General features: G+C 43.5%; 1 protein-coding gene and 1 pseudogene across 2 annotated transcripts; both read left to right on the top strand.

The window, feature by feature from the left end:
- The first annotated feature begins 534 nt into the window (after positions 1–534).
- On the top strand, positions 535–943 carry LOC123818915 (annotated as a pseudogene).
- A 17,155-nt stretch (positions 944–18,098) lies between these two features.
- INTS6 (integrator complex subunit 6) lies at positions 18,099–91,253 on the top strand. Of its 2 annotated transcripts, XM_045838992.1 has the most exons (19): positions 18,099–18,441; positions 19,390–19,504; positions 19,897–19,974; positions 20,780–20,929; positions 38,409–38,498; positions 65,650–65,833; positions 71,522–71,647; positions 73,287–73,441; positions 77,632–77,784; positions 77,903–78,035; positions 78,569–78,663; positions 80,491–80,601; positions 81,589–81,804; positions 83,863–83,989; positions 85,063–85,205; positions 85,442–85,673; positions 87,360–87,731; positions 88,634–88,727; positions 90,627–91,253. In XM_045838992.1, the coding sequence occupies exons 2-19, from the start codon at positions 19,394–19,396 to the stop codon at positions 90,718–90,720; spliced, it is 2,664 nt and encodes an 887-aa protein (XP_045694948.1). In that variant the 5' UTR covers positions 18,099–18,441; positions 19,390–19,393; the 3' UTR covers positions 90,721–91,253. The 2 variants fall into 2 exon arrangements, with proteins under 2 accessions (XP_045694948.1, XP_045694949.1); XM_045838993.1 differs by lacking the exons at positions 18,099–18,441; positions 19,390–19,504 and adding an exon at positions 19,632–19,713.
- The last annotated feature ends 30,643 nt before the right edge of the window (positions 91,254–121,896 follow it).

The raw sequence follows: 121,896 nt of genomic DNA, 5'->3' as shown, positions 1-121,896 counted from the left end.
CGTTGGATTGTGTCCCTGCCCTCTTTGCCTGCTACACGTCTGTTTTGCAACACGCTGTCACAGCTTGGACAACATGAGATACTTCAAAGAGATACTTCGGTGACCCTACGGCCTTGAAATTTAGGCCTCTTGTTATTTATTAGAACTATTTAACGACGATGTATTTAAAATAAGAGTTTCCCTTTGATAGCTGGAAAAGGACAAACCTACATACTCTGATGTAACAAAAGTGTTGAAATATTATGATTCAGACAAAATGAAAGCCACCAACAAAAAATATGTTTTAGTCGTTTCCTGAAATCCGATGTATTGAAATTGCTTTGGAATATTTTTACACCTGAGAAAATCAGGCAGAGCACTTTAAAAAAAGTAGTTTGTCCATAACGAGTATACATTTTTAATTTTATTTTAAAAATCTGTGAGCCCAGGTGGTGCCCAGCGCTGGGAGCTCTGCGGGTTGGGGGTGTGCGGCTGAGCTTCTGGGCAGCCAGCTCCCCACCCCGAGTCTCTCCCTCCTTCCCCGCGGTCCTCCGCATGGAAGCCTGCGGTCCAGCGAGGTGCGTTAGGAAAAACGGCCTTCCGGACCACAGCCTGGGCATCCAGCTGCCAGAGCAAAACCCCGGTGGACGCCGGTGAGCCTGCGGTGCAACGCGAAGCGCTGCTCTTCCGAGCTCGGGGAGCTGGTTGCTGCCCAGCATCCCCCAAAACCAGGTGAGCAAGATGGAAACCCCGCAGCACGCCATCCACTACGTCTCGGACCTGCACATCGCCCTGGCCGCGCACGCCACCACTGTCAGCCCGCACCACCAGCGACCCTGGGCAGAGCCGCGCGTCCAGGACGCCGCTGACCACCCTGGACACGGACGTCAGCATCCTGTCCTTGCGAGCTTCAGAAGTCCCGTCCAAGTTCCTGTCCAAAGACAGCAAAGCACTCTGTGGCTGAAGGAACGGCGTTTATGACTTTTTTTTTCTTTGCACAACAACAAACCCAAAGGAACTTATTTTTCGAACATTTCACAAGGAGGACAATAAAGTTGAACGGAGCTCTTTAAAAAATGGAGGCGCAACTAAAAAGGATCACATCCTCCTCCCCTGGGAGTTTCTGACCTGGACTGTGAAAGTCGGTGTTTTTGAAAAAAGCCCTGTAATGCCCTTTCTGCAGTTGGAAGGTGTCCTTTGTACCATTCCCACCATGGGGAGCAGAAACATGAAAATCACAAGGAATTGCCCAATTTAAGCAGACTTTGCCTTTTCTCAAAGGTGGAGCGAGAATGGCAGAAGGATCCAGTGTTCAGTTACTTCATGAAGTCTTTTGTCAGAAATTACCATTTGGAAGCAAGCCTACTGAATGCTGTGTATATATTTACATATAAATATACACACACATATATTGAGCGAAACCTTGAGAACTCTTGAACCGTGGCAGAGATGTGTATTTCTGCATACAAAGTGTAATGGTGTGCTTATTTATGCTAAATTTTTAATAAGAGTTTAGTTGTCAACGTAGCCTTTTATACAAAAATGAACCAAGTGTGCTTATTAAAAAACACAGCTCCCATGCCAGACACTTCCCCTCAGCCTTCACCCTTTCCTTGAGTCCGGGTCAGGGGTGGCCCAGAGGACCCGGGCGCGGCCGGCACTTTCCGGGCCCTGTTCTTGAAGGAAGAGGGACACCTGGGATTTCTGGTGGCTCACCGCCAGGGGCGTTTGCTCAGCCCGATCTGTGCAAAGGAGCAAACTATGGGGTCTGAGTAACTCACACTTTCCATAATTTTTCAGTAAGTGAAAGTGGCACTCCTTAGGAGTATCAGAGGATCGTGTTGGAGGCATTGGTGAGAAACGTGAAATGCACCTTGAACTTAAACATTTTTTTAACTGCCAAAGATGCAATGGATTAAAGAGAGACAGGCATTTTGTTTGTTTTCAAAAGCTATTAAAACTCTCTTCTCAGTTTTGATATTGTCATGCCTCGGTGCATTCTTCTTTACAACCGAGGCTTTGGCGATGCGAGTGTGGCCAGTGGGGTGGCCACGGTGACACTGGCGCAGCAGGTGAGGGCGAGACGTGTGCTCGGCACAGGCTGAGCTGAGGGGGAGCAGCAGGGAGCTGGGGCAGGTGCAGGGGGACCGAACGAAATAATTTAAAGAAAGACAAAGACTTCCTGTTCGACGGGCTTAACTATGCACGATGGGGTCAATCTCAGCAAAGGGGAAATAAGCAAGAAAAAGTTCAAAAGAGAAAAAAAAACCATGCACGGGTGTCCTGGTGGAGCTATAACAGTTAAAAACTGCAATTTTAATATATATATATATAATTAACTGGATAATTGAGTCAAGTATTTTGGTAATTATAGACAAAATAGGCAGATCTCGCAATCAAGGGGTAATTTGGGTTCAAACTTTATCAATTGGTTAAATTCCTCACTTCATTGTTCATTTCTTCACATTACATTGCTTATATTAGCTTGGGTTGGTTGTATTTTGGAAAGCAAACCTCAACCAACATCACATTGCACAGATCTGAAAATTAAAACCACAATATATCAACTAACACGAAAGGTCACAATACTGCTACATGAAAAACGAAGATGCTAAGCCATGTTCATGGGACAATTACACGTTCAGGGCACGGGGCAGAGGATCAGTCCGGACCGGAGGCCCCTCCGATCCGCTTTGGAATCCCATCTCTGCAGTTCCTGTTGGGACTCTTGGCTCCTCCGATGTCTCCTCGCCCTGTGACTCGCCTCTGCTGGAGGAATGACTTCTCGGAGTGGTCATGCAGGTTTAGAGCTGTGAGTATTTGTAAAGCACTAAGCATGATGATTCCCTTTTAGTTCATGCACTCGCATCCCTAGTGTTCATACTTGTTGTTATCGTAGGATTGACGAGGTATACAATGTATCACATGTCTGGGGCAGATGCTGCCTTTAGGTATTTTTATACCTATGAAGTCCTGAAATGATATTCTTCATTTTTTGTATGTAAAAAATGGTTAACTTTCCTGTGAAATACATATGTCTTTTTTCTTCTTGTAGCTTCACAAAATCAGGTACCTTATATAAAACTTCTGTTACTGCCATTCTAGCAATAATGTCTACAAGCAAGTAGAAATGCTTGCAACTGAATCAGAAACCCAGTGATCCCACAGATACATCTTTTGAAGGTCAAGGTCTTTACTTAACTATATATGAATAATACAGATAAATATTTATGATAATATTTTAATGGTTCAGCAAATGTTTTTTTCAACATGTCAACGATTTGAACAAGCTTTAGTTATGCTAAGTATATCTTAATGATAATCAAATACAATAAACAAATATTTTCCAGCTCATAAAACATAGAGAAAAAGGTCATTTGTATTTAAAACTTTTTTGCCCTGGCTGGCATAGCTCAGTGGATTGAGCGCGGGCTGCGAACCAAAGCGTCCCAGGTTCGATTCCCAGCCAGGGCACATGCCTGGGTTGCAGGCCACAGCCCCCAGCAACTGCACATTGATGTTTCTCTCTCTCTCTTTCTCCCTCCCTTCCCTCTCTGAAAATAAATAAATAAAATCTTTAAAAAAAAAAAACTTTTGAGATGACAGTGCACAATCATCAGCTATGGACTAGTGTCTAAAATGATAATCTGGTTCACCAGATAACTTTTTAAAAGTTGCTATACCGATATTTTAATGCCAAATGGAAGTTTAGTAAAACTTTGTTTTCCTACTAAAAATGATGTTGTTACCATGTTGGAGTTTTTACATGTATGAAAACACTTCTTAATTTCTGTGGATGAAATTTGGAGATCACCACTAGTTTCGCTTTTTTTCCTAACAAAATCAGAGCAGTTGTTTAGCATTTACTAGGCAGCAAGCACACGCTAGGCACCACACACACGTTCTTCCAACACACAGCACAGCCGCTAGACAGCTAAGAGTGGCCATGTCACATAGCTGGCCAATCAGACGCCAGGGGAGGCTGCCAGGCATGGTTCCAGAAAATCTCGTTTTTAAGGCAGGCCAGCTCAGCAGATGTGCTTCCTTCTCTCCTTCCCATTACTTCTACCAAAGCAAACCTACAACACTTGAGGTAAAACAGCTAATTTCCAGTTGACAAGAACCCATTAAGGTTGGCTGAACAAGAACACAGAGAAAGCCTCAACTTTTTAATGACGTTATAAAACTTAGCATGGACCAATACAGCCTGCCTGGACTGCTGATCGCTGACACACGTGATCAAAATAACTCCTGTTTTTCAGGTTTCCCATTCGGGACGGACGCAACTCCCAGTGGCCCGCCTGCAGAGAAAATGTTGACCTTCCCGGCAGTGTCTGAGAGGAGGCAGCCCGCTGGGAGAAAATGGGACAACGATTGTAGAGATAGGTTTCAGGGTCATTAGATCTGATTTAAAAGTGCTTTGAGAACCTTGGATTGGAAGTGTGACAATGTTAGAGCCTACTTAAACATTTCCTTTAACTTTATTTCCGTAAATTTGCGCCTGGAGCAAGTGCCTTCAACCCTAGTCCTCCGTTTCCTTATTGTTAACACAAGAGAACTAACTGCACTCGGATATTTCTAAGATTCCGTGCGGAGAGAACTATTAAAATGCTGTGCATATTGGCCCAGCGTGAAAAGACAACCTGCCCCCAAAATGCATTATTCCTGGTAATCTTATGAATACAAGCGAGCCGTAAGTGTACACAATGTAGAATCAAATACAAAGGAGTCCCCCTGGCCCTGAGGTTTGGAGGAACAGTGCAGACAGACACGTGGTATTATACACACTCTGTACCGAGGTCCATGCAAACGTGCTGCATGGGGTACTAAAAGATCGCGAACTCCGGTCTTGAAGTTTGCTTTTCTACTTTTCTAGACAGCTTGTGCCTTTTCGTAGAAAGAAGAGGGAAAAGTACTCTACGTGTATAGGGCAGAGTATATAGTGAAAGCTTCCGTACCCAACACTGGTAGGTGGTTGGTGGATGGAAGAAGTAAACCGAAGCAAAGAAATTTAAAAAATGATGCTACATGCCTTCAACGTTTTATTTTAACTTGAACTACAAGTGTATATTATTTGTCGATCTTTTGACATGGAAAACACTTATGGATTTTCATTTTTTGCAGGCTTTTGCAGTTTTCCTGATTCACCCAATTTGACAGCAAGTTCTTTAGGGATTTTTGTTTCACATTCCATTGTTTTACGTAACATCTAATTAATTAAAAAATTACAATAACAAGTTCCAGGGGTATAAAAGGTCTTGGGGGAAAAACACAACTGATTTACAAGCAAGGAACTCGTCGTGAGAGCATTCACAATTAAAGAGAATTTTACCAGTTTTGAGTACATACCATGCTGTGGGAATGTTTCAAAGGGAGAACAAGAAACATCCATTAAACCAGCGAAACAAGTGTAAGTCACGAGAGTTCCTATGCACCCATTATCAATAATAGATACTGCATAATCGGATGTTAAGCTATTTTATTTGCTGTTTCAGAACATGAGTCTTTGGAGACTAGTGAATTGGATATTAAAACGATCTTCTCACTAACCTCTTAGAAGCTCTCACCCTTTTATCCTTCCTATCATGTTCTTATGAACCACTTCCCCCCTTATATTGTGGTAATTGTCTCCCTGTTGTTTTTGTCCCCCTGTCCTTTTCTTCTGTGGCTGAGTCCCTGCCTGGTGTCCATGCCAGGTACCCCTGTTTCTACGTCTTCTCGGGGACCGGAGCCTTTAGCTTGCAGGTTTGTGAGAAGATTCAGAGATCACAGGAAGCTCTGGCGGAGTGCCTGGCATAGGTAGGCAGTACCGTGTTTGTTTTCCTCCCATTTCTTGATGTTACTTGCTACCTATCATATTCCTTACTCAGAGCTCCAAGTAGTTAGCAGAATGCTATTGACTCTCCTTGGGGTTGACCACTGCCCGCCAGGATCTTTGCCGGTAAGAGCCAGGGTGACCTGCTTGCTGGTCCATACTCCCCTTTATTAGCCACTGAAAGGGTTTTACTAGAGCAGGTGGCTTAGCTCCTAGTCTCACAGGGCAGTTTGGGCAACCACCCATTTCCCATGGCTACCTCAGTATCCATCCTCTCCACCTCCAAAATGTCTCTGTAATTGGTGCTGTCATTCAACATACATTTAAGTATTTACTATGTACTGCTGTATTCAGTAGGATTCTTTAGAAAAACAGAACTGGTAGAAACAACACACATACATGGACGGAGGGAGGGGAACAATGAGTGAGTGAGAGGGAGAGAGAGAGGGAGAGACAATTGGCTCACACGGTTACGGAGGCTGAGAGTCCCAAGATCTGCAGTGGACGAACTGGAGACTCAGGAGAGCAGATGGGGTCGTTCCAGTGTGGAGAGCTGGAAGGGTTGAGACCCAAGAGGAGCCACAGTTTTGGTCTCATAGGAAAAGACCTAGTTCAAGGCCTCGGACAGGAGGAGTTCCTTCTTACTCCTGAGAGGTTACCCTAAGAATGTCTCTGTTCCATTTAAGTCTTTGATTGCAGGAGGCCCACCCAAATGCCCACCCTGTTGGGGAGGGCCGCCTAAAGCACTTTACTCAGTCTACCCATTCACATGTTAATCTCACCCCAAAAGAGGCTCCCAGACACACCCAGGTTGGACCAAATACCTGGGCACCCTAGGCCCATCGAGTTAAAACGTAAAATTAACCGTCACACTGGGCACTGTTGTGCTGGGCACTGCTCACATTCTGGTCAGTATCTCTGGTCCCAGAGAAGTCACTGCCCCTTCTTTTCCACCCTCAATGTTCCCAACTATGCTCGTTTTTTTAAAAGAGCAAAAGCAATTTGATCGTATATCATAGCACTAACAATAACAAAATGTACCTACATTTTTTAAGTAATCTATTTTTGTTACTTAAAATATTACTTAAAAACTATTTAAGTAATATATTCTTCATTCATAAAAATATAAGTAATTTTTGTTGCGAAGACTGTAATCACCCCTGATTCGGAACACACCGAAGGTCAGAGTGGGTAAGTCAGCCGCCTACAGTCGGGGGCTGAAGGAGGCAAAGCTGAGTCTATACACTCGCGGGGGCAGCCGTGAGCCCATGTGCTCACCACCAGGCTACGCTGCGTTCAGTTAAAGCAAGAAAGACACACCTTTGCATGTGACTGTAATAAAAGAAAAATGGACACTTTCGATGTCTGTTATCCAAAAGAGTGTCAGCCCCAAAAGGCTTAGTTTTCAATTCTCTTTTTTTATTAAAAAAGTAACCAAAAGAAAATATTTAAGGTTAATATTATAACTCAATGAAATGAAGTAAGATACTAATTGTAGTTAACATTTTAAAATTTGCTTGCTCATTACAGGAAATTGAAAAAATATTAAACAACATAAGACAGTAAAAACAGACTGCAGTCTCATGAACATATTGTTAAACGTCTTTGATGTTCTAAAAAATTTTATTGAATTTATTGGGGCAACAGTGGTTAATAAAATCATATAGGTTTCAAGTGTACTGTTCTATAACGCCTGTATATTGTACTGTGTGCCCACCACCCAAAGTCAAGTCTCCTTCTGTCTCCGTTTACCCCCCCTTTCCCTCTTCCACATCCTCCAACCCCCACCCCTCCCTCCACCATTTCCTGCTGGGAATCACCGTCTAGTTGTCTGTCTCTATGAGGTTGTTGTTCTTTTTCCCCTTAATCCATTCTTTTTCACTCAGCCCACCAACCCCTCCTCCCCTTTGGCAACTGTCAGGCTGCTCTCTGTATTTATGAGTCTGTTTCTATTTTTTTCTTTATTTTGTTCACTATATTGCACATATGAGTGAAATCATATGGTACTTGTCTTTCTCTGACTGGTTTATTTCACTTAGCATAATGCTCTCCAGGTCCATCCATGCTGTCAAAAAAGGTAAGATTTCCTTCTTTGTTTATGGCTGTGTAGTCCATTGTATAAATATAGCACAGCTTTTTTTTTTAATCTATTCATCTTCTGATGGGCACTTGGGCTGCTTCCAGACCCTGGCTATTGGAAATAACACTGCAGTGAACATAGGGTGCATGTATTCTTTCAGATTGGTGTTTTTGGTTCTTCAGATATATTCCCAGCAGTGGAATCAATGGGTTATGAGGACATTTTTAATTTTTTGAGGAAATTCCTTACTGTTTTCCACAGTGGCCGTACCAATCTAAATTCCCACCAATAATGAACAAGGGTTCCCTTTTCTCGATATCCCTGCCAACACTTGCTGTTTGTTGACTTATTGATGACAGCCATTCTGACAGCTGTGAGGTGATAGATATCTCATTGTGGTTTTGATTTGATTGTTGCTGATTCAGTTTTGGAGATTCTACGTTTCTAGAAATTTATCCATTTCATCCAGATTGTATGGTTCGTTGACATATAGTTGTTCATAACATTTTTGTACTATCCTTTATATTTCTGTGCTGTTAGCTGTTCTTTCTTATTTCATTCCTGATTATATTTATTTGAATTCTCTCGCTCTCTCTGTCTCTTTTTGATGAGTGTGGTTAAAGATTTGTCCATCTTGTTTATGTTTTCAAAGAACCAGTTCTTGATTTTATTATTATTTTGTTATTTATTATTATTATTATTTTATTATTTTGTATTGTTTTCTGGACTCTATTTCATTTATTTCTGCTCTTATTTTTATTATTTCCTTTTTTTTCTACTCACTTTGGGCTTTGTTGTTCTTTTTGTAGTTCCTTTAAGTGTAAAGTTAAATTACTTACTTGAGATTTTTAAATTTCCTGAGGTAGGCCTGCAGTGCTATGAATTTCCCTCTCAGGACTGCCTGTGCTGCATCCCATAGGTTCTGGGTGGTTGTGTTCTCCTTTTCATTTGTATCAAAGTGTCCTTTGATTTCTTCCTTGAGCTCCTTGTTAACCCATTCACTGTACATATGATTTAATGCCCATGTCTTTGTGTGTTTTTCAGGTTTTTTTCTTGTGATTGATTTCCAGTTTCATATCATTGTGGTAAGACAAGATGTTCGATATGATTTCCATCTTCTTAGATTTCCTGAGACTTGTTTTGTGTCCTCACATGTGGTCTATCCTAGAAAGTATTCCATGTGCACCTGAAAAGAATGTATATTCCTGTGCTTTGGGATGCATGCTCTGAAGATATTTTTAAACCATCTGATCTCATGTGTCATTTAAGTTCACTGCTTCCTTGTTAATCTTCTGTCTGGAAGACCTATACACTGATGTCTATGGGATGCTAAAGGTCCCCACTATGACTGTATTGCTGCCAATCTCTCCCTTCATGGCCATCAAGATATGCTTTACATAATGAATTAAAAAAAGAAAAAAAAGATTTGCTTTATGTATTTCGGTGCTCCTATGCTGGGTGCATGAATCTGTACAGGGGTTTTATTCTCTTGTTGGATTGATCCCTGTATCATTATGAAGTGTTCTTCTGTGTCTCTTGTTATAGCTTTTGATTTTTCCTTTCCATTTGCATGAAATATCTTTTTCTACTCATTTACTTTTAATCTGTGTGCATCTTTTGAGGTGGGTCTCTTGTAGACAGCATATAGATGGGTCTTGTTTTCTTATCCATTCAGCTATTCCATGTCTTTCGATTGGAGCACTTAAACCATTTATATTTAAAGTGATTACTGATAGGTACATATTTATTGCCATTTTATTCTTTTCACTGTGTTCTTTTCCTTCTTCGTCTTGCTGGGTAAAGTAATGTTGGTTGTAAGTCCTTGCTGTTCATTACTAAGAATATTTCATGCCAATTCTTTCTGGCCTGAAATATTTCTGTTGAGAAATCAGCTCCCTTGCAGGTAGTTGATACCTGCAAGACAAACAGGTAGTACTAACTGTTTGTCTTGCTGCTTTTAAGATTCGCTCTCTGTCTTTAACCTTTGTCATTTCAATTATAAAGTGTCTTGGTGTGGGCTTCTCTGGGTTGATCTTGCTTGGGACTGACTGTCTGTGCTTCCTGGGCTTATGCGTTTCTCCGTCACCAGGTTAAGGAAGTGTTCAGTCATTCTTTCTTCAGATCGGCTCTCCATTCCTTGCCGTCTCTCTCCTCCTTCCGGCACCTCATGGTGCAGATGATGTCAAGCTGCACATTGCCCTGAAGGTTCCTTAAAATAGCCTCATTTAAAAAAATTCTTTCTTCTTTTTGCTGCCCTGATCAGGTGTTTTCTGCTACCTTGTCTTCCAAACTGCCGATTTGATCCTCTGCTTCATTCAATCTACTGTTTATTCCTTCTAGTGTATTCATTTCGGATATTGTGTTCTTCATTTCTGTCGGGCTCTTTTCTTTATGGGTTCTGTGTTCTTTCTCATGCTGCTGGAGTTCTCCCTAAGTTCCTTGAGCATCCTTATAGCCATTTTTTTTATTACATTCTCTGTCTAGTAAACTGGTTCTATCTCACTTAGCTCTGTTTCTGGAGATTTCTCCTGTTCTTTCATGTGAGGCATGCTTCGTTGTCTCCCCATGTTGGCTGTCTCTGTGTGTTTGTTTCTAGGTATCAGGTAGATTTGCCATGCCTCCCAGTCTTGGTAGGGTGGCCTCATGGAGCAGGTGTCCTGTGGGACCCAGTGGCGCAGTCTCCTTGATCACCTGAGCTGGGTGCACCAGAAATTTCCCTCATTGGGTTATGGAAACCTTCTTGTTATCATTGAGTCTTGACTGCTAATGGCTTGTTCATGTGTGGGGTCCACCCTCAGCCTGGCTCCGAGGACCACCCCTAATCACAATGCACCAGTTGTCGTGCAGGTGCTGAGCACGTGAAGCGGAATTCACCTCAGCAGGGCCTCGTGCCTGCAGGACCGCCCTTTGGATGCACCGCTTGTGGAGCGACCTGGATCCTGTTCCGATGCTGTCTGAAGCTGGCCGCTGGTTGTGGGGACTCTCGGGAGGAACTCTGGTGCCGGTCAATGGTAGACACTGTCTGTGGCTGGCCCCGAGCAACCTGTGTGGGGCTGAAATGCGATCCACGGTTTGTGGCCGCCTCTGCTGGGCCTGGGTGTACATGGGAAGGACCGAGCCGTGCACCAAGGCCGGCCTCCACCAGCGGTGACTCTGAAACAGGTTAGCAGAGGCCCGAGTCACCCTGAGATCCACCCCCGCCTGCCTTCGCCTTCTGCCTGGTTGTTAAGCTCCGTCACTGAGAAAGCCTATGGTGGCGCTCAAGTTGTACGAGGTGGGTCCTTAGTGAGTCAGCAGACAGGGCGAGCAGCGTTCACCAGATTGATAGAGGTTCAAACTTGGTGCCAGTGCTGGGTCTGGGGCCACTCAGCAAGAGCCCCAGGGTACACCGAGTCCAGCTGCCACCTGCCGGGTGCCTGCAGACCTTTGTGGTGGGAAAGGGCCTCGGAAAGTCATCAGGTTGAGGCCAGCGTGGTTTATGAGGCACAGACCAAAATGTGGCCATGTGAAGGGAAGGCTCTGCGTCCACTGGGCATGTGAGGGAAAAATGGCCCCCGTCCTAGAACCACTCAGGTCAGCCTGCTCCAGACTCTGCTGAGGGTCCCAGTTCGGAAGGGCAGGGACGCCAGGTGTTGGGAGGGTGGGGCTGGTGAAACTGCCACGCTGCGGTGGCTTGGGTGAAATTGGGGGGAGTGGCCCTTGCTGCAGGGCCACACAACTGTCTCTCCTGGATTATGCCCAGAACTCCTGGGGTGCCTGCTTGGCAGGGCAGAGCTGGACCACTAGGAGTTGGGAAGGTGGCATCCCCCCACCCCCAGAAGCCCCGAGGGTGGGGCTAGCAGATCTCTGGTGGAGGGGAGGGTGGAGGGGAGAGGCACAGGCCAGGTTCTCAGGGAAGTTTGGGGGAAATGGCCCCTGCCCTGAAGCCACACAACTCAGTCCCTGATGGACGCCCCCCCCCCGCCCCCGCCCCACCCGCAGTCTCTCTACACCTCTAATCCTTGGCAGAGGCAGGGGACTTCTCAGCCGGGTGTGAGTTCCGAAGGGTGGGGCTACTGCACCCCTCAGGCTGATGTTCTAAGGAGGGGAGTGCTCCACCCAAGAAAGATGGGGGTCTGCTCTGTGGGAGAGGGACTCAGCACAGGGGTTTGGTGGTTGTCCCTCCAGCCATGCCCAAGAGCCACAAACCCTAGCCTCACCTCCTGTGACTGGGCAGCCCTGCCCTCCCTCTGGGGGAGCCCAGGGAGAATGGCTGCAAATGAGGCTTTGTGCACTGACCCTTTATGAGGGCGCCTGCATCTCTAGCAGGCTCTTGTCTCTCCCAGGCAGACGGAATCCTTGCTGATTTTCACAGCCAGATGTTATGTGGGCACCTCTTCCTGCCGCTGGTGCTCTGGGCTGGGGAGCCTTGAAAGGAGCTGGGCCCCCGCCCCCCTCCCCCCCACACACTCCTCAGGTGGAAACTTGGATGCTGAGTGTCCCTGCAGAATCTCGGCTGCTTGCCTGTGGGGGCGGGGCCAGCCCTTTCTGCAGCTCCGCCCTTCCTGCCTGTCTTCATGTGGCTTCTTCTCTAAATCCTTGGTTCTAAGACTTCTGTCCAGCTGGTTATTCGGGTTGATTGTTCTCTATTTTAAAGATTTTATTTATTTAGTTTTAGAGAGAGGGGAAGGACGACAAGGGGGAGAGAAACACCCATGTGCAAGAGAAACTTCAATGAGTTGCCCACACGGCCCAACCTGGGAGCTGGCCCACAACCCAGGTATGTACCCTGACCGGGAACCAAACCAGCGACCCTTCGGATCACAGGCCAGCGCTCAATCCACTGAGCCCTGAGCCAGGGCATTGCTTTATGTTCTAGCTGTTATTCCAGTTTGGCCTTGGGAGGCGGTGAGTGTAACTTCCACCTACTTCCCCCTCCCCCGCCAACTCCCCACCTGTGACCTCTACCCTGACCCCGCCCGCCCCTGAGACCTACCAGACACACCTCTCCAAGGCCTTTAAGTTCCCCCTGCTCTTTCTCTACCTAAAAACATGTTTAGGTTTTTCCTTTCCCTTACAATAAAGGTCCTCTTTGGCCCTTTGGAATACCAACCCATTCTCTTTTTTAGTGCGGAAAGGAAAATTTATAGTCTACACCTTCAGTTATTTCCTAAAATCCCTGGTGATCTAATTAACATGGTTTCTTTTGTCTCTATGTTCCAGTAACCAGACCCTTATGAAAGTCAACCAGGCTTTCTCATCGAATGTCTTTTGTTTAGGTTTCACTCTGATGTTTCAGTAATTTAAAAAAAAAAAATTCTCCGTTCTGAAACTGCTTTGGCAAGTTGAGTTCCTTGGTTGTCCACCTTCTTCTCTTCTGATTATCTTGGTTTCTCTTTCTTGTCTTGCCCTCTTATGTAAAAGTTCTCCAGTTTTCTGAACCTCTGTTTTTGGCATTTATCAAGTGCCACTCCGTGTTTTGGTTATTTCTATAGTATGGGTTTAGTAGGAAAACACCTGGCCCCACCACTTCTTATTCCTCTTTCCGCTTTATTTTTGTCCAGAGCACTTGTCACCATCTGACATAATACGTCACTTCCATTGTTAATCTCTCTTTCTGCTCCTCCCCGTTAGGGCCGGGATCTGGGACTTTTTGGTCACTGATGCATCTATGACACTCAGAGCAGTAACTAGTGTCCAAACGATAGTTTCTGAATTAATGCAAAGATTTACTTAGAGGGCTGTTCCATGCATCATTATTCACAAAAGTAAAACATCTGGGAATTTTAAAAAACCCAGTAATAAGAGAATAAATGACGATATATCCATAAGATGGAATATCATGCATTTACTAAAAGTCTTATTCAAAGAAATATTTAACGAAAAATGGTAACATTAATAGTGGAAAAGAGGCAGGATAGGAAAGAATATATTAAATGACCCTAATTTTATTTAATATAAACGTTTATCGGTAGCTATCTGGGTAGAGAAATTGATTTTTGTTTTTGTTATTCTTGCAGTTTTGAAAAATCTTAAACAAATATTTTAAATATATTTAAAGTTAGGAAATTACAAAGCTTTGAAAGAAAATGCTTCTTTATCCAGTTGATTTATTCTCCCCTTCTCCAGCCTGAGTTTCTCACTTCAGTTACATAACGATTTGTACTTACCTTTTGGCACTTATATGTTGGCTATTATCATGTACCCGTAGTTTCTCTACTAGGCCCTACACTTTCTGAAGTCAGAAATCGTGTCTTATTTATAATTCTCAGAGCCTTCAACACTTCATCTTTATATTCAATAACTTATGTTCAATAAGTTTAAAAGAAAAAATACGGAAAATGTTTTAATAGCCAGAAATAACATACACTGTTATTCACTTGGGGGAAAACATAAAATCATGTGGTTTTCTTAGAGTGATCATGTCCCTCATGCTGCTCATGTTTAAAGCCAGGTTAGCATGATGGCTACAGTACAAGCATGTTTAGGGTATGGCCTGCCTCTGTGTTGCCTTTATTTACTATTTTTTAAATTAGTTGTTGGTGTAGTGCATGACAACTTTTGATTCTGGAGTGGATGTGGGCCCGTGGACAGACACACTGAGTTAGGCTAAGCTGGAATAACAAAGAGACTGTGATACAAACGCATCCGACACACATGGTTGAAATATGACAAGTTTATTTCTTGCTCTTAATTAGGGGTGGGTGTTCCTGGTTGGCAGACCGGCTCCCTCCACACACGTAGCTCCAGGGCCTTCCATTTTTGGGCTTCCCTGGCCATACAGTATGTCCACTGAGCGCTAATTTTATTTCCTAATCTCTGCCCTCAGGAGGTTAGGTTGTAAATTCAGTAAGGGCTTAGAATTGCCAGATTCAGCAAATTAAAATACAGGATGCCCTGTTAAATTTGGTAACATTACTATAAGTATGTTCTATGTAATAGTTGGTATACATACTAAAAAATTATGCATTATCTGAAATTCCACTGAGTCCTGTATTTTATCTCGCAATAATTTGAGGGTATTAAGTCTACCTCATTTAACACTGAATCCTTAGAATCTACAACCATAACTGTTGACTTTAAAATAAATAAACCTCTCAATAATATTTAATGAATAATTGGTGTTCTGCCTATCAAGGAGAACTTGTATCAGCTAAGCATATTTATTATTAGAATACTGTTATTAATAAAGTATGTATTAACTGTCCTCAAAGAATACTATTGATTTTTTTTTAAGAATAAGATTACTATCCACAAAGAATACGTATCAACAGATAAGACTTTAATATGTATCAGCCTTTCAAACCATGGATGCTTTGCTAAACGCCAGTAAATGGATAAAACCTGTCTCTCCATAGACGTCGTGTGTCTGTCTCTCTCCTCTTTCAGGTCTCAAGTGTCCTTTTTCTCCGTGATGCCCTCCCTCTTCTCCAAAACTGCAACTCTTCTCCCTTTGCAACACTTTAGTTACCTTTTCCCCACTTTATTTTTCCTCCTTAGCACTCAGAGCAAATATGCCATGTAATTTACTTAGCTCATTGTCCACCTCTTCTGCTAGAACGTAAACTTCGTTAAGGACAGGCCTTTTCCTTCCTGTTTCCTTCACTGCTAGGTTCCCAGCTCCTACACATGTTTGAGATTCAATGACTATTTGAAAAATGACTGAATGAACACTGCTGGTTCTTATCAGAATTTGTCCTTACCAGTAGTGGGATGATACCCACTTTACATGACACGAGATGGATGTAATCTAAAAGATATGATTCTGCCCGCCTCCATCCATATCACCAAGTGCTGTCAGTTCCATCCCCTCCACGCCCTCTTTACCTTCCCTGTGGCCACGTCCACATTTGGTTGCCTTCGCCAAATGCATCTAATTCATTGGTTTTTATTTGTTAGAATAGCTCCATTTCAACAACTTAGTCCCTATTCTTTCAGGTTTCACATAACTCACCCATTCCCTTGAAAACTGGAGCCCTAGCATTTGGGCAGCACTTTGAAGCAGGTTTTCTCCCACTCACCTCTTTTGACCAATGGCCTCCCAGAAACGTCTTCCCTAACCCCCTAGGCTGTGGTGGCCCAGGGCTTAGCACACACGACTCCAACTAGTTCTCCCCCCAGCATTGCAGAGCTCAGTTTCTTCAGCTGAAATCTGATGAAATGCTTGGCTTGCATTTAGAAGCCATGCTTTACAAAAATAAGCCTGCACATAACCACAATCTTGCTAGAATCACCGAGGTTGAGGGAAGAACAAATTCATGTTCCCCACCTCGTGCTTTACTCCAAGGCCTAAGCTCACCATGGAGAACAGTGGGAATATCCGGCAGTATTTAGTTTTCTCTTTTTATTTTTTGTCATACAGAGGTGAATTCAAGTAATTTACATAAACATATGATGCAAATCCACTGTTAGCTATATTGGTGTCACATTTATAGTTTTTTTCCCTTTAGTTTGCAGATTTTAGGAGTTTAAGAAATGTAATAATTCTAAAGGTAATAATAAATGCTACATACATACATAGTTTTTATACTTTAATCGGCATTGTTTGTAAGACTCAACTGAAGAGCTTTTTAAAAAATGAGATGACCAGGGCTGTTACTGATTCTATTGAATCACTTTCCTCTGGGTACAGGGATTTGGGACATTCATTATGGGGTTTCTGCTCTACAGGTAGTGCTGATGGGCACCTCCTGGCCCAGAACCACTGCTTTAAGCCACCATCAATCAATAGCTTAACTGCCAACCAGAATCACTAAGAATAAACTTGGCCTATTTCACAATTTTGTCTAGGGATAACACAATGCTCCTGGTTTCTGATGGCCTCTTGATTTGCTACGTTTGTCCTGAATTTCCTTGCTGTTGTGCCTCTGGGCCTTGCCTTGCAAGCACTTCCGGGCTTCTGAACTGGAGGCCTGGCCTTTGACCTCAGGTGCCATCATAAGCAGAGGTTCTGGATGTGTGCTCCAGGTTGGCTCACTGGACTTGGCTCTCCTGGGCTATGTATCTGATCCTGGCTCTACCACATCCCCGGGCTCTAGGGGACACATCTCTGCACAGGCAGGGGTCCGCAGGCCAGTTGGAAGGGGGCTGACAGGGACAGCTGAAGACCAACTCCATGAAAATCTTTCAGTTGCAAATGATCACTCTGAAGGCCTAGTTTTTGTCTTTAGAACTGCGAAAACAACCTGTTTATTGTTAAAACGAAGACAAATGTTCTCCAGCATTGAAGGACTCTGACTTGTGGCTCCAGGCCTAGGATCCTGGGAAATGGTCTCGCGTGTCTCCAGGGTAATAACTTTTTGTCTTTTCTGAGTTACTTACTACCTAATCACTTTCTGCCTTGTAGTAAATAACATTTTTTTAAAAAAGAAAAACCATAAGCTCTTTGAAGGCAGGGACCATACTTTAATCATTTTTTTAAACTCCACTGACCCTCAGCAAATACTGGATGTAAGTAAGGCCTGTATTTCATCTTATTCTGTAGTCCAAATTTCTTAAAAATGTCTCATTCTTTTATGGTACATATAGCATATTACTGAAATAGCCCTATTACAACGAAAAATTCAGAGGTTGTCTTGAACATTAGAAAAAGTCCAAGTGATGAAACTCAGTATTTCAAGTGCCACAAGGCATATCTCCTGCGTTATTGTCAATAGGGACAATAAAAAAAAAACAGTAGGTAAATAATAAAGAATTCCAGGGTAAAGAGTAAAAAAATAAAATAAAATACAAAGCTGGTAGGAGAGGCCCCATAAATGCCTAATCTCACAAAGGCTGATATGTCCCCGATTCAACTTGTATTTCAGGTGGTCCTCGGTTTTTAACGAGTGTACTTGAGGACACTGTTTTCCTTCGATGCAGGCGTGGTGGGGCTTGTTGTCACCCAGAACCTCGTCCCTCGCGCAGTATTTGGACAAGCGTGAGACAATAAAGAGTGAAAGGGAAGAGACAGGTAGGGTTACGGGGACCCGTTCTGGGTCACCTGGGCAGGCTGAAGTTAGTTTCTTCATTAAGAAGTCACACTGCTACATTTTGGCTTGCTCAGGCCCCCTTTAGCTCTGAGACGGATAGTCTACGGCCATCAGGAAACATGGTTTGGGAATGTATTTCTTCGGGTAATACGGGTTATCTCTGAGACTAACATGGGACACAACTGTTTGTCGAGACTCCAGCCCCCCCCACCCCCCCAAAGCCATTGTAGGGCTGAGTTAGAAAAACGGTGGATTGTTCCCTTTTTGGGAGGTCCTCCGACGAGAAGGTTCCCGACCAGCTCGGGGCCAGGCCTTCACCCCAGGCTGCCCCCCGAGGCCGAGAGAGACCGGTACGAGAGAGGCCAGGCCCCGACCTCACTCCCCGGAGGGAGCGGGGCGACTCGCGGAGATTAGTCCCCGGTCATAAACAACCTCGCACTTCCCTTCCCCCGCCCCCGGCCCGCCTACGCGGGGGCCGGCCCTCCAAGGCCCTGGCAACTCCTCCGCCGGCCGCGGGCGTGCCTCCTTCCCCCAGCCGGGTGTTTGGTCCTTAACTGATCGCCGCCTCTCTCGCCCCCCGGGGAAAGGGGTTTGCTACAGCGACCTCGGAAGGGAAGGTGAGGCTAGCGTCCACTTCCCTTCCCCGACCCCGGTCACCTCCAACAGCCAAGGAGAGTCCCGCGGCTCGGACGCGCAGACTCACAGCCGCAGCCTGCGCGCGCCTACGCGGTTACGGCCCCCACCCCGCGATCCTTCCGCGGCCGGTCCCCGCCCCTTGCCGAAGCCCGCCTCCGCGTCTGCCGACCGCCCTGCTTAACCCTCACGCTCGCTCCCGCGCGCTCCCGACTTCCCCGCCTTCACGCGTGCTCACTAACAGTTCCCGGAGCCGGCCTACAAGCTTCTCCCTCACCCTGAGCTGTTTGAATATGCTAATGAGAGGCTAGGGAAGGGCCAATGGAATAGCGGAGCGGTGCGTCACGTGGCGCGAGGACGTGTCAGGGGGCGGTGCCTCTGCAGCCCCTGCCCGAGTTAAAACCGGAGTGTGAGAGAGAAAAGCGCTTCAGTAGCGAGAGGGGCTGAGAAAGTGGTGACACTGCTGGGGTGCGGAGGGAGTCCCTGAAACTTCTCCCAACAGCCCCAGGGCCAATCTCCCTTTAGCCCACTCCCCTCTTCGTCAGCTCCCCGGTCCCCACTCCCTGCATCGGGGGTGGGGTGGGGAGCCAGGCCCGTCTCCCGCTGGGACACACACAGGGACCGGGAGCGGGGACGGGACCCCCGAGGCGGGGGGGACGGACCGACCGACAGACGGCCGGGCGCCCGCCCCAGCGGGCAGGCAGGCAGGAGGAGGCGGAGACGGGGGTACGACGGGGAGGACTGGGTCTGGGAGTTTCCTCTCAACTATCGGGGGAGAAACTCCCCGCAGCCGGAGGAAAGACCCAGACGGTGTTTTCCACTCGGGGACCGCGCTTCCCCCGCCCCGCGTAGCGGCGGTCGCTGCCACCGGCGCCTCCACCTCTACCATCTCCTCTTTCTCTTCCACCTCGGGCCCCGGTGTCCCCGGCCAGCACTATGCCCATCTTACTGTTCCTGATAGACACGTCTGCCTCTATGAACCAGCGCAGCCATCTGGGCACCACCTACCTGGACACGGCCAAAGGCGCGGTAGAGACCTTCATGAAGGTACCGACTGACCGAGCCCGGGCGGCGACCCCGGCCAGGCAGCCCACGGGCGGCAGGGGTGGCGGGGAGCGCGGCCGGGGGCGGCGAGGCGGAGGTGTCGGGGACCTGACTGCGGGAGCTGCTGGGCTCGGGGACCCCCTCCCCCACCGCGCGGGCGGGCGGGCGCTGCGAGCCGTGCTCGGCCCGGGCCCGGGCTTCGGCCCCAGGCGGTGTGTAGGAGCCGATCTGTGTGTGGGGGGCGGCGTGGAGGGGTGGCCGCTGCGTGTGCGGTACTGTGGTGGGGGGGGGCTGCGGGGCCGCTGGGCGCCCCTTCTCCGCCTTGTAACCTCGCCTCTGTGCTTCCCTCTCGCTGGCCCTGTTCTTCCTCCCGTCCCCCACCCGCTCTCCCGCAGCTCCGAGCCCGGGATCCTGCCAGCAGAGGAGACAGGTATATGCTGGTCACTTTCGAAGAGCCTCCCTATGCTATCAAGGTAACAGCCCTCGCCCTCCCCCTTCCCTTCCCTGTTCCTTCCTCGCTGCCCTCCCCACCCCCCCATTCACCCTTCATTATGCTCCCCTCCCCCACCCGCTGCGCTCTAGGCGCTGAGGTCCTTTCCCCCACGGACTCCCACCCCCTCCCCCGCCCCGGAGCGTCCCGGCGCGGCGCGGAGTCGCGGGGCCACCGCCATCCCCTCCCCAGCCCGGCCCGGCGGCGGCGGCGGCGCTGCGATCAACATGGCCGACATTTCCCCTCCGCGGCGGGAGCGGCAGCAATGAACTGTGGGGGATATTTATTCAAGTTAGCCCGAGTGACAGCGGGCCCGGCCGCCGCCAGCCGAGCCCGGGCTGGCGTTAAAGGGGAATCGGCCCGAGGCTGGCGAGCCGGCCACCGGGCCGGGGGAGCCGGGGGTGCGGGGGGGGGGGGTGGGCTGCGGAGCTAGGGCTTCGGGTTCTCCCGGAGAGGCCGCGGGTCCGAGGGGCAGCTGTCGGTTAACTTCGGAAGTCCTGCTCACGTCTGTTTTCCACGAGCACTTTGCATCTCCACCTTAGGGGTATTAGGTCAGGGGAGTCAGTTTCCCAGGGAAGTTATCGAGCAGTTGGGCTGTCTGAAGCTGTAGGATTGTTCTTGGCCCCCTTTGGAAGAGTTTCTGCAGCGGTGGTAAGGTATTGACACGTTAATCACACCATAGTGGGAAGTGAAGCAGCGCCTTGAGCAGCCACAGATTGTAAAGGTTGTCCGTGTATACATGCCTTTAAAATATGAGGGAGAAAAAAATCTTACATTTTTCTTTTTAGGCCGGATGGAAAGAAAACCATGCAACGTTTATGAATGAACTGAAAAACCTGCAGGCAGAAGGACTTACGACTCTTGGCCAATCCCTAAGGACAGCTTTTGATTTATTAAATTTAAATAGATTAGTAACTGGCATAGACAACTATGGGCAGGTAGGTTGAACATTAAGGTGGAAAAAAGTTGATTTTTCTTTTTGTGGATAAACCCAGTCCAGTCCAAAAACTATATAACATGAAGTACAAGTATAAAACATTTCAGAGTAAAGTAAGACACACACATAACATGAAAGTGAAACTCTGACCATGCTGTATATGGTTTTATGGCCCCTTTTTCTTCTTAAAATGTAGCTGTATTCAGAATTAGGAACTGAATTCTTTGCTATAATGTTGACATGAATTTGGTTTTAATACCTTGCACTCATCACACGAAAGGGTAAAAACTCACCACACTCAAATTTCTCTGATTACCTACAGGCAATTTGTCTGCAGTACTTTACTAGTTAAATAGTAGTCTTCATTTCTATATTAGTAAAAATGTTAAAGGAAATTCTTCTGTTTGTTGTATCAGGGTTTAATTTAACCTAACCATATTGTAAGGTAAGACTTTCATTGGAGTGCAATAACTGGCCAAATATATTAGAATTTCTCAGCTTTTTTGAAGCTTACCCAACATGCAACTATGCAGCCTGAATTCTGAATTCATTCCTGAATTAAATGGCAGGTCCAGTTCGTTTGTTTCATTTACTTTCCTCTAAAATCTTGGAAAAGAGGCTGTTCCTTACTCCCTTACCTCCCACCTTGCCACCTCCTCCCTCTACTGTACTTGCTTTTATCTATTAGAAGGTGAGACAAAAGCTTTAAAACACATGGTGGTTCACTGGGGAAGAATGTAAGGTAGTCTGTTACAACTTCCTGAGATTGCAGGCCTGGAAAATAAAAGATGTGTGTGTAATGTTACACATAGAAGACTATTAAACCCAAAGTTTAATTTTTATGCTGTAGTGCAAAGCACTTATCACAATGATACATTTAGATATACATTTTGTTCTTTTTGCAAGTTTCATGAGCCACTGTTTTAATGAGTTTCACAAATTTCAGGGGGGAGTAATCTCCTTAGTACAACTTGTGGTTGATTCATATAGAAAGAAACTGAATTGTTCCTTTGGTTTAGAAATGTGTGTACTTTACTTCTTAGGGGAAATTTAACCATATAACATTTAAAGTAGTTGCAATTCAGAGTCACTTTGTTTCTGTTTTTATCTAATTGTTCTTGCATTGTTTAATTAGGTAAACTTGGCACATTAATCTTTTTGTCTTCTCCTTCTGTGTTGCTTTATTTTGCAACTCAGTAATTTAGGCAGATTTACCATGAATTTTTCCGTTTGTTTCTGTAAAATAATGGATTTCTTTCCCTTTCATAGTCCTTTGTCATATGTAGTGCTATACAGTCTTTCATTGATTCAGATTTTGGTCTAAATTTCTTTCAGCTCAAAAACAAATTTGAAATGTGCCATTATTTGGTTAGTTAGGGTCCTTTTTTGGTTGTCAGGTTGTCAGGTATATGGCAGGACTTACGATTTCCTATCTCTCTGCATCCCATTTCATAAGTGAGAAAGGCAAATAGACACATGCACTTCCTACAAGCTAATTAAAAATATTTCTTAGGATACTTTCTTAGAAAAAATGATTATCATGGAGAGGCTGAGGGCATTTGTAATTTACACCTGTATTTTCCTTTTCCCAGTTGCCATCTTCCACTGGAAGTCTCTTAAGTTCTTGCTGATAAAACTTACAGAAAGTTTGAGGTGGAAGGTGGTCCTGCTGTGCCGTTACCACTTTGAACAAGAGAAGAGCCCGGAGATTAGGAGGCTTTTGCATTTTAGGATTTATTAATTGAAGAATGGGGAGGGGTAATACTTCTCAGCTATTCTGATGAATAAGCAAGGAGGCCAGGAGTAATATTAATGCTTAAGTCCTGAATTGGCACATAAAAAATGACACTAGCATTAAACTAATTCAAGAAGAAGCCACAGTTTCCAAATTAAGATGATTGAGTAAAGTGTTTAGTGAGAAGAAGACATCTTTCCAGAAGATATTTTTCATCTTAAGACTTTCTCTTACTGATTTAGATAGTATACATTTACAATTCAATGAAAGGATAAATTGCGAAGAATTTTGGATGTCTCAGATGTTTAAGACTAAATTCAGTTCATGTATTTTCTTTTTATTGTAAAAGTACTTTCTATCTGCCTATTTTCTGCGAAGTACCTTTATTCTGTAACCTCAGTACTTTTATGTAAACACTTCACTTTGATCATGCTCTGTACTGGGATCTGTGGAGCCCACAGTACTAAGTACTTATAAACAATCACAATAATTGAAGGAAATGAGAAAAGGTGAGCTAGGTGAAAGCATATTGATTTTATAGGGCATCTGAAAGTCTTTTAGGTTTCTAAATTTTGTTAAATATCTAAATGTGGGTGCGTGTGTGTATGTGTGTGTATTGATCCCCTGCTCCCCCCACATACATAGGTACATATGTGATTTTTTCCATAAGCAAATGGATCTTTAATACCTATATTGCATCTGCTAAATTAGCACACTTACAAATAAAACGTCGTTGAGATGTTAGCTAGGATACTTACAGAATTTGCATGGTCTCAGTAAGGTTAGAGTATCTGAGAACAAAGAATGATTCTTGGTGAATGTTTTCCCCAAGCACTTTTTCCCCCCAAGCAGTTTGGATATCCTACTAAACATTTTTTTGCAAAAAAAAACCCAAAAAACAACAAACCCCCAAAAAACAAAACACACACAAAAAAAGAAGTCCTTATAAATATTTAATTTTGATAATCAGTGCTGATATTTCTACAGTCATGGGAGCAATGTATAGCTTCTAGTCTTTCCCTTAATTATAGTAGCACCTCATTAAATTGCTTATTGCAGCTAAGTTTGATATATATATGTGTGTGTATGTATATATATGTTTTTTCACATATGTTCACCAGAGTTTCAAAAATAATGCTGGCCTTTTGAGAGCCACTGAAAATCTGAAGCAGCCTTAATATCTAAAGTTAGAGCACATCTAAAGTTTTAGGAGTCTGATTAAAGTTTTATATGTAGATTGGTTTATTTTTCATTTTGTCCCAGATTGTTCTGTTTTCTGTCATTGTTTTCAGCATTGTCTCCCCCCCCCACCCCCTTGTTAAAGTTAGGTTCCATTAGGTTTAGATGCTTGATGTTATTCTGGCCTGTCATTCATCATTTTAGTCACTGGACTGATGCCAGCCAGGCTCCTGCTACCCAGAGTGCTAGTGCCGATTAGATTGTTCCAGGACTTAGAATGGTACCTGACCTACTACTCTGTGTCCTACCTTCTCTGTAAAGATAATCCTTGGCCAGTACCCTAAAATGAGATACAATGTATGTTTAATTTTTTTGAGGATTTTCAATGCCAAGTATTGACTCATTGAAAAATGGTGGCTTTTAAATAAGGTCAAATAGAATGAATTTTAGGGAGACTAATTTAACCAATTTTATTCTTTGTCACAAAGACCTTTTCATTCTTGAGCAGAAAATTCAGGTAGAGTTCTAGAAGTACCGTGCTGCTTTTTCTGTTCTTTGCCCAAGCCGTATCCATGTAGTACTCAGGTGGTACAAATACAGGTTTCCTTTTAACACTGGTGGGTCCAGGAATGAAAACTTGATTCCCATTTGGGTTTTTGTTTTCCCATAGGCCACCAACAAATGTATTAACCACCGCTTGGTATTTATTGACCTACAGACATCTTTTCCAAAGAAAGTAGATCATACTTGAACACACTACTGTGCTGAATATGAACTGGAAGCACAATGGTGAATTGTATTCAGTAAATTTTTAAGTCCCTGAATATTTTCCCTAAATTTAAAATTGTGGTAAAGACATATAACATCGAATTTACAGTCTTAACCATTTTTCAGTGTTTGTCTAGTAACACTAGGTATGTTCACATGCCAGTCGTGTGCAGCCAATCTCCGGGACGTTTTCATCTCGCAAACGTGAAACTCTGTGCCCACTGAACAGTAATTCCTCCTTTTCCCTCCTCCCAGCCTTTGGCAGCCTCCATTCTCCTTCTTCTATGAATTCGACCACTCTAGGGATACCTCATATAAGTGGAATCTCACAGGACAGTTGACCCTTGAATGACACTGGGTTTAGGGACACTGACCCCTGTTTTTGACTCCCCCCAAATTTAACTTCTAATAGCCTGTGGTTGACTGGAAGTGCTACTGATAACAGCCAACACGTTTTGTATGGTATATGCATTGCATACTGCATTGTTACAATAGGGTAAGTTAGGGGAAAGAATGTTAAAAGAAAAGACTAGTACTGATGAGTACATACTTATTTAAAACAAACACAAAAAAACTTCGTATAATTGGACCCCACACAGTTCAAGCCCATTTCAAGGGTCAGCTGTATTTGTCTTTTAGTGACTGGCTTATTTCACTTAGCGTGATATCCTCAAGATTCATACATGTAGCATGTGTCAGTATTTCATTTCTTTTAAAGGCTGAATACTACTTCATTGGACATACCACACGTTGCTTACCTGTCTGTCTGTTGATGGACACTGGGGTTGCTCCCACCTCTTCCTTAGCTGTCGTGGAGAGTGCTGCTGTGGGCGTGGTGTGCGAGTGTGAGAGGCCTTGCTTTCTGTCCTTTCGGATATGTACCCTGAAGTGCAGCTGGGTCATGTATGAAGTCTGTTTTTGAGGAACTGTGATACTGTTCCCCACAGAAGTTGCACTGTTTAATATTTCCATAGTGCACGAGAATTCCAGTTTCTCCACATCCTTGTCAACACTTACTACTTTCTGTTTTTCTGGTATTAGTCATCCTGAGGGATGTGAGGTGGTATCTCATTGGTTTATTTGCATTTACCTAATTTTTATGTTGAGCATCTTTTCATGTTCTGGTTAGACTTTGGTATATTGGCTTTTGAGAAGTGCCTATTCAAGACCTTTGCTAACTTAAGAAAATTTTTTTTCCGAGTGGTAGGAGTTTCTTAAATATTGTGAATATTAATTCCTTATGACATATGGTAATTTGCAAATATTTTCTCATATTCCAGGGTTGCCTTTTCAATTCTATTGATCGTGCCCTTCGGTGCCCAGAAATTTTCATTTTTGATGTAGTCCAGTGTATCAATATTTTCTTTTGTTGCCTGTGCTTTTGGGGCCATACCTAAGTGACCATTGCCAAATCCAATGTCTCTGAAGCTTTTTCTCTGTATTCTCTTTTAGAACTTTTAGGTCTTACATTTAAGTTTGTAATTCATTTTGAGTAAATTTTTGTGTATTTTTAGGGTAAGTTTCCATCCTCCTTTTGCATGCGGACGTTTAGCCCCAGCCCCATTTGTTGACTGTCCTTTCCCCGCTCAGACCCTAGCAAGCCCCTGCTCTTCAAAGCCTCCTAAGATGATTTTCAGCAGTTAGTATTGGCTGATAGGGGACTTCACAGCCAGACTTGCTTAAATGTTTTTTCTCCATCTTGACTGGATGGTGTAAAAGAAGGTGTTGGCTAGGGATGTGAAAATTGGAACCCTGCCCCTGACCACAACATTTGCATTACTTTGAATCATTGGGCAGGCAGTCCCTTTACCCCCACCCCCTTCCTATTCCAGGTTGCCAATCATGAAGTGATTGTACCCTTATTAAAGAATCAATAAGAGGGTTAAATGGGGTGATAGAGTGCAATATACTTTAAAAATTACGAAGTGTTTGCTCAATAAGACACAAACCATACTTTTTCATCAGATTATTTACCTTTAGTTTTTCATCTTAAAACTTGAAATTACAGTTTTAAAAATCTGATGATATTTAAAGTTGACTTTTATGACATGGTTTAAAATCTATTAGTGGTATAGTAAGTGTATGTTTTTTCTTTGGCTTTGTGTTCTATTTGGAGAAGCAGTGTGAAAAGTAAATACTGTAACTTGGCCAAAGTTGTCATAATGGCAGTTGATAAGCATGGGGTAAAATACAGGGATAGTATTTTTAAAAAAATTTAAGTGAAAGCTGGATGTAAATAGTTCAGTAGGTAAATCAGAAAGTCATTGTTTTGCAGGAATAAAAGTTAGAAAAGAAACCCTGAAGAGACAAAAGCACAGGGTTTAACGTTCTTTCAAATAGGGAGCTCCCCCTAGTGCATTTAAATTGAGATTTAAACATGTTCGATTTGCAGGGAAGCGTTGAGGGGCACATCTGTTGGGCAAATCAAGGGATATTTTAATAAGGTTTGACTGAGCTCAGAGTAGCATAAAAGGGATACGATTTATTTGCTATTGGGCATTAATTTTAAAGGTAGTAACTTAAAAAATTTAAAGATTTTATTTTCTTTGAAAACACTAGCCCTAATTTTTCTTTATAATTTTACACTCTAAGTCTGTTTTCTAAAGGATCAAAAACCACTCTGCCATGATCTTTCAAAAGAAATAGAAAAAGAATAAGGGCATTATTGCATTCCTAATTAGAAATTGTTAAAAAGAAATAACTACAAAAGGCAAAAATAATAGGTTCCATTTCTTCAAAGAGAATTTTATTTTTCCTACATGAAAGAGGATGTCAATAACTATGTATTAAACCATGTACAACTGAAAATTGAAAAGCCAGTAAGAAATCTAATATTTGAATGAAAGAATTCACTTACTCAAATATTTTGAGTTAAGGTCATTTGTGGTCAGAATTAGCTAAAAGGATAGTTTGCCCATGCCCATGTCATGGATTTCTTCAGTGAGATTGCACAGTATTTTATAGCTTGAGGTTTTCCTAAATATTTAAAGTTATTTTTAACCATCATAATCCTATAATCCTTCACCCAAAATTGTTTTGGTAGACTTTTTATTTATTTATTTTGGTTGATTACATAAACCAGCCATGTATTTTTTTTAATTAAAAAAATTTCCTTATATGAACTTAATTTTTGGTTAGCCTTATTATTAACCTACTTAGCTTAAGTGTGGTCACCAGACCATAAAGAAAATACTGAAGGTTTTTTTTGGAGGGGGGGGTTTGTTTTAGGTATATTTATTCCCTGATCTCTCTTCCACCAACCTTTTTTTGAGATACAACTTAATACCCCATCCTAAGTGTGAAACTTGGTGAATTTTTATATATACTTCTTTTTGTGTTGATGATATATTTTACTTAATCCAATATAAACAAAATATTCTCATTTCCACATACGATCATTACATTTACACTCCTGAAAAAAATTGGATTTTTGCGTCTACTGACAAAACTTTTTATTGGACTTTCTGTAGGTAGTTTTTTGTGATTACTGTTTCATAGGGCTTTAGAATTCAAAGTGATGTTAGAAGTTCACTCCATCTTTTTCATTTTATAGATGAAACTGAGGCCTAGCGAAGCTAAATGCTTAATTTCTTTATATTTCTGAACTATTTTAAAGAATGCAGTTGGTTATGGAATAGTTATGCAGATTTTATTAGTAATTTAGATAATATTTAAGAATAAATTTTAATTAAAGGTGTAAGCAGTGGATCTGAGTCCTTTTTTGAGGACTATGTTTATAATTCTCTAATGAAATAGGCATCCTTTAGCTTCCTCTGAAAACCAGGCATTTCCCTTTGCCAGTGTGTTATATTTGGTCTTCTAATGCCCTGTTAAAGTAGTGTTAGATTCAGTTGAGTTTTCTCCCCACTCCCTTGTTTGGAAAAATATGAGAACATTAATGTGGAGGTTAATTGACAGATTTTTTTCTTTTCTTTTTTTACCATTAGTAGGCCTAGATGCTAATATATGTGTATATTTAATTGTACTTTTTAATTTTTTATTTTATTTTAGTTTATTACATTTTAGAGATAGATAGTTAACATAGGGCTATTAACCTAGTCAGTTAATTAAAATTAATTGACTTTTTCACTGTAGTGTGCCAGCCAATATTAGTACTATAATTGTAACTTTTTGCTTCAGACAGTCTTGTAATTAGTTACCTTATATTTCTTTTCACATGAGATAATTTTGAAATACTCTAATCACTGCGTTTTTAAGATTCAGAAAGACCCGTTTGGCTCTGTGCATCCCCACTCCACGCATGAGTTCCTGACAAGGTCTCTCAGCCTTAGCTTCTCTATAAGAAAACGGGATAAAAGGGTCTATCTTGCAGGATTGTGGTAAAGATTAAGTGATGTACAACACAATTTATTATTTTAACACATACTACATGTTTTTGAATTTTCATTTGAATTTAAAAAATGGAACTGTGGTTACGTAGAGTATCTCACCCGGCTTGTTTTTGAACCCGAGCGCGGTACTGAAAGAGCTGCCCCATCAGAACCGGCCGTGCCAGGTGCTGCCACTGCCTAGCTGGTGTGCCCACGAGTCCCAGCACCTTACCCAGTGGCGATGCTACCCATCTTGGAAATTTTTTATAAGAATTAGAAATGACAGATATATTTTTACAAAAATTTTGTTTAGACTGTTGTCGGGAATCCCAAGTCTGAGCTCGACTGTGTAGAAATAATATTTGTTGATTATCTAGCAAAGTGTCTGCTTGGTACGTGGTAGGAATTTAGATGATGATGATAATCATTCCCAATAGTATGGTAAACACTTAACAGGGTTAAAGCTTTGTAATTTGAGATTTTTGAGGGGGGAAAAGTCATAATCCATCACAAGAAGCTTAGAATTAGCTATTTAATAGTTCCAGCTAAAATAAAATTTCCTGTCGTAGGGAATACAATGATTTTTGGTTTTGAATCGAATCGAATATAGATTGCTCCAAAAATATTTTCCTGTTGGTGTTACAGAAGTCTTTTCCCCAAAATCTGTTTCTAGGGCTTTGTAGCACTAGATTGTAAAATTCAAGTTGCTGGTGGTTTGGACAGGGTGAAGGGAGATTGTTTTTATGCAGAACAAAAGGTCCAGTGTGAAAACGTGAGATTCCTTCTGTTGTTTGCAATGCATATTTATTGTGGGGAAAACATAATAGGGCAAGCCTTTTAAAGACTTTTTTATGTGACGATATTTCTTTTTTAGGGTATATGTGATTTTAAATTTGCTTGTTGTTATATTGGGAGATACTTGTCGTAAACTGTATTTTAACTTATAATTAATAAGATTAGTTGTACCAACAGACAAATTTATATCAGCCTAGTCTCTATAGACACTTGCTTTTTTAATCTGTGTCTTAAAAGAGTATGATGTTTCAACATTTTTAATCCATAGTTTTGCCCAGATGAACTAGGGGACTCTTGGTGAAGGCCTTTGGAAGAATCATATCTTGTAAAATAGTTTAGTGTAGAAATAAAAACAGTTCTTTGTACTTGAGAAAAAGTAATTGTAGCATTAGCTGTTAAGTAATTAGTTTATTACTAGTAAGTTTCAGGATTGATGCTAGCATGTTGAATGAATACTTTCCTTTTGTCTTAAATTTGGTAAACCTAATTAGGTATTAGGAGACGCCAACAAGGCCTTCCAGATATTCTGTAGTTTAAACACTGGAAGCATCCAAACAATTATTCTGAGAGTTTCGAAACAATAGATTATTATTATTTTAAAAGATTTTATTTCTTTTTTTTAGACAGAGGGGAAGGGAAGGAGAAAGAGGGAGAGAAACATCACTGTATGGTTGCCTCTTGCACGCCCTCTACTGGGAACCTGGCCCGCAACCCAGGCATGTGCCCTGACTGGGAATTGAACTGGCAACCCTTTGGTTTGTGGTCCAGTGCTCAGTCTACTGAGCCATACTAGCCAGGGCAGGTTATTGTTATTTTTCACAATAAATTATTTTTAATCACTGGAATTGAAGATAATTGAGGATACACTGTTCTATGAGGGGCTGGCTCTGAAAAACCGCAGTGGCTGATGTTACAAAGGCTAGGTCTGAAAGAAAATGACAGGGTGTAGTATTTTGGATTATCAGGAATAAGCAAAACGATGCCTTCGCCCCTGGTAATGCCTTAGCTGTGATGGTTCCTGATTATTGATGTACTTTTGCAGGTAATAACTAATGTAAAATGAGTTTCTTTTGTTGTGCAGTTTCAGTTGTCAAGTTGTCAATCCCATTTCTCAAATCAGTAAGTTAGGAAGAAAAACCAAGAAATTACCTCTAGAAAATTGGGCCGCAATCAGGTAGCAGAAAGAGTAAAGGTCTTTATATCTAAATTTTACTGTTAACCCATAATGGATAATGGGTTAATGCCAAACAAGATTTCTCTATTGAACGTACATCCAATGAAAAAATTAACTTGTCCTGTTCTCAGAGCTTCCATTTTGGTGAGTGATAGCCACAGTCTAAAACGTAACAGTCTGCAGTCATCCATATATGACACCTGCTTTTTCATGAGGTTCATTTCCAAGGTAAAACCTTGGTGGATTTATAGGTATACTTAGGAAGGCTTATATAAATTTTTTTAACAGAGTTCCAAATATGTGGATAGTATTTTGTTTCCCTAAAGTGTAATGTGTGAAAATTTAAAATCTGTATATACTTGGGGAGGTATTTAGCTTAAGCACTGATAAATGTTTGAATTGGTATCTAGCAAGAACAGATTTCTAGAAATTCATTACTCGTGTGTGTATATTGAGAACATATACATACATGTATATTGAGAGCATATACATATATGTACACATGTATATATGTAATGGATTTAGAGAAATTTAAATATTTCCTAAAAAACCTTACTGAAATTAGATTATCACTCATTCTCCTAGAAAATGAAAAACCATATTTTTTACAAAATAGGGACCCTTAACATTAATCTCGCATTATGATTTATTTAATTACATTATTTTCAGGTTGGCCTTCAGCTGTAGCATATGGGAAACAATAGATTCAGTTTTCCCAAGTGCTTATCGTTAGTTTTTTCCCTTTATTAAATTGCATGCTTTATTGCTAACTTTACTGACATGCAGCACTTATTAGGCAGTTTCCTCTCATTTTCAACTGCTCTTCTGAGGATACTTATGTAGAATGTTATGGTCGAATTCCATCTTTTTTGTAGGACAGCTGTTGTGTATGTGAATGATTCTTTTGAGAGCGTATTCATATTTGTAGTGTGGATGTCTTTAGAAGGAAGTCACCATAATGGTTAAAGATGTGACCTAACCAGACTTTTACAAAGGTAACATCTGTGGGTTTAGTGGTAACAACAACCCAATTAGATGATTGATTTCGGTAAAACAGGCAGATCTATGTGATTTATTGTAGTCAGATCAATATTCAGCATCATGCTATATGACTTTACTTATCTTTGAAAATATGTCTTCATCTTGGCTTTTATTTTTTTGCTTTTTTGACATGTTTCTAAGATGTTTATTATTACATGCATTGCTGAAATAATATTTTCCCAAATTAATATTACCCAATACAATTAGTATAATAAGTATATTAAGTTCTTTATCCAGGATGTTAGTATTTCTTAAGTAAAATTATATTTCTGATAACCTCATTACTCTTTTTATGCCAATATAAACACTATTTGGCTGCTAATACTTTTAAGCACTGCCATAACCAGCTATATATTTGTTAGAGTAATTTTATTCAAATTTTATATTCCAGTTCAAATGTAGAACTCAAATTCTGTGAAATTATTACATATTTAACATTTTAAATATGTCGAATTTACATGATTATACTTTGATGCAGTATACTTAGCCTTATGAGGTACTGAGTGTCCTTAACATTAATCTTTTTCACACAGTTTTCAAGTTCTTATAGTTAGTATTTCTTACAATGTTATTTGGTTTATCATTTAAATTAAATTCTAGGTATTGCTTCTTCGTTACTATGTTAAAATGAATATATAAGGTTCTCTCCTGATTTTGCTTGCCTTAATTTTCTGTCTATTTTTAATGCTGTTTTTTCTTTCTTTTTAAAATCTTCATCTGCGGATACGTTTAGAGAGGAAGGGAAAGAGAGAAAGAAAGAAACATTGATGTGAGAAACATCGATGGGTTGCCTCCCTTATGCACCCTGATGGGGGATCGAGCTTGCAACCTGGGTATGTGCCCTGACCTGGAATCAAACCTGCAACCTTTCTGTTTGTGGGACAGTGCTCCAACCAACTGAGCCACATGGCCAGGGCAGTGCTGTTTTTTAACATAAGAAATTACATATCTAGGTAAAGGAACTGTATTCGCACACAGTTACGTAGTGGAACTGCTTGAAACTAAAAGTATGTTTCTTTTAATGTGTAATTTTAACATTTTAAAAATAGTTATAGACTTTAATATATTCTAGGATACTAGGTTTTTATATATTAGCAGGTTTTTACATTTTTATTTTTGGATACTAATCACTTTTTTGTTTTGAACATTACTTGTTTTGAATATGTAGTGACTGCCCTGGTTCAGAGTTTTAAGCATGGTAGAAAGTTACGCAGACGCGCATGTCTGTTCTTCAGAGGCAGCCGTGGTTAGTCGGCTTGTACCGTATCCTCCAGAGGTCTTTTGTGTAGGGTCAAAGGCACTATGTTAAAAGCACTAATTTTTTAAGATGAGTATTTTAGAGTTTTTATGTCGAAAGACTCATTTACAGCATATCGCTTGAGATCTTAACTGAATTCTTGCTGAATTCTAAAACAAAATTTGTAATTTTGGCCTTGGAATATTGGTTTAAATGTATACCTGTCATGTCTTTATTGACTTAAATATTACCATATTTTGTTTGGAATATGTAATTAACTTGTTGTGTATTTATCCCTGTAATATAATGAACCTCCCCATTCTTTCAAAAAGTAGCTAAGCAGTATTAATGACAGGGAATTATTGAGTAGAAGATATAATTAAATATGATTAGGACTACGATTTTACAGATTTTACTACTATAGTTTTAGGCTAAAATAAAAACAATGGAGCTGATTTAAAGGAAAATAGTAAGTATGTAAGTAATAGTACAGGTAATAGCAGTATTTAAAAGATTTTGGCTGTGGTATGCAAATGCTGAAAGTTAGCAACACTGAGCCAAAGAATGTTGTTTTAGTTCTGTTGCAGAGTATGTTAAAAGCTTATTTTCTCAGTTATGTGTAACTGTAATAACAACATTCATTATTATCAGCATTAATGACTACAGTCATTGGATGTGAATTGTATCCTCAGATTCTTTTCTTTTAGAAAGAAGCTTACAGTAGAAGAATATTATGTTTAATATTAAAGTGCCTATATTTTATATTTTCCTTAAAGAATCTGAATTTTGAAAAATTATTTGAAATTATATAAAAAGTGTCTAAAAGGGATGTGAGGTGGTTTGTCATTGTTACCTCTTTATGATCTATGGTAATAGAGGAAAATGAGGGTAGGTAATGCAGGCAGCGTTTCATATTTTTACTGTTTAAGCAGGTTCTACAACGAGGTAAATAAAGACACCCTGCAGATCCGATCTAGCGACCTAGCCAGGACAGAGGTGTCAGTCAACAGCAGCCCTGCGGAGGACGTGCGTGTGGAGCTGCGGTGGTGTAGCACGCGGTTCTCAAGAGAGCCCTTCCCGTCCTCCGTGCGCGGCGCTTCTGTTACTCGCTTGAAAGGAAGTTTCAGATTGAAAAGGCGCTGGTTGTTTCAGAAGTTCCTGATGTTCTCGCCAGGTGATAGGTGCTCTTTAGCCTAGATGTGTTTTGTTGATTGCTGTTGACCGCAGTAGCTTTCCTGGCACACAGCGAAATAGCCAGGCAGCGAGAACTAGGTGTGAGTTCACCAAAGATGTCGCCCCTGGGGTGTCAGAATGCTCGCTCGCCTTCGGTGCCCACGTCCCCACCCATGAGTCATGGGAGAAGTGGAGCTGACACAGGCCCGTGCCATCCTCGTGAGATTGCTCAGAGGACTGGGAGGAAAACTGGAGCCTTTGGTCCCACAGCAGAGCAGCAATGACAGGTTTTCTGAATGCGCAGAGTGGCCTCAGTTTTGCTTCAGAAGATAATAGCTGAGACCTGTTTAAGGGTATAGTAAAATGTCCCTCCCTCCGGTCTGTTGACAATTGGGGGGTAAAATTAAAAATTCTGATTCTTGCGCCCTGGCTGGGTGGCCTAGTTGGTTGGAGCGTCACGTGTACACCAGAAGGTTTGGGTCTGACCCCTGGTCAGGGCACCTACCTAGGTTCGATCCCCATTTGGAGTGTGTACGGGAGGCAACCAGTTGATACTTCTTTCTTACACTGCTGTTTCTCTCACGCTCGTTTCCTCTCTTTAAAAATCAGTGAACATATCCTCAGGTAAGGATTAAAAAAAAAATCCTGATTCTGCAAATCAAACTAGTTAATATTTGGAGAGAAATTAGCCTTATTTTTAGATTTTCAAAACTTTGGCAAAATGTTTTAACACTTCAAGAGTATTTTTTGGTATGAAAATGAAATAGGTTCTAGTGGATAAGTTCTACTTATTTTTTTTTTTAAGATTTATTTATTTATTTTTAGAGAGGGAAGAGAGGGGGAGAGAGAGAGAGAGAAACATCAATGTGCAGTTGCTGGGTGCCATGGCCTGCAACCCAGGCATGTGCCCTGGCTGGGAATTGAACCTGCGATGCTTTGGTTCGCAGCCTGTGCTCACTCCACTGAGCTACGCCAGCCAGGGCAAGTTCTACTTATTTTAATTATATTCTTTAAGTTTTCTTATGGGTATAAACCTTAATTGAATTGTTTAACACTGATATTTTAAAATTATTGACAGAACTTAAGTGAAAATTTTTACTTTATAAAAACTTTTACTTGAGTCTTTTGACCAATATTAAACTCAAATTTTATGAATGAGAGGATTTCTATTAGCATATATCTCTAGAGGTAGGATATTATACTTTGCCCTATATTTTTGGTGACAGAACCAGGTTTCTTTGTCGAGAACCACTGCTTTCAGAGGAAGCTATCTTGAGTTTAATTTGGCTAATGGCAGAAGTCCCTCTACTGGCCGCCTTTGTTGTAGCAGAGGTTATTCAATTCTTTTCCGAGATCTTACAACTAAGCAAAAGTTTGTTTATAATTACTTTATGATCAAGGTGAGTTTTGAGGGAAATTCTAATATAGGTGTATGGGCTGTTTCCTAATTGAGTAACTTCATAAACATAGTTATCAAGAATAAAAATTTTAAGAAGTTACACTTAAAGGTAAAGATTTGAGAATACCTCACATAAATAGGTGGAATGAAATAGTTGTATTTTTCTTTACTTTTTTTTCCTGCCTTTGATCTTACCTGAATTTTCCAAAGTTTAAAGCCTTTGAAGAACATGATACTGTTTTATTTCGTGCTGATGTGTTTGGATGACAGGCATGAACGTGCATGGACAGGGATGGCTGGGCAGGCACGGGAGGGGGTGGTGCGCCCTCGTAGCTTAGCGAGTTCACGAGTCGTGTGGGCAGCACTCATTTATGTTGAGGCAAAGGTAGCGTTTCTGTACTTTTTGAAGCTTATTTAAGTTTGAGCTAATGTAAATGGTTCTGTGAACCAGGGCAGGTTTCTGTTAGGCTGTATAATTAGTGAATAATGAATATTTAAGTGCCCAGTTTTTGAATATTTTGTGCTTAGGGCTTAGGAAGAAATATGACATGGTCCTTGCCTTCACTGTATTGAAACACAAAACAAGAACAATACAAGATGATGGAGTTTTAAAAATTTGTCCTAGAAACACAACAAAATTACCACCTTAACCATTTTAAACTGTAGAGTTTAGTAGCATTGAATTACTTTGTTGTGCAAGGTGGTATATATTTAAATTAAAAATAATTTGTTAAGGAGTGAGGATAAATGTTGTGGGGAAGTAGCATTCAAAATGTACTACATGAAACCACTCCAAACCCAATTTTAGAATGTTTGAAGAAACATTCTATTTATCTGTTAAAATACAAACATATTTATTTAACTTGGGTTTGGAAACTACTACTGTTAGGATGTGGAGGAGGAGAAGGGTGTTAATTATTTAAGGCTGGAATAATCCGGAAGGTTCCATGGAAAAAGAGGAGGACTTAGGCTGGACCTTGAAGACTGGTGAAGAGTTGGGTGGGTTGTGGGCAGGGAAAAGGAAAGCATTCCCCTTGAGGGAACCAGTCAGAGCTGAGAGATGGGTATGAGCGCTGGCTGTTTCTAGATCCATGAGAATACCTGTGCTATTAGAATGTATTCTTTATGTTGGGGGTAAATGGTTTGAGAGTAATTATAGTGTAACATTTCCAAAAATGTATTCTGTTTCCCATGAATGGGGGAGGGAAGGTAAATTCATATTTTTTCCTGCAAGGCTTCTGTAACGTTTGAATACTACCATGCATTCAAAATCTTTTGGAGGTTATATCCAACATATTTTTTAAAATTTGACCAGAGGAAGTTTTCTTCATCTGGACACCAGTCTGAAAAATGTATATGCCACTTAGAAGTTGTGTAACTTGGTCAAGAAACGGTAGCAGGCCCTCCACCCCAGCACTTGATGATGATTGGGTTATAATCACAATTACTGTATGTACAAAGTGTTTGTAAATTCAGCAGATACTGAGTATGTATTGTGATATGCTAGTGATGAGACTTGCAGGAGTGTATAAGGGGAGGATTATAGAACCATAGAATATATTGCATGCGTGTAAAGCCCTTCCGTGCTTGCTGGTCTTAAGTGTGGCCTGCGCACATTGGCATCTCCTAGCCTGCAGTCTTGTTAGAATGCAGGACGGTAGACTCCGTAAGAACCTGCATTTCATCAGGTGCTTCCTGAGCACACGGAAATTGCTATGTGCTCTTTCACGTCATCTCCAGTACAACCTCATTCTGTCCTTGGACGTGGTTCGTCGCTGAGAATTTGATGCCTTTGATTTCAGACACCAGGTTTACCCTCTGGAAACTTCTGCCCTTTGGTTACAGTTTTGCACAGAATGTGCTTAATATCTCAGATGAGAGCCGTTTGTGTGCAAAAGATAAGCTCATGTGTGTACAGGAGGCTGTCAGAAGATAGGTCGCCCAGAATCGCTTGAGAACGACATGACGGGAGATGTGAGTGGAGGCTCGCTGTCGCTGCTTAGGTGCGGAGCATGAGAGAGCCGTATGCCTCGAGTTCCATTGTCACTGCTGCTGCTGTTTGTGTACCCTCCCCCGAGCAATTTAAGTCACGTTTTTCTTAATTTTAATTCTTCATGTTGGACTGTTACTAATTTTGCTGAGCCCAGAGTAGCCTTAGTGTTTGCATGGAAGCAGCTCCCAGACCCCTTCCATCCACCACCTACTCACTTGGTGGGACAGTTGATTACGTTACAGATTGAATTACGTGGTAATGTTCGCCTGCTATTTTGCCTGCCTTTTAAAGAAGTTTCTCCAAAAATATTATCTTTCTGTTCTTTTACTTTGTAGATCTAAATATGTGAAATTATTAAATTATTAAGTCCCCTTTAAGAAATAAGTACTTTTAGTTACATAAATATAAATGCTCACTGTGGATTAAAACAATGTAGGAAGAAATGGAAATCTACCTAATTACATTCCTTTAAGGTTATCTTCTGTTTAGTTTATGTTTCCTCCTAATTTTTTTAATGTACTAAAGCTATATATCACATGTAAAATTCAACAACAAGAAGGGGATTTACGCACTGTTCTGAGAATTGATTTTTTACTCAGAAAATTTAAGCTAAATGTATAGACCTTAATATAATTAATTTGTTTTTTGACATTAGGGAAGAAACCCCTTTTTCTTGGAACCAGCAATAATTATTACAATCACTGATGGGAGCAAGCTGACTACTACCAGTGGGGTCCAGGACGAGGTAAGTTATGTTTATGTCGGCACAGATTATGATCATGAAGCTGAGAAGTCTTTGTTTTTTGTATGCGCTGCAGGATACTGAATCCCTTCAGTAGGTGCTCTTTGGCTCCTTGATGCAGGCTAGAGCCACCTGTCTCCTGGTGCTCACGTGCCTCTCTGGTGTCTGTGGCAGTGGTCTCTGAGTTTTCTTGAATAGCAGTCCCTTCTGTGAAAAAATGTTGAGCCTACCGCAGCCCAATTATATGTGTAATTCTGAGTTTATGTGAGGGTGACGGTATCAGCTCACACAGTACATTTAGTAAAATTAATCTTTATTTTCAGGTTAAAAAAATGAGGACAGAATTCTAATAATTTCTTCCCATATGTGAGTGGATTGCCACGTGCACTCCACTGTGGGCCCTACTGAACTAGAGTATCGCAAAGCCGCGAGGAGGTTAAGATTAGGAAAAGGGAAGGTCTTGGACATTTTTATTCCAAGTCAAATATTCTATAATAGTTATCAAGCTTATCTATTTTCTATTAGCAAACATTATGCAGAATTGGTTTTTTGTGGTGTGATAGCGTGAATACAATAGAATTATATTAACTTTAAGCTGTTTTTATTGTATTTGAACTGCTCATGAACACTATATTTATTTTTTAAAGTATGTTATAGAAGGGAGATGGTTTAGACTACTCTCTTTGCTGTTTGTATTTGCTTTAGAATCTGAACTTTAATTCTCATTATATTTAGAAAGGGTTTGACTAAGTAGGGAAAGTGTAGTTTTTAAGTTCAGTAATTTTTAGCAATGCTTGTCATGGGTGACACTGTGGAGTGCAGACTGGACTTGGAATAAGAATGTGTGGATGTTAGCCGACCTTCAGCTGCCTCCTGCCCGTGTGCACGTTGTGCCACGTCTGAGTCTCTGTCTCCCGTCCACGAAGTAAAGACGGTGGGTAGTTCGTGCCTTCCCGCGGAGGACTGTTGGAGGACTGAATGAAATGAGGTATGTGAGAGTGTGTGGCAGGCTGGAAAGAGAAGAACGTGTTTGCCACGAAGCATCGGAGCCAGTGAAGAATTGCGATTGCCTGACCGTGACCGGGGTGCAGAGAGCCAGAATGGTTTTGTGTGAGCAGTTGAAGTTAAAGGGAATTTAGGCTGTAATTCATGGAGTTAGAGCTGAAAACTTTAGGTAGATGAAAGTGCCATCGATTTCTGAATATTGACTTTGTACTCTGCCACTTTGCCAAATCACTTAATTAGGTCAGGTAGTTTTTTGGTGAGACTGTAGGATTTTCTGTGTACACTATCATGTTGTCTGCAAATAATGACAGTTTTATTTCTTCCTTTCTAGTTTGGATGCCTCATATTTCTTGTACTTGTCTGATCGCTGTGGCTAGGACCTCAGTACTGTGTTGAACAGCAGTGGTGCAAGTGTGACCCTTGTCTTGTTCCTGATCTTAGTGGGAAAGCTTTTAGTTCTTGCCCATGAGTATGATGTTGGCAGTAGGTTTCTCATACGTGGCCATTATGTTGAGGTATGCTCCCTCTGCTCCCACTTTGCTGAGTGTTTGTATGATAAATGGGTGCTTATTTGTTTTAAGGCAAGGTTTTATTTAGGTTATGTAGTTGGAACACAGGTCTGTGAGTTTATGGTTTCCGAGTTTAGGAAAGTCTTGGATCCTATGCACGTGTGGTTCTCCGTGTCCCAATAAGACTCCTCTTCGGGGGCAGAGAGACAACGTACCCCTGATGTGCATATTGTTGCGGCTTAATTTTTGCTAAAATGTTGTGAAGCATTGGTTTGTTCTAGCCGAAATAATTAAACTACGTTACTCATTTTATTTTATTTTTTTATTTTTATTTTTTAAAGATTTTTAACTTATTTTTAGAGAATGGAAGGGGGAGAGAAAGAAAGGGAGAGAAACACCAACATGTGGTTGCCTCTCATACACCTCGCACTGGGAACCTGGCCTGCAACCCAGGCTTGTGCCCCGACTGGGAATCGAACCAGCGAGCCTTTGGTTTGCAGGCTGGTGCTCAGTCCCCTGAGCCATACCAGCCAGGGCCTATGTCACTCATTTTAAAGAGCCTTTCAATTCATAAAAAGCATAAAGATGCTTCTTGTTTCCCTCCTTTGTGTCCGTGTTGGTGTGCACGGGCGTGCACACACACGTGTGCTGCATGTGGTCTGTGTTGATTCCTTCTCGGGAGTAGCAGACAGAGTTTTGCCTTCATGTCTGTTTTTCTTCAGATCTCTTAACCTTTGCCTTCGGCAGAACTTGACTCTTGTTCAGGTTTACTGAAGGAGTGAAAATGTCAGTAGTTTTCATATTAGGTATGTGTGTATATAATTTTTGATGCCTGTGTCTGCCATTGATGTGACTTGTTACTATTTGTGCAGTTGTGCCTTCCACCCACGTGATACATTTTGCCCCAGAGTCACGTGATCTCGCGTGGCGTATTATATCTGTTCTGTGAGTGCTGTTTTTCAGGAGTAAGTGTTCCTGTGCCTTAAAATCATCCTTATGGCATAAGAGGGAACTTTGAGCTCATCTAGTCATGCTATTTATTTTAGAAATGAGGACATTGAGATCCAGGGAGGCAAAGTGATGTGCTAAAGGTTATAACATTTGCTGTTGCCAGAATGTGGATTAGAATTTATCTAAATTCCAAAGACATTCCAGTCCCTTCAGACCAGTGCTTTTTTTCCTGATGTATCTTCTGCCTCTCTGATTCTGTTTTTGTGTGCTCTTAAAATTTACCTTCTATTTACCTGATTTCCTTTTCATTTACTTCAGCTCTTGTGCACTTGTGACGGACGAAGTGATACGTTCCTGTTCACTCAGAGTACCTTAAATGACTGATCACCAGGGCAGTGAGGATAACCACGATAAATAGGGTGTATTTCCAGTACTCACGTTCACAGTCTCATGGGGGAGATGGCCTATTAAATGGCTTTACGAATGCTGAAATAGGGATACACACTGAGTGTATCAGAGCACTAGCGGGGGAGGGTAGGGTTAATATCACCTATCTTGTGTGTGTGTCCAATTCTGTGGAATGTGAATTTTTATAGTCATTTAATTTTGATTAAGTTCAAGGGTCTTGTGGATGATCTGGTAGAGGATGTGGCTTATAGTTTACACGTGTGAAATTTATAAAGAAGCCTGGTATGAAGTTGTTTTAAGCCTAGAAAATAGTTAATGGAAAAACTTGGTGCCATATTGTCTCTTGACCTGGTTAAGATTATACTGGCTGGAATAACCCAATTTCTTATAACTTGTTTGTTAAAATGATGCAGGGATACCGTCTCCTCTGTGACAGCTCCTCTCACAGCAGTGTGTTAGGGTTAGAAGAGTGGCAGCTTTGGATTGAGGACCATAATCTTGACATGTGTATGATCGTTTTACTTGAATCCGTGTCCTTATTATCTTTTTGGCTTCGTTTAATTAAGTCCAGGCCATTGTCTGAGGTGTCGGGTGTGTTTCTAGCGTTGTGTTTCTGAACACTTGTTAGGACTTCTGATGACTGTTTGTGTTGGAAAAGCATGTGTGTATTTTCAAAATATTTTTTCTTCTTATATGCAGCTATTTGATAAAATCGGTTGTTGGCAGTATTTTCGCTCATGAGGAGTTAGATGGGACTTTAAATTCTGATACATGAGAAAACTAGACTGTTTAACCTCCTTAGTGGTAATCTTCGATGTTGAAAAACATACTGTGGTCAAATAATCATGGTACCATGTACGGATGTGTCAAATGTTTTGGTAGAATTCACTAAATTATAATTAGAGTTGCTGAAAACCACTTTTTTCTGGTCTTTGTTTCTTGCAATAATCCCCTCTGGTGCTGTTTTGCAATGGAAAACTGTTCAGTACTGGAGATTCCAGAAGCACGTGGCTAACTAACGGCATTGCTCAATAAAGGGGCCCGCAGAAGTGCTGCCAGTTCCTTCCTGGTGGTGAATGGCGTTCCAGGCAGTGGAGCAGTTATTTTTCTCTTCCTTGGAAGTGCTAATAGTAGTATTACCTTTCACATATGAGATTTCTAAATGCTGAGAATCTCTCTGCGTCTCTATCAGTGTTATGACTGCACTGGAAGTTAACATTTTAAAGAAAATATTTGCAGGAAAAAAAAAAAACAACTATTGGTTTTTGACATTGTAAGTTCTGCCTTTAACGAGCTTTTCCCAGCTTTTTAAGACAAACTAGGACAACTACTTTTATAACTTCTTGGCAGATGTTCAGAAAGGGCATGTGGTGTGGAAGAAAAGTGTCTGCATGACCTCAGGTTCATGTTCAAGTAGCTACCAATGGGGGTCTTTCACCCTCTCAGTTCTCCGAGTTGATGCCCAAGCCTCGCCAGACTCTGAGATGTTGATTGGCATTAGTGATTTTCCAGGATCATGCTGGGCAATGTAAATAGTTTTACCTTGTACAAGGATAATCTGTGATTAGGATCTATAATTATGATTTGTATTTAACTCTTCGGGGTCTGTACTGATTAAAAGGACAGTCTGTTTCCAGTGTCTGAAACAGTTCCGACACCACACCTCTCCTCCCCCCAAGTGTTTTCGTTTCATTAAAATTACTAAAAATACATGTCAAAAGCTGTCAGTACCGTTTGAATTGTGTCAGTAAAGTCTTTGAAACACGTATCTAAAATAGTTTTCCCCCCAGTATTCCTACAATTTCGGGGTACTTTCTCTTTCTTTTTTCTTTTTGAAAAGCCCCCTGCAGAATCTTGAGGGACATTGCTGTAGTGCGATAGAATGTACCCAGCAGCCCTGTGAGCGAATGTGTTTCTGCGTTTTCGCGCCTCCTCCGTGTGGTGGCGCCTGTTCATAGGGATGGGACCAGGGGCTCAGCAGCAGCAGCAGCAGCAAGACTAGCCCCTGTGTTGCTGGTGTGTGGGTCAGCTGTTCTGCACATAGGTACTGCATTGCTCTCTATGCTAGTCTCTATCAGTACAACTTCTTAAGAACATTTAATAAGAATGTGTTGCACGCAAATTATTTGTATTTTTTTAACCCATATTTTTTGCCCTGTTCTGTCAACCCCTGATTTATTGCTTCTGCTGTACTATAGAAAAATATGCATCCGCAATTATAAGTATATGAAAAACATGTATAATAAAAATGCACAATTAAAAGGAGTTGAGGAAATATTTCAATTTAATATCTATAGTGGATTTTCAGCAATTGATGTTTGCAGTCCTCTTATTTTTTTTCAAGGTCATATGTAAGGGAATGTTCTTAAGGATTACCTCATGACAAACACTACAGTGGGATAATTAACAAGAAATGCTGGCTGACTACTCTCTAATGAAACTCTGTGACTGCAGTAACTAATCTGTTGTCTAGGAATCTGTGGTCAGATCTACCAAAATTGTTTTTGTTCAGAGGGTGAATCATCTTTACCCTGCATTTATCAACCTGTCAGAACCAGTGAGCACTGAGACACTGTACCTGTAAGGAAAGTTTCTAGTAGACACGTTGCTATTACTCTTGTGATCCGAGCTCCTCCATACATAAACCACTGTGATATTTAGGACAGCAGTTTTCAAATGGCTGCATCAGAATCACCTGAGATGTTTTATAAAATACACAGGCCTCAGCTCTGATTCTCGAAACTTTCATTCAATTGATCTGGACAGGGACCTGGGGATCTATATTTTTTGAAGTTTCTGATGCACAGGTTTGGAGGGCATAGTTTTAGAGCACAGTGTACCTATAAATATATATATTTTTTAAACTACAAAAAAGTACATGTGAAAATGAATAACTTGAACAAACAAGTTAAAACTGTTTTGACTTACAAGGCCATCAAAATATGTCAAGATGAAAATTAATCCTTGACCTTTAGAATTGTTAACTCTGAGAATGGACTTCTAAGGGATATGGAATCAGCCTTCTGTAAATACAAGATTTCATATCAGCCTTCTTACTGTGTGTGGGCTGGTTGAGAATCCATTATCGGGTAGCCTTGAAATATTAACTTCAGTGCTGGTTGCAGCCTGTAGTTACTGCTCATGGTCTGTGGTGTTGAGGGTGACGCTTAGACCCAGAGCACGAGATGAGGGAGAGGAAGGGAGGGCGAGGAAGGGGAGTCACTTGTTCTTCTCATCTGTCACGTGCTTGCTATCCCGGGCTTAGGAATTTTCATCCAAAGGAAGACATAGTACTGCGTTATCCTTGTTGTGCCTTAATTCCTGGTTTGGATGTCCATAATTGACATTATTTTATACACACACGCACACACATACACTTGACCTAGCTGAGGGCAGCTTATAAAGAATTGGTAATAGTCGCACTTAATTTTTGCTTTCTGTAGAGTTGCTGCTTAAATACCCTTTCCTAACAAGTTGTTCTGAATGCTTAAAAGGATGTGTAGATTAATTCAGCAGGAGTTTTTCCTGTGATGCATAGTAACTGGTTGTGTGTAAGAATTAGTGCGTGCGCCCTCGTGTTTAGTATCGCCATGCTCTAGGCACCGGGAACACAAAGGCGGACTGAGCAAGGCCCCTGCCCCTCGCAGACTCCTGCATGCGGTCTGAGGGTGTGCCAGGGAACAAGCACTTGTGCTACGGCTGTGCAGTGAGAGAGACCTCAGGGCACGAGCAAACAGGGTTCTGAGAGCGTGAAGGGAGAAGCTTAGTTTTGAGGGGTGAGGCGAGGACTGAGCCGTGGCGTTGCAGGAAGAGGGGCAGTGCAAAGGGGCGAAGGCATGGAGCCGGTGTGTTGGGCGGCTGAACCGCATGAGTGAAGTGTAGACACTGTAGGGGGGAGGAGGGAGTGCCTGAAACATAGGTGGAGGCCACATGATGCACCCCCCCCCGCAGGAGACAACATGAATCTGGGTAACGTTTGCAGAGGAGGTGGTACTGGGCATGGTAAGCAGGTGGGTAACACCATCATATTTGCATCTTAACGAGCTTATGCTGCCAGCAAGGGGAAAGAAGATAGACTGAAGAGTGGTAAATGGGGAAGTTTTTGCAAACTACATGCAAGAGTTCTGGCAAACATGTAGGGTGTGCTAAAACCCAGCTAGTGCTGGCTAGGAAGGCGGAGATTTGAGAGAGTCCATGGGCATGCCGGTCAGGTCTTTAAGGTGGTGGCAGGAGAAGAAAGCTGTTCCTGACAAGAGGTTTTGAACCCAGGGTCTAGGCTGGGGCTTCAGGGCCTTCTGTGAGTTTCCTAAAATATTACCCAGACATTGTCCAGCCGCGAGTATGCGCATTTTCTCAGGGACAGTGGCTTACGGGGTTAATCATATTCTCAGACAGGTTAAAAAACAACAACAACAAAATAAATTGACTGGTAGGTAGTCTTTTGAGGTTTCCAACTTGGGAGTCTATGTTGGCAGTATTGACTGAGTGGGGGATACTGGGTAAGTAGTAGGAAAGATTGTAAAATAAATGTTTGACAAAGTGTCTATCTTTAGGGTGCAAGTGTTTTTAAAGGAGTTGTGAGCCAACTTTTAAAACAATAACTTCATAGAGTTTTTTTTCTTGCCTTAGAGTATTTTGTATTTACAAACAGAAATAAGTAGAATCTTATCTCTGGTTTCCTATAGTTAGAATTTTTATTTTGAAGCAGATTAGATAAACCTTAAGTTATCTTACTGTCTATTTATCAGGTCTTTCGAGTTTTTACATTGAAGGTCATAGTGCTGGGGACGTTTAGAATTGCTTATTTCAAACGAGCATGAATGTTGAAATTCAGAACACCAGGCTAAGAGCATTCGTGTGGGGGTACCTTGTGCTAGTGTCAGTTAAGGAGGGTACAAAACTAATTCCTTTTTTGTTTTTAATCTTAATTTAAGTATGTGATTTAAGAAGGTGGGGGGGGTGGAGGGAGGGGGGAGGGAGGAAGGAGCACACTCTCCCTGTCTGGAGCCTGGTCCTTCCTGTCCCCTCCCCCCCCCCACCAGGCCTGTTACCGGTACCTTTACCTTTATCTTGACCTTGCTCCTGAGCTCCATAGGCCCCGTGTTTTGCCTCTGTAACTTGTTTCCTGAACCCATTTCTTTGACGGCTCACTTCCTCTTCCACTGTGACTGACTTAAAAAAAAAAAAAAAAGAAAAGAATAGTAGATTGGCTTTAACTGCATTGGCAGTTTTCTGCCAATTAAACTCAGTTCAAGTCAGCCTGCTGGGTGCGCTTCCTGCCTCTCTCGGTGAGGCTGCAGTTTGAGCCTGAAGGGACTGAGTGCCTGGGGGGGGTGGGGGGGGGTGGGGGGGACACACACGACACACCACAGGCTGCTGGTTGTCTGTAAGTGCCTTCCTTATGCTTGCTTAGCTGTGTTCCACAGTTATTTTTATATGTGATTTCCACTTTCGGTTCTTTTCCGATGTTATACAATAGATTTAAAAATTTTTAAACTTGCATATTAGGAATAAACTATGCACTGACTGGAAGGTATTTTGAAGCTGTGATTTTTACACCAAGGCAAGGCTACATTCTGATCTAGACAAGGCTGTTTTGGTTTATTTTTCCCCACGCTCTGTCTTTTCAGGTTGAATTACTGATTTTCCCCCCTCTGTTTTGTTTGTTGTGGTTTTGATGTTCTTTTTCCTTTCAGCTAAAGGAGCAGCCCAGTGGTTTTCGAGAAGTGCCAAAGTGCACTGACTGCCCCACGTGACTGGTGCCTCAGGGAGGGTCGTGGTTCCTGGGTCCAGGACCGACCTGATCCTGGATGTCACTTCAAGCAGGCAGATCGTGGGGAAAAGCCTTGTCTGATGGCTAGCCTTCCTCAAAACTCTGGTGCTAGTCATCTCGGAAGGCCTCAGAGAAAGCCTTGAAGGTGAGCAGAGTAGAGTGTAGTTCTCTCTGGGGGCTGTGACTACGTGTTGGAGAATCTGATTCAACATGGAATGACATCCCTAACCTGACACACCAGGTTCAGTTGGTGAATAACCTTCAGTTTATGAACTTGTTGATGATGAGCAGACCCCATCTTTGGAGTTATTAGAAACTGCCCTCCTAACCTTAAGACCCATAAAGGGAGGAATTGGATATCTCCTGGGCCCTTCAGAACCCGAGGTTAAAAACCAGCCATCTTTGTAGCAGTTTGTGTTTATGTAGCTCATGTTTTATTGCATCCTATTTGAGGATTATTGGAACTGCCTGCATCATTTAAGTAACATTTTTTGCCCTATGAAAGATTTCTTTAGAGATGTTTTGAGCAACTTGGCTTGGAAAAAAGTTTAATCCCATGCTTCTCTCTGTGCTTTAAGCACTCATAGAACCCAGTTGTTTATATCATACGCTTTACTGCTAAAATTTCAAAATCTAAAACCTGTCCTAAGGCCTATTAGATTTTTTTTTGAGTCACCAGTATTAGAAAAAAACCATAATAGGGGCTTGCACCATCCTCAATATAAGTACATTTTGCCTTTAGAAATTATATCTGTCACTGCTATATTAATATTAGAAAACATACCAAAAAAGTTTTAAAAGACAAAGTGAAAAGTCTTATACAAAGGAGGTTCTGATATTTTCTTCCTCTATACCATGCATTATGATGTGCATGGGGGTTGGCAAACATTTTTCAAAGGGCCAGAGAGTAAATATTTTAGGCTTTCAGCCTAAAAATTTACCATATGGTCTCTGTCGGAACTACTGAATTCCACTGTAAGGCAAAAGCACCTATAGATAATATTTTAAACTAATGAGTGTGCCGATCTTTAGTAAAATTTTATTTGCCAAAACAGGCTGTGGGCTGGACTTGGCTGGTGGGCTGGATTTGGCTGGTGGGCCATAGTTTGCAGACTGCTGGACAACACCGTTTTGTATACTCCACTGGCCTAGACCTTGAAATTGTTACATTGCTGGTGTTGGGTCCTTTCCACCAGCAGTTCTAGAATGTGTTTGGTCTTCTTACTGAGCAGATGAATACCAGTAGTCAGAATGTACTCAGTTTAGTGGAACAAACCCTTACGGGAACACCAGTGATTCGGACACAAAGTTGGGGCGGGGGGGTGAGGTCACGAGTTGGAAAGCTAGGGAATCAGTTATGGAATGGCATCAAGAGTGAAATGACCCAGCACAAGCTGCTGAGAGGGTCAGGCTGGCACTGGGGAATAGTGTCTCATCTTGGACTTGGAAAGATTAATTCAAGTTTGTGATGTAGGTGGGTGCAAAGGCATAAAGGTGCTGAAAGAGACCGGGGGGACCGTATCTGCCTCGGTGCTGATAGCTGGCAGTGCTCAGGAACACAGCAGCAAGAAGTGAGAGTGGGCAGATCGAGGTGGCCCACTGTGTATGCCCTTCCGAGGAACTTGGACTTTCCCTTACAGGCTGACGGGGGCATGGAAGAGATTGCAGCAGAGACTGAAATGATCAGATTTAGATTGTGGAGAGGCAGCGGCAGTGGTGGGGAATGGACAGTGAGGAGGTGTTTTTGGCAACTCATTTCTTTTACCTCCTTATAAGGAGGACACACTTGTTTGTGAGTTGTTTTATACCAGACATAAAGAAACTTGGAATACTATTTAGCGATAAAAAGGGATGAACTACTGATATGTTACAGCATAGATGGACCTCTGAAACATTATGCTAGATGCAAAAGCCCACACGTCACACGAGACATACTGTGTGATGCCACTTTTGTGAAATGTCCATAAAGTGAATGAGTGGTTGCCGGGGAGTGGGCTGGGCACCCACTGCAGGTGGGAGGAGGGGTCCTGTTGGCTGTCGGAAGTGTTCTACAACTGGGTGGTGGTGATGGTTGTATAGCTTTAAATTTACTAAAAATAACTGGACACTTTTTAAATGGGTAACTTTTATGGAAGGTAATTATACCTCAATTAAGTTGTTAAAAAATTAGAAAGACCTCACCTTTAAAATTTGTTGGAGTAAAACTGTTAAAGAAATTATTTCTGTATTACTGATTGCCAAGCAGTTGTCCTTTCCTCTGAACAAATAATAATCTTAAACTACTAGAACCCCCCAAAAGTGGTTTTTAAAACTTAAAACTTTGTGACTATAAAGCATAACTACAGGAACCACCAAGTGAGTCTGATTATTACTAAAGTTTATAGAATTCACTTTGACTTTAATAATTTCTTAACTATTCTTTCCATATTAAATACTATATGAGGAGAACCTTAAATGCTTATATTGGATAATAATATTTAAACAGCTAGAAATATGCTAAGAGAAATTTACTTGATATTATTTTTCAAGGAAATAATTGCTAAAGAACCTGAAGTGTGATTTTAAATTTATAAATTGTTCCTTCATAATCGTAACTGTCATAGAAAACGAAAAAGAAGATATAGAACAGTTGGAAAGTGGTGATTTCACTCAATAGTACTTCTTGAGGGCCTTCTGTGTGGTAGGCCCTGTTCCTTAGGAACAGGTAGTGGTGGGCCTTTACTCTGTTACTATCTTCTGTTCCTGGGTGCCAAAGTAATTTATGAGGTTGAGCATAATCATTAAGAAAATATGTATAAAACTTAGTTGTGTTACTTTTTATTGTTTATAAGGTAACTTCACAACTCAATTTCCAACTCAGCGAGAGTAAGGAAAATGAATCTTAGTGTAGCTGAATCCCAAGAAAGAGGTAGAGCTTGACCATTTTTTTCTGTTTCAAGTCTGTTGCTCTTTACACTCTAGTGTGGGCTTACAAAAAACGTGTAGTGCTGCCTAAGGATAGACATATACTCGTAGATCAGTGGGTAAGATTGAGAGGCCAGAAACAAATCCACACATTTATGGTCGACTGATTTTCAACAAGGGAGCCAAGACTGTTTAATGGGGAAAGAATAATGAATGCCCATATGCAAGAGAAAGAGGTTGGACTCCTACCTGACACCGTATATACCAGAATGAAATAAAAATGGGTGAGCAACTAAATGTGAGAGTTAACACCTTCATTGTCTTGGATTTGGCAGCAGTTTTTTAGAGACGATACTCAAAGCACAACTGAAGAAAAATTAGATAATTTGACTATCATGTAAATGAAAAAAACATTTGTGTTTCAAAGGATATTATCAAGAAAATACAGAAACAATAAGGAAATATTTGCAAATCATATCTGATTAGGACCTAGAATATAGAATATACAAAAATGTATTGTAATACAACAATAAAAGGTAACCCAATTAAAAAAATGGATAAAGGATTTGAAAAGGTATCTCTCCAAAGAAGACAAGCAAATGACCAGTAAGTACGTGAAAAGAAGTTCACCATCATTAGTAATTAAGGGAATGCAAATTAGTGAGATCACACTCACACCCATAATGGCTATAATAAAGAAGATGGATAAGAACACGTGTTGTAAATGTAGAGAAACTGAAACCCTCATAGACTGCTGAGGGGCATGTAAAGGAATACAGCTGCTGTGGAAAGAGTTTGGCAGTTTTTTCAAGAAGTGAAACACTTAACATATGATGCAAAAATTCTCCTTAGTATGTAACCAAAAGAAATGACAGCATGCCCCATATAAATATCATATCAGCATTTTTCTAATGGCTAAAAAGTAGAAACAACCCAATGTCCATTGACTGTTGGATAAACAAAATGTGGAGTATCCATACAATGGATTATTATTCAGCCTTAAAAAGGAATGGAATTCTGACACACACAAGAGCGTGATGAACCTCGAAGACGTGCTAAACAGAAGAAGCCAGATACAAAAGGCTGCTTACGGGGCAACTCTATTATATGAAGGATTCAGAAGAGGCATTCTGTGGGAACAGAAGTAGTGGCTGTTAGCTCTTGCGGGGGTAAGCAGTGCTGCTGATGGGTATGAGGTTTCTTTTTTGGGGGATGAAAATGTTCTGGTCCTGCAGCTCCACCTCCCTGGTTCAACCATTCTAAATAAATGCAATAAAACAAATAGAAAAACTCACATCTTTACCCCCACATGCCCTGGTTTTCTCTTTAGTGACTTTAGTTTCTGTATTTCCTCTCACAGCAAATTTAGAAATCGATTCTGGTGTCTCCTTTACTGCCCTACCTCCTGTTTAGCCCTTAATTACACTCTGGCTTCTGATTCTACCATTCTTAATCAGGTCCCCGACAACCCCCTCATTTCCCAAATCTAGTAGTTGGTTTGAAATTTTTCCCTTTCATGATGTTCCTTATGAGCACACTTTCTTGAAGTATCTCATGGCTCCTGGGTTTACACTCGCCTGGTTTTCCTTTGGCTTTTTGTTCCATTTTAATTCTTGATCTTAGGTATTTGGTCATCACTTGATGTAGGGATTAGGGGCACTGACCCCGAACCCCCACCCCACCCCCATCTCCTGTTGCCCCCCCCCCCATGCAGTAAACATGCATATCCTTTAAGTTTCAGAAATGTTACTTCTTTGACAAAATTTTTTTCCCATCTGCGTCTCTGTTTTTCTCTCTGGATATCAGACTCTGAATCCACCCATCACCATCATTATTTATCTTTTGTCTCCTACTTCATCTCTCTTGTCCTTTCTTGGAATTTTCCTTAACTGGGTTCGTAGAGAACATGACTTTCATTAAGGTTTGTGGATTTTTTATCAAAGTGAAATTCACATAACATAAAATTAATCATTTTTTAAAAAATATTTATTTATTTATTTATTTTTGGGGGAGGGAGGGAGGGAGAGAGAGAGAGAGAGAGAGAGAGAGAGAGAGAGAGAGAAACATCAATGTGCGGTTGCTGGGGGTTCTGGCTTGCAACCCAGGAATGTACCCTGGCTGGGAAAATTAATCATTTTAAAGTGGACAGTTTAGTGGCATTGAATACATACCTTCCTTTTTATTAAAACTTTTATACCAGACAAAAATACAAAGGTGCTGTAACAGAGTGAGTGCACTGGTTTTTTCTAATCCCAGGTGGCAGACTCTGGAACAGGCAGATTCTTTCATGTATCTTTTCTTGACCAGATCATTTCAGTTTGGGTATCCTTGGATTTTAAACTGTTCTTTTTGCAAATTATCTGAAAAATAACTAAGGATTATGCTTACTGAAAGGAGAGGCAGGAATGAAAAGGACTAAATCCTGAGTCTTAGGACTGCGTTTAAATCTGTGGGGAAGCAGGAATCAAGTCTCTCAGGGCCTGACCTTAGAGATACGGTTTGTTTGTCATTTGTTATGAGTAAGAGCTAAGACTGGGTTATATTTGAGGACGGAGATTTAAGAAATACACACTCAGTTTCACCAAAAATGTTAAAATTCTACTGGAAGCCTTTTCCCCGTCTGTATTACCCAGTCAGATCTGTCATAGGTGGGACCTGACCCTGGCAGTGCCAGCTCTGTCTTCCGAGTCACAAATGCGTTTGGCGTTAGTTTGGTTAGAACGTGTGGTTCCCTGCCTTCAGTGCACATGCTGTGACTCTTTGAATACACGTTTTCTGCAACACAGCAAAACAAGTTCACAGGCATCTAGTTAGTTAGGCCTTTAAGGATTCTGAGAAGCAGGAGTGATTTTTTTTTTTAGGATATTGGTTCAGCAGCTGTAGTTGGGACAAAAGCAATAATGGCCTAAAATAGATAGAAATCTTCTTTTTCTCACACACCAAAGACTGAACCTGCCCTGAGCTGCTGTCTGGGCCCTCAGGTTCCTTCTACTTTGTTGCTCTGCTTTTGCTTTTATTGGGACAGCTGATAATGGTTTTCCAACACATCCTAGTGCAACACTACAGCTGCATTTTGGCGTGTGGGAAGGAGTAAAGAATGCGGAGGACAGGCACGTAAATTGTTGTTGTTAAGAATGTAAAGTGCTTCCAAGGACCCTTCATAATGAAGCCACTCTGGTGCTTCGGTTTTGCTGATGTCGCCTTAAGTGGGAGAGAGCAGGAAACACGGTTAATTATCTGTCTGAGGTTTAGGTCTGGTGCTCTCACGAGAGTGTGAGAGTGTGTGTGTGCGCGTGGGCGCACGTGCACGTCTTTTTTGTTCCATGGAGAGGACTGAGAGTGAGGATTCTCACCTGGGTCTTTACAGAGTCCCTCCTGGAGAGGAGGCAGAATACTGAAGGCACCAGACTCCAAACTAAGTGGCATATGTATTCCAGAGCATTTTCTCTCCCCTCTTTTTTGCCACTAAATATACCGTACCCCAAATTTGCATTAGTTTGTATTTCTTTTGTCGCTATCATTCCTTTCATTTAGCTATAATTTATATACAACAAGCTATAGCAATTTTAAGTGTAAAAGTTGATGAGTTTTGACAGATGTAAACATGTTATGAACAGTACAGTAATAATAATAAGAAATACATCTGTCACCCCAGAAAAGTTCTCTCATGCTCCGTTGGCATTTCACTGCACCCTGGAAACCGCTTAATCTGCTGTTTCTCTCTCTCGATGAGTGATTTGTCTTTATAGCTTAATCAGATTTTGAAAGGGTCAAATAAATAATGTTATTACTCAGTTTATATCCCAGTTTTCCTATTTGTCTCACAGTTATTTTGTTTGGATCAGAAGGCAAACATGGTTCATACTTTACATCTGATTGTTACCTCTTTGTAACCTGAAGTCTCAGAAGTTTAAGACGAATTTGGACCCCTGAATGTTTCTTATTAGGGAAATTAGTACCTTACGATGAATTAGCATCGAACCAAACAAAAGTATGATTTGGCGTTAGATCAGTTAACGTACAATAGGCAGTGCAAGTAAAAGCAGTTGAAATTGCCGGATTTTGGAAGTGAGAGGTAAAATTTTCAGGTGTAAGGGACGGCAGTGTGATTGTGTTATGGAGTGTGGGGAACTGTTACTGAGGAATCAAACATCTGCCCAAAACCAGCCTCTTAAAGGGGAGCACCCAGCAACTTTTTTAGCCTCTAATAATTTATAGTTGAAATTAAGAAAATAAAAAAGTATTCTAAAGTTAATCAAATAGAAATATAAATGAAATACTAGTAGTCTTTGATGCACCATGAAATTACACTATTCAGACTAAAAGCGCCGAAGATCCCAAGTGCCAAAGATCAAGATCACAAGCACAGGCTATAAAATGTGACTCTGATGTTCTGCTTAACATCTGATGGCCAAGAGGGATTCAGAGGAACCTCCAGACCTAGTGAGGAGGAGACCTGGATTCGAAGTCTGCGATACTGGAATTCCGGGAGACTGTCGTGCAGCAGCAGGAGCTGTGCAGCTGTGGGAGTGACTAAGGTGCTGCTGTTGGAAAAACTTTTATGTACATTTAGTGTTAAATTTTTGGGAAGCAAAGCAATATATTACAATTACATTGATACACCTTATAGTCTAAGTTATAAGTAATAGGTATGTTGGAGGATTAGATAAGATGATTCAGTGTAGGATATCTAATGGAAACCCTTAACTTTTACGTGATTTGGGGCCGTATTTGGTATGAATAAGAAATCTTAAAGCTTCTTTTGCTTCCTACCTCTTTAAATAAGCAACGGTTATTGTTATTTTTATGGGCTACACTCTGTTTCTAGAAGATAGGGACACACACAGGGTCCGGCAGAAGTAACGCCTGCGTGAGTGTGGTTAGCAGGGTAATAAATAATGTGGGTGTGGAATGTATAGTTTTGATGTGAGCATTTCACCTAAAATGTCAGGTGGTGTGCTTGCGTGTGATATTGTTATGTTCCAGAATGATATGCTTATGGTTTTGTAATAAAAGACTGTAATGAAAAGGGGGCAGTATTTGTGCTGGACCCTGTACAGTAACACCTGTGGAAATTAGTTGATATGTTTTTGTGCATTAAGTGCTCTCAGTTACATAGAAAATAATGGCTCTCAACGTGGTTCATAAAGCTTTTACTACATTTTTATTTTTTAAGTTTCTTTACTGACATGCTTTAAATTAATTTTCTGACCTGATACTTCATAATTTATTCTAGTTTAAATGTTTTATGTTAGATTCTGAATAATTTGGGATATTATTTAATAATTATGTGTAGTTATACATTAGAATTTATAACATTATTGTACTTTTAAGAAAATGTACTCTTCTAGTGTGTATGATTTGGAGCTTAGCTTTGTGGTTTGTTTGTTTTTAAAGTCATTCTTTATACATTACAGAGCCTTGCTATCACTCAGACACGTTACATCATCACTAACATTAGAGGTAGAGAAAGCGCCAGGGCCTATTAATCTGTTTCTTCCTTTTCTTCCTAGTCCTTTAGCTGTCAGTTACACTGGTGCTTTTTTAAAATTATTATGTTAGCTCCCTAACTTGTCTTAGTTTCCTTCAATCTGTCATACCGCGGCAATAATTACTTTAAAGCATGCTGCTTGAGTCTATTTTTCTGCTGTTCACAGAGTTTCATTGCTTTCCATTGCCCTTGGTATCCCTCACAACCCAGCCAGTCACCTTCATTATCCATCTGTCTGTGTAGTTACTTAGCATGTTTATTGCGTTTGCGTTTCTCTTGTGAACCCGTCACCGCACTAGGCTCTGAGATCCAAGGATAAGTGAAAACAAGCAGGAGCTCTGCCTCCATGGGTCTAGTTTTGACAAGACAAACATTAATAAAAATATCACACAGATAAAAGTGGAATTGAGATGGTTACAAAAGCAACAAAAGGGAGGACTCTGTGTTACTGGACCTTGCAATAAGGGTGCTCCAGACTCAGGGAGGTCATGGAAAGCTGAGATCGAATGAGATGAGTAGGATTCGCAGCACAAAAAGTGGAAGGGCGGTCACACCGGGCGGGGACTGGACAAAGGCTCTTGCCCCGCAGGGAGTGTGTTTGAGAAGGAGGGGTGGAAGAAGGCTGACGTGACCTGGAGCAAAAGGAGAGGACTCGTTATGAGAAATGGAAGGGAAGGTTGCTTGGGCTTGACACCACGCAGGGGCTCTGAGGTCCTGCTAGGTAATTCATTAATACAAAAGCAGGCTTTTAACTGGAGGGGTGTGGAGGAGAGGAAGACAAGTGGATGTTGTACTGGCCAAGACGTTGGTGATGGTAGAAGAGGTAGAAAGAAGCAACTTTCAGGAGATATTTAGCAGGGTAAAGCAACCTCATTTGCTGACTTGTCTTGCATTTGGGGTTATAAGCAAAAGGAGGATGGCGTCTTACAAAACTGGGTAGAGCGCGGTGCCATTCATTGAGCCGGGACATGCCAAGAGAGGACCGGACCGCTTTGGGTGGGGGAGAATCGTGAGTTCAGTTTAGAGCACGTTACAGGTCCCTCGGAGCCATTTGGGAGGGAGTCTTTGACACTCGAAAGATCTAGGCTAGATGTATAAAATTTTTAATTATCTGAGCATGGATAGTAATTGAAGCTGTGGGTAGGGGGGATGAGGGCTTAGAGCTTAGAGGGTTTATGAGTTGGCGAAAGCTTAAGCCTGGCCCTTGAGGACCTGCAGTACTTAACGGCCAGGTACTGCAGGGTGAGGGTGGGGTGGAGTACGGAGAGAGGAGCAGCCCGGGAAGAGGAGGAAAACCATGAAAATATTTCAGCATGAAAGCCAAAGGGAAAAGGTCTTTCTAAAAAGTGGCACATAGTTTTGAATGCTCCTTGGAAGCCGTATCTGAAAAATCTCTACTCGTTTTCATGACTCCTTCAGTTTAGTCTGTGTAACAAATCACCCTAAATCTTAGTGGCTTGAAACAACAACAGTTTATTATTCCTCGGGATTCCGTGGGCTGGCTTCATTCAGCTGGGGGCTTGGCTGGGGCTGGGACACCCGGGATGGCCTCACTTGTTTGGGCATTGCCGCCCACTGTTGCCTGGGCACCTTGCTTCTAGACCCTGTAGCTTCGGTCTCTCCCAGTGACCTGTCATCAGTCGTGGTCCAGCTCAAGCTTCTGTGCATGACGGCTGGCTCCGGAAAGGGGTGACGGCAGAGCTGCGAGGCCTGTGTTCAGTAAGACGTAGGCCTGGAACACGTTAACCACGCTGTGTGTCATCCACCACATGGACCGAAGAAAGGTCGTCGTGGCTTGTAGTGGGAGTTGATTTAGTAGAGGGCAAAGATGAGGAAAAGACTAGCAGATGGAGAAAAACTCAGTATCATTCCTCTGTGTTTTCTCTAAACTCGACCCCAAATTTCCGGAATGGTTCCAGTTTCTGTCCGTGTACGCTTCCTCTCCCTGAATGTCACTCCTTCGCTTCCCCATCCTTACAGGCCTTCTCAAAATCTTCAGTTTCTCTTTTTTGTAATTTGCTTTCCAGTAGTCCTGAATTTTAATTTAGTTTTTCACTCCAGTGTTTTTTTTTTATTATTATTTCTTTTTGATCATGATCTTCATTTTGCATGTTCCCTCTAACCTGCAAGAGTTTCTAGATTCTCAGTACAGTTTCCATGCTTCAGACTCACTCAGATGCCGCTCCTCTGTGAGTCCGCCCCATTCACCCCCCAGGTAACCCCGCATTCCTCTGTCCCTCGGGCGGCGTTGGCTGTTGTCCGTGCCACCGAGTGTACTTCAGCTAGTCATTTACGTGTTCTCAGAGGTGTGAAATTACGGTGTCTGATGTGTGGCCTTGTGTTAAATCATTCCTGTGTTAAAGCTGGATTTGTGATCCCCATTCTTATTTTTATAAAGGCCTCGCATGATAACAATTGAAAATTGAATATTAATAATGGCCTAATTGCTTCTTTGATACCGTGCCAAGCTCACTGGTATGAATGCATTTAAACTGTGGAGAAATGGGATGGCTTGGTGTGAGAAGTTAAAAAAATTTTTTTGCAAAAACTGTATGGTCCTGTTCTTTTTATCTGTGAATCAGGGAAGAATTTGTGAGGTTGTGTTCTGTGTGGGCCACAGCGGGAGTGTGTCCACAGGGAGATTATCATCGTGAGCATGGTGCACCGAGTTAGCTGGGGTAGTTTTTGGGGCTGGACCTGTGGGAAGGTGGTTTGTCCACTCTTGCTCTGGGCGCGAGCACGTACCGGGGCCGGAGGGATGAGCTGCTCACACACACAGGGGCAGACTAGCACTCCCAGCTCTTGGAGATGAGACTGTTTGGTTCTGTGATGTTCTGTGATGTTTCACAAACGTTGCCGCGGAACCCGTGTCTGTGTGTCTGGACCCACATCTGTGTGTGTGTGTGTTGGGAAAGGTACAGTTGTTGTTGGCGGGGCACAGAGCGGGGCTTGTGCTCTGATTGTTGCCCTTAATCTGCCCCTTTCACTCTTGTACTTTCCTTCGGCTGTGGGAATGGGAGGGACCTTATTTGTTCTCTCATTTGACAAATACCCATGCTATCTGTGGCGGGGACACAGCAAAGAATCAGATTCCCCTCCTTGCACTCTTTCAAAATGGTCTGATAGGCAGCCAGACAATAGGTCACTAAAACAAGGGGGGAGGTATGATTACTAAAAGCGACCACGGCCGGGTCGCCCAGTTGGTTAGAGTTGCCATCCTGGTATGCACAGATGGACCCCTGGTCAGGGCACATGCAAGAAGCAACCAATGAATGCGTCAATGAGTGGAACAACAAATTAATGTTTTTTTTTTCTCTCTCCCTCTCTCTCATATCAAGAACTAAAAAGTGTGTAAAAGAGGATGTATACTTTGATTTTCTCCACCGATAGAACAAACTGGCAGGACATCCGAGTGCAAGGGGGGACCCCCCTCAGTGTGGTACAGATCAGTCAACCCCGAGTGTCACGGTGGGCTCTGGCGTGAGCATTGCCCGGGAGCCATTTGGGTTGTATGCCCAGAGAAATCTGTTTGGTTCCTGAGTTAAGATACTTGAAAAATAAATTTCTTTAATCTTCTTTCACTGTTGGCTGACTTTTATTTATTTTTTACATTCTGCAAGTTTAAAAAATAAGAAACACTGTATGAGAATCCTCATTAGCTGAGGTTTCATAATAGTTTCTTTTAAAGTGGACGAGCTAAAATATCTCAGATCTTCTTTGGCTTGCTGTAACCCTTATTAACCCTGAAATAATGCCATGCTTATGGTGGGCACTCAGTGAATAACTAAATAATTAAAATTAAGTTGAGCCCTAGTCTGTTCTTAGCAAAGTCACAAATAATTAGGGTCTGAATTACAATTAAACATAAAACAACCAAATAAAGGGGAAATTGCACTGTTACATGCACAGCAGATACGAGTGTAACTAACAGTGGGTTTTCACCGACCTAACCTGCCCATCGTCTTTTATGTCTATGGAGAAAAAAATTTCTTTTTTAAATGAGGAGTTCAAGAAAGACTTAAAGGTAAAAGGGCAGTAAGAGAGATCTCCAGAGGAAAGAAGGAAAGATAGCACAATCTTCCTAAATTTAAATTGGAGCTGCATTTCCTTTTCTGTTAGCTGTTAAGATAATTGCTTAAGATACCTGGACTGGTGGTATCAGTGAAATTAATCATTAAAAATAATAAGATAGAGTGTACTGAGCAGTACAGACTGGTAGAAGACACTTTTGTGAATATGAATGTGAGTATGAATCTAAATGTCCATTTTCTGTAAAAAAGTGCATTTCTCTCAGACTGAACAGTAAGGAGCTCTTGAAACAATAATAATTCACACCGAAATGTGACTCCCCTGAACAAAACAGGTTGAATTAAACATGTTGCACAGAAAAAAAAAAAAAGATAGAAAACCCCAATTGTATTTAAGTGAAAATAAAACTTAGCATAAACAATAATTTTCTTTGCTTTATTAGTCCTTTAGACTGAAGCTTTGTCAAGTATAACCTTATGAAAACCCCAATGAAGACCAATAATACAAGGATTTTGGGTAATTATTGTATTATTGAATTACACATGATTTATCTAATTCTTCAAATCGTCGGTCTTCCTTAGAACCTGACTATAGAGCAGGGCTCATTTGAGCACTTATTCTCCAAACAGATGTCTCCTGGCATCCAGTCCTGTGCTACAACTTACCTGTGAGATGGGGGTGAGAGGAGCACCTGCCTCACTGGTTTGTTACGAATATCATGTGAAAAGATCAGAGAACAGTGCTTGGCATGTGTAAGGACTCACTGTGCTAGCTGTTGCTGTCTACGTTTATTGTTGTTATTGCCTCATGCACTTGAGAATGGGGAGAGGACCTGCAAGGGGGAGAAAGCATGGGACTGTGCTTTTGTAAAAGCAAATAAGCAATCTAAAGTGTTTATAACATTAAAATTACCAGATTGATTCAGAAATGAGTGATTTAAGTTTTTTTCTAAAAGTGGTCATTTTTATAATGAAGATTTTTTCCACTTAATAGAATTAGTTTCTTTTTATATTACTATCTAAGTGCTTGATTTTTAAAAATGCAGATTATGGCTTCATTAATGGTTAGGCCTTGTTTAAGAATGCAGACTCAGCCTGGCTGGTGTGGCTCAGTAGATAAAGCGCCGGCCTGCAAACCAAAGGTCGTGGTTTGAATCCCAGTCAGGGCACATGGCTGGGTTGCTGGCCAGATCCCTGGCAAGGGGCACACAAGAGGCAACCACACATTGATGTTTCTTTCCTTCTCTTTCTCCTTCCGTGTCTCCCCTTCCCTTCCTCTCTCTCTAAAAATAAATAAATAAAATCTAAAAAAAAAAAGAATACAGAATCAGAGGCCGGGTTACTTGGTTTCAATTCTGTCTTCTCTTCATTGACCATGTATCTTCCAGCAAGTTACTGAACCGCCCGTGCCTCAGCTTTTATCGCTTGTAAGTAGGAGTTATGGTGGTGCCTGTGGAGTAAATGGATTAGTGTACATGAAGGGCTTAGAGCAATGTCTGCCATCTAATGGTAAGTGTGTGGCTGTTGTCAATGACTAATTTTTTAACATTACAGTGGAACCTTGGTTCTTGAACTTAGTTCATTCCAAAGGCTGTTTGAGAAGTGATTTGTTTGAAAACTGGATTATTTTTCCCATTAGAAAGCATGCAAATTGAATTAACCTGTTCCAGATCCCCAAATGATCCTGTTTTCATCTTTCTTATATATAGTATATGTCTGGTATACTGTTTAATCTGTAAATAAACACTTTGAAAACAAAAAGGACTGGAATACATGAATGGAACAAAAAGGAAATGGAATGCACAGTGAAAAATAAAAATGTACGCGCACACTAGAACTTGCCTTTGTGAGGGCAGTTGATGGCTGACTGTGGAGAGGAGGGAGAAGCGCGTGTCACTGTTTGGAAGGGGAGCCCAGGCAGCTGCTCTGCAGGGGTTCTCTCTCCTGCGGCGCCTCCTGGCTCCCACCAGCGCATGCTCCAGGCTCACGGGGCCTCCGGCTCACTAGAGCCTTGAACCAGGGACGTTTGTTTTCTCCTGGAGTGAAACATCACGTTGTCAATGAACACATTGATTGCATGGCTTGCTACTTCTTTATCAGGGTGATATTTCTCAAGAAAACTTTGCATTTCTCCCCATTTCCCGAGCACTTCCGTGATTGGTGGAGTAGGAATATCCCCCTTTCCTTTGCCTCTGGAGAGGACCCCCGGCCGCCCTCTGTTGCTGGTCCCTCTGACGGTCCGGGAGTTCTCAGGGCTCAGCTCAGAGCTGGGCCCCGCCCCCCAGTGGAAGGAGGTATTTGTAATGCTCATATCCAACAAAGGACTCATCTGGAATATAGTAGTAATCCTTCAAGCCAATAAGAAAAAGATAACTGGATTTTTTTAAAAGCAGGCAGAAATTAATAGGCACTTCATGAAAGAGCAGCCCAGCAACAATGGCCAAGAAATGTACGCGAGATGTTCAGCTTCCCTAGGCTTCAGGGGTCCCACCGAGGCACCACTACACGCACCCAGAAGGGCTGCGGTGGAAAAGGTAGCCACGCCGAGTGCTGGGCAGGGAGATACAGAGCAGCCGGTGTTCTTGTACCCTGCTGGTTGGAGGATAAATGGGTGCAGCCACTTGGGGAAACTGGCGGTAATGAAAGTAAATATATTCAGATGCCGTGAACCCAGTGACAGTGCTTCTAGGCACACATCCAACAGAAATACAGAAATGCGTGCATATGTTCCGTGAAGATGTGTACTATAATTTCATAGTTGCTGTTCATGATATACCTAAACTAGAAACAACCCAAATGCCTCTCAATAAAAAATGGATAAATTGCAGTTCATTCTTCCCTCTCCCCCCACCACACACACATGCTGTACGGTAATGGGAACAAATAACCTACAGTCCCATGCAGTGGTATGGGTGAGTCTCACCCCTGTTACATTGAGTGGGAGAAGCCATAAACCAAAGAGACCAAACTCTGCATTTCCATTTATGCAAAGTTCAAAATCAGACGTAACTATTCACTTGGAAAAGGGAAGGGGCTGGGGGCGGGGGGCATTGATCAGGAAGGTGCTAGTTACACAAGGGCATTTGGCTTGTCAGAACTCATCCGGCTACACGGTCACGGTTTATGTTCTTTTATGTGTGCAGACGTGGATGTTTTTAAGCGTGTACTATCCAAAAAATACTGTTTTGAGATCGATGTGTGTTGGATTTTAGAAATCGGGTTTATTCATTTTAACTCTGGTTTATGGACAGACCATGGTTTGTTTATTGATTCCCTTATTGGACTTTTAGTTTGTTTTCATTTTTCCCCCATTTAAAATACCGCTGTAGATAGTGTTCCTTTATGGGACCTCTTGTGAAAATACATGACAGTTCGTCTGCAACCAGAGGTGGCCTTGCTGGACCCTAGTTTGTGCTCATGAGCAGCTGACCAGACATCAGATTGTTCTCCAGAATGGCTGTGTGTAGGAGTGGTGGGGAGTGCCCGCTGCTCTGTACACGTATACTGGTCACCACTTGGTGTAGTCAGCTTTAAATTTTGCTAATGTTGTGGGCATGAAATGGTACCTTTGATTTTTTAATTTGCATTGTCTGATGATAGTGTATTTGAGCATCTTTCTACATACTTACAGGCCATATGGAATTCTTTGAGTATTTTTTTTTTTTTGCCCATATTTCACATTTGGGAATTATCTATTTTTAAGGCATACTTTTCTAATACTTCATATTTTTCTTACTGATTTATTTGCAGTTTGCTTAGATTCCCAAAGCCCATGCATTCAGAGGGACCTTCCCTTCTAATTGTAAGATATCGCTGGAATTTCACCTGTAGACTTCAGAGTTTGGGCAACTTAACCCTTCTAAGAGTATTTTTCTTCAAGCTTTTAATTTTTTGCCTGTCCCTGTTTGCCTGCCATCACTTCTTCCTGTTTTACGAGCACATTTCAGCTGTAGAGGATTCTTCCTCTTCCTCTTCCTTTTCCTGTTCGGTGATGAGAGAGAGTGGTGATATGGGAATCGGAAATAATAAAAGACAGAAAAATGAATAAAATGTGGCAAGTTTATAAAATTGATATAGCCATATGTAAAATAAGCTTGTGATCCTTCCTGGTTTTTTGTTTATTTTACTTGAAATATGTTCTAGGTCTTGCACGATACAGCCAAAGGCCAATTATTTTATTGTATGTTGTCTGCCTTGTAGATTTTCATTATTATCTGATTAGTTGTTTGTGTGAGTCAGATTTTTACCTGATTAGTTGTTCGTGTGTGTGTGTTTGTGTTTATAGTATGAGGTCTCTGTCATTTTTCTACCCCCCACTTACCTTACAGATGAGGTCTCGGCAGTGCTGCTGCCCACTGGATTCTTGAGGTAGTCCCACGTATTCGTGACTTCTCAAAGCAGTAGCGGTTGAAACTCTTTTCTGCCAGTGCCACTGGTGCGTTGATGTTCCGGAGGTTCTCGAACCTTCCTCAGAGAACATCTTGGCCCAGATTTCCTTCACCCTTCCTTCCTCACTGCTCTGACTTCTGCCTGGAGCAGGGTCAGAGCTAGAGGCAGAGCTCATGACTCCTGGCCGCCCACGGCCCCCAGACCTTGGCTGATCTTGGAAAAGGAGTCATGGTGTCTTGGCGCAGACCTTTCAGAGAGCGGTGACCGTTTGCAGGGCCTTACTTGGCGCTCTCTCCTCAGAACCTGGTTTTCTTTCGGTGGTTTGGTGTGAGTCAGCGAAGAAACTGCAGCCTTCCATTCGTGTCGAATGGCTTCAGTCTGTACTTTATTAAGTTCGGAAATCTCCGAGGCGAGAAACAGAGAGGCTGTAAGCAATGCAAGTACGTCTTTATGAAGAAAGTAGCATAAACCCTGACAATGAGTTTGCAAGTGATCATTTTAACGTGTGTTCTGAAATTTGAAGAAAAATCTAGTATTTGTGTAGGTAAGTTCCCGAGTACGCTGATCCTGAGCTTTATTTTTATTTTTAAAAATTTTGTGTGTTAAAAGATTTTAGTTTTCCTAAGCACCATATTATCATCACACTTAAAATGTTATTAATAATTCCAGTAACATATATTTCAAATTTTCCCAGTTGTTTCAAAAATCTTTGCTTTTGATGGCTTTGTCTTGTATTCTGGGACAGTTCCACCAGCCTCCCTCACCCCCCACTCTGTGCTTTCTCACATTAGTTTCTGCAGAATGTCTCCCCGCTGGGTCTCACTGACTGCTCCCCGGTAAACGCGAGCCTCCCGTTTCCCCAGTCGTCCCTGCAAACGGACTGCTAGGACTAGAGACTCAGTTAGAGGCCGGGTCAGCCTTTCTTTCCTTTCCCCTTTTTCTTTCCTTTTGCTGTGTTACTCCTATTGCCTTACACCCTGAGAACACATACTGTCTGTTGGCCCTGTTTAGGTGTGCTCATTAGATTCACTTAAAGGCTTTTGAAGATTTTTAAGAATCTTTGATTCTGATTTAGCAGATCTGATGGGGATGGGGAGAACCATTAAAAAACAAATGCAAAAGCCCCCAAACCCTCTATTTTTAATCAGATGTGGCAGGAATCATTGTCTTGAATACGTTTGATATGCAATTCGAGTGACAAAATTTACTTTTACGCAAATGCTTTGGGGACATACTTTTTGTATACAGTGAGGCATATTTAAATTATTGACAGTAGAGGTGTTTAATTAAGGCTGCTTATCTGTAATAGAAAAAGTGCGGACTTAGACCCAGGGGGCTAAAATCATTCATTTTTTCAGAGACCCACTTTTTAAAAAACTAGAAAATAGGAATAATAAGTGTTGTTTTAAGATGAAGTGAAATGATACATTGGGAAGCAGTCCAGCGCTGGGGGGTTAGTAGAATTAGAACCTGGAAAGCATTACAGCAGCAGGTTTTTCCCCAATTGAGGGCTCCAGAGGAGGGCTTCAGAAAATGGAAGTGGCAGTCCCGTGTGCCGCTCAGTGGTGCCCGCACACCCTCTCGTTGTTGAGCTGTTTTCTGAGTGATGAGAGACTCGTGTCGTGTTAACATAGGTGTAATTGATGTGGCCTTCATAGTGTGCGGAAATCTGACCGGTTTTTTTTTCCCCTTTCAGCTCCACTTACCTCTTAATTCTCCTTTGCCTGGGAGTGAGTTGACCAAGGAACCTTTCCGCTGGGATCAGAGACTCTTCGCGCTGGTGTTGCGCCTGCCGGGCACCATGTCCGTGGAGTCGGAGCAGCTGACCGGCGTGCCCTTGGATGACTCTGCGATCACACCCATGTGTGAAGTGACAGGCGGTGAGTTTTCTGCCGGCAGCGAGTCGGCGACGGAGCCGGTCATCGGCATGGTTTAAAAACGTGCATTTCAGAAACTCAGTGTTTGCTTGTGTTTGACGAGTTATGATAACAGTAATTAGTAGACATACATGGTTTTAAAACTACATCGATGAAGGTCTGTGATTTGATTTGAACAGGATGTGAAATCTATTGGCTCTCATAATGAGCAGTGTGTTTTTTTTCCTACATAGAAAATGCTGGTATTTGAAGTTGTTGAGCGTATGTTCTTATCTACAGAGTTCGCCAATGATTTACAAATGTAGAATTATTTTCTGTGAAAAATGTTTTGAGAGTCATCTCGTTGCCCATTGTGCATGTAATGATTAAAGCCTGGTAACCGCGGGTTTCCCCAGAGGCACGGGGAAGCTGGACGGGTGAGAGGAGGCCCGGGTTGTATCCAGCCAGTCCAGGAGGTCACTGTGCCAAGTGAGCAATAACACGATTGAAACGGAATACGTGATAGGCGCAGAACGACTTTGATGGGGAACTGGCTAACAGGTGGATTAATTTGTGTAGACATGTATCGAGCCCCTACTGCGTGCCGCTGCTCCATGACTTCAGCAGTGAATACGGCAGACTCCGTATTCCTGTTTGCACGGAGCATTTCAGTTCTCACTGAAAGAATTTGACGCTAAAAGGCCCGTGTGTGGCACACCACCAATTCCCTTGTGTCGGGGACCTGTGGCAGGGTCTCTAGACAGTTGGTGCTCTCCTGAGATTTGTCATAGCCAGCTATGGAAGTTAAAGGAAAGTATAAGGTCTCATGGATATTATAGTGCTTTTCTTCTAAAATTCCATGAGTTTCTGAACTCTGCAAACTTCACAGACAAAAAGGGTATGCGAAGTAGATAGGTTAGGAAGTTGGTATTCTATTTTTAAATGTTCCCATTTAATAGAAGCACTTTTTGGTGAACTCTTACAATGCCTTCACATTTTAATCTAAAAGCAAAAAAGATGTGTGCATAAACTTTTAAAGGGAAACCTGTCATCCCAATTTGAAGATTCACTTCTGATGATTCTCTGTGTGGATAATATTTTTCAGTGATAGTCCTAATTGTTTCTGTGGGTGATGCACATTTGTATTCAGGAAATTCTGGTTTTCAGCCTTGAACTGACCCACTTGCTAAAATGATGATGATTTTCATTTCTTTTTTTTTTTTTAACTCTAGGGTTTTCACTTAACAGGTGATAGAGGGGCCTTGAGAAGGGTCTGTAATTTAAACATTCTCACATTGGAAAGCCTTACTGTAAATTAGTTAGACCGAACTCAGAATCGTGGTAAAGTTATGGGACAGCATTTTGTCTTCTAGGATCAAGAATATTCAGAATGTGAAATGCAGTGAGTGGCACAGTCAGAGAGGGTCTGAAAAGAACCGGAGACGTCATGTTGTGGTTCATGTCCTTGCCTTTGGGCAGGAGTACACCAACGTTACATTGTTTGTTCCTGGAAGGGAACCCCTCCAGGGGCGAAGGTTCCAGAGTCATTCTTGGTCATTTCTTTTAATGACCCAGAAACCTTAGTTGGTTAAGAAATTAGGGGCTTTCCCAAATATACATCCTGAGTCTCTCCTGATGTACCAGATTATTTGCCTCTTTTCATGCCCCTGCTAAACAATAATGGGAAGTTGCTCATATGCTTTTCATGTATCTTGATAATATGTTTTCTTTATTGTTCACTGAAGAAAGTTTTGAGGATAAGACATCAAAAAAGTAGAAAGAGCAGGAAAGCTAATATCCGTTGGCATTGAACTATGCAGTATGTAATCACTGCTAATAATTCTCGTGCATTTTTTCTTGTGTATTGTTTAAAACTTAATGATAAGAGCAGTGTGTATACATTTTTTTTTCCACTATAATTTATACTTACTGAAGAAAAATTGGAAAGAAACTTGCTGTGTTGCCAAAATAATTAATACTTCGTTATGTTTTTTATGTATGCTCTTTAAACAAATGTATAATTGTCATCGTCAGCATTTTTCTTTTACTATCAGGTAATTTATGAGTACCCACTCTGTGCCAAGTCACTGTTTCTGATGCTGGGACACGACAGGAGCAGTGGCCAGCTCACATTGTGGGACTGCGTGACAGGAAAGCATGTGAAATGACTAAAGATTATTTTAAGGAGTGCTCCTTAATGTGAAGGGAAAGAAGTGTGAGGGTAGAGAGGGTAACTTGAGACAGACAATGAGTGTTCTTCGAGAGTCTTCTGAGGAGGTGCCCCCCTTTTTTATCACCAACCTAAGGATTATGCTTGCCCCAGTTTGAATCAATTTGAAATACTGCTTATCCTTGAAGATTGTGAGGCTTGTGTAAAGAAGTAAATAAAACAGCAGTTTTTAAAATAAATTACATTTGCATATTTCTAATCTCGAAGTTAATGTCACTTGTTTGAAAGGGATTAAATCAGCCCTGGTGTGTCTTAAAGATATTAATCCCACCAGAATTATTGTTGCTGCATGTCCATCGACCCGCCTCTTTTCCCAGTTGAGGTTAAATTGACATACAGTGTTGCATTGGTTTCGGGTGTACAACACAAGTGAGTCTGGATTTGTATATATTGCGAGGTGATGACCACAGTAGGTCTCTAATAGGCGAGCTGAGATCTGAGCAGTGGAGGAAACCACACAGAGACCTGGGCAGAGGGCGGGGCAGCAGGAAGGCCGGCGTGGCTGTCGCCGATGCGGAAGGGCAGAGAGTGACGGGTGGAGAGAGGTGGGCGAGGACCAGACATCGAATAGCCTTTTAGGTCATAAGAAATATTTGCTGTTTTCTAGTGTGATGAGAAGCCACTGGAGGGCTTTTTATAGGCGGCGACATCTGATCCCTATTCCTGAAAGATCACTGAGCTGCTAGTTGGAAATACACTGTAAAGTGGCAGGAACGGCAGCAGGGACTAGTAGGGGACGGCAGCACTTGGGGCCAGAGTGCTGGGTGTGGGGGTGGGAGGGGAGCCTATGCAGTGCAGGCCCAGGGATGAGGGCGGAGCGGGAAGGAGGGACCTGGGGTGGTTCCCAGGTTGGCCAGTGAGCCCGAACAAGGGGAGTGAATTGGGGGGGTGGTGCTTGGGGAGGTGGCAGGTAGCAGAGGGAAGGTACCAAATTAAAAAATGTCTAATGGAGATGGTGGTGGAAGTATGGAGGGTCAAAAGCATTTCATAAAATAGTAAGACAGTTTTCTCGATTAAATCAGTTTAACTTCCTTAGCTTCTGTAAGAACTGTTGCCAAGTTTAGAAATGTTCTTTTTGTCTCTTCTTTCTTATACTAAGATGCTAAATAGTAGACTTCTGTGGGGAAGTTTTTTTTTTCCCACTTTACTGCCTTCAGACTCATTATATTTAGTTTGATTGTGTGTGTGTGTGGACTCTATGTAACCACAAGTAAGCCAGCTTCTTAACTTAAAGGTGTGTGCTTTTCACACAAATATAATTAATGATCCTAGAAACTTTATGTTTCAAACAAAGTATCATGCATCCCAAGAGGTGAGTTTTGACATAGAGTATAAGAGACACATTATATAGGATATGGATCACTATGTAAAGACAGCAAAAATTGCTATTTCCCTTTAAGTTGCAAAAGAACTAATGGGTTTTTGTTATTTGCTAGGTGACTTAACTTTATTCACACTCAAGTTTATTCACTTTCCTCTAATTTTTGTTAAACATCTTTGTTAGTAGTTTTATTTCATACTAAGATCATTACTTATTTACTTACATTTTCCTATCAGTGAACTGAAGACACAGGTCAGGGGAGTAGAGAGAATTGCCACAATTAAAACTTTTGTTTTTTAATGGCTTCTTGGGAATATACTTAAGTGTCATGAAACAAGATATTCAGCCTTTATATAGTCTTCTACATCATTTGTGTGTTAAGATAAGATGGTCAGCCTTCTTATGTATTATTTTATGTACCTGTTTAAATTGAGAAATGTTTTAACTGACTAATTCTTTCAAATAACTGTGAGTCCATATAGACATTCTGTTTTAAATATTGATTTCAAATTAATACTTTGACTTCCAGGGAACAAAGTATACCCAGATTGAAGTTTCTAATACCCTAAAGGTTTGAATCTTGCCTTGTACTACTGTACCACCTTAGTTAAATTATTTAACTTCTGGCTGCTTTGGTTTTCTTATTTGCAAAATGGAAAAAGTAACTCACACGTTGTTGCTAGGATTAATAAATAAATATGATAAAGTGATGAGAATAGTGCCAGGCACATAGACAGACGCTCGGTAATTGGTAGGTGTTTTTATGATTACTATCATTACCGTACACGGGTAAGTTGTTTGTTACGTGATACTTGTTTTTCTCAGTAAAGCTGACTCTGAGGATTTGAATCCCACTGCTTTTTAATGTTTTTTTTTTTTTCTGAGTAGCCTTTAGCAAATCACATGTTAAGTATAAATTGGTGTGAGTAATTTGGTATGTTGGAGGTAATGATACAGCCGTGTTTGGTTGAATTGTTGAATCTGTAAAATTCCATGTTGAGCTCATTAAAAATTACGTTGTAAGGTGTTTTATTAAAGGTTGTTTTGGCTGTTAAGGTTTTCAGTATTGTTCTACATAAACACATATAATAGAAATATGATACAAGTTAAATGTGTAGTTATAAATGTTATAGTAGTCACATTAAAAAGAAACAAGTGAAATTATTTTTAATACCTTAATTCAATATATAAAATATTATTTCCACGTGAAATCTATATTTAAACATTGTTGACATTTTACATCATTTTCATATTAAGTCTGCAAAATCTGGCACGTATTTTATATTTACTATACATCTCACCTTGGACTAGCCGCGTTTCAAATTCTTAGTAGCCGCACGTGTCCAGCCACCTCGGGTCCACACAGGTCTAGATATACTGAAGTTCTCCGTTCAAGAGATCTTTTCATTGGTATTTTTTTTATCACTAGCATTTTAATGCTTCTGAACCAAAAATCCTACAGATCATAAAATATTCAGAAGGGAAATTTACTTAAGATAGATGATTCTCAAGCATGTAAGACAGATGAAATTTAGAAGAGCATACGCTACCCTTTGTATATTAAAATGCAAATGTTTAAAACAAGCAGTAACTATCATCAGACTAATGAAATAATTAAGTATCTACTATGTGCTTAGCATTAATCTTACTGAAAATACACTTTTGTTAAGCAGGGGTAAGATTTGGGGCAGTTAGATACTAGATGTTGTGTGTGTATAGTAAGGATAAATTGTATTGGATAACAGCCAGAGATAGTTTCTCATGTATATATTTTTGAAATCACATTTTATATAATATACATACGTAATGTATATTATATATAAATCACATAATATACATATATAATGTATATTTTATGTAAATCGCATTTTATATAATATACATAAATAAGTAAAAGATGACCTTTTTTATTGTGATTTGTTCAGACCAAGATTTGTATTTTCCATTTACTGATAATTGGGAAAAAATTTATATGGAATTGTTGGTTTATTGAAAGTAACTGTTTTGTTCATTCTCCCATAAGATAATGCAGTAAGTCAAACTTTACCATTGAACTTTTGTTAATCATTACTGTCAGAAACGCCACTATTATTCTTTCTTGCTAAAGGTAGGAATTTGTGCAACAGACTTCATTTTACCTTTTTTCTTTTTTAAATCTCAGGCCGCTCATACTCTGTGTGTTCTCCAAGAATGCTTAATCAGTGTCTGGAGTCCTTGGTGCAGAAGGTGCAAAGTGGGGTGGTCATAAACTTCGAAAAGGCAGGGCCGGATCCTTCCCCGGTAGAAGGTATCGTTGCACTTCTATTACAGACATTCTGAACTTGCTGTATCAGTTATTTAACTAGAATTGAAAAACTAAGTATGATTTTGCCTTAAGATTGACAAGACCAGATTATTAAGATGACAGAACAGCTATTGGTAAAGAGGGAAGATTAATTAGGAAAGTCAAGGTAAACTGACAGTGGTTCAGTAACATCACTTTTTTTAAAGATTTTATTTATTTATTTCTAGACAGAGGGGATAGGAGGGAGAAAGAGAGGGAGAGAAACATCAATGTGTGGTTGCCTCTCATGTGCCTCCTACTGGGGACCTGGCCCACAACCCATGCATGTGCCCTGACTGGGAATTGAACCAGCGACCCTTTGGTTCACAGGCCAGCAGTCAATCCACTGAGCCACACCAGCCAGGGAGTAACAACACTTTTTTATATTGATTGTTCATAGCATGAAATTTTATAAGAGCCAAAAAAGTTTTTAAGTATTTACAGATGAGCAAGCTCATATTTCCTTTTTAGTATTATAATGTTCTCTCCTGTATATATGCTTCCCCCATTTGTCTGAATTCACAAGTGTGTTTATTTAGTTGCCTAGTTATATCTTTTCTAAGGACCAAACTAGGCCGAAACAAACGGTTTACGTGGTTCCAAAAACGAGGACCCAGCCTTTACTGGGAAGCCTGATTACTCATCTCTAGCTCAGCTCCACCTGGCTGTGTTCTAACATTCTGTGATCATGGACTGTTTATGTCAGAGTGTTTAAGGAGTTGCGCTAGAGCCAATGGACAGCTCTTACACCCAGGCCCTCTGCGCTGTACGATGGAGCGGGCAGCAGGAATTAGAAGGCCGGTACTGACGTTTGGCAGAGGCGACCCACTAGCGTGGGAGGGCGAGGGGCCATGGAGATGGAAAATTGGGTGCCCTCAGCGGGGGATTATAGGCAAGGAGCAGAAGGTGGCAAGATTATGTAAATTGTCTCGCTGTTTCTGCTTTTTCTTTAAACATTTTCTTTTAATTGAATAGTTAAGCATGGAATGTATTTATTTTTAGATTATTTTATTGTTTGGTTTAGAGTTGGGTGCTAAATAAATGTTTACTATTTTGATAGAATTATTTCAGATAGAGAGTTGCTATTTTGATAGAATTATTTCAGATAAAGGGTAGGCACTTCGATTCAGGATTTGCTTATTCATTTTTTTTAAGTTATTAGGCTTTAGTTGAAATGATTATTTATTTAGCAATACTTACCTAGTATTTACTAAGCCAAGCACAGTGATGAAGAAATTGAGTGTTTGCCCTTATAATCTGGTGGGAGAAACGTATTATTCATTAAACAACTAGTTACCATAAAGTATGTTTTACATATTCTGATTGGACAAGAAAAGGATGCTGTGGGACCTGTTTTCAGCTGTTGAACTCATGGCTGGTGTTTGCAGGCTTTACTCTCTAGGGAAATTTAATCTGATCTAGATGTTAAGCGGTCATGATGGTATTCTACCATTTAAGGAAAAGAGGAAAGTTCGGAATTGAGCAAGTATTAGGACCTTTTTATTAAGTTAAGTAATAATAGAGATCACTGAACTTTTGATGATGCTTTTTCTCCTTAATGATATATGCTTTTTCTTTTTTGGTCTTAATTTCTTTGCCGTAGATGGGCAGCCAGATATAGCAAGGCCTTTCGGATCCCAGCCGTGGCATAGCTGCCACAAACTCATATATGTCAGACCAAACCCTAAAACGGGGGTTCCTATAGGTCACTGGCCGGTTCCAGAGTCTTTTTGGCCAGATCAGAATTCTCCAACATTAGTAAGTACCAGACTGTGACTTTGCAATAGTAACCATTTATCTGCTTTTTATATTAGTGTTAAGTATTACTTTCAATTAAATATGTGGCTAATTTACAGAAGTTACAGTGTTCAAAGTGTTGTGATAAGCTATTAATTGCTTTAGTATACTGTATTGTTCATTATGTAGTAATGGGAAAAAGGCACCTGGTCCCTTTGGAACTAATACTTGCTTATGGGTCTTTGTTGTTGTTTTTTTTTTTTTAGCGTCTGGGTACAGAATCATAAATGTTTCATGAGTTCTCTTTGGACTCTAAACATAATACAACATGAAGATTTGTCCCAGGGACACAATTTAGAATTTAAATGAAGGCTTACACCATCATTTTGACCATTTGCCTGCAGTCTTTTAGGATTTAGTTTTACAAATTTATGTTGACTTGCATGGTTTTAGTTCTATTTTTCATCAGTCTGGAGGTTTAAGATAGAAATGGTTTTCTGGTCTTGCTTATGAATTATTTTTTGGAAACAGTAAAGCTTGTTGAAAGGTTCTGGTGAATTATCAGCGTTCACTATGTAGTTTTTCTGACAATAGGGTAAAACTATACAGCATACCTACTTAATCTTGTTGCCACATGTCCTTTCACATCAGTATTTTTTCTAGTACATGAGGACACCCTGGGCTCTTTTGTGGGAGAGATGACATCCCACCCTTAGAAGACAAGATTGTATTTCAGGTATCAGGCAGATACCACTTAAAACCCAGATATCACTGACAGATTAAACTGCATCCTATTTGACATCTTTTGTACTTGAAACCTATATCAACTCTTCAGGATATTAGTTACTTTTAATCTATTTAACATCTATAAAGTGATAATTTCCTTTATTCATTTGGGGTTCATTAAAATTAAGATTAATAAATTTCAGTAAGGTATCTTCTTTATTCCTTTTCTTTTTGTTCTGATTGAACCATCATAGTTTTTTAGTCTGATCTTATAGAGAAATTCAGTTTCTCTGTTCATTTTACTTTCTCTTCTGGAGCTTTTTCGACTCTTATAGAACAGATACCATAGTTGTATGAAATACTGCTTTATTGGTATTCTTTTGATTGTCTTTATTTAATACCCTCAGTAGTATGTATGGTACTTTGTCTCATCATAATAGAAATTCAAAATCAATATCACAATCATTATCTATTAATATTACTCTAGTTGTCTGTTGTAAATTGTTACGAGCCATAGCGGATTTTAAGTGTGGGTAGGATTTCAGTGGGAGGAGGAAAGGAATGAGAAAAAAATGTGGAAGTAAAAAAGAACAAGGTATATTTAGGGGAATAGCAAGTAGCTGAGTATAGGTGGGTCATAACACATACGCAGAATATTGAGAGTACTAGTAAATGAACCAAATTGTTCATGACTTTAAATGCAAGGTTAAGGAATTTAAGCTTTTTCCAGTGGGGCTCAAAGAATAACTGAAGGCATTTTTATAGAGTGCTGCTTTAGGAAAGTTAATCTGGTGGTGGTTATCTGCAGCAAAAGTAGGAGACGTGTTGGAAGGTAAGCAGGTTTCCTGTTGGGCTATTATGGTTCACATAAGACATATTAAGAGTTTGGATTGAGATGATGGAAGAGAGAATCATAAGAAAGATAATATTGGAAAGAACTGGCAAAATTTAGTAACTGAAGGATATTAGAGGGAAATGACATTTTTATGAATAACTATTTCAGATAAGAAGTAATGATATTGAAATTTAAGTGTCATTTATTAGAGACTGATTCTGAATTTGAATCGTGGCTCTACCACGATGATTAGTTATGTACCTTTGGTTAATTATCTTCTCTATGCCTTAATTTTCCATCTGTTAAAGGATGATAGTAGCTCCTATCCCATAGGATTGTTTGGGGGAGTAAATGAAACAATGAATTCAGAGTGTCTTTGCCAAGTTCCAGAGGACTCCTTCCCCCTCCTTTTTCCTCTTGGACCTCAGTATGTTCATCCAGGAAAGGAGCGAGTTCCATGGACAGATGCGATAAGCTGTGTGTTAGGTGCATGCTGGGTTCACGGGAGCACGAGGTGAATGGCACAAGTTGAGTAAAACATTGTGCTCACCCTGTTGGACGTTAGCATTTATGGGAAGGTCAGAAATAGAAGAAACGTAGTAGAGTACAGCGTGTAAACTGTAACCGAGGGGCAGAGCAGAACCCTCCCACAGGGAAGCGGTACCTAACTGCCCGGTATGTGCTTGGGGTACAGGGCGGGAAGGGGTGTCAGGGAGGAAGTCTTTTCGTGGTTGATAACTTGCCGGTTCAGACTTCAAAACTTTATTTGCAGTATGTAAGAGAGGAAATATTAAAGCAGTCAGGCAAATTGTGAAATTTGGGGGCATGAAAGATGATGGTCTGTTTGAGCAATTGCAAGTAGTTTGGCATGGCTAGAGCACAGGGCACGCACGGTGTGGTGGGTGAAAGGCGGGTACGGACCCGACCGTCGGAGGTCTTTGTGTATCATATTAAGAGTTTGGACCCTATTTTTAGGTGATCATTTATTACTTTTACCAAATAATTTTAGATAGCATAATTATTGGGCTGGCCAAAACATCCATGTGTTTTTTTCCATAAAATATAAGACACATTTTTCATTTGCACCAGTAGCTTCATTGATTTGGATATTTTGAATATGTTGGATGTCTCCCACGTGGTCTAACATGGATTGTTCTCAATTAATGTCTCAGTCTGATCGCTATCAGCCTCAGCAGGTCTGCCAGGCCATGGAGCATCATCCAGCGAGAAATCTCCAGCACAAACCCGAGAAACCACCTCTGACACATTCGATCAGTCACAGCTCCTTCTCTACACACCGCACAAACCTCTTCCTGCATTTCAGTCGCATTTTTACCGTTCTTGAAATAATAAAGTATTTCAAGTAGTATGCTGAAACGTATTTTCTTTCATCTTCAACATGAAAATAGCTACACAAAAATTCACCAATTTTGATATGTTTTTAAAAATGCACGCTGATATGACAGCTGCCAAAATACAGTCTTAACAAAATTGTTTCAAATGAAGTTAAAGACAACTGAGCACCGAATCAACTTTTATATTAAATTTGATGGCCATGGGATTAGAGGGGGCTAATTGATTAGGGAGATTGATAAGAAAGAAGCGGTTATTTCAGTGTAGTCTGAGAATGAAGGCGTGGCCTGGCGTGGTAGGACGTGGAGACACGTCTCCGGAGAGACGGACGCTGAGCGCTGTGCACCTGCCGTGTGTGTGTGTCCTCTGCTCAGTGCCTTCGAGTCTGTGGGATCGTTTTACCTGGTCTTTGTGACAGTTACATGTGCAGGGTAAGGGCAGGGTATGAAGGATGACATCTAGGTGTTTAGAGTAGGTTTTGTGGGGTGGGATCTCCGGAGGTCCGGGTCACGTGCAGCAGCAGTCGTGGGCGTGCGGGCAGTGAGCGGACGTGGGGGCCGCCAGTGCGCAGAGTAGCTGAGGCTAAGAAGAACCCTTTATAGCTACGAAATTTCAAATTATTTCCCGGTAGCTCACATTTCCCTCACCAATCTCGGATCGGTGAGGTTTTATTTCTTTATTTTCCGCTTTCCAACCAGTATTAGTAGTTAGGTCACGATTCAGGATCGCAGGCTGGGAATCACCACGCCCCCAGCGCTCCCCTCGCCCCGCCCCCCCCCACCCACCCGAAGGCCAGAGGACCGAGGAGAGGAGGGTGGAGCCAGTCAGATCTGCCCAGGACACACGCCTTCTGCCTGGTGCCTGTCCCAGGCTTGCAAATAATGTTTCAATGTGTGATGTCCTAGCTTACTGTATATTCAACACCTTTTACTGACCAAGGTGTATGATCGATCTGTTTGGAGGCCACTATATAAGAAATTAAATTGCCACAAGTGAGTACTTAAAACTGAAGGTTTCTCTATGTTCCTCGGACATGAACATGAGTACTTAATTCCAAAAATTTATATTTTAAACCTAAAGAGATTTTCATTTTGTGTAGATTTTGAAGTGCTTTATCTTTCTTTTGAATATTAAATAATTTAAACTGCATTTCTAAGATTTTTCAGTTAAAGTTGCTTTACCTAGTAAACTGAACTCTAACTAGCAAAACTAGTTAGAGCCCGTTTTGGTAGTTGATACTGAAAATGAGTTTGTCTCTGGTATTTTGCATAAAGACTAATGAAACTTTTCCCTCTAGCCACCTCGTACGTCTCATCCTGTAGTGAAGTTTTCCTGTACAGACTGTGAACCAATGGTTATTGACAAATTGCCTTTTGACAAATACGAGTTGGAACCTTCCCCACTGACTCAGTTTATCCTGGAAAGGAAATCTCCTCAAACATGTTGGCAGGTGAGCTGATCTAAGTTCAGTGTTTCTTAAAAAGTGAAATTGAGTCAATGGTTTATATAATCTGTAAAGATTTTAACCTTCATAAAAATAGGAAATTTTAATCACTCCTTTTTAACAGGTATATGTGAGCAATAGTGCGAAATACAGTGAACTGGGTCACCCGTTTGGTTACTTGAAAGCCAGTACAGCGCTGAACTGTGTCAACCTCTTTGTGATGCCTTACAATTACCCTGTCCTCCTTCCCCTTTTAGGTGAGTCACCCCTGCCACCTTCTCCTGGGCTCAGCGCACGTTTCCACCTGGCAGATGTTTCCTGAATGAGTTTGTTCCAAAATAACATGGTAGCCTAAAGTTAGTTTCTGGGCACCATCGGGCTGTAATTTTTGAGTACTGCTGGAAAAGGCTAATTTTCCTTTATGGAGTCTCCTCAGATTTGAAAGTTATAGTCACAATATTAGTAGATACATTTATAGAAAGCTCTGTACATATGCTGCCTGTGTCCTGGAACCTGTCTCGTGTCTAGGTCTAGATAGAGTATAATTTTTCTTCGTATTTCCCGATTCCACTTTTATCCTTACCTGTAATTTAGACCATAATTGGCATCTTTTCATTTTTGAAATGGTATTACTTACTGAAAATTACAGAACCCAAAATTTTACCACTTTTATTTTGTTAAAAGCTTGTATCTCATGTTACTCTTCCTCTCACAAATAAGAAACTTACCTGCCCTGATTTTCATCTGTGAAGATGAGTGATGATAGTTTGTTTGCATTATACATTTATAGATGACTTGTTTAAAGTGCATAAAGCAAAACCAACACTGAAATGGAGACAGTCGTTCGAAAGTTATTTGAAGACAATGCCTCCCTACTACCTTGGGGTAAGGATATTATTGTTAAAAATAGAACTTGTTATAAAGTTTTATATTATGCTCATACTTTATTGTAAGTATTCCTGCTTTTTTGCCATTACAGGTTAAATGTCATGAAAATTGTGTGTACACATGACCAGTATAGATGTAATAGGAAAGAAATGTTTTAATGATTTGCAAAATAATGATGATTTTGAGTATAGACAGTGCCTACCCTATGCCTACTACGATCCTATGCACGTTACATGTATTAATCCCATTTCATTTATGTAGTAATCCTAGGAGGTAGAAATGGTCATTGTCCCTATTCCATAGATGAGGACACGAAGGTACTAAAAGATAAGTTGTGTGGTCCAGGGTTACAGTGCTAATATGGGGGCTGGCATTCAGTCCCAGGCAGCCCGTTTTGAATGTAGGCTTTTCATCTCAGGCCTTGCACTATCTTTTTAAATTGCAGTTTCAGAATTAGTTCTCTCTAATGGTTCAAAATTATTTTTGTTGCATTATTTTCTAAGTCTTCAGAAATATGTTCTTAGGTACATAAGTGTATATTCACAGAGAACCATATATTTTTAAAGCCATGAATTTTCTGATTACTTAAAATCTAGTTTATCGTAGTAGATAAGACCGGTAACGTATGTATTAGTAAGTACACTACTTTATTTTATGAAAAGGAATTTAACAGAAAGATCCACACTGAAAGCACTTTGAGACATTACTTCTGCTTTTGATTCAAGAACCAGTTCAGCATTTGACTATAACTGATCTTCATAAATGGCCCCTTATAAGAACATTAATTTCTTGAGCTTTAAAAATCATATTTTACAGTTTTAAGAGATAAATTGTATGAACGTCTAGCACATAACGCCTGCCATGTAAGAGTGAAAGGAAGAAGCACTTCGAATATGAAATGTTACATATGTTGACTCATTTATATTTCATAGGAACCTGGAGGACTTAGCCAGAGCTGCACGGATGTGAACTACCAGAGATGTGCTATCTCTGGGACTTGATTCTAGTTTCACACGAGTGCTCACCCACTTTCTGATATGTCAGTGAATATCATCCTTTTTCTGTCTCTATCCCATTCATGCGCGCTGGACACTCCTGCCAGTGATGCTTGTCGTTGTCCAAAGTGGTTCTCCACTGGTCTCTCCTTACAATGAATACTGTTTCATTACACCACATCCACAGTACATATTAGACTGTTCTTCCTCCTCCTTATTTTTCCTTCTGTTTTCTTTCAGCTCAGGTAATGATGATTGCCATGATTAACACCTTCTGAATGCTTACTGTGTGCCAGATGCTTTTATAAGTGCTTTCCATATACTAATTCATTTAATCCCATGACAACCCTACGAGGTAGACACTGTTACTCTCATTTTGCAAATCAGAAGCTGAGGCACAGAGAGGCTGCAGAACCCAAGACCACGGGGTCACGAAGCTAGTGCGTGGCCGAGCTACAGCCCGTGCAGTTACCCAAAGCGGGAATCTCCATCTCCCTTCTTGGGCTCCATTGGAGTTACTACCCAGGTTCTACCAAATCCGCCTCTGCAATGCACCTCCTGCCCTTTTCTTCCTAATTCACTATCTCCGAGGAGTCTAGGTCTTCACCCGTCTTGCCCTGGGTGTTACCATTCTAGCTTCTAATCCCTTTCAACACTTTCAAACTGCCTTTCATACCACTGACAGACAGTTGACTGAAATACAGATATGATATTACTCTTACTGCAGAAAAGGGGAAATTGGGGGCGGGGAGAAGTTTTCAAAACGGACATAGTACATCTAATCTAGCCTGACATTTTTGACAAGAGGCGTTTTCTTTTCTGCCCCTAGCCTTTGAAGAAAGCTGTTCGAATGATGGGGGCACCCAACCTCATAGCAGACGGCATGGAGTACGGCCTCAGCTACAGTGTCATTTCATACCTCAAAAAACTGAGTCAGCAGGTAACGCGGGGAAGTAGAGGCCTTCGTGTGTTTGGAATGGTTTTGGCTAAGATGGTTAACAGGCCAGATGTTCTTGATGGTTCTAAGAGAGTTCCATTTTATTGGTATATTACATTTTAAAGCCACATGTATCATATATTAACACAATTGCACGGTATGCTATGTTTTGAAATGTTAACTTCAAATAATAATTCCCAGTTTATGAAATGGCTTCTTAGACTTCCAGTTCGTGAACATTCTTTGTTTTCTTTTGAGAAATTTGTTAGAAAGTTGTTTTTTCTTAGAAAAAATGCCAGTTCTTTTTGCTTTCTCTTAAAACCTATAGATTTTTTCTTTCAAAATGGGAATTTCTTTTGAAATATTTGTAAGAGACATTGAATTTTGTCATTTTGGGCATTAATCACCTTAGCAGACACTATGGTGGTTAAGCAGTGTACACTTTAACTGACTGCTAAGTTATTAAAGTTGTACAAGATGCATCATTTTCCCAGTGCTGCTGCCGTATATACTTAACTGCTCATTGAAATGCAGGTGGAAAGAGTCAAAATATATGCTATCTGCTTTCCAGTGAAAAATGGCATCATTATTTGCCATATCTATGAACATGTATTTATATGCTAATGTCTTTAAGTAAATATCGATGAGAGGATTTTTCTAGTTTTCTATCGGCTCTGAATTAGAAATGCGTATTTTCATTTAGGGTGTCTTTACATTTCATGGTTTAAGTGTAGTGGGTGTTTACAATTAGAGTTGTATTTGTTTGCCTCGCTCTAACAGGTTAGAATTGTAATAATTTAAAATCACAAGACATTGTTCAAACTATGTTTAATTTACCAAGTACTTGACATAAAGTATGCCACTCGTGATTTTAATTTCTTACATACTTTTAAAATATACAAATATTTGACTTACAGAGGACCAAAAGTACAGAATTTAGGTTACCAATTTAGATTACATCAAGACAGTTCTTGTTTGTTTGTACTTTAGGCCAAAATAGAGTCTGATCGAGTCATCGGGTCTGTAGGCAAGAAGGTGGTGCAGGAAACTGGAATTAAAGTCCGAAGCCGGTCGCACGGTTTGTCGATGGCCTACAGGAAAGATTTTCAGCAGCTGCTGCAGGGCATTTCAGAGGACGTTCCCCACAGACTGCTGGACCTGAACATGAAAGAATACACTGGGTTCCAGGTTGCTCTGCTCAACAAGGTAACAGTTACACGGATTTAGTGCTGCCCCAGTTATATTCTGATATTATGTTGTTGAATCGAGATCACATTTTCTGCTAACTGAAACTCAGTTCGTCCAGACTTTCGGAAGTACTTTTATACCTCTGCAGAGTAATGACCATTCCCTCGCACTATCGTTGAATCATTGAATTTTAGGATGAAAATAGACATTGTCCATGGTGAGTGAATGAGTGGATGTGCTGATAAAAAGTAAACCAACCCATTTACTTTATAAGTGAATAAGCAGAGGCTTAGAGATTGCTTACAGTCACGTAGCTTGGTGGCGTCACTGCAGTTTGACGCTTTCCACCTGGGGTGCATGATGTGGTCCTGGGACACTTCATGAATACTCGTCATTAAACAGATCTTTACTTCAGAAGCCTTTTTATAAAAACTGACAACCTGATTCTAAAATGTATGTGGAAGTGTGAAGGTACTAGGATAGCTAGAACAGTTTTGGGAAAGAATATAATTGGACAGTTTGCACGATCTAATTTTAAAAGTGTTAAAACTGTAGTGACGGACACTGTCTGTTGTCGGCACAGGGGCGACCGCACAGGTCAGTGGAACAGAGTGCCGTCTAGAGGTAGACCCTCACACAGAGAGTCGGTCAGTGTTTATTTAACACAGGTGCCAAGGTGATTCAGAGGGTACGAGTACAGTCTTCTCAACAAGCAGTGGGTGTCCATATTCAGAAGTAGGGTCCGGACCCTTGTGTAACAGCACTTGAAGTGATCGTGGTCCTAAATGTAAGAACTAAACTGTAAACTAAAGAAAACTGCAGAAAATCAACATCACCTTGGGTCATGGATCATTGAAGAGTTCTAAAATACAAAACAGAAAGGACTTGATAAATCGAACTTCATTAAAATTAAAATTTTTTAATTCAAAAGAAACTTAAGGAGATCATAAGCCTGGGAGAAAAGCATATATTGAATAAAGAACTTAATATCGAAATACATAAGGAACGTAATACAACTCAATAACAAAGAAACAAACACCCCCGTTTAAAAAAATGGGCAAATATTTGAACAGATACTTCACCAAATAAGATATACAAACTTGAACAGGCACATGAAAAGATGGTCAACCTTATTGGCCACTAAGGAAATGGAAATTAAAACCATAACGAGACCCCACTTTACAGCCACTGGAATGGCTGAAAGTTAAAAGACTGAAAAATATAAAGTGTTGGTGAGGATGGAAAGTAGCTGGAACTCTCACATTGCTAATGGGAAATAGTGGGCAGTTTCTCAAGAAGGTAAATACATACTTGCTATATAACTAGCAATTGTGTGTATCTACCCAAGAGAAATGAAAATATATGTAATAACGGCATTATTCATAGTCCCCCCAAACGGAAAACAATCCAGTGTGTATCAAAGACAGATAGTGAGAGGTATGGTGTATCCCTATAATGGAATACCACTTTATACAATAAAAAGGGATAGTCTCCTGACACATGAACAACATAGATGCATCCCAGAAACATCATGCCCAGTGAAGGACGCCAGATAGACAATGTTAGGTGTTGCCAGGTTTCCTGTGTAAGATGGGCCGCGCGGAGACGGGAAGCAGGTGGGTCGCTGCCTGGGGCTGGCACTGGGGACCGGCTGCGGACGGGCACGAGGACCCTCCGGGAGGCCGGGAGGGTCCGGAACTGGGTCGTGGTGACGGCTGCACCGCCGTGAGCTCACTGACGCTCACTGAACCGCGTGGTTACACAGGTTACACAGGCAGGTGTATGGTGTGTCGATTACATAGCAAAGCTTTAAAAACAAACCTTGAAAAATTTGGATTTGTTTCTTTTAGCCAGAATTATATAATAAAATCTTGCATTAGATGTGAGCTTGAGATTCTTTGGTTGAATTCACTACCCGTATTTTATCTTTTGGTTCCCAAAATAGCACATTAAGATTACATCATAACTCTCTTCTGTTTTTAAGCTAAATTTGTTAACTTACGTATCTTTTTTTCAAACCTATGCTGCAGGCTAGACAGTTTCCTAATTCTCTTTGTCTTTGAATGTTTCCCATAGGACTTAAAGCCACAGACATTCAGAAATGCATACGACATACCAAGACGGAATCTTTTGGATCACTTAACAAGAATGAGATTTAATCTGATGAAGAGCACCCGCAGGTTTCTTAAAGGGCAGGATGAAGGTTAGATCACGGTTCTCATATTGGCATTTCTTTTGTAAATTTCTTCTTAGTATTGAAACATGATAGCAGTACTGTAACTCTGAAGGAATTGTTGCAGTATGGCATCCTCATTGTGGACTCGAACAAAGAAGTAAAAATTCATCCCGAGGCTGCTGCACTGCTTTCCCCGTCACTCTTACCCCTGACTCCGTTCCCCAGAGGAACGGCCTTTGTCAGCCGCTGGGTGTTCTTCCTTGGTTTTTCATCCATTCACACGTGCAGTTATTTTCTCGCGATATGCAGATATCTGATGGCCAATAACTACACATGTAGTTATTTTCTTACGATATGCTGATACCTGGGTGGCCAATAGCTGTCACATCCTGACATCTCCTTCAGCCCTCTCCTTGGCACCTACTACAAATCCAGTCAGAGGAGAATGTAACCCTTGCCCTCTCTGATGTAAGCGTTCCAGCTGTACCCTTATATAAAAGGGTTATGTATGTGTTTTCTCTTCTGTAAATTCTGCTATAATTAAGTTTTGTATATTTGGAATAGAGGAGAAGATGCATTCCTTTTCATAGTAAGATTACACATATTGATGATTCTGTGCACTGTAATTAGATGCAATATTTTTGTTTTTAGAGATAAAATCAATGATTTTTTATTTTATTTTAAAAATTTCAAATATTCTTGTGTCCCTATATTTATAAAGGCAACAAATGAATTTAGAGTATGTGGTAAGGGAAGACTGCCTAGAATAATACCAGGTCACTTTCGTATATAAGAAGATATGTGTTGCCCTTGCTGCTGTGGCTCAGTGGACTGAGTACAGGCCCACAAACCGAAAGGTCACTGGTTGGATTCCCAGTCAGGGCACCTGCCTGTGTTGTGAGCCAGGTCCCCAGTAGGGGGCGTGTGAGAGGCAACCACACATCCGTGTTTCTCTCCCTCTCTTTCTCCCTCCCTTCCTCTCTCTCTAAAAGTAAAAGAAATAAAGTCTTTTTGAAAAATCATAAAAAAAGAAGGTATGTGCCAGCTGTAACAGGGATCAGCGAGGTTAACGTTTGTTGTTGCTCTGTTTGTTTGAAAAGACCAAGTGCACAGTGTTCCTATAGCACAGATGGGGAACTACCAGGAATACCTCAAGCAAGTACCTTCTCCGCTGAGGGAGCTCGACCCTGATCAGCCTCGAAGGTTGCATACATTTGGCAACCCCTTTAAGCTGGATAAAAAGGTAAATTTTCCATTAAATAGTTCTATTACATATGGAAACGTCCCACTACATAATTCGTTTGTGCTAGGTACTGTGGGTTTAAAAGTTCCTAACTTAAGTAAGCTAAAGCTGTTTTCCCGGTAGAGTATCTAATAAATGTCAACACAGTTAGATATAGTTGCTGTAATGGGAATTGGAACTAGTTGTGCCAGTAAAAGCTGTGTGTAAACCCAGGGGAATCTTACCTTCTGTTGCAGGGTATGATGATAGATGAAGCCGACGAGTTTGTGGCTGGGCCTCAGAATAAACACAAGCGGCCCGGAGAGCCCAACATGCAGGGGATCCCCAAACGGCGCCGCTGCATGTCCCCGCTGCTGCGCGGCCGGCAGCAGAACCCGGTCGTGAACAACCACATCGGAGGGAAAGGACCGCCCGCCCCCGCGGCTCAGGCACAGCCAGACCTCATCAAACCCCTTCCTCTTCATAAAAGTAAGAGTTGGGTGTTTCTGTCATGTCCAGGAACCGCAGGAGAAGATCTGTGTATTCTGAATTGGCATGTAATTGTTTTTGTGTCTTTTTAATGCATGTTTGTAGAACATTTCATATGTTCGTTATGCTTTATGAGCAATCATGATCTAAAATATTTGCAAATCTTAAGTCTTTCAAAATAGTTTTTAAAGGGCATTGTCAAATTCAAGGCCAGTGTAGTGCAACAACTCACTGCTAAAGACCTGTGCTGTTTCAGACAGCACCAGGCACGGTGGGGTAGCTGTGGCCGGGACAGGGACTTCTGCTGTCACTTACAATGCGCGAGGAGAGAGAGCCATTAGAAGTGTGGTGAGCTGTACAGAAGGGAAGTCAAGTATGTTGTGGGTGTGTTTGGTGCTGAGGGTTCAACTTGGTCTGTGGGGTCAAGGCACTTGACGAGGACATTGTTTGCAGTAGTACTTGAAGGATGGATGAGAAGGTTCTCACTGGTCGAGCTGAAGTAGAGCTTCGGTGAGCATTTCTTGCAAGCCGTCTGGTGGTGCTGATGCGTCTGGCCCACGGACCACACTGTTTGAGTAGTAAGGCCCGAGAATGCTGTCCTGAGGGGCACGGGGTGGGAGGGAGTCTGCGGACTGGGTTCTGGAGACATCGTGTCTCCACACCGATGTGCCGGGGGACCCTTAGCGGCCGTGGTGGGGAGAGAGGATGAGTGAAGTGACTCGGGGGGGCCGCAGAGTCTGGAGTGGGAGTTGGTCCAGGAGTGCGTGGACGTAGGGTCTTGAGGTGGCGCTGGGCGGCGAGGGATCGGTGAGTCCACGTTCACGGAGAGCATTAGAGGGAGCAGTTTCTGTTTCAGTCTGCGGAGGAGAGCAGTGTCTTGGCAGGAAGGCTGTTCTGGTTAAAGAGAAGCTGCACAAGACAGTAACGCTCGCATGTCCTGGAACAGACTTGATGGGGGAGTCAGGGGTCTGTGGGGATGAGTCCGTTTGGGCCGGTAAGTGGGGGGAGTGGAGATGAACCCAGCCGTTGTCCTAGAGGTGTGGTGAGCGTCGGGGAACTTAGAATTCAGCTGCTTTCTGGGGGCGGGGAGCAAGTTCAGCGATCTCCTGTGAAGTGGCAGGGTGGCAGGCTTGAAGTCCAGTTGCCCGGTGGGCTGACGCGGGCACCGGCTCGTCGCGCATCACCAGGCGGGTGAGTGTGAGGAAGAGGAGGGCGCGCCGTGAAAGGCCTGCGTGGCGGGCTGTGGCCTGAAGAACGTGGGGCGTTTTAAACTTGCCGCCTTTGCTTCTGCCTCCTAGTGACGACAGAGGTCTGGGGCAGTGGGGGCTGCAGCCCGGGCCGGAGAGGGGGCGAGCACGGTCGTCTCAGTCCTGCGCATGTCCCCGAACCATTGCACCCTGCTCGTTCAGCAAAGTTGCTGTCAAGTAAGACAGAGAAGTAAAAGTGAATGTGGCTTTTAGTTTTTTTCCTCCCTAAGGACAGAAGTTGTATAGATTTTTGTAATTTTGTGAATGTTTCACATTGAATCCTCCACATCTTCACCAAAGAATCCCATCACATTATTTGTTCATTTGCATCCGTCAAGGAGATCACTTGTGGTTTTCTGCAGTAACATTTCTTTGAAGTTTTCATTACTCTGTGCTTTGAAATTGTCTCACAGTTTTTTCTTCTTATCTCCGTTTTTAGTTCCAGAAGCTAGTAATGACTCGACAGTAGACGATGTGGTTGAGAATCATGTTGCCGACCAACTCTCATCAGACGTCACACCAAATGCTATGGATACAGAATTTGCATCACCTTCCCCAGCCGGTTTACTGGAGCGACCGACCAACCACACAGAGGCTTTCGGTCATGATCATTTAGGAACTAACGACCTCGCTGTCGGCGGGTTTTTAGAAAATCACGAGGAGCCGAGAAATAAAGTACAGTGCCCCGAAGAGAACACACCAGCGTCCTCGCTCAGCAAGGGGAAGAAGCTGGTGCACTGCAGGAGCCACGAAGAAGTCAACACTGAACTCAAAGCACAAATAATGAAAGAGATTCGAAAGCCAGGAAGAAGTATGTACAATTAGACACAAACCCCAGATTTAATTTCTGTGTGTGCTCCCCCCCCCCAAAAATAAGTCGGATTAGCTGAAAACATAGGATTCTAGATCAGCCTGGAGCAACATGTAAGCTGTGTGAGGCTTAACTCTGCGCCGCTGGCAGACGCTGACGCTCTGCTGTACCCAGAGCGCTGCCGTCACGGGGACCCAGAGTCCTGAGTGTTCCTCTAGCCAGCACCTGCGTTTTTACGGTAGCAGCCCAGCCCTGTGTTTAAGATTTAAGCCATAGCAGTGACCAGGGATGGTTTAGGTCAAAAAACTGAAGTTAGGAAAGCTACCTACGATATGAGCACAAAGAACTCCATGGGATAAATTCCAGGACTGCTGGCGTCCGTGCAGGAGGTGCGGGCAGGCCCCCGGCCTGCGGGCCGGGAAGGGGCGCAGACTCTGTCCTTGCCAGTTGGGCCCTTGCAGTGCCGGGGAGGTGCACGTGAGACCAGAGACTGAGGTGGGGCTCTCCAGCAGTTCCGTGTCTTCCATGCGCCCCCACCCACGCCCCCCCCCCGTTCCGCCACGGTAGCTGCAGTTCAGAATTTCAATTACAGGGATAGATTTTTGTGAAAGCCACTTGCTTCTCGCTTTTTAGCGGCACTGCCGAAATGCTGTTTAGTCACCCTTCTAAGCTCAATACCTTAGTGGGACCTTTTACCAAAAAAGCAGTGGTTGACAAGTTATTTTATCTTGTTGGTGTGTGTTGCAATATATGCATTAGAAAGTCTTCCATGAGCAGTGAAAACTTTACATAGGATGTTTTTGTTTTGTCTTAGTACGTCTTGTAAACTGCAGCAGAAAAATATTGAGTAAGAATGCAAAGGAAAGACACTTAATTTTTCTTTTTGCCTCTCTTGTTTTAAGAATATGAAAGAATCTTCACTTTACTGAAGCACGTGCAAGGCAGTTTACAAACAAGACTAATATTTTTACAAAATGTCATTAAAGAAGCATCCAGGTAAATAGTCTTTGACCATTATGGTCAGTATTTAACAGTGTCTGTTGTGTTGTATATGTATGTATGTATTTATATGTATAAAACAGCGCTTCTCCCTGTTTTAGTTTATTGAAAGAAATTCTTTAGAACTCAAACCTTTTCTTCCTGCGCATACTTGCATAATTCTCTGTTTCCTACTCTGGCTTTGGGTGTCTTTGTATTTTATAGTCTTTAATTTTTCTCCTTTTTATATTTGGACTGCTGTGAATATTAACGAGTGATTAAGAAATAATCACTCACTTTGAAAGGCAATATTTTATTTATTTATTTTTTAAAGATTTTATTTACTTTTTAGAGAGAGGGGAGGGGAGGGAGGAAGAGGGAGAGGAAGGTCAGTATGTGAGAGATGCACGGATCAGCTGCCTCTCACCCGCCCCCGCCTGGGGACCTGGCCCACAACCCAGGCACGTGCCCTGAGAACCGAACCGGTGGCCTGAAAGGCAGCAGTTGAGTGCAGTTCCTTTGTACGTGGGAAAGCACGTGATTAAGAGGACCAGAGTTGGACAGACGGGCCGTACTCTGCTTGCCTCAGCTGCCCAGGGCTGTGTGTTCTAGTGCAAGGAATGTGGGTCAGGATTATGAATGGTAACTCCATAGTGTGCTTACCTGGAGAGTTTCATGAGTTCAGTGAATACAAAAATTAGTTTTTATTTTTCCTTTAAGATGTTTAGCATTTTAAGAAATCCTAGGGTTTATCTTACCTGACCTTCCAAATAGACCCTTCTTTGGTCCCCCAGTTTCTTCCACGCTATACTTAAAAGTTCGTTTTCGATCGGACAGTTAATTCTGTGTGGGCTGGCGGGGGCGCTGGAGCTTAGGCCACTTTGAAGGAGGTGGTGACTTTTCGTGTCGTCTGTTTTGTATATTTAACGTACTCTGCTCCTAGTGTAACATTCTGTCAGCTCAGACGTCTTCGTGGATTTAGTTATATTCCTGGTGCCTGCGCTCTACTTCTGTCGTCTTTCAAAGCAGCAGTTCTCAGCTGGGGTAAAACACGCAGCACCCGCCTGTTCGGTCAAGGTCACTGACCTCTTTTCCCTTAGATTGTCAAATGAAAGAATGACAACAGCCGACACGACAATAGCTCTCTGGTGTGAATGAATCAAAATTAACACCTATTTTTTTTTTGTCAGATGGCCAAAAACTATTTTTTAATGTGCCACAGGATTTTAACCATTGGTTTATGTGCACCATGAGCTAAAAAAGGTTAAAAATCACTGTTTTAGAGTTGTGTAATATGGTGGTCACAAGCAAAGAGGAAGTGGGCACAGATTAGGCGGTATTTTGGGATATTCTGAAAAGCATCAGCAACATTAGTACTTACGTAGATGAGTGCAATTTTAGTGTACTGTATTTGTTAACAGAAAAAATTTTCAAGTTGCAACCTGAACTTGAGCTGTTGGCCATATTCTGTACTAAGGATGTCTGATCCTTGATTTGCTAGCTTTCCGAGTGTGATAGGAGGACACCACGGTTTTTAAGTGCCACTGCCCCGCGTTCATGTCGTCTAACACTTTGTGGGGGCGTTGGGTTCGTGCCTGGTTCACATTCCTTTTAACGTTCAGCTTGCAAAGAGCATAAACAGCAGTGACTGGAGCCCCCACTGCTCTGGGAGCCCTGATTTTGCTGGATGTTAGTAATCCTTGTATACATTAGGTTATTTTCCTTTCTCTTTTTGATTGTGGAAGGAGTAACCTCTTTCTTCCAGTAGGTTTTACATATACAGTTGTTGATTTTTCATTTTCATTTCACGTTGAAAAATCTTGCCAAGGCAGTTTTCTTTTAACAAAAACATTATACTGATACATAGCTTCATCTGTTAACAAGAAATTGAGAGTGCTATTATTTTTTTTTACACAGGTTTAAAAAAAGAATGCTAATAGAACAACTGGAGAACTTCCTGGATGAAATTCATCGAAGAGCCAATCAGATCAACCATATTAATAGCAATTAAAAGAAAACAGAATGTGGCCACTTGTTTCACTATATCTTCTCCAAATACAAAGTAAATACAAGACTGTTGTGATTTTGCATTCATTTTTTGACATGCATTGTTGGCTATTTGAGATACTAAGAGCAAGTCTGCAGATCCTTTTCTCATCATTTTACAGTGACCTTTTCTTCATTTTTGTTTATTTTTGTAATGTGAAAAGTATCACTCTAAAAAAATTTTTATTTAACAAACTAAAAATATTCCTCCAAATCTCTTGCTTGTCATTGACTCTTGCGTGTCAATTTCCCTCAGGTTCTATTTTCTTAAACCAACCTTTAAAATTGTCACCTCTGTTAAGGTTGAACTTTGCCAAAAAAAAAAATAAAAAAGAAGTTACTTTGTAATTTTTGGGGAAAAAAGCACATACATTAAAACTAGGTAATGTTTTGTATATACAGTTATTTTGGATATATTATTGTAAGTTGTACAAATGTATTTTGAAGAATATTTAAGAAAAGCACTTTTGTTATTCCATCAATAAATGCTCTATTTTACTCTTGTGTGGTTTAGGAAATAGTCACATTTAAAGTAATCATTTAAAACCATCTGGAGATAATGGAATTTTAAAAGCTTTGCTTTTTAGCATTGGAAAAATAACACCACTTGCAGTTCGTACTTGTTAACCCTAACTGTAATTACATGGTACATGGTCTGCGTTGTCTTTTTACTCTATGTTCTTAGTTTTTGTCGGCCACACCACATCCTCCCGTTTCCGCCGAGGCAACGGGACAGTGTCTGTCGGGATAGGCAGATACTTACAAAGCAGGCACCTTTGGACATTATTTGGTCTCCTTACTCTTCTTCAACCCCTGTTCCTTTCTCACCAGGACTGTGGATGGCCCCGAGTTGGGGAGCTGTCAGTTTGGGGCGCATCACCCGTTCTCCTCTGACACATCTGGCCTTCAGCAGTCCGGTGCCGGGCTTCCGGAAGCCCCATAACAAACTGGGGGCTCCGGAGGGGTCTCTCTGTTCTGCTCTGCGGTTCTCCCCTTTAAGCTGTGCGTTTTATTCAGGAGCTAAATGGAAAGGAAACGCATTTATAAGATGACTTTGCTCGTTTGCATTACCCCCGACTACCCGGGACCAGGGAACACCGCCACTGTCCCTTGCCCACCCTCAGCCCAGTAGCATGGCTTCGTGCGCCCTTTCTGAGGACGTGACCCCGTGACCCGACTCGCCCACCGTTCGTATTCTCACTGCCATTGTGCCTTGTCGTGCTTGGGGTGACCCGTAGCGAGGGAAGGGAGGTTAAAACGGACTTAGATTATGTGGGTGAGACAAATGTGTGAAGTTATAGTAAATTTGAAGTATTTTCAGGTTCATAACACTTGAAAACGACATGCCCTTACCTTTTTCCACTGTAGGAGAACACTTTTCATGGGTGTCGCAAGAGGAAATTTAACTTTTCATGCAGGAAATCATAGATGAAAGTGGGGAGAACACGGCTGAGCTCTGTTGGTCTTGGTCCAGGGCGCGCGGCGTGGCCCCAGTACCGAAGACAGAGCCTGTCGACAAAGGGAAGGACGTGTAATGTCACGTAGCGTTTTCGTACGTAGCACTTGAAGCCTTTCCTTCTCTCTCCCGAACACCACCTGTCAGTGAAGCAGGGTACCACTTAATAGGTGGAACTGTCAAGGCAGTGACCTGCAGTCACATTGCTGCATTCAGCAAGAGCTGCACAAAATCCAGAATCTCTTGTCTGGTCTTAAATTATATGCACACTTAGATTCTGAGAGTAACAGAAGGGATTACATTACACATCATTCAAAGTTCACGCTTAAGAATAATTAGGAAAGGGATTCGGTCTAGTCCGATCCTTCAGTGGCCTTCCTTACCAAAGTCTTACTTCCGTTTGGAAGGTTGCTCGTGAGGTGGTTGGTGATCCTGGAGACCCTTGATCTTTCATCCATTTCGGGGGCTGAGCCCCAGAGGGAGTTGGGAAGAAGCGGTTTGTTCAGCCTGTTCTTTTTGTCCTCAGTCTCTGCCACCACGCCCTCGTCCCAAAGCCTGGTCGCAAGGTTGGAAACCCCTTGAAACTCAAGCTCAATATTCCGTCTCTGTGTTAAGAAGCCGGGCATATTAGTTCAGTTAGTGAAATACTGTAGCATTCTTGTAAGCGAAGGAGAAGGGGAGGCTATTTGAGGGAAGTAACCAGGTCTTTTGGGCCCTTTCGGTCACTGGGTGACCAGGCTGGACAAACAGTACTTTCCAACAGTTAACTCTTGAGATTAAGACAGTTTTCCTTCACGGTCTCATGTGTCTCATTTATCCATTGATCGAGGCATTATTTGCCTTTATTGGTAAGATTGATCAGCTCAGTGTACTGAAGGCTGAGACGCATCTGTGTCTCCTCAGCACCCGTCACCAGAAGAGCGCCCCCTTTGGGCGATGTGGGCGGGTCCCTCCCAGAAAGGCAGGCGAACCCGCAGGGGCGATGTTTGGAGGCACGTCAGGTGGTGGCCTTGGCTCTGGACTGGCCTTCGCTTCCCTTCTCTGCGTGCTGAGGCAGCTCCGCAGACGCCCGCTTACCGTTGAGACAGCGGTGTGGCCCTCACTGCTGCAGAGGTTCTCCCGTCACTTTTAGGCAGTTGGATTCCGAAAAAGAAATTGTTCTCTCTCAACTACCATCGACCTTGATTGGCTATCAGCTTTTGACAATGACCTTTCCGTTCAAATGGATTGCTGTCTCTTTCTGCGGGGAGCAGAATCTGTCATTTTCTCCTTTCGTTTTTGACGTGTATTCTTTCTCAGGGCTCTCTGCCTGTTTGGAGTGATAGGTGACATTTTCATCTAACATATATGGGGTTGGGATGATTGCTAGCAGGACATACTCTGTCGATGGACCTTTTTTCCCCAAATAACCCCCAAATAGATTATTTCCTAGTGAATGACCATTTTCATTCTTTTTGTCACAAAAGTGTTCCTTTGATTTCTAGCACAAGTTAACAGCAGTCTGCAAATGATTCTCAGATAAAATGATGTTGACAGTATTTCCTTAAAAATTTGTGTAAAGCCTATGCATAATTTTCATTATTCTAACTTTTGACTTTTTTTCTCTCCATAAATAAAAATAATGCCTGATGTTTAGTTAAAGTAGATCCACTTTTGCTTGATTTTATTAAGTCTTGTTCCATCCTATTTCTTTTTTTAACACATTGTTTAAACTTGCCAACAACTCTTTACTGAGAATCTCTTTTCCTTCCTGGGCTGATAAATAATTATCAGAGGGGGAGGGGGGAGACATGAGGAGGAATAGTTTAAATGCTTTGTTCACTGTTGTTGATGCTCAAGGACTCCTGCTGCTTCTGATGTGCTGAGGATGTGCCAGTATCATACCATTTTGGGGGATTGAGATGAGGTGGCGTAGTGGGAGTTAAAGTGAACAAGGGCAAGCGTTTGATTTCTGTGTGATTTCAGCAAGCCCGAGAGAGATCAGCAGAAAGACGGTAGAAATCCAGGTGCGTTCGCCAGGCCGTGAGGGTTGCCAAGAGTCGGAGGACCTCTTGGCTACTCCGTGGCCCAAAGGAACTAACTACCTTTCATCCTACCCTGACAACAGAGCTTGCCAACAACTGGCAAAAGTCAAGATTTATCATTTATTTTACTTTTCATGATTTTTCTAACTTTCCCCAGAAGTAGAAACCTGACTTCTAAAAATGTGCAGCAACTACAACTGAGCTGACAGGGAGGGGGGAACCCCGCAGAGGGACACCAGGTTCCCTTTTAGTTTTCAAACATTCCCCTTCCTCAGGATGCACCGCCTGGCGCGAGGGAGCTTCTGAGGCTGCGCAGGGACTAGCTGGGGGCAGCGCTGGGCTCAGGCCGCAGTGCACAGTGGAGCCCTTGTTGCTAGAGAGACACTGAGAGATGCTCCATCTATTAAATAAACACCACCCAGTAATACCTGTGTTCTCAGAAAAAGGAGGAATGGTCAATCTGCTTTAAAAACAAGAATCGGAGACCTTTTTAGCAACAACAGCTGCAGGGAAGGCAACTAGAAGCATCTAGGTTCACTATTAAAATTGGATATGAAGTCTGTTCTGCCACTTCACTTTTGGTGAATAAAAGCGTCCTAATATTTCATTGAGAGTTAGTGGAGTGACATGGGGACACTGAAAAGGTACACTTAGCAAGACTTGTCTGTCTTTTTAAATATTTCGTGGAATCTTTAACTGAAGGAAATTTTCAGAATGACCCTATTGCCTTGCTTATGGGGTTGGCAGTACGAGCCCTTTTCAAAATGGATGTCTCTTTTCTGCCGTCCTTTTTCAGAAACTTGGTTCTCTATGAACATTCCTCTGTTACTCTTCTACCAAGCCCAGACCTGGGGTTTAAAGGGGAAGTTTTAGAAGTGGGAAGGTCAAACTGGCTAAATCTAACAGAGGCGGACACAGCAGCAGCGGTGGGCTGCACGGGCCGCCGAGTTCCCCTTAGGAACACACCTGTGGCTGCAGGCGCCCTGGTGCTTCCTCGGCCACCTGACCTTGGCCTTGTGGGTCACTGCAGAAGCAGAGAAGCCGTCTTGGCCCTAGGAAATAAACCTGTGAATTGCTTATTGCATTTTTGATGCATTAGGTTTAGGGATTTGAGTACACTTTTTAAAGAAAGCATGGACTTTGCCACATTCTTACGTCGCTTGCTGTATCACTAGAGAGAGCTTACTGGAAAATTCTGAAGGTGCCATATTTTAGTTTACAAGCCTCCAATTTAATAAATGATCTAAAAATCCCCAATTAACATTCAGAGCTGTGCCCCATTTTCCAGTAGTTATTTTCAAAAATAGTTTCCAGCCCAGATTGTCATCTTTTCGTTAGGCAGTATCTCTAACACTTGGGTGGTGTAATGGGCATGTGTTACAAGTGCAGATCCTGGAGCACAGGAATGTGCGTGCTCAGCTTCTGAGGTGCTTTCCCTTGAGTGCCGCCCTGCGCTGCTCTCAGGGCCACTCGTGAAGGCCTGAGTGGCCGGTTTGCACTGCGGGCTTTCAAAGGCGTAGTTCAGTGTGGAAAGCGTGTCTGACGCCGCAGGGCTGCACTCCGTGTGCCGAGGTGCCTCCGGCTCTGCAGGTGACTTGCTTCATGGGCTAGGGGTCTGCAGAGACCATGAGAGGGCAGGACTAGGACTGTGGCCGTGGTGTGGCCACGGTTTCAAAGGTAAGCCTAGCAGAGAGGGGTGCAGTGAGTGGAGGGAGTTACCAGATCAATGCAACTTGACCATGAGTCATCTTGAGACAACTCCACAACTCCGTCAATTCCTTGACACAATGAAGACTGAAAGCTAAGAATCTTTAGAAGTACGGAAGCCTTGAGAAATGACTCAGTCCCACCCTTTCGTGCTGCAGTGGGCTGTTACCCCCTGCGGTCACACCTTCCCATGAACAGGCATCTCCCAGGAGGCGTTCTAGCCCACTCCCGCAGGCCGCGGAGAGGCCCCAGTGGGAGGAGTCTTTCTGACGCTGGTGTATTTGGGAAACGTTGCTGTGTTCATTGTAGACCAGAGGGAGGTCGTTCGGCGTTTTTATGCCTGTACCAGGAGATGGCATGTGAATGGCGGGAGAGAATAAAACCAGCCCACAGCGCAGGGTCGGCAGCCTTTCATCCACCGAGTGAACTAGGTGCACACGGGGCGTGATGTGTTGGCTGAACTCGGTGAGGAACAGTCGTTTTTCCAGCATCGGGGAAAGGGACCAGAGGGGGCCAGAGAAAGGTGAAATCGAAGGAAACGTGCACCTGGCATCCCTGGCCCTAAAGCCAGGGACGAGTCTGGTCATTCAAGCAGCTGGTCTCTTTCTGCAGGATCTTCCTGGCCTGCGGGTGGAAAAGGCTTCTTGGGTGGTCATGAGGTTTTACTAGTCATCTGTGGCTTTGTCGCTACCCGGTATGGCATCTGAACATTTTAAATAAAGGTTCACTAAATGAGCAGAGGTTTACTATGAAACCCTGATAAAGGGTTTCATAATAAAATTATAGTGAATACAGTAAATGACTTAGTAAGTACAGTCAGTAATGAAATAGAGTAAAGGGGTTGTGTCAGAATCCAGGTGCCTTGGCCCGCCGTGAGCAATGGGACCAGGTGGTGTGAGCGAGTCCTCAGTTGGCCGGGCCCAGCCATTCCCATTTCTTGAGACAGCTCTTCGCCGCCACACGGCGGGCCAGGCCAGTCGTCGCCGCTGAGTACTGGCACAGCTGCAGGCCCGGACTCCGGCTCCAGCATCCACGTCTCTTAAATTTTATCTCCGGTGAGAGCTAACACTTCAGAAGAACAACGTGTACGCAGTAAGAATTCAGGAGTCGTCTTTAGGCGTGCATGTTCCTTCTTCCTTGATCTTGTGTGACGGATGCCTGGACACTTCTGTTCAGCAGCTGCAGAAATGGCAGCTCAGGACGCCAGCTGATGGGGAGCAGGCACCGAGGGGTTCTCCCGGCTTTGGGCGCATCCTCTCCCGCAGTGGGAGCAGCTTCTTGGTACCACTGAGGCCACGCAACCTCCTTTCCCGAAATCTGTCCCCGAGGTTTTTTATGGGCGCTACTCTGTGACAGGCCTCCCTGGTTTATTCAAGGTGGGAAGTGCGAGCTAGGTCGCTTTGTGCTTTTGTGTTTCGTGGCGGACTTCTCCAAGCTGCTCATTCGCTGATGTTCGGAGTGAATCCCAACAGGACTAGGATATGTGGAGGTTAATCGTGGACCCATCCCCCCGCCATGTCCCTTCTCCAAGTTGACCAGATTGGTTCTCTGGGGAACGCGCTTTGGGAAACTGTAGCTCGCCCTAAACCCATTCTCTCCTATATTACATTTCATTACTCAAAGCAAAGGGGTGAGAGTCTTCCTCACTCTCCCTCCTGGCATAACCTCCACTCCGCCTCCGTAATGTCGTCGTCTGACACGTTTTCATGTCGACCTTGCTTTTTAGGCTGTCCGCTCTCAGGAGTCAGAAGCTGGCTCAGTACTTCCAGGGACTTCGTATGTTGCTCGACTAGAGTCAGGCTGCTCGTGTCCAGTCAACGCTGGATGAATGACTATTAGGCCCTTCGCATTGCACAACGGTTTCACGTCCCCATACAAACAGCTGCCTTCCTGGTCTTGAGTCCGATTTCACCTGTAAGGAGGTGCCGGCTGTGTCTGCAGACTCGGGCTCCGGACGGGGTGGGCCTTGGCCAAGCCTCACCCGAGTGATTGTGCCAGTGGCCCTTCTCCTCTGTCACTGGAGACCACCACTCTTGGTGTGTGGGTGGTCGCACTCCCAAAAGGTGTGAGAGTCTCGCCCTGACGGGTGGCCCAGTGGGTTGGGCAGCATCCCACACGCTGAGAAAGGTCGCCGGGTTTGATTCCCCGTCAGGGCACACGCCTGGGTCGCGGGCCAGGTCTCGGGTTGGGGGCCTGCAAGAGGCAGCCGATCTGTGTTTCTCTCCTTCTCTCTAACAATAAATTAATAAATAAAATCTTTTAAACATTGTATAAAAAGGCTTAAGAGTCTTTATACCATGACATTGTGCAAACACGAGATTGCAAATCGTAAATCGCTGTCGCCACATTGGGTCTGCAGCTCCTAAAGTAGAGTAAACATGCCCTCCGCTGTGTCCTCCGTATTTAAATTATTATGACTCACTGTTGGCAGAGTCCGTGGCCTTTTAGAACGTTGTTGCCAGAACTCGTGTCTAGTTATTTTTCTCCTCTTTTTAACTGTAAAAAAGTTGTGAAGACGGAAAGCGCGCGTCACGGAGCCCCCGGCCCAGGATACATAGCGTGCCGCAAAGAAGCTGGCCTAGCCTCTGGCTCCGGGCTGTGGTTGGTTGCGCTCTCCATCGTTCTCCACGCCTCACACCTTCCTTTCTCAGGGTTTATCGAGATGTAGCTGCCATAACTTGGTGTGAGTTTAAGGTGTACAGTATAATGATGTGAGGTATCTATACACTGCAAAACGACTACCCCGATGAGATTAGTTAAGACATCCATCATCTCACATAGTTATGATTTTCTCATGTAATAATTTTCTTTAATCCTCACCCAAGGACATCTTTTTTATTGCTTTGAGAGAGAGAGAGAGAGAGAGAGAGAGAGAGAGAGAGAGGGGAAGGGGGAGAAAGAGACACACTGATGTGAGAGAAAAACACTGATGGGTTGTCTCCCGTGGGCACCCCCACTGGGAGTCAGACCCACAGCCTTTTGGAGTGTGGACAATGCTCCAACCAACTGAGCCACACCGGCCAGGGCTCTGGTGTTGAACTGTTAAGATCTACCCTTTTAGCAACTTTCAGATACGCAGGATGGAGCCACCGTGCTACACACATTACATCCCAGAACTTACCTGGAAACGTGTGCCACACCCCCAGCACCTTCCCCCATTTCCGCCGCCCCCTCCCCCTGCCCCTGGCAAATACCAATCTATTTTCTGTTTCTGTGAGTTTAGTTTCTTTTCTTTAGGTTCCACATATCAATGACATGCAGTACTTGCCTTTTTCTTTCTGACTGACTTCACTCAGTTTGCCCATGTCGTCGTCCACGGCAGCCTTTTGCTCTTTCTTACGGCCCAATAATACTTCACCGTGTACACACACCGCAACTCCTGTATCTGTTCGTCTGTCCGTGGACACGTGGGTCTTTCTCCTTGTCCCGGCTGTATGTAAGTCATGCTGCTGTGAAGATGGGGTGCAGATGTGTCGAGGTGGTGATTGCATTTCCTCTGGCTGTGGGCCCAGAAGTGGGATTGCAGGATCGTATGGCGGTTCTAGTTTTAATTTTGAGAGAAACCTCCACACAGTTTTCCATAGTGGCTGTACCGGCTTCCACTCTCACCAACAGGGCACAAGCGTTCCCGTTTCTCCGCATCCTCGCCAGCACTTGTCCTGTCTGGTCTTCTCCAGAATAGACATCCTGACAGACGGGAGGTGATGTCTCACTGTGGCTTTGATTTGCATTTCATTGGTGGTTAGTGACTTTTTCATATACCTGTTGGCCATTTGAATATCTTCTTTGGAAAAGTGTCTATTCAGGTTCATTGCTCATTTTTAATTGGATGATTGTTGTTATTTCCTATTGAGTTGTATAAGCTCCTTTTATATATTTTGGATATTAGCCCCTTAACAGATATGTGGTTTGCAAATATTTTCTTCCATTTCATAGGTTGCCTTTTCATTTTATCAATTACTTTTTTTTGCTGTGAAGAAACTTTTCATTTGATGTAGTCCCACTTATTGATTTTTGCATTTGTTGCTTGTGCTTTTGGTATTATATCCAAAAAAGTCATTGTCAATAACATTTTCAAGGAAATTTTTCCCAATATTTTCTTCTAGGAATTTTATGGCTTCAGACATTTACATCTTTAATGCATTTTTTAGTTAGCTTTTATGAGTAGTGTAGGATAGGGGTCCAGTTTCATTTTTTTGCATGTGAATATCTAGTTTTCCCAACATCATTTATTGGAGACTATCTTTCCCCATTGACTACTCTTGGGTGTCTTGTCAAATATTCATTGACTGTGCATGAATTTATTACAGGGGTCTTGGTTCTGTTCCATCTATCTATACATCTGCTTTTATAGCAATACCAGACTGTTTTGATTACCATAGCTTTGTAATATAGTTTGAGATCAGGAAGTGTAATGCCTCCATCTTTCTTCTTTCTTAGGATTGCTTTGGTTATTCAGGGTCTTTTGTGGTTTCATACAAGTTATACGTTTTTTTTTATTTCTGTGAAAAATGCTGTTGGAATTTTGATAGGAACTGTATTGAATCTGAGGATTGATTTGGTATAGACAGTTAATAAGATCAATTCTTCCAATTCATGAACAGGGTATCCTTTTATTTATTTGTGTCTTCTTCAATTTCTTTTATCAATGTGTTGTAGTTGTCAGTGTAGACATTTTTTACCTTCTTGATTAAATCTATTCCTAAGAGTGTTTTTTGATACAATTGTAAATGGGATTTTTTTTAGGTAGTTCATTGTTAGTGTAAAGAAGCACAAGTGGTGTATGGATGTGGACCTTGTATCCCGCAGCTTTACTGGATTTGCTGGTTAGTGCTAACTAATGATGCACCTAATGATAACTAATAGTGTAATGGTGATTACAGTATTAGAGAACTGGATTTTGACCACCTATCTACCATTAACAGTGATTCTTAGCACATTCACCTGTTTTCATAATGTTAATTAGCATTTTCAAGTTTCAGCTTGAAGAATGTTCTTTAGCATATCTTGTAAGGCAGTTCTCCTGGTGATGAACTCCCATAGCCTTTACTGGTTCATGAGTATCTTTATCTCTCCTTTCGCTTGTGACAGACAGCTTTGCTGGCTACAGTAGTCTTGGCTGGCATTTTTTCCTTTCAACATTTTGAATAGAACACCTCACTTTCTTTTATTCTGTTGAAAAATTCACCGATCTTATGGGGGTTCCCTAGTATGTAATTTGTTTCTTCTCTTCTGCTGCTTTCAAAGTTCTTTCTTTGTCTTTGACCTTTGACAGTTTAGGTATAATGTCTCTTGGTGTGGCCCTTGTTTTAGTTCAACCTGTTTGGGATCCTTTTAGCCTGAAGCATCTGGAAACCCATTTCTCATCCCAAACTTGAGAGGTTTCCAGCCATTCTTGCTCTAAATAGACTTCCTTTCTCTTTCCCTTTCTCTTCTCCTTCTGGGATTCCCATGTGCAAATGTCGTTTGTTTTCACGGATGTCCCTAGCTCCCACACAGTCTCTCCACTCTCATGTTCTTTTTGTTTCTTGGGGTAAAATGTTCAAATAATTTCTCTTCTACTCTAGTGATTCTCTCCTCTGCTTGGTTGGCTCCGCCGTTTATACTCTCTTTTGAGTTCTTCCGTGGAGATATTGTATTCTTCAGCTTTAGAATTTCTGGGTTTTTTTTTTTAATTTTTTTAATCTTCACCTGAGGACATTTTTTCATTGCTTTTAGAGAGAGAAGAAGGGAGAGAGGAAGGGAGAGAGAGAAACATCGATGCGAGACAGAAGCATCGAATGGTTGCCTCCCGTACATACCCGGACTGGGGATCGTATGCGCCCGGACCGGGGGATCAAACCCGCAACCTAGGTACGTGCCTGGACTGGGAATCAAACCTGCAACCTTTAGGTTATGGGATGACGGTCTGACCAACTGAGCCACACTGGCCAGGGCTGCTTTCCTTTTTTACTGATGGTTTCTATTTCTTTCATTGACTCACCTTCTTATTTTGTTTGTGCATTATCTTCCTAGCTTTGTTTAGTTTCTTTGTGTATTCTTATTATTTATTAATCTACTTCAGGAAAATTATTCTGAATTCTTTGTTAGTGCACAAGTCTCTATTTATTTAGGGTAGTTACTGGAGCTTTAGTTATTGTTTTCTTTTGGTGGTATCGTTTTCCTGATTCCCCATGATTCTTGGGTTCCTTACACTGGTATCTGTGCCTTTAAGTAAGCAATGTCCCAGGGTTACTGCTCAGGCTCCCTGGTTATGCAGGGCCAGGCGCTATGCTCAGCGGTTGTGCAGGGCTGCTGGCTTGACTCTCTGCCCAAATGGGGCTGTCGGGTGGGTTTCTTGGCTCTCTGGGCTCTCTGGCCAAGTGTCCCTGCTGGCTGGGACTGGAAGCTATGCCCAGTGGTTTGTGTGCCCATGAATTTGCTTCCCTGCCTCAGCGGGGTAGTAGGATGGCTCATGGACTGGGGATCCAAATCAGGCAGAACTGCCAACCGGCCTCTCTGGCCGGACCAGGCCACTGGCCCCACTCCGCCGATGAGCACTGCTGCTGGCTGGAGCCTTTGCGGAGGCTCCCTGCCAGCAGGAGCATGCTCTGCCAAGATGCGGGTCCCCCGCCTTCTCTGTCTCCGTCGGACCCCCAGTGGTCCCTGTGGGGCACGAGCTGCGTGGGCTTGTCAGGGGGCATCCTACAACTTCAGGGAAGCTGGCTGTCAGCCCTGGGCTCGCGTCTCCCCTGGCGAGTCCACAGGCCCTGGGGCCACTGTGGCTGCCGCGCCGCGTCAGCCTGGAGGAGGGGGGATGTCCCCAGCGGTGGCCGTTCCTTTTCCCCTTCCAACGGAGTCTTCAGTCTCCGTGTTTCAGAGAAGCGCTTCATTCAGCCTCACCCCTGGGCGCCGGGATTTCCGCAATGGGGACTCGTCTGTGGATGGCTGCTCATTGGTTTTCTGGGGATGGGGACTGACCCGCTGCTGTTCTGAGCGGTCCTTGGGTGGTGTGACGTGAGTCAACGTCACGGCGCCGCGGAGCAGCTGGGGCTGAAGTGCTCACTTATGCCACAGTAACGGGAAGCTTGCGCTTCCAGGTGAGCAGAGATTGGAAACGAATTACTCCCTTATCAAAGCCACGAATCGAACAGCTTTTTGAAGTTTCAAGTTTGCACATAAAGAGTATTTCTTGGATTAGAGAGCAGGGGTTTGAATCAAGCCTGCGGATCCTATAGGAAGTGGAATTGCTCAAAAAGTGTGTCTCTGGATGGTATCTTTAGTGTACACAACACTGGAAGTACTTTTAAAAGCTCATGAAATACAGCATCATGGACGTTTGGGAAGAAAAACTACCTTCTGGCCTCTGTGGGGCCTTGACGCGATATTGAGCAAGCTCTTCAGGCAGCAAAAAAGGATTTAAGGACATGAAGGAAGGGAGGAGTGACTTTTAAATGGGGAAGGGGAGCTTGAGTTAAATGATTAGGGGCTTTGGACCCAAATGGAAAGGAAAAGACCAGGGTCCCCCCGTGGCTGCAGAGTTTCCATAACGAGCATGCAGCTGAGCAGTAAACTGTTGTTCATTTTGTGTGGGGGGGCAGCGCTATCTGATCACTCGCTCTCTGGCGAGCTCCCTGCTGATGTCTTGCTGTACGTTGCAGAGTTTCATTTGCACAAGTCAGGGGTGAGGTGGGTGGTAGCTGGCCCATCCTTGGAATGATGGAAATGTTTGTTAGATTCAGTGGCCACATCTCCAGAATTAAGTCAATAGTCCACTTGGGCACAGACGCGTTTAGTCTCTTGATTACAGTTAAGGAAGGGCCACTGGGAAGCAATATTTTAGCTGGAGAACTTTGTCTCTAAAGGGCCAGCTATTAAATAGTTTAGCCACTGCTGGCCGTGCGGTGTCTGTGGCAACTGCTCCATTCTGTCCTTGTAGCAAGAAAGCTGCCGTAGCTAATTTGTGAAGAAATGGGAGAGGCTGTGAAAAACAGGTGTTGGGCTGTCATTTGGTGACCTCTACGTTGGACGAACAAAACTTTATGAGAGAAGATGATGAAGCTGGTGTGTTTTATTAGCAAGAAACATAAATGCAAACTTCTCATTTGGCATATGGTAACTGATCAATAATTATTTAATAAGCCAGATCCATGAGCCTATATATCTCCTGATTTAAACAAATACCAGTAGACTTTAACTGCATTATAATAGAAGAGGTTAGGTATCAAAACAGTTTTTTTTTAAGATTTTATGTATTTATTTTTAGAGAGGGAAGGGAGGGAGGGAGGGAGAGAGAGAGAAACATCAATGTGCGGTTGCTGGGGGTCATGGCCTGCAACCCAGGCATGTGTCCTGACTGGGAATCGAACCTGCGACACTTTGGTTCTCAGCCTGCACTCAATCCACTGAGCTATGCCAGCCAGGGCAAAACAGTTCTTTTTAAACTAGGTTGATTATTAGATTCTGCCAGAGGAGCTTAAAAACTTTGAAAAGTCTTTATCAATAGCGGAGCTGCATGGCATGAGTTAAGCTCAGTCCTGTTGAGGACACAGGATTGATGGCATTTCAGATGCTCTTCCAAGACACAAAGGCAGAGATGTTTAAGAATTATGAAGAAACCATCACTGAGTCATAGCGATGAATCGCATGGTAGTGACGTGGAAGAAAAGGTCAAGAATGGCCCCAAAGATCTGAACTGCAACAGTGTGAAGTCAAACGGTATTGCCGTCACCAGCAGGGATGCCGTGGTTGAGCTCCAGGGTCGCAAGAAGACTCTGTGGTTGGAGTTTGCACAATATTAAAGACAGAGTGCACGTGAGCTCTTCATCCGTTCCTCTTTCCTCGCCCTCTAGACTTCTGTGGGGTCAGTTATGCCCGTATCAGCAGGGAAAGTGTCTGCCTTGGTCATTCCACCAAGTGCATATTTATCGGGCATCCACTGCGTGCCCAGCCTTGTGAGAGGCTCTGCGCCCATGCATGTGACGGTGGCCTTGCTTATCTCTGCGCACGCTTAGGAAATGAATACCGCGTCTGTGGATTTTAAACACTCTCAAATGGAGTCTTCCTCCTGTGTTGCATTTGGTAAGTAAGTCGGCCAGTTAGTCTGTCTGGTCACATCCGCAGTCCAAGAGTTCCCTTGTAGACCCAACTCCCGTATTTCCTGGGGCTGCGTAAGGAGGGAGATTCTGAGCAAAGAGTTAGAAGACCTCTCTGTGCCATGAGGCTCTGGAATTCAAAAGAGAGACTCTCAAGCTCATCGGGCAAGGAGCCTGTTGAGGCCAATGAAAATACGTGCTGTATTGCGTGTCATTTTCGTGCAGATCCTGTACGACTGTCTGGAGCAGAGTGAACCGAGGCCTTTGGCGTTGGCAATAGTTTAGCTGATGGTCTCCTGAGGGAATTCTGGGACCTAAGGCTCTGGCATTCCACTCTCCTTTAATATTTGTTGTAAGTCCCTTCTCAGATATAGGCAAACACAGCTCCTCCCGGTGGGTAGTAGCATGTGTGTTTAATGAGGAATTCAATACAGGCTCCAAGAAGGAGAAAACTTGAGAGCAAGGTCGCAGCTGCTTGCGTATATGAAGCCAGGAAGTGGGATGGATGTGGGGAGGTGCCAAGGTTAGCTCGTTGGGAGCGAGCGGACGGAATAGGGACAGGGAGGCAGGGAGGGAGGAGCAGCAGAGGGGGACAGTGAGGCTGCTGGCCGGCCCGCGGGAGGCTGCAGTGCAGAGCTGTGTCGGGGCTCCCGGGTCTCTGGCTGCCCCTGGTCAGGACGGGCAGTCAGGGTGCATCCTGTTGTTCTGTAGTCGCTGACCTTGCTCCTGGCTTCTGACTACAGCACTCAGGGGGCTCAGGAAATGCTGCTCCTCCACACACAGAGTCTGACCCAAATCGCACTGTTCTAAGGCACTCGCCATCCTAGGGAATGCGAAGCACTTTGTGGGTTAGAATCTTCTAAGTAACGTTGGCTCTGGCCGATCACCCCTGAAGGCTCTGTTGAAACAGGGAGAATCCCATAATCAAAATATGGTAAAGCTTTCTATGTTTTTTTTTTAAAGATTTTATTTGTTTATTTATTTATTTATTTATTTATTTATTTATTTATTTATTTATTTTTAGAGAGAGAAGAGAGGGAGATAGAGAGAAACATCAATGTGCGGTTGCTGGGGGCCAAGGCCTGCAACCCAGGCATGTGCGCTGACTGGGAATCGAACCTGCGACACTTTGGTTCGCAGCCCGCACTCAATCCACTGAGCTACGCCAGCCAGGGCTAAAGCTTCCTATGATTTTTTAACACAATGTCAAAAATCATGGAAGAGCTGTTGTTCCCTGAAATTCCTTTCAAGTTAGCTTTGCGTGGATCAAAAAGATGAGTGACTCCCCAAGAATTCAAAATATTGTTTAAGTAGAAATGATTTCGGATCCTAAATCTAAAAAAACAAAAAACAAACCATCAGCTTTCAGGTAAAAGTCTCATTCAGTAAACTTTTTAATGCCCCATCTAACCTCCAAACCCCCAGCGGGGACGGCAGGGTCCTCCTGGCGCGTTTCCAGCCATCTCTGTCACGGCCCCTCCCCACACACCCTGCTCACTGAACAGCCCGGCCCCAGGACCCCCGCCTCGGCACCTCGGGGTCCGCCGTTCCTTCCAGGTGTCCTCCAGCCCCCTTGATTGCCCTTGAACTACTCTCCTGTCCTCTGCCAGGGCTGTGCAAACTTTTGGCCTCTCTGGGCCACAGTGGAAGGAGAAGGGTTGTCTTGGGCCGCACATTAAATACACTGTGACACATAATCACAAGAAAATCTCATCATGTTTTAAGTAAATTTACGATTTGGTGTTGGGCCGCATTCACAGCCATTCTGGGCCACAGGCAGCCCACAGGCTGCGGGTGGACACCCCTGCTGTGACCCTCTCCTCTCCGGCTGTTTGGTGACCTTTGGTTGCTAACGCCCCATTTACACTTCGTTTGTTCTGTTCTTTTGATGTGTAGAACATTTTGCTTCTTGTTATGGTTACTTATGATGTCCTAGCTACTTGAGAAGAAAGTCTATCGCTCTCAGTTGTTTAATTCCTAATTATTTGTGTTACCCAGTGTGTACCGGGTGCTAGGCCCTGAGAAAAGTATTTCACGTGGATTGTTTCACTCCATGTTCACGTAACTCTGTTGTCATTATCCTCACTTTACAGATGAGAAAACCGAGGCGGGAAGAGTCAAGGCGACTTGCCCAAGATGACAGCGAGCGCACGGCGGAACCCAGCTTGCTTCCAGGCTGTCTGAGGGCGGCTTGGCAGCTACACGTGCTACCTCCCATCCGTCCCGTGCCGCATCTCGCACATAGTAGGTGCAGAAGAGCTGGCGGCTGACAATGAGCGGTCTCGTTCAATATGTTTATAATTGATGAGATGTGTGTTGGGTGGTGGCGGTGTGCGCTGGGCGCCTTCAGTGCACGACGGGGGAGGAGGGCAAGCCAGAGCTCTAGTTTGCGCAGGAAGTCCAGAGAGCAGGAACAGCCGGCACGCCGACTTAGTGATACTTCTGCAGAGCCACGGCATTTGAAAGTTTACTGTTGAAGCATCTTTAGAAGGGCTGCTAATGTTATTTTTCTTTGAAAATAAAAATATTTAAAATGGAGTGAAATGGTCTTTTTCTGTACACCACGCAGGGGAGTGGAAATACTGGGCGAGACCACTCACTCGCAAAGGTGGTCGTTGCCGCGTGAGGCGATGATGGGGCCAGTATTTAAATGGGAGATTCCAATTTTGTCATAAAGGGATGTTTTGTGTCTTCAGAATAGTTTCCCAAAAAGGCACCTGCTTTTCTAAGTCAGTGCTGACATGTCTAAAAAAATAAATGTTTAGATCACCTCTTCTGAAAGTTCTGAAATACTTAAAACGTCTTTTGAAGGTTTTAAATGCTAAAACATAGTGGCTAAGGGCATGAACTTGGGAATCCAGCGCTGGAATCTGAGTCCCGGCTCAGGCTCTCATTAGTTGAGTGACCTGGGACAAGCCGTTTGAGCCCTTTTGGCCTCGGTGTCCTCATCCGGGAAACACGCGTAACAGCAGTGCTTTGCGCTTCGCTCTGCGAACTGAGACAGTGCCTGTGAAGTGCTCAGAACAATGCCTCGCATCGCTCGTGAACTTCATTGTTACCACTGCGGTTTTGCTGTTTCTCAGTGATACTGAGAAGGAGCCAAGGGGCGTTCAAAACCAAGGACAGTGATTACGGTAGACGATAAAAGTGTAACATCATTGGTAGTGTCTAAAGACAGTAGTAAAAGGGAGGTACAACTATAAAAGATGCATGATTTTTTGCCTTGTATGGCCATGAAGGCTAGTCCTGAAGAAATACTATAAAAATATCTTGAGTTAAAAAAAAACAAACACAAAACACCACCACCCTTTACCAAAACCAGACAAGGATGTCACAAGAAAACTACAGACCAATATCCCTTATGAGGAGATACGAAACCCTCAACAAATACTAGTAAACTGAATCCAGGAACATATTAATCATACCATGACCAAATGGGATTTACCCAACAAATGCAAGGTGCACTGAACATGTGAAAATCCATCAGTGGAAAACACTGTATTAACAGAATAAAGGCCATGTGATCATCTCAATAGATGCAGAAAGAGCACTGGACAAAATCCAACATCCTTTCGTAGACACAAAAGCAGAACACATTCAGCAAAGCTGGAAGAGAAGGGAACTCCTTCCATGTGAAAAGGAGCATCGACAAAAAAACCCCACAGCCAGCATAATTCTTAACGGTGAAGGGCGGAATGATTTCCCCGTAAGATCAGGAGCCAGACGAGAACATTCACCACTTCCATTTAACCCTGTCCTGGAGGGTATACAGGGAGGGCACTTATGGAAGAAAAAAATAAAACACATCCAGGTTAGAAAGGAAGAAGTAAATCTATCGCCATTAAAGATGACTCGTTCTAGTACACAGAAAATCCTAAGGAACCCCCCCCCCACGCACAGAAAAAGCTATGAGAGCAATAAGTGAGTTCATCAAGGTGCTAGAATACGGGCTCAAGACACAAAACTCATCTGTGTCTTTACACTAGTAACAGACCCCTGAAGTCCCATATATAACATCAAATGGAGTAATATACTTGAAATAAACTTAACCCAAGCAGTGCAGATCTTGTCCACTGAAGACTGAAAGCGTCACTGGAAAACCCCAAAGGAAACGACAGGCTCTGTGTTCATAGGCTGGGCGCTGCATGGCCTTAGAAAGCGACGTTCCCCAAATCCATCTACAGGTTCTGAACACAGTCCTTCCCGAGACCCCAGCTCCTCTTCAGCAGATGGTAAGCTCACCCTAACGCGTATGTAGAAACGCAGGGGACCCAGAACAGTCTAAACGATCTTGAAAAGGACCAAAGGTGAAGGACTCGCACTTCCTGATTCCTAAATACACTAAAGAGGTACAGTCATCAATGTGTGTGGTACTGGCCAGAGCATAAGCCTTTATGCCTATAGAATAGGATTTAGAGGCCAGAAATAAAGCCATATATTTATGGTTAGTTGATTTTGACAAGGGTACCAAAAAAAAATAATTCAATGGGATTTATTGATAATGGCTCTGAGACAAATGGATAGCCATAGGCAAAGAATGAACTTGGACCTTTACCTCATATCACATATAAAAATGAATTCAAAATGGATCAAAAGCCTAATCATAAGAGCCAAAACTCTTTGCAAAAACATAGATCTTCATGATCTTGGTTAAGCAATGGTTTCTTAGATACTACATTTAAAAAGCACAAGAAAAGAAGAAAAAATGGATTAACCAAACTTCATCAAAATTAAAAACTTTTATGCTTCAAATGACACCATCGAGTCCTGGCTGGGGTGGCTCGGTTTGTTGGAGTGTTGTCCTGTGAACTGAAGGGTCGCGGGTTTGATTCCCAGTCAGGGCACATGCCTAGGCTGCCGGTTTGGTGTCCAGTTGTGGCAAGTTTAAGAGACAGCCGATGGATGTTTCTCTCCTTCTCTCTCTGTCCCTCCCTTCCCCCTCTCCAAAGTCAATGATCATGTTCTCAATTCAGGATTTAAAAAAAAAAAGGCACCACCAAGAAAGTGAACAGACAGCCTACAACGTGGGAGAAAATACTTACAAACTGCACATCTGATAAGGGACTAGTATCCAGGCTATATGAAGGACTATTACAACTCAACAGTAAAAAGACAAGTGACCAATTTAAAAATGGACGGAGGATTGAAATAAACATTTCTCCGAAAAGGGTGCACACATGGCCAACAAGTACGTGAGCGGACCCTTGACACCATCGGTCATTAGGACAATGTGAATGCCAGTGTCACAGTGATACCAGTCTGCAGCAACTAGGGTGGCTACAGTAAAAAAAGACGGGGGCTCTCTCTTCCTCCCACTGTTGCCACACACAGTTACGAGGACGATGGGCTGCGGTTGCCCTGCCCCCCCCTTCCCCAGGGGCACAGAGGAATGCTTTGCTGGAGGGCGGAGTCCGTGAGTGCCTCCTAACAGGGGTAACTAAAACACCCATCCAGTTCCTGAGGGTAAGCGTTATGATATCCCTGCTTTCTAATTCTTAATTTGGGAAGGTAGTCTGTGTCTTCTTCCTACCTCCCTTCTCTCCATGAAGGACTTTAAAAAACTGCGGTAAAACCAATACCTCATAAATGTTACCATGTGAACCATCGCAAGTGTGTAATTCAGCGGCTTCACGTGCATTCGCCTTGTTGCCTGACCTCCGACCCTGCTCACTTCAGAACTTTCTACCGTGGCAAACCGGAACGCTACCATCGACCCTGGACAGGGACTTCTCAAAAAGGCGGTAAGAAGTCTTGACTTGTATATGGAAAAACAGGAACTCTCAGAAATGGCTGGTAGAAACATAAAATAGTGCGGCTCCTTAGAGAGCTGCCTAGCGGTTCTTCCAAATGAAAAGTGTCGAGTGAACACTGGCCCCTGTAACTCTCTTCCTGGGTACACACCCGAGATGATCGGAAATATGTATCCATAAAAACATGTGCCCAGGAGTGCGTGTAGGAGCCAAAAAGTGGAAACAAGCCAGAAGTGTCTTGGCACCTCAATGTCTATAAACTGACGGAGGGATCAACAAATGTGGTCCATCCACACGACGGAACACTCGATAGAAGGAATGGAGTGCCGATGTAAGCTACCGTGAGGGTGAATCTGGAAAACGCTGTTAAGTGAGAGAAGCCAGACACAGAAGGCCACATGCTGTGTGAGTCCGTGTACGAGACGCACCGAGCAGACAGACCCACAAAGACGGGAAGTGAATGAGTTGTTGCTCAGGGCTGTGGGGGAGGGGCATGTGCGTGACCGCCGTTGGGTAAGGAGCTTCCTTTCTTTTTTTTTTTTTTAAGATTTTATTTATTTATTTTTAGAGAGGGAAGGGAGGGAGATAGAGAGAGAGAGAAACATCAATGTGCACTTGCTGGGGGTCGTGGCCTGCAACCCAGGCATGTACCCTGACTGGGAATCGAACCTGCAACACTTTGGTTCACAGCCCGTGCTCAATCCACTGAGCTACGCCAGCCAGGGCTAGGAGCTTCCTTTCGAGGTGATGAATGTTTTCTGGAATTCGATAGTGGTGACGGCTGCACAAGGTTGAGAACATGCTGAAAACCTCTGAATCGTACATTTTGAAAGAATAAATTTTATGGGATGTGAGTTATACCTCAATTAAAAAAGAGAGAGAGACCTCCCTTAGTAAAGCACAAACCATATACCGTGATGGCCAGCAGCAACGTGAAGAAAAGCTGAGAAACTCATTCTGGATCTGAGATCTGGTGGATTTTAAAAACACATGTGTCACTTCTAATATTAGCAAAAAAATGCCCATGCTCAGCCTCCTACTATGTCGAGCTGATAACTAAGTGCTTTCTTGATTCATGAAACAATGATGCATTTGACGTGATTAGTCTTGCTTACGGGGCAATCCTGCATTATGGATATAAATGACCCTTGTTAACACTAGCGCTGGTTTTCTTGATTATGATTTTAGTATGCTGATGTCCCTAATGAAGACTGACACTCTCTCTATATTCTATTTATTCATTTCATTTTTTAATAAAGAAAAGATTACTTTGGAAGCTATATATCGTAATTCACTGGGAATTTACTATTGCCTTGCTTGGTGATGTTTAACCCAAAGTCACACGTCATTGCCACACAACTTTTGCATCGCTGCCCACGGTGTGCAGACGTTTTTGCTTTTGCTAGATGAAACCACAGGCTGACTGCAGGTTTTAGAGCAGGTTGCACTAAATGATGAATGCAGGATTTGTGGAACTAGAAGTCAATTCTTGCCCAGAAGCTGACTTGGGTCTATCATGGTCCAAATGTTTGTGTCCAGGTCTACGCCTGAAGTGGTTTTAATGTCTCTGCTTACTTTCTAAAGGATTTAACTTCTGTCCTTCCTGGCCAGCAGCCTTGGTAATCTCACCGAAATTTAAAAAAAAGAAAAAGTTACCAGAAGGCAGCCAAGTGCTGGCCAATACCTGGGTCACTAGGATCTCCGCTCCCCGCACCCCGCCCCCGCCACCTTCCCGGGCCTGTGGGGCTGTTCAGCCTCGTTCCGGGAGCCTGGAGGGTCTGCGAGGGGGGAGAGGCCTCTGCTGCCCCAGGTTAAGGTCTACTAACGTGTCCTCAGTGCAAGAAGAGGGAGGCAAATTTCTTTCTGCACCGGGTTGCATTTTCTCCTACTTTTAAAAAAAAATATCCAATGCAAAGTTCTTCATTTATTTTTGTGTGTAGCCATTTTACTTCTTTTTAAATGATTTTATGTATTTATTTTTAGAGAGAGGGAGGGAGGGAGATAGAGAGAGGGAAACATCAACGTGTAGTTGCTGGGGGTCATGGCCTGCAACCCAGGCATGTACCCTGACTGGGAATCGAACCTGCGACACTTTGGTTCGCAGCCCGCGCTCAATCCACTGAGCTATGCCAGCCAGGGTGCCATTTGACTTTTTAGCTGAGTCTTTATTGTATTTTCCCGTTACCGTCTAGTCCCCGTATAATACCCCCAGCAATCACCACTGTGCTGTCCATGCCACGAGTCCTTTTTCCTTTTTGCTCCACCCGCCCCCTAACCCCCTTCCCCCACTGGCTGTCCTCTGCTCTCCATCCATGAGTCCGCCTCTGTTTTTCTCTCACTTTTACTTTGAAAAGCCTCTCCTCCTCCACTGCGCTTGTCTCAAACAGAACAGAAGAATGACTGTGGCTGCTGCTGCTGCGGCCCTCCAGAGAGAGCCGGTGAGATGTCCATCTTCGTGTGGTGACTGGGGGCCCAAATGTTTGGTCTGGAGAGACAGGCTGTAGCGTCGACTTAAGGTCCCCTTCCGCCTCGGCTGTGCCAGATGCCACTTGAGATCCTGACCCTTCGCTTCCCGGGTTTCTCCGTGGTGTTTCTGTCCCGGTGCCGGGACTAACTTTTACCTCCTCCAGGGACCACCACCAAGGCCTGGGGCACAGAGGAGAGGGGAGAAAGCCTCCCCCCCTCCCTCCCTAACACCCAGCCCATAGCTCGTGATCTTACTGTCAGCAGGAGCCTGCGGGAAGGTTGGGGAGATGATACGCACTGGAGAGAGTGGGTAGTCTCCACCTTCTCGGAGGGCAGGAGGATTTCTATTTATTTACTGCTTCGACGGGAGATTTCTTCCTTCCTTCCCTCCCTCCCTCATCAATCGCAGATTCTTTCTCACTCCGTCATCCACAGCGCGGTTTCTCTTCTCCCCCCGGGCATCTGGGGCTGGTGCGGGACGTCGCCTGCTGCTGAGTCAGAGCCCAGCGGAGTAGCCCCGGGTTCCCGACTGCCCCCCCCCCCCCCCGACGCCAGCGGGCTGGGCTTTGCCCGCAGGCAGGTGTCCTTCCTGGGCGGCTGGCTCCTCGCCTCCCTCCCGGCTCCTGCCTCCTGGGCGCGGCCCCGTGGCTGCGCACGAACCTGCCGGGGCGTTCCGTGATCTGTGCCCTCTCCCTGCACCAGCCTGCCCGCCCCGGCCGGTTCGCTCAGGGCCCCTGCTGGAATGCGTCTCTGACGCGCCTTGGGACCCACCCACTCCGACACGCGTCACGTCACGGAGGCCGGGCCAGGAGGCGGCAGCACCTCCCATGCTGCCGGCCAGCCCAAGTTCTCTGCAGGGGCGCGGGCACCCAGGACACGCCCCTGCCAGGGCCCCCAGCCACCAGGCTCCGGGCACAGCTGCGGACCGATTTCACTGGCCTGTAAAACTTTTACTACCAACGCGGCTTTGTGGAACCTGCAACTGTAAAAACCGGACTCAAGATACACGATATAATTATGGCCTGGCTCCAGTGCCTGCCTTTTATTTTAGTGAGAGAAGAAATGAGCGGATGAAGACTAGGCATCCGATTGTCCTCTGCGGAGAGGTCGTGCGTCCTTACAGAGCCCGGCGTCTCGGAAAGCTTGGCCGTGGTCAGGGCGAAGGGAGTCATTTCAGTGGCCCCATACTGCAGCGGGACCTTGGAGATGGGCTAGGGGACCAGCTGGGTTTTTTCCTCCCCCCTCAGCAGGACACATTAAAGTGGCAGCATAAATTGGCTTGAGACAGCGTCTCGCCACCTGAGCCCAGCCTGTGTCCGCCCACCTGCACGCAGGAAGAGTTTTCCCAGGCGCCGCGGGTGGAAATACACATCGCCAGAATAAGCAGCAGGGAAGGCTGCCGGGGTTCCCAGACTCTGCCAAAAGCTCTGCCTTCGTGGTCCCACTCAATCCCCTCAGCACCCCTGGGAAGGACATGCTGTTAGGACCCCCACTTATGGAGGAGGGAGCTGGGCTCAGCCACGCCATTGAGCGTGCTCGGTGTCACTGGCGTGTAGGGGGTGGGGCTACACTGCCCCCCTGCCCGCTGGTGAGGAAGCACAGGTGGGCTGAGCGCACTCCGCTCCCCAGCTCGGAAGAGCCTCTTCCTCGGGGAGTCAACGCGGGCACAAGGCCCCACGGAGCACAAAGTCTCCCGTGCTGCCTTATTGCCACGCATTTCCCGGGCCCTTGTCGGTGACGGGCCCCAGGGACCGAGGTGAGCGGTGGCCAGTACTCTTCTCCCGCCGCCTGGAAAGAGACCCCTGTCACCACTGGCTTCGTCCCTCCTGGCCTCCTGCTCCTAGAAAGCCGCCCTCCTTGCTGGGCAGCGGTGAGGTGGCAGCACTAGAGTGCAAGGCAGGGGGGAGGCGGGGGCAGGAAAACCGTGGGCTGCGGGAGACCATGAGTGCCCTGAGGCGGGTGTGGAGGGCGTGAGCGGAGGAGGGTCCCAGGGTGGGCGCAGAGCGAGAGGGAAGCGACAGGAGAAGAAACGGTGTTTTCCGGGGTCTCGCTGCAGACCAGCCTTGTGCCCAGTTTGCAAGGCCCCCGGTGGGAGAGGAGCGCCTCCCTCTTCGGCACGTTTGCTGGCCTGAACGTCTTGAGTGCAGCAGCGCACCTGACGGGTCCTGGCTTTGTAAGGTCAGTGTGCAAACAGGTCTCACGCTTGTGAATGCGGATGTTCTCACTGCCTGCAGATTAAGCGAGGGTTAAGGTTAGCGTGACTTCCAGAGGGCTTGCTTGGTCTGAGAGGGGAAGAGGCTACCTCTGGGGAAAAGGAGGGGAGGCAAGTGCTTATGTGATCACCCAGCTGCTGGGTGGCTTAGCCCGGGGCTACGCAGCTGGGGAAAGAACACAGGCTGTGGCGTCAGAGCATCTGAAACCGGCCCCGCCACTTGCCCACTGGGTGCGCTGAGTCTTGCCAAATCACGAACCTCTCGTCTCCTTTGTGAAAGGCACATTATTCATGGAGGTCTAACGATGGTACATGGTTGCTGCGAGGATCCAGTGACGTCGTGGCTGCGAAAGAGAAGTCCACACACATTCTCACACACAGGACTCTCTCCTAGGGGCCAGGCCACCTCCGCCGTGGGGGGCCTCTGTTCCTAGCCGCATTCTCATGCTGGGGAGGAAACTGGAGTGCTTGCTTTATTACTTTCCCTGGACAGGCCACGGAAATCCCTCGAAATGAGAGCAGGGGAAGTCGTGAGCTTCACATGGTGAAGACAAAGACACCCTCCGGGGATCTATCCCAGGCGTCTGTTCTGAGTCTCTGGAGGTGCCGGTCTGACCAGCAGGTGGGAATCCTGGCAGAGTCCCTGGTTGTCACATATCGGCTGGAGGCACAGGGCGGAGAGGGCGCCCAGGAATCCCCCTGCAAACTCCGATAGATCTTTCTGTCGTCAGACAGGAGCAATGCCCCGAGGCCCCGGAATGAGCTTCAGTGGCGCCTTTTACACGTGTCTTATTGGTCTGCACTGACTTTGAAAAGAAAGCTGGGGCCAGGGCAGCTGGTGGGCACAGGTGGGTTGTTTTACGTGGCACACACAGGACCCCCTGAGCTATCTTGGGGGGAACCAACGATAGTGGGACCCTATTAAGTCGCACTCTGTGAGCGGCACATCCCTGTTCATCATAATTAGCCGTGACCCCGTAAGATAAGAGAGCTGTTTGTGAGCAAGGGAAACAACAAGTGGGATGATGTTCCACGGAGTTTGACTGTGAAGCGTGCTTGGCGGTGGTAATTCCTGAGTGGGCTCCGTGGACACCCTGCTCACGATCACGCTGGGTGAACCAGGGGCTGCGATTGTACCAGCCACGGAGAGCTGACAGGTATGGGCTCCCTTTCTCTGCAGGACAGCGCCACCTGCATTTCCCCCTTTTCTCTCAATCCCGACCTCTCCGAGACTCTGTTCTAAGTCAGGCTGCAGCGCCTGCCCCTCGTCCACATTTCTATTCCCGGGTCTTCCCAGCCGCGCTCAGGTGCTGTCTTCTGGGGGCCTTCCTGATCTGCCAGTGGGATAAACCATCCTCCCCCGCCCCCCCGACTCCAGCACTAACTGGTTTCAGATAAACATACAGCATTAGAGTTTATTTCCACGCGCACCGGTCCGGGAGCCCGGGCTGCTCGTGCTCAGTTTTCCTTACAGACCCGGGCGCCGAGTTCCTGGCGCAGCGCTGATGGCCACACAGCACCAGACGGACGGCACTGCCTGCACCTAACGCGGCGAGAGAGCGACTCCGTGGGCATCCTTTTCCGGGACAGGCGTGCTGAGGAAGATTGAGCCTCAGGAACTTACGTTTGTTTTTGGTTACCTCCCGAGAAAAAACACCCTGACCTGGGACCCAGCGGGATGTTGAGAATTATTCGGGCGGCAGACTGTGTGCAGGTGGAGGGGGGAAGGGAAGCACAGCGGATGGCCGTGACCTTGACGTCTTGCGTCCTGACCTATACACGGAAGGTTCTTGCTCGAAGGAAGTTCTCACCAAGACTGTGTTGGCGTTAGTTCTTGTGCTTTCCAGAACAGTATTAACGTACACAGCTGTAACTCCCACCATATTTTATCGACAATGTATTCTAAGACGGAGAAGCAAAAATGATGTGGACGAGTGTCTGTGTTCGCACGGAGTTGGGAGGTTAATACCACGGCCAGGCGTGAAGCCCGAGGTGCTGAGTGAGGCCAGGGGGGTGGACCAGCCCCTGCCGGTGGACCTGTTCTAAAACACATCCTCACAGACGTATGGGGGCAGAGATGCCACTGGCCAGAGGCCTCAGATTTAGGAAAACTGTCTGGTCCAGAGCGTGGGCTCTGAGGCAGGCAGCCTGGGGGCTGGAGCCTCAGCTCCGCCACTCGCCGGCTGTGTGAGCTTGGGCGAGCGGCTTAAACTGTCTGCGCCTGCTTGCCCATCTCTAAACTAAGGATGAGGATTCAACGACCGACTGCAGCAGGGTTGCTGTGACCCTGAACTAAGCTCAGATTTGTGGGGCGTTTCGCATGTGGCCTGGCACCGTAGGAGGCACCGCGGAAGGGCTTGCGAAATGAGATTGGTACATTACGGTGGGACCCGTAGTTCAAAGGGAACCTTAAAAATCATCAAGAGTAACCACGACGCAAAGTGGTTACTTCTGCCGGATGGTCATCCTGCTCTAGGCGCCCAGGGCGGGTGGCTGGAGGCTCCCGTCCCCAGGCAGCCTGAGGGTGAGAGCAGGGAAGACCGGGACCAGGCGCGCGCCGCCTCTCGCCGGGACGGTGCAACCCAGGGCCTCTGCCAGCCGCTGGCCAGTGCGCCCGCGGGCTCCAAATTGCAGGATCTCCAGAGGGGCGGATGCTTCCGCGGGAGAAATGACCACTTCATTTCCGTGTGCCTCGGCGGCCACGCTCTGGAAGAGGCGGAGCGCAAACTCGGCCCTCACCCAGTCCGGTCCGCGTGGAGGCCGCTGCGCCCTGAGCGGGGCGGGCGTGCCGCGGGAAGGGGCGCGCACAGGCGGGACGCGTGGAGGCAGGGAGGGCTCCGGAAGTTTATGGGGCAGAGAGGCAGGGTGTGGCGGCAGCCAGTCCGTCCCACCCGGAACGGGGACGTCCCTGCGCTGGGCTTGGGGCTGAGGGTGGCTGGAGGGAGGTGCCCACCGAGCGGCCGGCAGTGGTCAGCAGCGCCCAGTCCCCGCCGCCCGCCCCCCCGCCGCGCTACTGCGTTCTGCCGGGTCTGCGTCGGGAGCGCTGGCTGTGAAGCACACCGGCGGGTTGCAAGGCCTGGATTTTCCGCCAGCTTCTGCCCCTTCCTAGATGTGTGACCGTGCGCGGCCCCAGTTAGATCAGAAGCAAACCAGGATGTTGGAAAGAAGTGTGTCCTCCTCATTCCCCTTGGTCCTTAGCCAGCTTATCGCTGTGCCGTGTCTGTCTTTAGTAATAATGACGGCGCTCGTGGTGCATCATATACTGTGTTAAAAAGCACTTCGAAGTCTCTCGGTGAATCATGACGGCAGTCTCCCACGGTGGCTGTTACTGTGTTTCAGACACAGAGATGGGGGGCGGGCCTAGAGAGCTCAGTCAGTCCTTGGAGGAAAACACGTGAGGAGTGGAATGGGCTCATCATTCAAGCCCTGGCGTCCTGTGAGCGAGATATAAAATATTCAGAATATAAATGCACCTTTCAATGTTGATACACAAGGTAATCATACCTACAATGCAAGAATTGCCATGATGTAAGTGATTTTTATCCAAAAAGCCATTTTCACAGAGAGCAGAATTATGCAGGCATCACTCTGGCTACGGAAATGTCCCCCCCGCTGCCCCCCTTTCCCGGGGAAGAGAGAGCTGAGCTGGAAACCAGCGTGCAGAGGAGAAAGGCAAGGTGAACAGCAGGTTCGAGGACTATGCCGCACACAGGGCCTGCCAACGTTTCCGCTAAGGCGTCTGGCTTTGGCACGAGGCGGCACAGGTGTGAGAGAGGCGCAGTCCAAAGTCACTTTCTATGGGAGGTTTGCAACAAGGCCACTGGGCTCCATGGTGTTTAGTTCAGATCAAGTCCCAAGGTGAAGAAACACCCTCTTTCCGCCAACTCGTCCTTCCTGCAGCCAAGCGCAGAGGCAGTGCTGTGACAGCTGCGTGCGTGCTGTCGGGGTGCGGTGTGCGCGCCCGTGGGTGTCCTTCCGTGTGTGTTTGGAAGGAGCGCACCCCAACCCAGAGTCACCTGTGAAATGGCCAAGTCCCAGTGCTCCTGCAGCTCCTATGGCCTCCCCGAGGGACACTCAGCCCTCAGACCCCTCCTGTCCCTGGGCTCCCCTGGACCACACCCCGGCCCAGGTTCACCGCGGGTGAGCAGCTCACTCACGCACGCACGGACTCTTGCATTTCCTCGCTTGTTTCTGTTCTCGTGGGCCTGCCGCGGCAATGCACTTCCCTTTTTATTTAAAAACTGGGGCAGAATCTGCTTTGAATCACAAGACAGCGCGGAGAGGAAGCTGGTAATTGACACCACTTGATCCAAATCCCTGCAGCCTGAGGCCTTGCAAGGAGTCAGGAGAGGGGTCTGGCGGGGCCTGCAAAGCGCAGATTCCCGGGGAGAGAGCTAGCCACACCCTGCGAGCCCCTGTAGGGTGTGACCTGGTTGTACCAGCAGGGAGCCCTCCTCTAGCTCTCTGTGACTGTGAGGCATTCCACTGATAACTCCGTCCTTGGGGCTGTTGCTGAGTACCATCCACCTAATGCTTCTCCACGCCTCCTGTGAAGATGACACTATGTGGGTCTTGGGGCACTTGAAAGTTTGAGCAAATGAAATGCTGCAAAAGAGCAAGAAAACGATGCAACATACAGCACAGTCAGCGTGAAACAGGTGACTTGCCTTACTTATTATTAATAAAAGTGAATGCGCTTACTTATTTACTTGTCATATGAGCACTGGTAACAATCTTGCCCTTCTCACGTTAACAGTTAATAAATCCAGTGACTCAATTTGTGAAAGAGATCATGCTGTTAATGAGTAAATGTACATTTTGGGGAAGCATAAACAGATTCTGTCCAAAGTTTGTCCTTGTGACCAGCTCAGAATTACACACATTTCTATCAAGGTTTTAGGCCATTCTGTGAAGTTCAAAATCCATGATAGATTATGTATTGTTAGAGATCAAAGAAAAGAAGGCACTGCTTGGAAATGCAGGCAATGCTTAGCGATGATCTCTCAGGCACTTGTTCGTGTTACTGCTTGAGGATGAATGAGACTGGTTTTCATCTGACCGCTCCCCGCCCTCCTGTGATCGGCGGTGATCCACTCTGAGGCCGAGTTTCACCGCTGACACTCAAGCCTAGGCTGGTTTCCAGGTTTCAGGACGCTTACAGCTCTGTAGTTATCTCACATGAAAATCTCCCCAAACCTTCCATTTAGATAGAAGTGCATTATGACATGCCTTGGACTCAGTCTGCTGAGGGAATGTGTGTATAACTTATTCTATAGCAGCCAGAGAGGGCATCCCTCCCACCCATCCATCCAGCCCTCCACCCACCCATCCATCTATCCATCCATCCATCCAACAAATATCTCTTGTGCCTCTTAGGTTCCAAGACACTATGCTTGGTCCTGTGCACGTGGCCGTAAACCAGCCACCTGGGCTCAGCTCCAGTAGGAGTTCCAGTCTTGTGCACTGAGTACAGATTTGTGATGTTGACGCGGGTGGTTCGGAAGGAAGAGCTGACCGAGAACGAGGACTGCAGTAACTTGCAAGGACTGTCTTCCAAAACCATGAGTTCCCCGTAGCTGCATGTATTCAAGCAGCACCTGATTCACTACTGGCCAGGGGCGGGGCTGGGGAAATGCTTTGTGGAAAAGACTTTCCGAACCGGACAAGGTCTGGCGGTGGGGCTGCTGTGAACCCTCCTCCCTCCCTCTGAGAACGTACCATTCTCAATTGCTTTGCAAAATCATTTTCGGGGAAAAAAAATGCTAGGGAAACTGAATGTGCAAAAATTATTCCCCATGCAGATGAAACATTTCAGTGGGTGAGTGGATGAAAGCCGGAATTCTTTCTGCAGCTGATTCTTCCGGGCGTTCAGCTGTGACTTCGCGTGAGACGCCGTGCTTTCCGCCCACGTGCACAGACGATCACGCTTGCTCCTCCCGTGCAGGGGCGATTGGTTATGTTGTCAAGAGAAGCTCCCTTCTTGGAGATATGTATTCGTAATTCTCACCACAACAATATTGAACATAATCGTGTACTTGCTCTGTTCCAGGTACTTGGTTATACTCGTAAGCACTGGAAGAGCAACACCCGTCTGTACCCACCCACGCCCCACTTTCCTGCCAGCATGCGGTACTCCTCAGCTCTCTTATTTTTCCCGTGTAATAGTTGCAAAACTGTACGGCATCGTGTTCCTTTGCAGTGGGGTGACGACCCATGATGTTTAGCATCTTGCTGTAGGCTTGTCATGTTCCTGTGTTTTCTCTTCTGAAATGACCTATTCGTGACCTCTACCCATTGCGCTGTATTTTGCTTTCTTCTTGTTGATTTTCAGCTGCTATATAGTAACACACATTCTTTGCCGATTTTAGTTATTGCCAGTATCTTCTCTCTTTCTGCCTATTATCTATTCACTATCTTGCTGATTTTCTGTTGGAAAGCAGTCCTCAGTTGTG

Source organism: Phyllostomus hastatus, unplaced genomic scaffold (genome assembly GCF_019186645.2).
Source record: "Phyllostomus hastatus isolate PE091 unplaced genomic scaffold, TTU_PhHast_1.1 phas_contig_29, whole genome shotgun sequence".
Taxonomy (NCBI): domain Eukaryota; kingdom Metazoa; phylum Chordata; class Mammalia; order Chiroptera; family Phyllostomidae; genus Phyllostomus; species Phyllostomus hastatus.
This window is presented reverse-complemented; position numbering and strand designations above follow the sequence as displayed.

Coding starts and splice junctions, on each gene's coding strand:
- INTS6 (XM_045838992.1), top strand. CDS start 19,394: ATGCCCATCTTACTGTTCCTGATAGACACGTCTGCCTCTATGAACCAG. Junction 78,036..78,568: donor TGTCCTCCTTCCCCTTTTAG/GTGAGTCACCCC, acceptor ATACATTTATAG/ATGACTTGTTTAAAGTGCAT. Junction 83,990..85,062: donor TCTTAAAGGGCAGGATGAAG/GTTAGATCACGG, acceptor TTGTTTGAAAAG/ACCAAGTGCACAGTGTTCCT.